The 144,179-nt window shown below is 36.1% G+C and overlaps 1 protein-coding gene and 1 long non-coding RNA gene across 7 annotated transcripts; one reads left to right on the top strand and one right to left on the bottom strand.

The window, feature by feature from the left end:
* Positions 1-74,739: 74,739 nt before the first annotated feature.
* On the bottom strand, positions 74,740-126,008 carry EMB (embigin). 6 transcript variants are annotated; one of them, XR_005027733.2, is made up of 11 exons: positions 125,705-125,996; positions 116,132-116,221; positions 96,141-96,327; positions 95,805-95,893; positions 87,427-87,554; positions 84,954-85,233; positions 84,146-84,179; positions 81,553-81,607; positions 80,919-80,979; positions 77,864-77,915; positions 74,740-76,754 (listed from the first exon to the last, which is right to left on the bottom strand). XR_005027733.2 is itself a non-coding variant. In XM_036900395.2 (10 exons), the coding sequence occupies exons 1-9, from the start codon at positions 125,799-125,801 to the stop codon at positions 80,962-80,964; spliced, it is 978 nt and encodes a 325-aa protein (XP_036756290.2). In that variant the 5' UTR covers positions 125,802-125,997; the 3' UTR covers positions 74,740-77,915; positions 80,919-80,961. The 6 variants fall into 6 exon arrangements, 5 of the variants coding, with proteins under 5 accessions (XP_036756290.2, XP_036756289.2, XP_036756291.2 ...); XM_036900395.2 differs by having other exon boundaries at positions 74,740-77,915; positions 125,705-125,997; XM_036900394.2 differs by having other exon boundaries at positions 74,740-79,827.
* On the top strand, positions 111,123-115,913 carry LOC130681782 (uncharacterized). The gene is made up of 3 exons (XR_008995039.1): positions 111,123-111,247; positions 114,951-114,989; positions 115,799-115,913. It is a non-coding gene; the product is annotated as an uncharacterized LOC130681782 (long non-coding RNA).
* Positions 126,009-144,179: the final 18,171 nt, after the last annotated feature.

Raw genomic sequence — 144,179 nt, 5'->3', positions numbered from 1 at the left:
TAGTACATGCAGATAATGGAGTATTATTTAGTGCTATAAAGAAATGAGCTAACAAGCCATGAAAAACAATAGAAAAAACTTAAATGCATAAGTTTAAGTTAAAGAAGCCAATCTGAAAAGACTGCATACTGCATTATTCCAATTATATGGCATTCTAGAAAAGGCAAAACCCTGGAAACAGTAAAAAGTTCAGAGGTTGCCAGGGGTTAGATGGGGAGGAACAGAAGGATAGGTGTAACACAGGGAATTTCTAAGGCAGTGAAATTATTCTATATGACACTACAACAGTGTTACATATTATTACACATTTGTCAAAACCCATAGAATGTATACCAAGAGTGAACCATAATGTAAACTATGGACTTAGTGTGATAATATGTCAGTGTAGGTTCATCAGTTTTAACAAATATACCACTTTGGTGTGGATGTTGCCAGTATGAGAGGCTGTGCCTGTGTGGGGACAGAGGGTACATTGGAACTCTATTTTTGGCTCAATTTTATTGTGAACCCAAAACTATTATAAAAAATAAAGTCTGTGTTTTAAAAAAAATGGATAATATAAGAATTCCACAAATACATCTGTCCTACAACTTGAAAAGTTAGATAAACTGGATGAACTCCTTGACTCAAAATATCAAAAGTACCTCACACAAAAGGTGAAATAGATAATCTGAATGAGACTACATCTATTATAGAAATTGAATCAATAATTAATAATCTTCCAAGAAACAAAGTACCAGTACCAGACAGTTTTACTACTGAATTCTACTAAACTTTTACAGAAGAAATAATACCAATTCCCCACAATTTCTTCCAGAAGACACAACCAAAGGGAATATGTCCCAATTCATTGTATGAAGCCAATATTACCCTAATACCCAAACTAGAAAAAGACATTATAAGGAAGGAAAACTACAAATCAATATCCCTCATGAATAGAGAGTAATTTCAAAATATCAGAAATTGAATACAAAACTGTATAGAAAGAATCATACACCACAAGAGATTTATTTCAGGTATGCAAAGCTGGTTCAACATTCAAAAATTAACCTTTGTAAGCCACCACATCAACTGGCTAAAGAATAAAAATCATTTGCTTATATAAACTGATACAGAAAAGGCATTAGACAAACTGCAACATTCAATCATGATAAAAACTGTCAGCAAACTAATAATGATGGGGGATTTGCACAACTTGTTTAAGAACATCTATAAAAAATACCTTCAGTTAACATCATACTTAAAGGTGAAACCATTGTCACTTGCCCTCTGAAGTTTGGCAGTAAGATAAGGATATCCCCTCTTACCACTCCTACTCAAGCTGGTACTGGGAACCTCAGTTAATGCAATAAGACAATAAGCAAAGAGAATACTTATTAGAAAGTAGGAACTAAAACTGTCATTATTTCATATGACATTATTGTCTACGTAGGAAACCCTAAGAATCTAAACAGAAACCAAAAATCTTCTGAAACTAATAAGTATGTACATCATAGTCTCAGGATTCAAGGTCAGCATACAGAAGTCTATTGTTTTCCTATGACAATGTGGACTTTTAAATAAAAAATCATTTACAATAGCACCACTGAATGAAATACTTAAATGTAAATCTAACAAAATAACAAAAGCTATATGCAGAAAACTGCAAAACACTGATGAAAGAAATAGAGGAAGGCCTAAATTAATAGATAGTCTGAGTTAATGGTTGGGAGATTCAATATTGTTAGGATGCCAATTCTTTCCAAGTTGGGCTATATGTTTAACCCATTGTTAAGATATTAATTCTTCTCAATTCCATCTAAAGATTCAATGCAATTGCAATCAAAATCCAAGAAAGCTATTTTGTACACATCAACAAGCAGATTCTAAAACATATATGGGAAAACAAAAGTCTTAGAATAGCCAACCCAATACTGAAAAAGAACAAAGTTGAAGAACTTACATACTTCATTTGAAAACTTACTTTAAGCCACAGTAATCAAGACAAGATGGTATTGGTTAAAAAAAAACTCATACACACAGATCAATGGAACAAAATGGACAGTCTGGAAATCAATCCCCACAAATATATTCAACTGATTTTTTACAAAGGTACAAAGACAATTCAATGAATAAAGGGTAGTCTTTTCAATAAATGGTATTGAAACAATAGGCTGTCCATATGCAAAAATAAATACAGTACACAAAGACCTTATACCTTACACAAATACACCACACACACACACACACACACACACACACACACAAAATATAAGTCATAATGCATATGGACTTAAATGGAAATGGGCCTAAAATGCAAAATTGTAGCACTTCTAGAAGAAAATATAAGAGAAAATCTACATAAACTTGAGTCTTGGGGTAAATTTTTATAGATCATGTCAAAAGCATGATCCATGAAATTTAACAAGTAGATAAACTGGAATTCATTAAAATTTGAATATTCTGCTCTGCAAAAGACAATTAAGAGAAGAAAATGACAACACAAACTATGGACTAGGAGACAATATTTTGAAAGGACATATGATAAAGGACCATTACCCAAAATATGCTAATTATTCTTAAAACTCAACAAGAAATAAAATGAACAATACAATTAAAAGTTAAGCAAAAGACCTGAACAGACACCTTACCAAAGAAGATATCAAATAAGCAAAAGATTCTCAACACTATTTCTCATTAAGGAAATTAAAATTAAAACAACAAAAAGTTATTATTACACACCTATTAGAATGGCTAAAATAAAAAACCTGACAATATCAACTGCTAACAGGGATATGGAGGAACAGGAATTCTCATTCATTGCTTCTGGGAATGCAAATGGTACAACCACTTCGGATAGCAATTTGGCAGTTTCTGAACAAAGCTAAATGTAATCTTACCATGGGACCCAGCAATTGTGCTATTAGGTGTCCACCGAAATGATGTGCACATGTATATGCATATAGAACTCTACATGCAGATGTTTATAGCAGTTTTCTACATTATCATTAAACATAATGTATCAGTATTGTTTCATTAATTGTATGACAAATGTACCATACTAATGGAAGATATTAATAATAGGTGATACTGGGCATGGGGTATACAAGAACTCTGTACTAACCTTGCATCTTTTCTGTAAATCTAAATTTATTCTAAATTTTAAAGATTGTTTTAAAAATTAACTTTGACATGAAATAAAGTATCTTTAAAGAAAAAAGCATCGAAATCCTAATGATAGGTATTAATAAATCCATTTTCTTTGAGTCTTAATCCTAGGCAATACTGGTCTCTCTTTACCTATTGTGACACCATAACCCAACTTTTTTAAATGCCTGAGTAACTCAAATTTAGGTCTGACCTAGGGTAAAAATGCATACTCTTAATATTCGACCATCTTCTTTTGACACCTTGAACAACAATAATGCTTAGTAATGAAATCACTGTGTTATCGGGGAAGGACAGGCACCCATTCATTCAGCAACATTTTATTTAAATATTATATGCCAAATTCTCTGTGAAGCATATGGATACAGAGATATATTTCTCACTGAAATAGAAACACAATGAAAACAGTGTATATGTACTCCCAGCCATTTCCTTAGTACTAGAATATCTGAGCAGAGTAGGAACAATAACGTTGTTAAATAAATAAAACATGAGTACAATGTAATCCTCAGCTTCAAGGAACACAAAGTCCATTTGGAGAGATGATATACTAAGATAATTACAATACTTTACATATCTTAACTGAGGTATATAAAAAAAGGTTTGCAGATTCACAGATCAATTCTAACTAAAAGATTTCACTAGAGATGCCATTTGAAGAAAAATATGTATTTGCTGCCCCCAAGGTTTTCCCTGAAAAAATATGTAGTTTACCCACTTTACTTAATATTATTACTTGAAAATGGCATCAGTGTCTAAAACTTAATGGGGTCGAACAGGACATTTGATTCCTTCCCCCATTCCAATCTTCTCCCCTGTTCTAGTCTTCTGCTTCTTAGTAAATAGCAACTCCTTTCTTCCAGTTCCTCAGACAAAAGAAAACAAAAGCCACCATTGTTTCTTGTCCTTTTCATACTTTATACACTGATTCATCTGTATTCCTGACACCCACATCTCACAGCCAATCCAATAGTGATTCCCTACATTTTTTATGATTACTGCCATATCGTCTAACTGGCCCATAGGAATGTGAACTCCATATCCAAGTCAGGAACATCATCTGTCTTGTTCTGAACTAATGAGCAAGGCTTGGTACATTAAATAATAAATGAATAAGTGAATGAGAATCATGGGCAAATTACCAAGCAAAAGAAGGGAAGATAACATAATAAATGATGAGATAACTGAATAATTGGTAAGCTGAAACACAGAGTTGGAATGGGGAAATACTAGAGTAGGATACTTAAAAAAAAAAAGGTTTTGGTGAGAATTTGTACTTCTTTCTTTGTCTAACTAAAATGTTGAACTTAAATATGTGGGTAATGTGGCAGAACAATCAACAGAATGACCGGATCTGAATTTTTTGTTTGTGTGCTTGCCTTTTTGTTTGTTTGTTTTGCTTTTACTTTTAGGGATTTTAGGGTGTTTGGGGGGAAATGCGTGAAGTGTTTTTTTTTTTCAGAAACATAAACTAGATGAAGGAAGATTTGTGATTATATTAGCAAGAGAGAAAAAGGTCTGAATTAATTTCAAGGTGTTTTCCATGTTAAAATTCACATTTGGTGACCTATTGGGAGTAAGGCAAAGGGAGAAGATTAATTTCTGGTTTGATCAGCTATATGTTTGACAGCATATTAAATAAGACAGGGTATTCAATATGAGAAGAAAAGAAACTTTTAAGGATAGAAAATAATTTTATTTGGGATAAGGTACACATGAGATGGCTTCCAGACATCCATGAGTAAATTATGGAACTATATAGAAACATATGCCTAGTGAGTAATTGAAAATAAATGTTTGCAACTGTTTTAGTTATATATTGCTGTGTAAAAATTATCACTAATTTAGCAGCTTAAAGCAACACACACTTGTTAGCTAAGCATTTCCATAGGTCAAGAGTCCAGGCACTGCTTTGCTGGAGCATAAAAAACAGAGTGAATGATCATAAAACCAAAGCTTCAGTGTATGAGACAAGCCTGAGGACTCCCCAGAGTACATGGTACTGGGAAACATTACTGATGGGACTCAGATATCATAGCCATAAAGACTGGAATGACAAATCAAAATTAGAGATTCCCTGTTCTATAGCCTCATTGCTAATTAAATGAAGCCTGGGAAGATTTGGATATACAATTACTAGGAAAAAATAGTAAGTACTAAAAAAATTCTAAAAATTAGGTAGGAAGAGGAAAGAGAGAAGGTGATTAACATGCTGTTAAAAAGACAAAAGAGTAACACTCAAGCCAGGAAAACAATTGTTAAGGAAGACAAAGGATGAAAAATGATAAAAAATAAAATTTTTAATAAGTCAGTTTCTACAGAGTGGTAAAATAGAATGCTATCTCTGTCAGCTTCCAAACAGGAACCTCTCTAAGTCTTACAAACAGTGGGTACATAGTACAGGGAATTGGTTACAGAAATGATGAATGAGCTGAGGAATCCACAGGGAGAAAGTGAGACAGCCCAAGGGTCAACAACTTCCAGAGCCCTTTCCATCCCTAGAGGTGAAAGGACAACAGGAAGGGGTGGTGTTACTAGAGCTTAAAGCAGAATGAGACACTGAGAAATTCCTTGGTAGTTAGCTCTCCACCTTCCACCAGTGCTTCCCCAGGCCACAGCTACCTGGAAACCCACAGGCGATCCAAGGAAAGTGTTCTCTGTTCCTGGGAAGGCGTGTCAGAGATGGGAGAGAGAGAAAGGAAAAAGTCAGAGCAAACAGCTAAACGAAGCACTGATGAGGACTGGAAAAAGGCAGGACACACACACACACACACACACACAGAAGTGAGATTCTTTTCATACTGAAATCTTTATATTTAACAAAGAATATCTTGAAGTTTTAGATAGGGCACTGTTATAGTAATAGATGTCACTGGTCCAGGCACAAATGAGGTGAGAATAAATAATGAGATTGTTGCTCATGTGTAACTTAAGAAATCAGTCTTTCTGGTCTTTCTTTTTTTTAACTGTCCTGAGATTTTAATAGCAAGAAGTAATTAAAACCATACAGCTGACTAAATAAAAGCAAATTGGAAAATAAGCACATTTTTAGTATACTGCGCTTTTGAATTTGCTGCAAACAAGTATCCATTGGGAAAACAACATAATCCCCGATGGGCTTTAAACTAAAATTATTCCAAACCAAATTCAGCTTTTATAAAGTCATTGAAGTTCTTCTTGAATAAAATATCTATTTATTTAAACCCTGCTCCTATTAAGTATTCATGAAAAAACGCAAGCATTTAATTTGGCATAGTGTCACTGATATAGAGGCCACATACCAAGGGTATGGTGCTCACTGCCATTTAATGGCTGCGCAGACTTTGGTAAATCAGTTACACCAGTGTAGGACTCACCACACTCCTTCCCTGGTAGTATATAGGAATGAATATTCCTATCCAACAATTAGAAAGTTGTATTAAGATTCAAGAAAACCAATGTTTAAAACATAAAATACGTAAAAGCAACTTATAAAGTCAAAAATGGCTAAGTAATATAAAGGAAAAGAATAATCCAAATAATAAGAGGCATTTAAACAACTTCTAAAATAATGTAGTGAACATCTACTATTTACTGGACATTTGTCCAGCTTTTAGGAGTAGTTATTAAACTAAACTGAAGTTTTAAAAGAAATATTTAAAGAAGTGTCCTTTTAGGATATTGTACTCATTAAAATTTCCTGAAAAAATCCCATGTCCTGGGAACTAACCAGGTCCATTCTATTTTTCAGCTAGATACTGAAAATACCAACTTTATAATAATACAACTAACCTTACCTATCAAAGCTCTTTTAAAATAAGCAGGCACAATATTTATTTGAAATTTCATAAATATAAATATCAACCACTGGGATCTAAAGAAATCAAGAGAAGGACCTAGTTGAACTGAAAAGATTTTTTTCAATTATGAATAACAATTATATACAATGTTATAAATATAATAAGAACACCTTCATGTCACTTTGACATTGTAATTTTATTTTACTCTGAAAGAGTAACAAAAAGAAAAGGTTTTCAACAGATAAATCAACTACCAGATCAATAATATGTAAATATAACAAAAATTAACTAGGTAGTCCTAATAAACACCATAGATACAATAAATTAACAAAAGGGCCAATGAACACCAAGAGTACAAATTCCCACCAGAGATGACCAATCATAAACGAGCTTGTAAGCACCAAGCTAAAACTTCAAGAATAAATCAATTTCCATTTATTAAACTATATTACATGAACACCAGCATTACTTAGAGACACCAGTCTGATCCCTTGCAGTAAATACACAGTCTCTTTTTTCTGGAATTCATAGTAATTGGTCTTTCTAATTTCTACTATTATATTCTATCTCATTTGATAGCATTGTTTCTTCAAATTATTTGATGACAGAACTTTTATTTTTATGTTTTGCTTTTTTCCAAGTTACCATTTAAAGCAAGATGCTTTTTGGGAAATGCTTGTTTGTAACCATTGTGCATTCATTTAATGGCTGCATCGAGAACAATCATTAAAAAAATGACTTGTCTTATTCATGGGTGTGTACAGGGCTGTACTAACATAGGGCCATGTACACAACAGATAAGACTTACTGAAAAGTACACATCAGAGAATTCTTCTCCTTATTTGAAAAATTTAGTAGGGCACAATATTTTGAGATATGATCATTTAGTGTCTAGAAAGACTAAGATATTCTGAAAGATATCATATACAAACTCAAAGTATAGTGCAAAGTATGTAAGTTAAGATTAAAGGACTTAAAAATTATTAAACATTTTAGAAACAACATAATTTAATACCACCGTTTAATAAAGTCCATACAATAAAATTAAATGTCACTTTCATTTTTAAATTATTTTTTAAAGAGATTGGGTATGAAACAGTTCTTAAATTTAGATCTTATTTTCATTTAAATATATAGGTATAAGCTTTAGAGATTTAAATATTATTTTAATTTAAATAGAGTGTGAAATAGATAAAGACTAAAGCATTCAGCATCGTTGGGAATGGCCAGCAATCCCTGAGATAACGGATGAAAGATTACTCCACACCTTACTTTACAGCAAGAAAGGAGAAGGTGAGGGGTCAGCACTCAAAAGCAAAGACCCTTTTCCTCTGTTTGCTCTCATATTTATTGTGCACTTTCAAATCTTTACATCATGATTAAAAATACCACAGGTGCAAATCACAAGAATATAGAAAGTTACAGGATGTGATGAATCTTAAATCTTTTATACAAAGGTTTTCACATGTTGATTATTATCAGAGACGCAAGCAGAACTCTATGTGTGCTATGTGCTCAGTTAAACTAGAACTATGCAAAAACAGCATTTGTGAAAACACCTTCAGGCTCACAGGAACAACAGGAGCAGATGACTCTTGAGGCTTTCCAATGATAAAGTCTTTACACAGACCCCGGTATTCCAAGGGTCTAAACCCTGTCCTCTAGTCCCATGATGCCCTCTGAAGTTTCTATCTCTGTCTTAGCAAGCCAAGCACTGTGCACAGCCCTGTCATTAACATTTCCATCCCCCAAACAGCATTAAGAATTGTGGAGTTTCAACATCCCACCAAAATGGCTAAAATTTTAAAGACAGACAAAACTAAGTGAGAATGTGAGCAACTGAAATACTCAGGCATTGATAATAAAAGGTAAAGTGGTAAAACTACTTCAGAAAACTACTTCAAGAATAAATCAATTTCCATTTATTAAACTATATTACATGAACACCAGCATTACTTAGAGACATCAGTCTGATTCCTTGCAGTAAATCTGGAGTCTCTTTTTTCTGGAATTCATAGTAGTTGGTCTGTCTACTTTCTACTATTACATTCTATCTTATTTGATAGCATTGGTTCTTAAAATTATTTATGACAGAACTGTTTGGTTTTTTTTTTATGTTTTGCTTTTTTCCAAGTTACCATCTAAAGCAAGATGCTCTTTGGGAAATGCTTGTTTGTTACCATTGTGCATTCATTTAATGGCTGCATCAAGGACAATCATTAAAAAAAATGACTTGTCTTATTCATGGGTGTGTACAGTGCTGTACTAACATAGGGCCAAATAATAAGAGGCATTTAAACAACTTCTAAAATAATGTAGTGAACATCTGTTTGTAATAGTCAAAAACTGGAATAACCAAAATATCCATCAAAAGTGCATAAATAAGTGCATTGTTGTTTATTACTCATGCAAGGAATTCTAAGCCACATAGAAAAAGAATGAACTGCTGCTTTATGCAGTGACGTGTACAAACTTCACAGACATGTCATAGTGGAGTAACTGGTAAGAGACTAAAACTCAAAATATCTGATAAAATTGTTCAAATGTTGGGCAACAGGCAGCAAAAGGGAAATTGAAGAGAGCCCCAAAGTGCCCCATGAAGTGGAGCTATGTGCACTTGGTGTTAGTCAACAGTGTACACAAAGTATGATAGTCTCACTGAGCTTCAGAGACAGAAACTGGGATTTAGAGCTGCAGAGGTTTGGACAGGTGCCAGACACCAGAGAGAAAGGGTTTCCAAGAGAGAACTAGGAGGTCTAATTAAGGTGATCACATGATTTATCATTTCAACCAGACACTTTATGGGGGGCAGGGAGATGGCATGATAGTAATAAATATGTCACCAAGCAACACAAATAAATCAGATGTGTCGGTGGCAAATAGGTATAATCAACCCACTGCCATTCCTTTTGTTCCGACAGGGATTTCTGCTGAAGGTCCATCCCTGAATTATTTTCTGAAACACACTGGTTGATTCTGCTGTGAGTCCTGCCAGTCCAGTTGTGAGGAGCTTCTCCTGAGCCTGTCTTCACCACACACCTAGTTTACCTGTGTATGTGCACACTCCCTGATGGGTCAGAGAGTCTGGCTTGAAAGAACTTCAAGATCATTCACAGACTTAAACCAAAATCAGCTGCTATGAATCTTTTTAAAGGATAGTGATGGTTGCACAATTTTATGAATAGACTAAAACTCATGGATTGTGCACTTTTAAGAGGTTACGTTTCAGTGTTGAAATAAATTTCCAGGCCCAAGATGGAGCCACTCCTGCTCAGGGGGCTATGACAGGAGACCAAAACTAAGGAAATTCCATTTGTCCCTATAAATGCTCCACTTACCTGGAAATTAACTATTTCATGTCCATGTAAATATTCCACTTGACCAGAAATGCAGTGTTTCTAGTCAGCCAATACTCACAAGCCAAGCCAACTCTTGGCTCTACACTTACTTCCTTGTTCCTCATTCTTTGTGCTAAAAAAGCCCCTTGCCTTCCACTTCATTTTGCAGTTCTCTGGACCCTGGGAATGGAGACTGCCTGCTTAACAAAATATTATATAAAGTTTGTGTTACCTAAATTGTCTTCGATTGTTTTCAACAATGATATGGGAATTATATCTCAATAAAGCTCTTACTAAAAAATTTGTAACTGGTGTTTGAGCATAAAAAACCAGCGCAAACATTCTACCAAGTGCTTTTACTTTGGGATCCTCATAACCTCCACCTCGGTGATCCTCCTCTAAATCTGGATCTCAGAAGGTACGGGTAATGAATCTTGGTGTTTCTTCCCCATAAGATCAGCCCTAGGCTTCTCATGCAAATTGGTATAGCAACCATTTCTGTAAGCCCAGGAGTATGAAGCAGTTGTCCTCAAACCTTGGATGTTTCCATCAGAAATATCTGGGGGACTTATTAAAAGATAAGATGATTGGTCCCACTGCCAGAGTTTTGACCCAGTAAGTCTGGGTAGGATCTGAGGCTCTACAATACTAACATGTTCCCCAAAAATGCTGATACTGCTGCTCAAGCCACTGCACTTGCAGAACCACTGAGCTAAGCCTTCCTGTACCAAAAAACAAGTGAATAAAACACATCGCTTATAATCTGCTACCAGGTGTCTACCTGCCTTATATTTGCAAAATTAAGGGCAACTCAAATGGTCCTTCTCAGTACAAAAAAAAAACAAAACAGAAAACAGCACCTCTAGTTACAATTTTATAACTGAATGTGCAATGAAAGGAATACTTCAGGTGAAGAATGAGAAATTCAACCTGTGATGATATTGAAACATCTGGGAGGAGACGCTGTTGGAAGTCTGTAATCCAGGGTCAAGGCAAGAAAAAAGCAGTTCATAGTTCAGGTTTTGAACTTGAGTTTCTTTAGAACAGTGTTTCAGTAGAGCACAAGTGAGAGAGACAACTGTGCTTTCAGGACACTCCGTAGTTAGGGGCGGACAGAAGAGTTAAGAAAGAAGGCAGGAGAGTGGGGAATTTAGAAACAAAAGCAAAACATGATAGTGCTATGAAAGCAGTCAAATATAATAAGGCAGGCATTCCCAACCATGTAAGAGGCAAGAGGACAATATGGTCTGAAACAGTCTTTGGATTTTTAGAGGAGAACAGAAAAGGTAATTTGGGAGCTGGCAACAACCTTGATGATGACATAAGACAGAGTTTTAAAAAATATTTGCCTATCCCCCTAAGTTAGGATATATTATAGATGCATTTAACAAAATACAAGTAAAACACAGAAAATCTATTTTTAAAGAAATGCATTTGCTATTTTATTTTCTACTTCATTTAGTCAAGCAAAAGTTCATGATATGCACTTGAAAAATCACTGGTCTATAGGTTTACCTACTCATCTCACCGAGGCAGTAGTAATGAAAAGGTATGCAGGACGATGACTAATCCAAGACTCATGTGAGGATACATACTGACTCCTACTCTAGTATTAGGTCAATTAAATGATTCTAGCTGTATCAGCATCTTCTCTGGAGAAACAGAAACAGGATATACAGGGATATATTTAAGGACAGATTAAGTGTAGGAATTGGCTCACACCAGTATTATCCTAAGTCCTTATCCACCTTCTACAAACTGGAAAACCAGGGAAGCCAGTGGTGTGATTTATCTGAGTCTGAAGCCTACAACTGGGGGGACTGATGGGATAAGTCCTTCTGAGTCTGAAAGCTGGAGAACCATGGGCAGCGATCTTCAAGGGCAGGTGAGGATGGATAACTCAGCTCAAGCAGAGAGAGAATTTGCCCTTCCTCAGCTTTTCTGTTCCATTCAGCCCTTAATGGATTGGATGGTGCCTCCCTGCATTGGTTAGGATGATCTGGCTTACTCAGTCTACCAATTCAAATGCTAACTGTTCCCAGAGACACCCTCACAGACACACTTAGAAACCATGTTTTACCAACTATCAGGTCATCCCCAGATCACTCAAGTTGACACAAAAAATAAACTATCACACCTACAAAGAAAGGCATTTCCTATGGCCATGAGCTTAAAAAAAGCACCTCAGACTTAAATGCTTTACATAACTTGGCTTCTGAATGCTTATTATTAGTTGTGACATTATACAGGAACATCTGGATTTCTGTTCCACCTACCACAGTAATTGCCCATTAAAATTATAGAAATAGACTTTACAGCACATCTTTTTTGGTTCCAGGTATCACTGAGTTTGTTTGCTTAGCTGTAGTTTCCAAATTTTGGCTCTGGAATTCCTAACAGGCAGGCTTCACTAATCCTTGGGAGTCCCGATCTTTTGCTCCTTCCACTGTATGACTCTGGTCTTCAGTTGCCTGCCAAGAAGAATGACAGAGTAGAAACGCCAGAGTCCAAGAGACCTGGTTCAAAATAATTTGTGCAATTGTTAACTGTGAGATATTGGGCAGGTACCCCTCTCTGTGAGTCTCTGCTTCCCCCATGTCTAAAATCTAAGTAATACTGTCAACTTAAAAACGAACAGTACTACATAGTATGAGGAAACATGAGTTTACTCAGCAGACAGCTTAATATATGGAGTAAAGTGGCAACTCGATATATACGGCTGCCCACGCCATCCCCACATCTGCTGCTCTTCCATGTGAGGCCACTCCAGATTCACTCTTCATTACGGGTCCACTTTCCCTCCTATGCCAAAAACTAGCATAAGTGATTTGAGTGTCCAGTAAGGGGGAAGGACACAGGTTTTCTCTGTATAGCACATCCCTTCAGAGGAACCGACATCATAAAGACAGTGAGAGGGGATCAGGGATAGCTGAGAAAGACTTTTAAATATAGTAAATAGAAATTATGAGAATTTGTCTTTGAAAGGGGACTTAAACCTCTCTTTATAGAGCTCTTCACAATATTTCACATTTTACACTTATTTATCTAATTATTCATACCACACTGTAAACATTTTGAGGACAGGGCATGTGTCTTTTTTTCTTAGAATCCTCTCATGGCCCCTATCCCAACTCTCTTCATGCAGGAAGCCATTAATTGTATGTTGAATCAATCATATTGGGTTTTTTTAGGTTTGGAGTTCAGAATGTTGCATAATAGCTCCCTTCCTGGAGCCCCTGCTGTTCTTAGTGGGGAGCACTGAGGAACGGATGCATTACAGGAATGAATGAACAGCCCCGTGTTCTGTGGAAGCATCCAAGGAAAGGCCACCTATGTGGTCTTCTTAAGAGAGATTTTGGGCACACAGACTATAAATGAACCCAATGCTCCTGTCCATCTGACCCTGCAGCTTCAAGTATGTGCTTTGATTTGGAGCAGACAGATTTGCTTTGAGCACAATAGTCCTGACAGCTAAAAAATAAAACAAATATCTTTTCTAATACTTCAGAATACCCAAGGCCCATGATTCAAGAAAATCTATGGAAAAATGTCATCACCTGTTTAACTCCTTTCCAAAATAAAGTTGCTGATGCTGTTAAGTGTGGTTCACCTAAATATTTTTAAAAGGAACAAGCTAGACACCTTTGCAGGTCTCAGGACTATAACAAATCAGATATAACAAGACTCTAAATTGCTAGAAATAAATTGATAATATCTTTGATATATATTAGAAGCAGTTTTAGTTTACAGAACACTCACAGACAGGCCTCCTTTGATTTCTTCTATTCTGGGAGATACAAGTGTTTTATTTTCGTTTAACAGATGAGGAAACTGAAGAGTAAAGAAGTGAAGTGACTTTTCCAAAATCACCACCTGAGGTTAATGCTTCCACATCCTAAGCTATTCCACTATTTAAATCATGCAGCTTCCCTACTGATCTTTGGTGCTATATTGTTCTGATTTCCCTTTATTCTACTTTGGTGTCTGTGGAAAATATTGCTAATGAGGTACTTTCCTCTAGCAGGGTTACCATGTGATGGCAATTTCCACCTTGAATCAGAGCAGTAGGAAAAATTACAAAGAGAGAATCACAAAGAGTGTCTGCTGATGATAGCAAAGGCTATGGAGGGGCTGTAATGGAAAATTCTGGGAACAAGACTGAAGCTTTCCTTAAAAGCTACACAGCACTTTATGCATGGATTTCTTAATAATTTTTCTTCAAAAAACTGTAGATGGCAATGATCTAGTATGCAGAACTGCAGTAAGCAATTTTAGGTAAGCTAATGGTAGAAAATTACCTGAGAGTTTGCATGTGCAGCCACAATTTATATACAACTAGGAAATTTTATGGTACAGCATTAAATAAAAATGGCTTAGCTGGATAATAAGTGATGACCTTGCACTGCCCTCCTGTCTTCACAATAGCAGCAGATGCCTTTATAACTACCAGGATGGATTCATGCCATTCTCTACTAGGGCTGCTTTCAAAGGCTTTTCTATTGTTGCAGTGAATGCTAATGCAGCTATATTGCTCTGTTTTAATTAAGCTCTTTAATTGTAATCTATACCCTACATGTTTCATGCCAATTGACATAACTATCAGCTTTAATCTGACATTTCAGAGAAACAGAGTTTCAAATATCATATATGCATTCCATATTTCTCTCCCTAAACAAGCATTCAAGCTGAGCCAATACTGGATTTCAGGATTTATTTATTTGATCAAAAATTTGGTAATAAGCTGGTAAAAAAAACCCTCTAAAGTCATTTTTGGAACTAGGGAAATTTTAATTATGGACTGGGTATTAGGTGATATTAGACAATTATATTATTCTTGTTGGGTGTAATAATGATATTGTAACTTACAAGGAAGTCTATTTTTAGGAAAAAAAACAATTGAAATATTTATAGGTGAAGTGTCATAATACCTGTACCTTATTTGTTAATGTGTCCAATCAAAAATATACATATACATATAGACACATGAAGAGACAAAGTTATAGATAATATAGATTAAGCAAATACAACTATAAAAATTGCTGAATGTAAATTGTGGATATATGTGCTACTTATATCAATTGTGCATCCTTTCTGCATATTTGAACATTTTCATAATAAAATGTCATAAAAAATTAATCCTATACCACATGCCAAAGGCAGAGGCCAAGGTTGTAAAAAAATATAATGAAGTCCCTAACTTCATAGTCCAGTAGACTAATTAAAGATATGTAAATATTGCTAATTATTGCAATTGGAATGAATATAGTATTAGGGCTATGTAGCAAGATACTTGATGGCACAGAAGCAGGATAAAATAATTCTGTCTTCAGATACAAAGCAAATGTTTCCACAGGGACTGATGCTCAAAAATTACATGAACAGGAAGAGGCAGAGGCAGGTGAGGAGCATCACTGCAGAGGCCTGGAACAGCATGGAAGGGCTGGGGAACAGCACACTTGGGTGAGTGGACCACTGAGTATGAGATGGAATGAGGGAAAGATGAGTCAGGAAAGCCACACAAAGATGAGGGATCAGGTAAAAAGAGTATATGCTGCTGAAGAATTGCAACATTTCTCTGGAGGCAGTGAGAATCCTTAAAAAATATTTTAAATTGTTGTCAGCTAGATTTGGGAACATTTCACAATATATATAAATATCAAATCATTATATTGTACACCTAAAATGAACATAATGTTACATGTTAATTATATCTCAATTGAAAAAAAAATGGATAAGACAGGGGATGGCACTGATCTGTGACTTCCCAACCAAGTAGTTACTCAAACCCTTGGGTCAAAATGACTTCTTGGTCAGTGTCATATAGAAATGACCATGTTTAAAGGAAATTATGGCTGATTTTTCTGATTAAATGAGCCAAGTCTAACCATTTGAGCCCAGAGAAAGTATGCCATATTCATGCCACAGAGATTAAAGAATGAAACCTGTTAATGATAGGAATTAATATATGACATATATGTGTATCACTTAAGAAAATCTGACATGCAAATATAAGGATTAAAAACTAAACCAAAGAAAAAAATAACTGAAAGAAGATTGTTCACATTGTTAGATTATTAACTTTGAAGAAGTTTTCACTTGTGTGTTAATCTACCTATGAACACCAAAATTAGGTCTTCAAAGATCACTGACAATTCACTTGAGCCCATGAACTAACAATTCTAAATAGCGAGGAGCCACTTGACTCTGGATACCAATGGCAAAGGAAGACAAGTTCCCAGTGAATGATCTTGCAAGGCAGAAAGAAAGTTACACTTAAATATACACATTGCATTGCATTTTTAAAAAATCCATTTATTGTAACAAGGGAGTTACACCTCTACTGCTGCCTGATTTTTTTCAAGCTTGTACTTACCTTTTAAAATGTGGTCAGTGAATAGGTAGTTTGGTTGCAGCCCCAGACGCCATTTTGTGAAGTTTTACTTCAAATTTTTTCTTTATAATTAGAATATTGTAAGAAGGCTCATCTTAAGGAGTTTTTCATTTTATTTTTGTCAGATGCTGTGTATATAGCCTTATCTTCCCAAGAGCATGCGATATTCTAACTTCACTGTTCAGACTTCAAGCTTCACTTGGGTTTAATGCAACACTATTTAATTTCTCCTCTAATTTACAGGAATGAGTAATTAATTAATTATAATCATATAGCTATGATCCAGTTACAGTTATAGGAAAAGACAGTATTACCTGAACACATGGGATAAAGAGAGGTGCTGGGCATGTACACATGAGACACTAAACTCCCATTCACCCTTTAGGTCTTAGTAGCCATTGTTCCCTCAGAAGAGATCTTTCTTGACTCTCTAGTGCTGGTTTCATGCCTTTGTTCACATATCCCCATAGACTCTTCCCAAATTGGTAAATATTTGTATTCTCAACTTCACTGTATGAACCTTCAGTGCAGGGATGTGTCTCTCTTATTCCCACTGCCTTAAAACACGATAGGTCTTTGCTATATACCGACTGGTTGCAAGATTAATGATCTCTTTTCTATCAGACATCAATGGTAAATCAGTAACAATATGAATAAAAATAATATTTAGCTTCAGCCCCCCTTTCTCCCATCATTAATACATGTCCTCTATTGATGGAAAGTTTATAAATGCTTGCTTAGACCTTTAAAATGTTCATATAATGGTTTAGCTTTTGGAAAGAAAGAAACCAGATCTATCTTTCCTTTCCCAGATTCATTTATGTTTGGCTGGAGAAGTCAGTCATGAAACCTAATTAACATGCTACCCTCAGCAGCTTTGAGTGCTGCAAAAGTGTCCTTCATTCATATTAACATCATCATTTTAGCAGATGCTATTAAGCAAATAACATAATGCCTGGTGGAATGGCTTTAAATTAGGACACAATTCATCCTAATAACTGCAATAATATTGGAAAAGTATAGGGATAAAGTGCAATTTAAAAAACAGAAAAGAAAAGAAAGGCAGTCTAAAGCACATAAGAAATACCAGGGCCTCTTCAATGAATTATGACATGCTGATTATCACCCCCAAGTAACTGTAAAGAGAGATTATAAAATATTAATCAGCTTCAACCTCTATTGATAATGCAGGACAAACAGAAACCTCAGACATAACGTTATTAGTCATGATTCAAGTCATTCAGAAAAGGTTCTTCTGGAACTGGTATTCTTTGGTCAGAGATTCAGAACAAATGTGATTGGACAGTAGAAAGCAGAATGATGTCATTGCTTAAGTCAACTAAGACAGGTGGTCTTTAGGCTGCACCTTAATTCTCAAACATCTTCAATCTGTCAGATATAATTAATGACTCATTCCAAACAATAAAGGACTATTGTATGGGGCTACAGGACAAATTCCTTTGCAAGGTCACTACATGTGAATACCACACACTTAATTAATCTCTGACTAGGACAATCAAGAGGGAAATAATAAATTTGATTCTGATATTGCAGTCCTACCACTATAGCATTGGCAAAGTAAGAGAATCAGGTTCTCTTTATATTAAGAGTAAGGAACTGGATAAACTGCCACAAAGGATAAATGATAAGAAGAAAAGCAATCTGATTTTCAGATTTATGGTTTAAAGATCAGACACACAGAAGGAATCTCCATCCCTAAATACTGGAATAACAATAAAATCTGTAGTAATGAAAATTCATCTTCACAAGAGTCAAGAAATGTAAGGGCTAGAGGATATGGTGACACAGATTCTGCTCAGGCATTCTGCCACCTAACTCAGCACTGTACTCAAATACAATGAGAGTGTGACACTCCAAGTTTACCAACTATAAACTGGAGATTTTTTCAGGAGCAAATGAATTGGGTGACTCAGTAGACTATGGATTTCCCAGCATGAGTTCAATCACAGGTCAAAAGACCACTTCATAGAGATTTGGATATAGATATAGCCTTTAAGATCCCTTGCCACTCTCATATTTGAGACCAAATCATCAGGTATTTTTGCATATCATACATAGCTCTTGGCATTATTTCTATAATAGCATTCTTCTTCTAAGTTCCAAGAGATCAGAAGCTAGTTCTAACTTCACTCAGAGACTAGCATAGTGTCTAACAGATAAGGTGCTCAATGAAATATTGTTTATTAACTGACTGCAAGTCTTATAAAACTAAAAAAAAGGGTGCTTATTGAATTAAATGTTTTCAAATAAAGTCATGACTTCCTCCTAAATTTAAATAGATGGTGTCTTAAAGAAGGTTCATATTATTGTGACTTCCAAAGTTTCAAGTTAAAATCTATGGACTTTAAGTTAACTTCAGTTTTATTATTACAGGGCAACAGTTCTTTATTATAATAAATTCAGCTGACCTTTGAACAATGTAAGTTTGAACTGCACAGGTCCACTTACATGTGGATTTTTTTTTCAATAAATATATTGGAAAATTTTTTGAATATTTGTGACGATTTGAAAAATAGGCTATTAGTACTTAAGTTCTGGGGGAGTCAAAAGTTATGCATGGATTTTTGACTGTGCAGGGGAATGATGCCCCTAAACTCCAATCTGTTCAAGGGTTAACTGTATCTAATTTTCTATCCAACTCCTAGTAAATACATATATATATATATATATAGCATAAATAATATAAACATAGGTAATTTTATCCCTCAAACTGTTTATTTCCTTTGACTTGCACTGAAATTACAAGATTTAATTAAATATTTTCTAAACAAGTAAATGTGATTTTCCAAATAAATGATGCTGCTTCTATCAAAATTCTTCCTAAGGCTTTGGAAATTTTTGATAAAAGCAATCATGAAAAATAGAAATGCCACGAAATTCCATATGAGTAGTATTGGAAGGAAAGATTCTTTCTTCAGATTACTTTAAAGTTGATTTCTATTTCCCACTGTACTTTCATGAAACCAAAAATCAAAATTGTAGACAGTGTGGTTTATGTCAGTAAGATGACAGTCATCATTTTGTGTACTCAAAGGAGAGACAATTTCCCCACAGGTATTTTTTTAAATGTTACAAAAATTCTTGAAATGAATGAAAAGTTAGTAACACACCTAAAGAAATAAAAGTTATAAAGAAGAATGAAATAGAAATTTTCGAACTGAAACAATAACCAAAAATTTAAAATATCAGCTGATAGACCTAATAGTAGTATAGAGCTAAGAGAAGAAGAGTTTTTAAAAAGAAAAATCAACAGAAATTTTGCAATCTTCTTAACAGAGAAAAAACTGTTTTTTATAATATGAACAGCGACACAGAAACCTGTAGGGAAATACCAAAAAGGTCTGACATTTGTGTCATTGGAGCCTCAGAAAAAGATGAGTAAAAATGTGGTATAGAAAACATGTTTGAAAAATAATAGATGAAAACATCTCAAATTTGGTAAAATTTAAACCTACATATACAAGAAGCTCAGGAAAGCTCACACACTCAACACAAAGAAATTCATGTCAAAGACACATCATAATCAAACTGCTGAAAAACCAAAGTTAAAGACATAATATTGAAAGCAGCCACAGGAAAGTATTACATTACTGCTAACAGAACAATTATTCCAATATAAACAGGTATTTCTCATAAAAATCAAAGGAAGGCAACAACAACAACAGCAAAAAAGCCTACAAATATATAGAGGCTAAACAACATGCTTCTAAATAATCAATGGATCAATAAACAAATTAAAAGAGAAATCAAGAATACATGGAAATGAATAAAAACAAAAATACAACAGTTCAAAAAATGTGGGACACTACAAAATGGTTGTAAATGGGAAGTACAGAGCAATACAGACTTACATCAAGAAACAAGAACAATCCCAGATAAACAGTCTAAACTCACAATAAAGAAACTAGAAAAAGAAGAACAAATGTAACCCAAAGTTAGGAGGATGAGGGACATAATAAAGATCAGTGCAGAAGTAAATGAAATAAAGAATAAAATAATAAAAAAATAATCAGTGAAACTAAGAGCTGGTTCTTTGAGAAAAGAAACAAAATAAATAAACCCCAAGCCAAACTTATCAAGAAAAAAAGAGAGAGAACACAAATAAACAAAATCAGGAATGAAGATGGAATAGTCACAATGGATACAACAGAAATACAAAGAATTATTAGAGAATACTATGAAAAATAATATGCCAAGAAACTGGACAACCTAGAAAAAATGAACAAATTCCTAGACAAATACAACCTCCCAAGATTAACCAAAGAAGAAACACAAAAATCTGAACAGACCAATTACCAGCAATGAAATTGAGCTGGTAATCAAAAAACTCCCCAAAAACATAATTCCAGGACCAAATGGCTTCACAATTGAATTCTACCAAACATTTAGAGAAGGCCTAATACTCATCCTTCTTAAAGTATTCAAAAAGTAGAAAAGGGGATACTTCCAAACTCATTCTTGGAGGCCACATCACTCTAATACAAAAATCAAAGACACACTAGAATAAAAGAAAATTATAGACCAATATCTCTGATAAACATAGATGCAAAAATCCTCAACAAAATATTAGCAAACTGAATTCAAAAGTACATCAAATGTATCATCCATCACTACCAAGTGGGATTTATTCCAGGGAGATGAAGATGGTATAATATTTGTGGAACTCAATCAATATTATATACCACACTAATAAAAAGAATAAAAATTACATCTCAATAAATGCTGAAAAAGCATTTAACAAAATTCAAAATCCATTCATGATAAAAACTCTCCACAAAATGGGTATGGAGGGTATTTACCTCAACATAATAAAGGCTACATATGACAAGCCCACAACTAACATCACACTTTACAGTGAAAAGCTGAAAGCTTTTCCTTTAAGATCAGGAACAAGAAAAGGATGTCCACTCTCACACCTTTATTCAACATAGTACTGGAGGTCCTAGACACGGCAATCAGACAACGTAAAGAGATAAAAGGCATCCAAATTGGTAAGGAAGAAGTTAATTTGCATAAAACATGATATTATACATAGAAAACCCTGAATACTCCACCAAAAAGCTATTACAACTAATAACTGGATTCAAAAAGTGGCAGGATACAAAGTTAATACACAGAAATCTGTTGCCTTCCTATATACTAACAATGAATTGGCAGAAAGAGAAATCAGAAAAACAATTCCATCTATAATTGCATCAAAAAAGAATAAAATACCTACAAATAAACCTAACCAAGAGGTGGAAGACCTTAACTCTGAAAATTATAAGACACTCATGAGAGGAATTAAAGAAGACACCAATAAATGGAAATTTATCCTATGCTCATGGATAGGAAAAATTAATATTGTCAAAATGGCTATGCTGCCTAAAGCAATCTACAGATTCAGTGCAAACCGTATCAAAATATCAACAGCATTTTTCATGAACTAGCACAAATAGTTCTAAAATCCATATGGAACCACAAAAGACCCTAAATAGCCAAAAAAATCCTGAGAAGGAAGAATAAAGCTGGGGGGTTTTACTCCCTGACTTCAAGATACACTACAAAGCAACAGTAATCAAAACATATAGCACTGGCACAAGAATAAACTCAAGATCAATGGAACAGAATAGAGAGCCCATATGTAAACCCATGCATATGTGGTCAATTAATATATGATAAAGGAGCCATAAATATACAATGGGGAAAAGACAGCCTCTTCAATAACTAGTGTTGGGAAAACTGGACAGCTACATGTAAGAGAATGAAACCAGATTATTGTCTAACTCCATATATAAAAGTAAACTAGAAATGGATCATAGACCTGAATGTAAGACATGAAACCATAAAATTCTTAGAAGAAAACATAGGCAAAAATCTCTTGAACATATGTACAAGCAATTTTTTCCTGGACATGTTTCCTAGGGAAAGGGAAACAAAATAAAAATGAACAAATGGGACTACATCAAACTAAAAGCTTTTGTACAGCAAAGGACACCACCAACAAAATAAAAAGGCTTCCAACAGTATGGAAGAATATATTCACAAATGATTTATCCAATAAGGGGTTAATATCCAAAATATATAAAGAACTCATATACCTCAACAGCAAAAAAACCAACAAATAACACAATTAAAAAATGGATGGAGGACCTAAACAGACATTTCTCCAAAGAAAAAATACAGATGGCCAACAAGCATGTGAAAAGAAACTCTACATCATTAATCATCAGGGAAATTCAAATCAAAACTACAATGAGATACCCTCTCACACAAGGTAGAATGGCCACTATCCAAAAGACATGAAATAAGAAGTGTTGGCAAGGATGTGGAGAAATGGGAACCCTCCTATATTGTTTGTGGGAATGTCAATTGGTGCAGTCACTGTGGAATGCAGTATGGAGGTTCCTCAAAAAACTAAAAATGGGAATACCATTCAACCCAGTAATTCCGCTCCTAGGAATTTACCTGAAGTAAACAAAAACCCTGATTCCAAAAGATAAATGCACCCCTATGTTTACTGCATTATTTACAAAAGCTAAGATATGGAAGCAACCTAAAACCATCAATAGATGAACGGATAAAGAAGATGGAGTACATATACACAATGGAATATTATTCAGCCATTAAAAACTGCCACTTGCAACAACATGGATGGATCTTGAGGGTATTTAAGCTCAGTGAAATAAGCCAGGTGGAGAAAGACAAATATGATATGATTCACTTTAGTGGAATATGAATACAAAGCAAAACAGAATGAACAAAAGAGCAGTAGACACAGACACTGAGAAGGGACTAGTGGTTACTATGAGGAGGGATGGGTGGATAAGTCTGAAGGGGATAAAGGGGCACAACAACTCTCAGTCATAATGTATATTGGTCATGGGGCTAGTAGTACACCACGGAGAGTATAGTTAGTGACTCTGTAACATCTTCCTACATTGACAGACAGTAGCTGTATTTGTAAGGTGCTAAAAGAAAAGAATTGGCAATGTAGACTTCTATATTCAGCAAAAATATCCCATAGAAAGGAACAGTGAAATGGAGACACTCTCCAAAAAATAAAGAAAAACTTAGGAAATTCAGAGCTAGCAGAACCACTTTAAAATAATTACTAAAACAAACACTTCAGGCAGAGGGAAATGCTACCATAAAGAAGTTTTGGAATATCAGGAATAAAGGAAGAGAAAATTAATTTAAATACTGCTTCAACAATTGGAAAACAAAATTTTAAAATAGTAGTATTTATAATATCTCCAAAGTATGAAATGATTAGGTATGAATCAAATAAAGCATGTAAATGCTGAAAATTAAAAAACACTGATGAAAAAGTAAAGATGGTCTAAGTAAGTGAAGAAGATATATGGTGATTATTACATATTAAAATGATTTAAAATTTTTTAATTCTGATATCAAGCACTGTTGTGGATGTGAACAACTGGAGCTCTCACACATTGTTCTGGGAATGCAAAACTCAACAGCCACTTTGGAAACCATTTAGACAGTTTCTTACCAAGTGAAAGTATTTACCATATGACCCAGCACTCCCACTCCTGAGTATCTACTGGACAATAACAAAAACATATGTTTACACAAAAAAACCTTTACATAAATGTTTTCAACAGCTCCACTCATAGTGCTCCAAAACCAAAAAGAATATAATGTCCTTTAATAGGTAAATGATTACAAAAACTATTGTTTGTACTACAGTTTGTACTAAATTATAGTACAACCATGCAAAGGACTCAACAGTAAGAAAGAACCAACTCAATGTATTGAAAGAATCTCAAAAACATTATGGTGAATGAATTAAGGCATTTTCAAAAAGTTATATACTGTACATTTTCATTTTTATGGCATTGTCAAAAAGACAGATCTATAGTGACAATAGAACAAATTGGTGGATGACAGAGTGCAGAAGTAGGGAGAGGGTGTCACTACAAACAGGCAGCAGAGGGAGATTTGGAGGGTCAGGGAGCTCTTCTGTACCCTGGTCATGGTATACAGATATTACACAATTCTATACAGCTATTAAAATTTATAGAATTGTACCCCCAAAGAGTTAATCTAACTGCATCTTAATTAACAAATTAAATGAAATAAAAATATAGTGGCATCAAAGGAAGCTACGTTTATTAGTCAGGGATGTTCTCAGGCCCAAAAAATAGGAAGTTATGCAAATACTGACTTAATCCAAAAAAAAGGTTTATTTTTCATATATAAGAAGTCCCTAAAAAAGCAGTTTCTGGTTTGGTTAGCTGCTCAAGAATACTGCCAAGGCCAGAGGCACTTTCTATTTTTAGGTTATGATCCTGTTGACTTTTCATCCCCATGCTTGCTTGCCTTGTGGCCAAAATATAGCCACTGTGGCTTCAGGCATTAAGATCTTGTTTAAGGCTGGAAGGGGGTTAATGAGAAAGTTGGACTTGCCCTCATTATCAAGAAATCAAAACCCTTCCAGAAGACCACCACTCGCAGCAGAATTCTCTTTACATTTCAGTGGCCAGAACAGTATCTCTTATGTGCCTCTCCATTCTGATTCTGTATCCAATCATCATTTATCTCCAGGGGCTGCAGGAGAAGCCTACTGCCCTACCCAAAAAGTAAGCGGACCACACAAGTAACGTACCTGTTTCTGCTATTGAAGAGTAAGAACTAAAAATCTGCCTACTTGTTATTTCCACATGATATACGGACTTTTTTAAAAAGGCTACTTCATTTTTACACCATATTCATACACAATCATTTCAAATCCTTGTCACAAGTTATCTAATATGTCCAGCCTGGATCATAAAAAATACATTTTTTAGATAGCTCACATGTATTTCACACCAAAGACTTCAAAAATACATGACAAGAAGTGTACATGAATGTACGTGCAAAGGAACACTGCTTTGAAGAAAATAAATTGCTACAAATACCTGACAGAAATATTAACAGACAAAATGCTTTCATTCTACATTCAAAACTTTTTAAAAATTTCCTTTCAATATATAGTGTTTCAATCACCTAAAGAAAGTTTCCTTCCGAAGGGCTTCATTGCCAGTGTCATTTGCTTAAGGACTGCATTCTAACAGAATATTGTCAAGAGATCTGGAGGAAGGCATAAAGATGTGAAAATATTCTTACAAAATTCACATTTGCTTTTTATCTTAAAAGTTTGCAAGTTTTGTTTTGTTTTGTTTTTCTCTCAGTGTCACCCTTGCTCATTGCTGATCTCTTTTTCAGCTTTCATGCTCTGTGCAAAATTTCCAGCCAGAGAAGAAACATTTGCTACCTTGAGTTGTTTGTCCTTTTATAACCTTGCTGATCTTTGCGTCTGGCACCTCCTTACATTTTGTAGTTTCCCATGGAGTATGCAAAACTCAAAGAAAGGCTTATTTTAGTCCAAGATGTTGTCAAAGCACAATACTGGGTAAGCACCTGCCAGTGGATCAGCATTTTAAAAGCTCAGATGGAAATTAAAATGGAATTCAGACTGTTTCTTTAGATCAACTTTTATAAGTGATCCTGCTAACCTAATGTCATATATCTTTAAGATGCTGCGCTCTAATGAGCAGCATACAGATAAATTGAATCTGAGCTGCTAACCACACGTTGCACCAGCTGTAAAAGACAGGTAAAGTGGCTGACTCATGTTAGTTACTTTCCCCTTAGGAAAAAATAGGACACGGTTTCTCTGAGCAATTTCTCTGGATTTGCCAGTCCTTTTCAGGAGATGACAAGTTTCTTGAAGGACAGCAAACTTATATAAAGGTAAGGTAGCTATAGTGAAAATTCACTTAACATCTAGAAGAAGACAAGAAAATTCAAATCCCAGCCTTCACACTCCCAGCCATTTCTGGCATTTGGTTGAAGTATTCTATTAAGAGAATGATGATGATTCTCTGCATGCACACACCCAAAGAAAGGCAATCGTACTGGAAAACATGTATTGATTTATCCAGGGAACTTAATCCAATACCATAGATAAGGTTTTGCTCACAAAATATATTCTGTAAAAGTTATAAAATTATTCATCTGTTTCTGTGATTTATAAGCCCAATACTTTACTTGAATGTGTAATTCACTAAGTTCTAAAATAAACTGTAAAATTCTCAACACCCCCTTTCGCTCTTAATTTTAATTTATTAAAAAAATTATTTAAATAATGCTTCAACAAGAAAGTAGCATCTATCAGATATAAATGTACACAAATTGATTAGTTTTTATTCTCACCTAAAACTGTTTTCATGAAATTTTATCTTTAAGGCTTTTGGCTCAAAGGGAGGAAAAGTATTTTTATTAATTTACAAGACAAAGAACCCTTCTTAGTATACTTAGCCATCACGAGATTTTATTTAATGTTTTATATCACACAAACCAACCTCTCTGCTAAACCTTGTCTCCTGACTTCCACCACTCAAATGTTACCCCTTAAAAACATACGTGACATCATTACTGTTTCCTTTTATTTCCTTTAGTCCAAATTTCCTCGAATAAATAGTGAACCTTCTGCAATTCAGCCACAGAAAATACTTTTCAATCTTTGTATTGTGCATCATAAACAATGTCCACTGTTAAATGTGCACACACACACATATGCACGCACACACACACACACACACACACACACACCCTCACTCATGTCACTTTCTAATACAGGTCATCTCTACTCTTAACAGTCATTTGGATACCATTCCTTCCACCTTGTGAAACAACCAGGAAGGAGAAAGAGAAGCTAATACTATGTTTTTAAATGAGTTTCCTCACTTTATATGCCAAAGATGCGATATAAGTGGACAGACAGGAAATTAGCTCAAGAGGATATAGGATAAAGGAAAGAGGCACCAGACACCTGCTAATCATCATAATTATCCTATTTAATTTAATTCATAGTTATCCTATGAATTATTATCCATAGGCTGTTAAAACAGCACTGATCACACAGTCTCTAAATAGTAGACTTTATTATTTTTCTGTCCATTCCCCTAGATTATAAATTCCTTAAGTAAACCCTTTAACAGTGATGGACAAAGAGCATATTATAAATCATGGTAGGTGTGTACATTATGTTTATATATACATACTGATGATCATCTGTAATATACATATATACAAATATAATATCGCACAATGCTTGCATGAGTCCCATAAGGTAGATATCTTTATCTCCATTTTAATAGATTAGGAAAAGGAGGTTAAGAGAGATTACATAATCTGCCCAAAGTTATAAAGATAGACAGAATTCAAATCCAGGCCTATCTTTCTGTAGCATCCCTTCCCACAACTGCACACTACCTCAGACTAGTAAGCCAATTTATTCATACCACATGTAGGGAAGGCCTCCCCTTACCTTCCCCTACTGTAAGGACAGCTGTCCACTGCTTCACCCCAGATATGTCTGGCCTTGAGAAACCTGAAAATACAGCATGTTGTACCAGTGAGAAAGAAGCTAGATAAGGGCCCTGAAGGCCAGGCACCTAGCCATGAAGGCCACATGCATGTGCATCTTCAATATTTATGCAACCATAAATTAGCACTGTAGCAGTTTAAGAAATACAGCTTTGTGCAGAATAAAGTGGTCTCTTTGAGCACCCTCCATGACGACTCCCGCTGCCTTCTTTGCTCTTCATGTTGCCCTGAAACCTCAAAGGCAACCCCGTACCCTGACACCATAATAGCATTTATTACATAACTAAAATTATTTTGTTGTATATTTCTCCATTTTTCAATTAGCAGGCAACATGCTGTATTAATTATTAGTGGCAAGTGTTAGCCACATGGAGCATAATGTGGGCAGAAACAAAGTGATTTAGAAGTTAGAGACAACTGATTTTGAAACAAGTAAGTAATATTGGGTGAGGGAAGAGTCACAGAAGACTCCCAGGTTTCTAACTTAGCCACTGACGAAAATTTAAAGCATTGGAGCAAGAGAAAGTTTGGCAAGAAATATGTCTAGGCAGGGATGTTGAGTAAACAGCTGGCAAATAATTTTGGGGCTCTGATAGAGAGATCTGCTCTATGTACAGGTATAGGATCCATCAACACACAGGCAGAGTGAAAAACATGGGCAAGGAGATTACTCAGATTTAAATGAGTCATTTTCCTACAGTATATCAAAATTCAGATAACATGGCAACCAACTGAACTGATAATAATCGAACATCTTTTATTCTTTCCAGTGTATCACATATTTCTAATATATTCCTGAGTATAATTATTCAAGATCCTTCTACCTATTCTTTTTCCATTTTATCATTTCTTCAGTTAGTTGATGATATTAAAAAGTGTTAAGTTAATTAAACAAGGATGCCACTAAAATTGAGGGGTTTCTAATGTGTTGGTCACCTACATAAGCAAACCAAAATCAAAGCCAGAGTCAATTCCTAAAAATACACAGGTTACCAGAGAAAAATGAAATGTAAGAACAAGCAATCACAAACAGCCAACTAGGCTTTCCCAAATGAGGCAACCATTACACCACAGCCCATCAAGAAATGTCCTTGCTTTTCTTCCACATCTGCTCTATGTAAGCATCTCTACTAGGTCCTGCCAGCAAAACACTCCTAGACCAACTTTGGTTTGACTTTGCCTGATTCAAATCAATGATTTCTCAAAATCTTGAAAACTTCAGCGTTCCTTAGTGTATCTTTTAGTAACAGAAGGGGGAAAAAATGTGCAGCACAAATGCAATATACACTGTCCCATTTTAAAAACTGAACTAGTTTTCATCAAAGATGAAAGATTTGAACTTGGAGAAGTTTCCAGCAACTTCTAAATGAAAAATGATAGTCAATAAAGTACCAGTAAATAGAATAAAACAATTTTAGAATGTTAAGACATGAAAGCTGTTAGGACACCTATTCCAAATGGAAATCCATTTTGTTGTCTTCTCAGAACCTTCCCACCTTCTGGTAAAAACACATGTTTTGCTTTAAGGAAATATCTTTCTCCAATAGGGCTCAGCCTTGGTAAGACTCAAATCAGGGAGCTCAGTTCTCCTCTGACAATAGGTGGATAGATAACTCCAGTTTGGCTAATAAAATTTGAGTCTCTTTCTACCCAAAAATGAATCTTGTTCAGAAAATAAAACTATTAAACATATGGAACTCATTCAGAGTCCTAGAGCGAGTTAGTAGCTCTAGACAAACTAAGAACGCCTTAGCGAGGCGAACTAAGAATGCAGTCCTGACTTGTGCTTCCCAGAATACTGCTCTGCTTCAACTCTTCCGATGTCCACTTCCCCATGTACTACGACAGTCCACACCAGTCACAGGAAATATAAATCATGCTGTGTAAATATAGAAGTTCCACTCCACTGGCATTATTAAAGAGCAAAAATCTTTTTCAAGTCATTTGTATGACAAATATCAAGACTGAATAAAGAATAATAAATAGCCTACAAATAATGGCTATTTAAAAAAACATATTTAAAATACTAGGTGGTGGTATGTAGGATCATGAAAGGGAGAGGCTTTCCAAAATGCACAAGCTAGTTCACAACCCGTATCTTTCTCTCCTGAAATTTTGTAGTGTTATGACTACCATTAGAAAACATTCATTTAAGTATTCTTTTAATTCACCTGTCAATGGTCTCCTGGGATGAATTCCAGGTACCTCACAGCCGGGGGCAACAAGTGTGCTGAAGATGACAGAGCAGCGCGTTAGGGCGGCTGAGGCCCCGGACCTGGGCAGACGTGTCAGGAGAGCCCCAGGGTTCAGCACCGGAATCCGCAGTCGCGGGCCGAGCGCTTCCAACACCTGAAGGCTGTGGCTTTGAAGCACATGCGTGCGCAGTTCATCTCCCCTGTCCGGCTGGGGTGGTTCCTCCCACTTGGCCTTTGGACCAGAGCCCATTCCAGCACCTGGCCCCGCTCCTGGGGCAAAGCAGCCAGCAGCAATGTGACCCAGGGAGTCGGGGTGGTACAAGGCCTCCAGGAACTGGGATTTGCTTCACAGGTGAAGTGCCAGGTGCCTGAAAGAGGAGTCTGGGAGGAGGCGCTTCTGGCACTGGGAGGACAGGGTGTTTGCCCTCCCAGGACCTGCTGCCCCTGTAGATCTCCCAAGATCCCGAGATCAGGCTTTCTCAGGGAAGAGTCGTTTGCGGGCCCAGCACCTCAGACGTGGTTCTGCAGTTCTCTGAACGTACCCCGCTGCTAAGCGCATCTCAGCCCATCTTCTCCCTGCTGCTCCATCCAGTCCGGCACTTACTTGCCCCACACAGGGAAGCCACATAAAGCACCTGGCAGGAGCCATCTTCCGGTTCCTATTAGCCTTACCCGCTGCCCCACCACCAGGCCTCAGCCCCGCCCTCCACAGTCCCTCAGGGTGTTCAAAAGCGGCGACGTTTCCTGTTGGAGAGGCTTTGGTGAACGGCACAGCAGCTCCCTTGAGTGGTGCTAGCAGTTGAGCTGGGTCAGAAAGAGTAATGACTGGAGGCTGTCCTTCACAGGAAAGACTTGAGGAGCAATCAGCGATGGTCTCCTGGAACAAATTTGAGACACCTTGCCGCTGCTGGGGAAACCTGGCCTCAAGGATAATGTAACTGTGAGCTGTAGTTGCTGCAGATTTTGACCTTGCCAGACATAGACCTGGTGCCCCAAGAGCGTGTCCTGTGTCCTGGGGCTTTGGCCCTGAGGCCCAGGGCATCCTGGGAGGTGACAGACTCCTGGGAGGTCCTAGTGCAGTTCCCTTCCCAACCCTGGCCGCAGTTGTTCCCACCCTTGCGCATCTACTGGGAGAGAGTCTGGACCGTTGCTGGGCCCCTGGGACAAATTGCCAAGGCAGTGTGACTCTGATTGCATTGGAAGAAGTTTTCAAGAACTCGGGTTTGTGTGGAAGGTGGCAGGAACCAGACTTCAGAATGATGAATCTGGGTAAAGTTGCTGAATGCCTCTTGACCTGGTGTGTCAGTGCCAACAGGTACTCAGCTTCTTAATTTGAGATGCAGGGTTGAAAGGTTGCCTCATTAAAGTTGTGGTGAAATTGCTTTTACATGGTCTCCTGAGACTGACCAGATGTGAGCCAGAGCAGGAGGGTGGCAGAACCTGTTTCAAGGTGACACCAGGAGGCCCAGATGGGCAACTGGGAATGTAATTGCTGAGATTCATTATTCTAGTGGAATGGGATCCTTAGGTTTATAACCAAAATAATTAGCATAATTATTAAAATATTTGTTTATACATGTATATTAGGTAACCATAAATATAAAACACACTAGCAAAAATTATATATAAAAACTAAACATGTAAACAATTATAATTTTATAATTTCATCATGATTATTCATTGTTATTTTTATCTTTTTTATTATTGTTATTTTTTGGAGTTTCACATTTCTAGCAGCTAAACACCCCTATAAAGTTTGTCTATCCTAAAAAAAAAATTCCCTGGTTTACCTATTTAGATTTAATTTATTAATCTAGTTATCCAGTTTAGATTAATTAGAGCTTGGGTAACATAACCCAAACTTCAGAATGTGGAATTTGAGCTTAGTTCAAGATCTGGGTAAAGTACTTAAGAGAAACATCCTAACAGTGAAAAAAGGGGTGTCTGGACAGACCAGGCTGTCAATCACTGTCAGTCCTGGACACAGTTTGTCTTCTCTCACTCTGAGAACAACAGTCACCAATGTTAAGAAAAGTGGAAAATTGGGATGGGAAAGTCGTAACTCACCCTGCTTCTCTGTAATCAGCAACCTTCCATCAGTGGAGAACAATCAGGTGGAAATTTAACGCTCCTCCCTTGGGATAATACCAGTGCTCATATGAGTAGTAAATGAGGATTGTGCTATATAATAATCTTATTATGCAAGGCTGGCTTTCAATAAAATGTCTTAAATAGCTGTAGATTGAAGAATTTTTAAAGATCTTTCTTACACCCTTTTTTAAAGAATTCCCTCCTCTTTGCCCCCACTTCCCAACCCCAGTGCCCAATATGCATTTCATTGTCTTTTTCCTTACAAGCAGGAGGATTTGTTTCTTGGGGGGAAATAAAATAATTTCTAATATTTTGTAAGCCTTCTTCCCCTTTATTCTAGCTTTTTAGCTCTAAACGATGTTGAATATTATATATATACTTAGAATACGTTTAATTTAAAAAAAAATAAAACTGTACTTAGAAGAAAATAACTCACCACCCAGATTTATCCAACCTAACCACTTACCCTTTGGGATCACAGTTACTCTTTTATTCACTCCCTTGTGTCTATAAGCATTACATATACTCATTATTTTTTAAAAAATCAAACAATGCAAACAAAAATATTTTAAAATTACCAGAAACAACCACTGAGAAATTATCATAACCATTAGGTAAATATCATCCTAATTAACTTTTTGAAATACACTGAGTTAGAAAAATGGAAATGTACAACATAGACTGGTAAGTAAATCGATGCGTTAGATAGGAGAGATGCCAGGAATATTTTTATTAAAATGGGATCAGAATAGAGTTTTTTAAATTCAAAACATTCCATTTATGTTAACTTAATAAGGAAAAGTAAAACTAAAAAATTTGAACTTTGAATATTTCTTTACTACAATAATTATTTCCTAAAGAATCTCATGGTGGTTGAAATGAAAAAAAAAACAACAAATCATTGGAGCTGTTTGAACTATGTTTCTATTTCTACTGACCTTTTGCTGTGAAGGATGAAGATTTTAGTATTCTCACTTCTTCCCTGTATACCATAAACATTTGTGTTAGTTGTACTATCATGCTATTACTATCCCTCAGCTTTACATAATACATTCCTAGCTTTATTTTCTTCTATGTATCCATTTATAGCATGTTCTTCACTGTACGTTCTATGTTTAAATGGGTGCAGTATTTTCAACTTGTCTCTGTTAGACCACATAGCCCCTGTTTTGTTTGCTTTTAATCCTGATTTTGTTATTTGCCCTATACTAGGGATCCTACCTCACTAGAGTTGTCAGATCTAGCAAAGAAACATACAGAATATACAGTTAAATTTGAACTTTAGATAAACAGTAGTTTTCATGTAAGTATGTCCCATGCAATATTTGGATATACTTATTCTAAAAGAATATTCATTGTTTATCCAAAATTCAAATTTAACCATACACCGTATTTAACCATATAGCAAATAAAAATATAAGACAATCAATTAAATTTGAATTTCAGATAAGCAGTGTTTATTATAAACATTTTATCTGGTAACCCTATATTCCATCAAGTTTAGAGTTGGTGGGTAGAAAGGAGAGGTTGGCCATTTCTATAGGAGAAATAGCATTGAACTTTGGATCATTTCCACAAATCAGAATGTAGCACTAGAACTTCAATCCCAAAGCTTTGTTATGTCCTTCCTCTTCATTTCTACCAGTAGGGCTCTGCACTATGCTTCTTCAGGAGTTGGATGCAGGTAAGGATCAACATTCTGTTTTCTTCCAAGTTTGGGTGTGTTAGGAAAAATTCTCCCTCACTAAGGGCTTTGGGCTTGAGTTTAGCATGAGGAACCATGCCAGCCTGTGCTTTTCTATTCTGCTCAGAAATTTGTAGGAATTCTCCCCTCACTAAGAGGGCTTTGGGCTTAAGTTTAGCATAAGGAACCATGCCAGCTTGTGTTGTTTTATTCTTCTCAGAAATTGTTTCATTATTCATGACAGTTTTCGTCTGACTGTTTGTTTGCTGTGGTGTGTGAATTAAATTATGGTATTTACCCTGTGTGGACAGTGTTGGTAAATTATCAATAGTTACTACTTTGCTCCTTTACATTTTTTGCTCACATTTTCAGTATTTGACAGGGTAAGTGAAGTCTGAAAATGTTACAGTCTTCCCCCTTAACCCAGAAATAGCTTTAAAATTTCTGTTGTATATACACACTTGATAAATAAAATGATTTCAGGCAAAATCTTGCAGTAATGAGTAAGAGCTTTACATTTTGGCTATAATATAGAGTGTCTAATACTTGAGCCCTTGAATCAAATTGCGTGAATTCAAAGCTCAGTTCTTCCTTTTACTCTGGGAACTTGGGCAAGGTTCAACCTCATTACCACTCACTTTCTACCTGTCAATGGGGTGTGGTAGTGCTGTCTTTCTTGTAGATCTTTTCTGAGAGCTAAATGAAGTAAAGCATGTACTCAACAATGTTTGGCACATAGAAAATGCTCAGCAAACATTGATGACTCTCATTATTGCAAATATTAAAGAATATCCTTCTATTTATAGAACCACAAAATATTAGAACTGGAAAAAACCTATTCACTTACTCAATAAATTTTAAATGCATGTGGTAATTTATTCTTTCTAGGTGCAATAGAACACAGATGTCCAAATGTCATGTTTTCTCAGTGTTACTGCCTTCTGGGGGGTGGAGGTTATTGAGAAACTTGAGATTTGTCTATAGTAAGAAGAGCAATACTGTATTTAGTGTGTATTTTTTTCCAAATAGCATGATAAATGCAGGTGCTAGGGACCTTCTGTTTCTCAGACTGAGGATTTTTTCGCTGTTGATTCTGTTGTGGAAGAGGGGACTTTGAAGGAGATAAAGACAAGGCAGTGAAGGCGAGTAGACTCTAATACTATGTGGCTTAAAATTAGGAGCAAATAAAGAGGCTTTCAGCAGTTGAGCTCACTCTGAGGCCTCCCTCAGTGACAACCGGCATCCCTGCTCAGCGTGACCCTATCAGTGGCTGGCTTTCTCCCTGGAAGGCTATATCCTTAAGCTGCAGTTCATGTCCTTCAACAACTTTAGGGCCCAAGAGAGCACCGGCTCTGTCGCACTTCATGCACAGACTTGATTCAGCAGCCTGACAAGCATGGTTTGTTCTATTGTCTGAGCTCAATTTTTATTTTAAAGTGTTGCCACATTTTGCTGTACTAACTGCTTTAAAAAAAAAAGCAAGTAATATTTGGAGTATTCTATCTGAAATGTTGCTGCTAAAAGCTTCTTTATGAAATATATAGGATCCAGACAAATTGTATTTGCATTTAGAGACTTATACTGATGAAGCTAAGGTTACAATTTCAATTCCCTTATGGACTAATTAGCTTCTTTTGTTCCTGCTCCAGAAGTTGTATGTAGTCATTCATTCAACCATTTATTAAGTACTTAGTACTGGCTAAGCCAGGGCCACAATCTAAGGAGAAATCACCTCTTGGTGAGGGCTAGTGTTTGCAATCAAAGAGTATTTTCTACTCACTGTGATCCTGTTTATTCCGTCTGGCCGGACTATGTTTGTAAGACAAATCCAAAGGAATGAAATAAAGAGCAGAAAAAGGAGTAAAAGTATGTTACCATTTCTGTACACTAACCTATGAAAGAATTATTTTTGTACATAAACAAAAGTTTACTGATCTTAACAGATACTGCTTTCCTAAGTCAATATCCAATCCACAGCCATAGAGGATAACAATGACAGGAAGCATGATGGTTCCACTGATAGAAAGTTAGGGAATACAAGTAGGGAAAAAGGCAAAATTGGGCTCAGAATTCACAGACCTTGGGGAAACATATAGGTAATTAAGAGAATTTGTTCCTATGAGAAATCCCCAAAACATTTCAGAAATAGCCTCTCAAATAGAGTTAAAGAGAGGGGAACAGAATCACACAACCATAGATACATACTAATCTAAAGAGCAGATTATTTTAATTCACACAATTTCAAACCATTTATTTTAGAGTCTTGCATGTCCAGTTAAGAGCTACCAATGGGTGTTAGAAAGAGATTTCTATCAATTATTTGATCATGCTGTGAATTCAATAGGGATTTTTACAATATAGAGTTACTTAAAATATTCCAAGGGGTACTTAGAGTGACACAGATCATTCCTTACTTTATTTTATGGAGTTTAAGACCATTCAGACATCCTCTGGTGATGTGTTATTCAAAAATATTTGATGTTTATTCAGCAATTGAAGAAAAACTTGTGAAAGTGGAAATTAAGTGAATATCAGTAAGACTTTCCTAGAGAAAGAGCAGATGTTTTGCATGTTTTGGGACTAGTGGTTGCTTCGTAAATTCATTCTCAAAAAAAGTCAGTTGTTTTTTTCTGCTAATGCCATCCCACAAGTCCTGCCCCCCCCAAAAAAAAAAGAAAAGAAAAAGAAAAATCAACTCTGTGTAAATACACACACACACAAACTCTATGTGTAGAAAATTAACTGGTAAATACAGTCAAGTCATCTAACCTTCCCAGAGGGTTTTTAGAGAGTCTAGCCATGGGTCAGCAGAAGAAAGGAGGAGGGGCCTATATCAAAATCTTCAGTGAATCTTCCCTCCCTGGCTGACAATAAATAGACCTGGCCTGTTGTCACACGTATTCATGTTCTCCCATGGATGATTCTCTGCTCAAGCTGCTTTTTTCATGCTGACTGTTGATTTTTATGTGGGCTATTGCTCTAATTTCATAAGAAGCTTTGGCTCAACAAGTTGGATAAGTTTTCATGAAATGAATTATTTCCCTCTGTTCTCTTCTTTTCTCCTTCCTTCTTTCACTACTGGCTGCCTTCCAACTCCCAGTACCTATATTGTTGTTTAGTTTTGTTACTTAACCATTGTTAAGACTGTCTTTTCATGTAGAACTATCTGTCATCAGAAACATTTGGACAAAACATATTGGGACACAAATATTCATAAAGTGTTACTGGTATTATAATTTTAGGCAAATTGCAAATACTTGAGATAATTAAGTCATTCAAAATACTTTTGAGTTACCCTCAAACTAGTTCAAGTTCATTATTAACAGTCCAAAAAGGAAAACCTAATCTTTATAAGGAGCAACAAAGGGATCCTCCCCCCACAACAACAAAAAAACAATAATTTTGAAAGAAAATGGAAAACTTACACAAATATACTTATAGTACTCAGTGGATTTTTTTACATAAAGCCTACACTGATTATATGTATTCACAGGAAATTAAAAATCATGTCTAGAGAACTGGTGACTGCTTGAATAGCCAAGTAGGTTTTAGTATTTAGAACTGAAGATACTCAATTAGAAGGCTTTCTTTTAAGAGACTTTTGAAATTACAATTTTTGTAAGTGGCAGCTCTAATCAAAACTTTTTTTTATAAGGTAAAAATATTCTAAAAGCCTTTGAGTCATTGATGGCATCAATTGCAACACTTTATGTCAGAATTTTTATTTTAGGAAATATGCAGATTACCCTCTATTAGCTAAATATTTCTGGAAGGTATAAAGAATAAACAGTACTTTTACTTTACCTACAGTTTCTCCTACTAAAAAATAATCTGTCCTGTTATTTTGAAAACCAACACTCTTGCAAAAAATATGTGCGCACAATAATCTTGCACATCTATAACAACATACAACACAGTTACCTTTCATTCCAGAATGCACTGACCCTATCTGGTAACTCACATCAAAAAACAAGCCAGCAAATGAACAGAAACAACAAAACCTTAATTATCTATACATATGTTGATTTCCAGGCAAAGTGCAGTAATCCTATTCAGTACAAAATTGAAAACTAATGTGCAAGCTTCTGAATGCCTGTTATTTTCACAGATGGCAATTTCTTAAATAGTTTCAGTAATGCCCTAGGCAACTCAGAGAGAGCCACAGCCAGCCACAGGAGCTGAGAGAGTTTATCCTTTCAATCAGAGAGGAGGTGATACACTCACTGGTAATTCTACTGAAAAGACACGTGCTTATGGGAACTGGAAACTACATACCTGAGAAACTGGAAAAAAATGTAAATATTGAGAAAGCATACAAAAATTAAACAAACAAAACTCAGGAAATAGACCTACTGAAGCATAGAGCAATGGCTCCCAACAGTGGAGAACTGGGAAATAGCAGCAGCAGAAAAAAGATTAATTTGTCCTAGAGTGATCTTGAGTCTCTCTGTTTCTCTCTCTCTCCTTTATGAAACAAACAGAAAAGGAAAATTAGAAAATGATTGTCTTCATGTGGCTGCTTTTCACCTATATACAAACAAAATTATTCCCATTGATTTTAGAAATTGTGGGGAGCTCTGAGTTAACAATGCAATATGAGATCTATGAACATTGCACTGGTGTAATAGATATACATGTGACTTTTAAAATTTAATTTTCTCCTTTTAGTATTTCACAATGTATTGGAAAGTATTTTTGAAATATTAATATCTTTCCATGGTATTTTCTTCCATGCCCTCCTTTTGCCCTACCCAAGCTATTCAATTTTTTTTTTAATGCTCATTTCTTCAGGAGAGGGAAACATTAGGTAAGAGTAATCAGAGTATCTGGGAGAGAGGGCACAAGTGTTCAGTGGCCAGAGAGGCCTGCAAAAGAATCGACACCACAGATAGGTGGGTGGGATCTGGGGACAGGAGGGTCTGTGTGCTGCTTTAGGAGTTTCTGGAAGCAGAAAGACCCAAGGGAAAGAATAGATATTAATTGTGCATGGACAGAAAGGGCTAGAGACTAGATCCTTGGAAGAGTTCCCCAGGCTGGGGGGACCTGAAAGCAACTGAGCAATTCCCATGAGCACAAGAATGGCTTACAAACAGAAGAAAAACCACCACACCTAAAGTAATGCTGAAGACAGAAACAACATTAAATTGTATTTCTATTTCTTTACATCTAACTTACATGGGCTGAGATTTGTTTTCCAGCTAATTTTCAAAATAATCTTCATTTTAAAATGTCATCATCCATCCATGGTATTTCTGGGTTTAGCAGAGGAGCTAGAACATGGATTCTGGCTGCCTGATTGCAAATCCCAGCTTCTGCAAATGATGAGTTGAGCCAGTCACTTATCTGCTCTGCACCTCTGTTTCCTAATAAAAATACCACCTACCTTCTAAGGCTATTATGAGGATTAAGAAGTCAATATCTGTACTACTTAGGTGTTGGATAAATGAAACAAGAAATAAAATACAAAAACAGATGACATCACAAAAAAGGAAGAAACTGAGTCATTATACTCAAGGGGAAAAACTTTACAGTGCTAAATAAAACTTTGTGGAGAGCAGTGTAAGGGAGTGCATGAATCAAATTCCAACACCATGCTGGTTAAAACTACGTCCCTTTTAATATTTAAAGTGTTATATTATAAGCTAGATTGTCCAGCAAAGGAAGCCAAGATTTAAAGAAGTGAATCAGGACACTGATTCTGGGGGATATTAATTTGGCCACAAATACCATACTTGATCTACATTAACACACAAGAAACTGGCAAACAGATTAGCCCAAAGGGCTCAGTAGATAGGCCAGATCCTGCTCCAGTCAACTGCCAGAGTACAAGGGCGCTGAGTTATGAGAAGGGAGATGCCACTGTGGCCTTGACACATAATGGAAGCCTGCACATTCCTGTTTTGACCAGTAAAGCCATGGAAAAATTAAAAATAGAAAAGTTACTAGTAAAGAGTAACAAACTATAAAACCTAAAACAAAAATTGCACTCCTTTTTAAAAGGTCTCCATCTCATATTACCATTATACTTTCATCAGATATGTTGCCAGAATGAATCAAAAGTTCACACTGAGCAGAAATAATTTAAAGAAATGTTTCTTGTTGGTATCTATATATAATAGGGCATTACGTATATTCTAAAATATAGGTATTTTAGAAACTTGGGGGAAAAAGATACAGAGAAGAGAAACATTTAGAGACCAATACCACCATCTAAAAATGATCACCATTAATAAAGTGATACTCTTTAATATAATACATACTTTTTCTAAAACTCTAATTCTTTAATATATCATCATATCCATTGTATGTGTATATATACATATATATGTAGTGATAACTGTGTAGTGCTATTTTCTAGTTAATATTATAAAGTCATTTTAATATCTATATATAAATGTTTGCCTTATTTTTAAATTCAAACACGATGAATTTTATTCTTAACTATGAATAGTGCCAAATACCATTCCAGACTGCCATTCACAATCAGCGGATTAATAGTTCTTATGCAGAAGCATGTTTTAAAAGTTCTCCGAACTTCTAGAATAGTATTAGATATTTTCCCCTTTTATTCTATTTACTTTATTGAATATCTCAAAAAAAAGTCACAACGGCTTGTCCAATTTGTAATATTGCATAAGGTAGTATGAGTCTGACACCTGCTGGCCCTGTATGAAGTTGCACAATTATTACCAATTGGATTTTGATTTTAATTTCAGTTTACAAAACAAGAAGAATCAGGTCTCTATGTTCTCTTGTGAGGTAAAAATCATTAGTATTTTTTGTAAGCATTTCGATCTCTATTTTTCTTAATTTGTTCATTTCTTATTTTTTTACTCGAAATGATGGGACAATATTTTAAATAGAAGTTTTAAGAAAGATTTAGGCCTCAATATTACTTAAATTTTACTTAAAAACTATCACATATTTAAAACTAAGTTCAAACATAAATATCCTTACAATTTTTTCTTATAAAGTAATATAACAACCTTACCAACTTGATTACTTTTTAAGATGAAATAGAACTTGAAGAAATATTGCTCCACCATGCAAATACAAATATTCCTTTTCAAGAATTTTCACTACCATTTCTATGTGCTATATTCAACTTACCAGATTGTAATCATAAAGACTGTATGTCAGTATTGTCATCTCTGCACTTAACAGTATTTGCTTAAGATTTTTCTTTTTCTTTTTTGTCACATAATCATTAACATCTTTATTTTTCATGGATGCTTTGAGTTTTTATTGACGTACTTAATCACTGCCTTTTTATTACTACTGTTTCCAATTTTACTTGACTCAAAATTATACTAAAGTGAATATCTTTATGTATAGAAACTTCTTTTTATTAAGTGAGACATTCTTACACATCAGAGTTGAAGGTAGTGTCCAAGATGAATGTTCTTTCAAGCATGTAAAGCTGCTATTAAATATATTCAAATTCTAAAGCAAAGTGAAGTATGACAGATCTATGTTGTGATTCCAAATGTTAGCAATGGGCTAATTCATTGAGTCCTCATTTGTGTGAACTGCTGACTTCAGCATAAGAAAGAATGAAACATCAGTTGTTTAACTTCTGGCACTGGAAAATACTATTTGTAGAGATGAGATGTTCTCAAACATCTCTAATGAAAAACAGAAATGAATCGTTGCAATAAGACAGGCAAAAAAATATGGCTTCCAGAGGAAAACTCAAGGACTGCTTCACTAATAGAAATTAAACTTAAAATGGTGGTATGAATTCCATTTTTAATTTCATCCATTCCATTTCTACATATTAATATAATTATGATTTCTGTGTTGGATGTGTTTCATTATCTGGATCATTTAAATGAGAAACATGAGGTAGTATTATATACACTGAAGTCATATTATCTAGGATTTACTAAACAGACTCCTACTAATTAAAAACAAAAACATTTGCAGCACAGCACAGTGGAAAGAATACTAATAGGGCTGGGTTTCTGCAGATCTGCTTGCTTTCCCAGATTGACCGGTTTTTTTTTTTCAAGATGACATCCAAAGGCATTTCAGAACCACGTTATGTATCTCTGCTTCAGTTCATGATATATTCATAAAGACCACACACACACACACACACACACATAGTGTGGCTTCCAATTTTTTTTAAGTACCAGAAGGAATTTTATGAAGATGCTCAACATAAAAAGCAGCTAAAATTGCAGCTACTGTGTTAAGCAATGGAGGAGGTAGCCAGTGAAAGATCCTGTCAGATTTTCCGAGCCCCTACCTCTACTCTTGCTTCATCTATCAGAAACTTGATCTCCTTCAGGGAGTTGTGTTAGAAAGAAAAAAGCAGTCTCTGATATCCAAGACCCAACCTGACACAACAAAGCCATTGGGTTTTGGAAACTGCACTGGTGCTTACATTTAGGCCATGTTCTTATCTTGTTGGACATAAAGAATCTTATAGAACAAGGTCACCCTGCAACCATGAAGCTGTGTGGCAAAACAAGACCCCTTGATAATTATGTTTAAGCAGGGAAAAAAGCAAGGTCATGAGGCAAACAACAAAATATCCCAAGGCTTCCTCTCGGCTGGTATGGCCATATTTGAGTATATTAATTCTTTATAATAATATACTATATACTAATGTACTTAATCTGCTCCTGCTTTACCAATTGGGGCTTTAACTTACCTCTATTCTGCCCTCCTTTTAGCTGACATTAATTAAGATGCACACAATAACAGAATTGTTCCTTCTTCCTGCAAGCACTGGATATAAAATGTCTGCTTACTGAGATCACCTCAATAAAACTCAAATCCTGTGATAAGACCTTCCCAACACACTCCTACTGGCACCCCCATGGTTCCCTAGGGTATATGTTTCTTTCACTATTCAATCATGTGTATGTGTACCAGTGGTCTTTGATGGTGTTGAGAAATATAAAAGTTGAGAAGTATAAAAGTTGAGAAGTATAAATAACTTTTATATGTTACTCTTGTACCCTGCAAACTTGCTAAATTCATGAGTTAATTTTCTGGGTTTTTTTTATTTTATTTTATTTTTTTGCAGATGCCATAGGATTTTCTGTATTGACTATCATGTTGTCCACAAATAAAGGATTTTACTTTTTACTTTTCAATCAAAGCACCTTTTACTTCTTTCATTGCATTGGCTAGATGTTGAATAGAAGTGCTGAGAGTGGAATTCCTTGTTTCTGATCTTAGAGGGAAGGTATTCAGTTTCTCACTGCGAAGTACAATGTTTGTTGTAGGTTTTGAGGTCCTTTATCAAGCTGAGAAAGTTACTTTCTATTCTTATTTTCAAGAGTTTTAATTAGGAGTGGTTGTTGGATTTTTTTTGAAGGGCTTGTTTCCTGCATCTATTGAGATGTTCATCCATCTTTTTCTTTATTAGTTTGTTACTAAGTTCAATTATATTGATTCACTTTTTAATATTAAACGAACCTCATACTCCTGGAGTAAATCCCACTTGATCATGATGTGTCATTCTTTTACTATATGGTTTCAGTTTGATTTGTTAAAATTTGGTTAAGGATTTTTGCATGTATATTCATGAGAGATTTTTTTCTACTGTGATATCCTTGTCTAGTTCAGGTGCTAGGGTGATCTTGGCCTCATAAAGTGAGTTGGGGTAAATCCCCTCCTCTTCTACTTTCTGTACCATTTTTTTTCTTCCTTAAATATTTTATATTCTTACTTGCATTGTTTCCTATGAGGAATCTGCTCTCATCTTTTGTTTCTTCCTATGCAAGTTGTCCCCCAATCTACACTGGAGGAGAGGAGAGCTTTTACAAATTTTCTATCAGTGATTTTTAGTAATTTTATCCTGTGGCCATTTGGCTTTCATCTCTGTCTGCTCTCCTTGCTCACTATGATGTACCCACACTGGCTTATTTACTATTTTCTGACGATTCCAAGTATACTCTCACTTCAGAACCTTGTACTGACTATTTTCTATGCCTAGATAGATCTTTCTACAGAACTTCATCTCCAAATTAAATTTTTATGCAAATAGTGCTCTCTCATTGATGCTTACTGTGATCATTCCATTTAAAATTACAGATCTAGCACTTCCACACCTCCCTTCTTAGCAGCTATATAATTTTCCATGACACTCATCACTCTCTAACTTTCCATACAACTAACACATTTCTGTGTTTGTTTTCTGTTTTCCCAACTAGCATGTAAGCCACAGGAGAGCAGGAAATCTTGTCTAGTTTGTTAACTATTGTATACCTAGTACCTAGAATGATGTCTAGAACAATATGTAGAATGATGTATTGTATCAGAAAATACTTTCTAAAGAATTAGTTAATTACTGAATAAAGACTAAATTAAAATTCTACTTTGAAAATAATATTTGAAATAATTCATTTTGGTTGGGATCCATTTAGGCTATGAGGTCCTTGACGTTATCTTTGTGTTCCTGGCAATTAATAAATATTCATTGAAAAAATTAATGAAAATTCTGCATTATGTGCTTGAAGGAGGGCCATATAACAATGTGATGCTTCAGTTGACAAATCCAGTGGAATCCACTAAATTTACTGGTGATTTAAATTCTAGAGCACTTGCCATAAATAATTTTATAATCATCATTAATAATCTTGACTGAAATGTTCTTTAGTAATTGAATATTCATTTCGGGAAATATTAGAACTGTTGTAGTAGAATCCAGTTTTATATTAGAGTCAGGAGACTTAACTTCATGTACCAGTTTTGCCACTAGACCTGTGACCATAGGAAAATTTCTTAAACTTTCTGACTATCAATTTTTTTATGCTTAAAATTAGGATGATGAATCATAAGCTCTCCAGGTCTAATGTTCTGGGACTGGGTTGCAATAAATCACCTATCTAAACTCAGAATTGTAAAAGATGGTGTTTTACAGCCAGACAAGGTTAGTACCATGATAATAGATACCCATACTGATGACCTCAAGGCATTCTGAGATACCGGATTGCTTCCTGATTCATCCCAGGTGTCCAATGTTAACTTTCTATCTATCCTTAGCAAGAAATTAAAACATACACACACTCAGAAAGTTGTAATAAAAAGACTGTAGAAGTCTTTTTCTTCCTTGTCCCAGAGTTGTGCGTTTGTGGATCTGTTATTAGACCCTGTTGGCCCTTTGAAGAATAGATTTATATTTGGGCTTTTTTGTGACTATTTAACATACTGTCCTAACAACGGCATTTCTATAACTTAGTTATACATATGTCTTACAATTACTATCTAGATCTACAAAACATATTTATCTTGTCATCTCTAATATCTACTGCCCATCTTCTCTGCAGGGCTCATGATCTCTCTCTCTTCCCGCACCCCCTCCACTGCCCAACGGAGAACACTCAGAGTTATTTAAATAAAAGTGAGATCTACTGTTTTCTATAAAAGGAGCAAAAGAGGCAAGGATATCTCCAGGCAAGGCTTCATCCAGCTCAAACTATATCACCAACAGCAAATTTCTTCCTTTTTCTTACTCCTGTCTTGTAAGGTACTATCTTGCTCCTCAGGCTGAAGCTGGTTGTCTTGGGAATACCTGGACTCTTCCCCTATGCCAGGAAAATAGTTATCAGAGTTACAGAGTTCACTTCCTATAAAAGAAAGAGATATGTCCTATTCCCCATAGTCCTACTGAACATCACATCTCACTGACCCTAGTTTGCCCAACACTGTGCCAATTAGTGAGGATAGGGGTGGTACAAACTTAGCCTAAGCATTATGGATGAAGTTAATCCTACCCAAACTTCACAGCTGAGAAAGGGGAAGAGTAGTTGGCATAGCAGGAGTGTCAGGGAGCAAATGAACAAATGTCCACTACATTCAGCTCCATTCTCTGTCAGTTTTACCTTATTTCCTAATATTGCCCACCACTCTAGATAAGATAGTCTTCAAAACCACCTCTTACCTCAAGTCCCTTCTCCTTGCCTTTCACTCAAATATCCATACCATTCCTGTCTTTTGGATTATACCTCAAAATTGACCTATGACCTTTATGAATTACATTATCCCCCCCAATATTCCCTTCATTTACATTATTCCTCAATTATTTTATGTATGTTTTTTCAATCCAACTGGATTATAAATCCACAAGAAGCTCAGGATATTTTTCTATATTTTATATCCTCTTTCAATACTAAACTCATTCTCAAGTATATAGTCTGCACTCCATAATCGATTACAGAATAAACCCTATTATAATTAAATAGGCAGCATGTTGCGGCAAAAGAACACTGCAGTGGAAAAGAGACTTGTGCTTTAGTTGCAGCTCTGTCTTTTACCAAGTTGGCCAATTTTGAACAAGTTATTTAACCCATGAGCTTCATTGTTACCATCAGTAAAATAGGCAGATTTCTGTATGCTGTGACTCTCATATTTAATTGTGGAATCAATTTAAATGAAATGTTTTCAAAAGTAAAGAATTCTCAAAAATAAATTTAGAGGAGAGTCTAGCAAGGAATTCTGATTTTTTAGGGAATACTTCCAGGAGGTGAGCTTCTAAGTATGAATTCCCTTAAATAAGAAGCTGTAGAAAGGAAAATATTCCAGCTGGGGGAAGGAGTGGAGAACTAGAAGTTTAGGAGTGAATATAGCCTTTCCTCTGAATCACAAGAAAACCAGCCTAGCAAACACTAATCTCTTAAAAATGAGATAAAAATTTAGAAGCCTTTTGCTGGCACTTTTTTGACAGTGGGAAATGCAGAATTATCCAACATGTTCATTGAATTCCTAACTTAGGCTGTATGAAATATCAGGAGAGAGTTTAGAAAAATAAAAGCAGCCATTTCCAGTCAAACCAATTAAATCACAAAATCACAAATCATGGAAGGGTAAGGAACAGTAAGAAAGTATCTGGTTCCTATAGTTAAGAGAATATCTCAGCTTTCTAAGTCAGATAAGAAGCCAACTTTTCAATGACTAAAACAAGCTTTTATAATCTCCTTTAGATGTAAAGTTTCACTGTGTCACTACATTCAGCATCATACATGTACAAATGCAGTTAGTTGGCCCTATATTCCCAAAAGCCTTAATTTTGGAAGAGAAAAATAATTGTGCCTCAGATCTAAGGCTACAGAGAGCAGCCAGAGAGGTTCTTTGTGAAACAGCTATAGTCTTAACTCCACACTTGATTCTCCTATTGCTGTAACCTCACATTGTTAGCCTGTGGTTAATGTAAATGTGATATTCCTGAGAGAAATCTAAAATACCCAACAGGATTATTATCTAACAATAAGGACAAACAGGAAAACAGATAGAGGTCATTTGGATATGTTTCTAATCCCTGGCCATTTGAATCTAGCAAACAAATGTAAGCAGTTATAAAAATAATGTCTACAGGAGAACAATACACTTTCTCTAATATTTGAGCCATCTAATTTTAGGAAGGGAATTCTTAGGAGTAATTATTGATGAGTTCAGTAATCACATAATGACAATTTTGCCCAATAACCAGCTAAACTCTTTCTTTAATGCTACTCAAGTTTCTTAAAGACAATGTTACATTTTTATAAACTTTGACTTTATAAATATATAAGGAATAATATATTAAAATAATTAATATAATAAATATGTGCTTATTTCTTAATTCATAGTCTATTTGTTCATATCACTATTCATATGCTTTATTTCATAAAAGGAGGAGCAGTTATTAACAATGCACTCTATTTCCTCAATATTTACCTTTAAATATGAGATACTAAAAGGTATTTTTCAAATCAAAATATTTTTATTGCTGGCTAGCAGGAATATGGAGACAGAATACCCCATTCATTATTGAGTATGCAACAGTTCAACTTTTACATTTTTTTTAACTTTTAAAAAGAAGACAATGTTTAAAATTTTTAAATATTTTTTTTAAATTTTACCAAGAAATTCCACTGTCACCATTTTATTCTATGGATAGACACACAAATTATAGCAAGATATATGTACATGGATTTTTCAACTCAGCATTTTTGTAATTGTGGAAGAAGTAAATAAATAAACAACAACAAAACAACAAATACAAAAAACAACTGTTTCCTGATGAGACAGTTGTTTCCTTTTACTTACTCCTGGTTAAGTAAATATGAGGTTACCTAACAAAAAAATAGCTACCATAGAAAATAAAATGGATGCTTGTCTTGCCAATGGGTTTCAGCCCCAGGTAAGTTCACTATGGATTCAATGAGACCAAAGAATGACAGTGGAATGTTCTTGGGGTGAAAGTGTTATACCCAACTTTATTCCCATGGTGGCAGGTCAATCACTAGAATCCCGTCCACTCAGAGTGAGTCTGCATGCGGCAAGCTGGTCTCTGCCTCCCGGCTTCTCCACCCCAGCAGCCGTCTGTCTCTGTCCTCAGAGCTGCCACCACTCCAGTCTGGTGTCTGGTCTCTGCTCTCCTGCAGCCTTGCAATCCAGCCACTGTGTTGCCTAGAGCTCTGGGCGAGCTCCTTATATAGAGTCAATAAAGACATATTGCCTACACGTGTGGAGTGAGCCAGCCAACCAGGGCCAGGTGAGAATCCTGGCCATAGGAACCTTCACTTTATCCACAATGCTAATAGTTAAAGCTCTTCAAAGTATATACTCAAATGTAAAATTCAAGGTTCAAAACACTGTATATCATATGATCTCTTTTCTATAACACAGCTCCAAAAAAATGCTATACTAATAATAAGCCTCAGTTTTCTTTTTTCTTCTTTTTAAGAAACATGGAAGGATTCAGAAAAAATAATTTAACGATAATTACCTTCAAGAAATAGAATGAAGGAAAATGGAGGAAGATTTTTACTTTATTCTGTAACTTTGCCTACTGCTTAGTTTTCCAACCTTGTATGTTAGTAGTTTTTACTATTGTTTTTAATTATTTTTAATTCCACTGGTATTATCTGTACAGTGAGATTAGAGGCTGCAATTGTTTTCTCTTTTGAACTATTATGTACTTTTTAAAAAGTCATAGGTCACAGATACATTTTATTTTATGCACACAAAGAAAATGAGAAGTCTGGCTGCTTATGGCTTTTATTACAGCAATGAGTAAGGAGACTTTCCAGGAGAGGAAGAGGTTATACAACATGTTTCAAAATTATTTAACTGCAGAACTTTAAAAAAAAAAAAAACCCACTGAGACCAGTAGTCCATGCAAGCAATGTTAGAAAACTCTTGAGTTCACCAATCAGTCACATATCCATTGCATGGGTTCCTTCATGTTAATTATAAAGATGATAAAAATAGTTGAATTAAGTTCAATGAGTCCTTTTACCTTGATATTTTATAACAACTCAATTTATAATTTTGAAATTTAGAGTAGGGTTCAGCTTTTTTAAAGAACCAAGATAGTAAATATTTTAGACTTTGTGAGCCATATGGTCTCTGTTGCAACTACTCAGCTCTGCAGATACAGAGGGAATCAACCCTGGACAATAAATAACCAAGTAGACATGCATGTGGCCCAAATAACATTTTATCTACAAAAACAAACAGGGGACTGGATTTAGCCCATGGGTCATAAATTGCAAACTTCTGGTTATCATTATTTTTCATGCACATTATTTAAACTAAGAATCAAAAAGTTTTATAAATTATGTGGTATGCTCTATTTCTGGATTCATACACTGTGTAATAGGCTAGGCAACTCTATTTAACTAAGGGTAATTCCCATGGATTGCTGGCAGCTGAGGGCTGTCAGCCTACAGCATTCTCAGCAGCCAGGAGAAAAATTCCTTCAGTTCTAAAAGAGGTTTTGGGGGCCATAACACAGTATTCACCATGATCCTCTCTTCAACACAGATATCTGAATCTGATTACTATCCATATATGTGCTTATTTGCTAAAGGCTAAAATACACCAAAAGTACTTTCAAAATTGCCAACCCATCTCACTGGAGGTATAGGGGAGGAAAACCAGCAACTAGAGTTCAATGTAACTTTTTATCTTTAAGTCTGTAGTTAAAATACTGTGTTCAGAGGTTACTAGTGTGAGTTCTTTTTTTTCCTCTTCAATGTTCTTATGGTATTCATTTGAAATACACTTAGATTGACTTGTTTCTGTTTGCATTTCATTTTACAGTTTTTTTCTTCAATCTCTGTTGATTTTGTTGTTTCCTTCCTTCCTGTCTTCCTTCTTTAATTTACTTTGGAACAGTAAACATTAGCAGGGTTCCAAAAGTCAAACCTGTGCAAAATACTCAGAGAACTACGACTCCTCTCCCCATCCCTTTCCCCATTCAAACACCCTCAGTTCCCCCATTCTGAGTATCTCACTCATTTCTGGCACTTTTTCCTGTGTTTCTTTTTGGTAATGTTCAACACGTACACATATGTTTTCTTATTTCTCCTTTTTTCTTACACAAAGGTAGTGTACTGTCATTAATCTTTTTCTTTTTTAACTGAAATGTATATATCATGGGAATTCTTCCTAGAGAGCTTGCTCATTCTTTTATATGGTTCCATGGTTCTCTAGTGTGTGGGTATGCCATAGTTTATTAAACTAATCACCTATATTATTTTAGACTGTTCCTAATATTTTGCATTTACAAACAATGTCACAATTCATAAATTTAAGCATATACTTTCTTGTAATTTTGGAACTGTATCTTCAGAGTTAACTCCTAGAAGTAGGATTGCTAAGTGTTTTTATGTTCATAGATATTTTAATAGTGAAAACATCTTGAATTACTGGAATAAATCCCATATGTGTATAATGTGTTATTTGATTAATGTGGTGTTACTAATTCAATCACTAATAGTTTATTTAGTATTTTTCCAATAATATCCATAAGTGACATTGATCTACAATTTCATTACACTGACCTCATCAGATTTATGTATCATTGTTATATCTCCATCTAAAAAGAATTAAGGAATTTTCCATGCTCTGGAACAATTCCTGTAACATTGAAACCATCTTGTTTTTGAAGGTCTTGCAGAATTTCCTATGAAAATATGAAAAGGCACTGACATTCAAGCATTTTTGTAGAGTGTTTTCTAGACAACTTTATTTTTTCTACAGAGTTTGGTATGTATTCTAGAAATAATATTAATTTAATCTAGGTTTTCATATTTAATTGTAGGAAATGTCAGCAATTTCATGTTTTTAATATATTCTCTTTCAGTGTTTACACTTTTTCATGTGTTTCATGAATATTTGTGTTTTCTTCCATTTTTCTAATTAACTTTATTAGTGGTTTGTTTTATGTATTTATTTAACAGGATTTTTACTTATTAGATGGGTTTTCAATTTCCTACCTCATTTAATTTCCATTTTTATATTTATTATTTCCATGTGCTTTACTTTTTTTTTAAGTTTTTGAGCTGGGGATTTTAAGGTAGTTTTCTATTATTTCATTTTTATCAATATACTTGTTTAAGGTTATACATTTTCCACTGATCATTGCTTTAAATGCATTTCATAGATTCTGAGATATAGAGATTTTTTTTTAACATTTTATTTTGAGAAAGTTGTAGATTTCACAGTCACTTTTAAGAAATAAGAGATCTAGTACATATCCTTCATTCAGCTTCCCCCAGTGATAATAATTTGCTTATTTATCAACCTTATTGAGATTTCACTAGCTATTCATGTATTTGTGTATGTTTATTTACTGTGTGTGTGATGTAAGCATCCAATATGTGGTTTATGTCAGGCTTCCAATATGAGTTACTTATGTCAGGCTTGCCTGCTTTCGCGCCAACTGCCTCTCCAAACACATACCATCCTAAACGGTGAGCCCATAAACACCCAAACCAGGTAACTCTCTGTATCAGGAGTGCCAGTGATCGCCCGAACTGGGTAACACCACATGTGGACTGTCCCCTTATCCCCAACCCCCGGATGGATCGACTGGACTACATGAGGTACCAGACAGGGCAAGCTCGTCCCAGAGGTCCCTGACACCGGACCACAGACGTGTGCTCCGAGGCTCGCTCCTGCCCATCCACCCGCGCTCCTGCTCTGTCATGGATTGTCACTCCACGGAAACTGTCTCCTCTGCATCACCTTCCCCTAGGGAAAGACGAGAAGCTGATTAGGACAGCTGGGGCCGGAAACAGCCTTTGTGACCAGCATGAGATGTATTGATCCACAATATGTGTGATTTTCAGATATGTGTGAACCCCTTCTAAGTGTTGTGTGAAAGGAAATTGCAAAATAAACTGATGCATGCAACGTTAAGGGTGTTAATTTCATTACTCCACCACCCTGCAGATCCATACTTCCTGACCTGCTCACGTTCTGTGTATATCTGTGTTTATTTGTTTATTTTCATATATTTATTGCGTGTTTTTAATTATGTGCAATGTTATCATATAAGTTTGTGTGACTGCCAACACAGTCATCAGACAGAACATGCAAAGATTCATCATGCTGCCCTTTTATAGCTATGACAAACTAGTTTTCTCCCTGCAACCTAACCCCTGGCAACAATTAACTCTCTTCCCCATCTCTATAATTTTTTCATTTCAAGAACACTATATAAATGGAAGCACACTATGTGTAGTCTTCTGAGATTCACTTTTTTCACTCAGCCTAATGCCTTCAGATCCACCCAAGTTGTGTATATCAATAGCTCATTCCTTTTTATTACAGAGTAGTATTTCATGTAATAGTACTTGAAATGTACCACACTCTGTTTAAGCCTTTACCTGTTGAAGGACATCTGGATGGTTTCCCAGGTGTTAGCTATTACGAATAAAACCTCCCATGAACATTCATGTACAAGATTTTGTATGGACATAAGGTTTTGTTTCTCTTGGATATATGGGTAAGAGTTCAATTTCTGAGTTATGCAATTATTCCAAGTTTATCTTTACAGAAACCTGCCATACTCTTGTCCAGAGTGGTTACACCATTTTACATTCCCATCAGCAACACGTCAGTGGCACACTTTCTCTATATCCTCCTCAGCATTTTGTGTTATAACTACTTTTTTGTTTATTTTAGCCATTCCAGTACATGTATAGCACTATCTCAGTGTGGTTTCAATTTGCATTTCCATACTGGCAAATATGCTGAACATCTTTCACATGCATATTTGCCATCTGTATATCTTCTTCAGTGAAATGTCTGTTCAAGCCTTTTGCAAATTTTCTAATTGGATTTATGGTTTTACAGTTGGGTTCGAGAATTTTATTTTTACATAGTCTAATACAATTCCTTTTATCAATAAATGGTTTGCAAATATTTTCTCCCAATCTACACCTTGTCTTTTTTTATTTTCATTATTTTTTAACTTTTTATTGAAGTAGAGTTGATATACAATATTATATTGGTTTCAAGCATACAATACAGTGGCTCAGCAGTTACATACATTATTAAATCCTCACCCCAATTAGTGTAGTTACTATCTGTCAACATAGGAAGATGTTACAGAACCATTGGCTACATTCTCCATGCTGTACTACCATCCCCATGACCAACTCATATTATGATTGAGATTTTTGTGCCCCTTTATCTCCTCCCCCTCTCTGCCCACCCCCTCACCCTGGTAACCACAAGTCACTTCTCAGTGCCTCTGAGTCTACTGATGTTTTGTTCATTTCAGTTTTTATTGAGTTTAGAGTCCACAAATAAGTGAAATAATATGGTATTCTTTCTCTGCCTGTCTTATTTCACTGAGCATAATACCCTCTAGGTCCAACCATGTTGTTGCAAATGGCAAGATTTCTTTCCTTTTATGGCCAAATAATATTCCGTCATGTATATGTACCACATCTACTTTATCCATTCATCTGTCGGTGGACATTTTGGTTGCTTCTATATCTTGGCTATTGTAACTAATGCAACAATAAATACAGGGTGCACATATCTTTTTGAATCAGGGGTTTTGTTTTCTTTGGGTAAAGTTGTAGAGGTGCAGTTGCTGGGTCATATGGTATTTGTATTTGAAGTTTCTCAAGGGCCCTTCATACTGCTTTCCATAGGGGCTGCACAAATTTACCTTCCCACCAACAACATAGGAGGATTCACTGTTCCACACCCTCACCAATACCTGTCATTTCTTATCTTTTGGGATAGTGGCCATTCTAACTGATGTGAAGTGACATCTCATTGTGGTTTTGATTTGCATTTCCCCAATGATCAGTGATGTGGAGCATCTTTTCATGTGCCTGTTGGTCACCTGTGTTTCTTTGGAGAAATGTCTGTTCAGGCTGTCCACCCCTTTTTTAATCAGGTTTTGTTTTGGGGTTTTTTTTGGTGTTGAGTTATATGAGTTCTTTATGTATTTTAGATGTTGACCCTTTATCAGATTAATCATTTATGAATATATTTGCCCATACTGTAGGTTGCCTTTTTGTTCTGTTGATGGTGTCCTTTGCTATACAGAAGCTTTTTGAGTTTGATGTAGTCCCACTTGTTCATTTTTTATTTTGTTTCCCTTGCCCAGGGAGATGTGTCCAGAAAAAAATTGCTCATGCTTATGTTCAAGAGGTTTTTGCCTATGTTTTCATCTAAGAGCTTTATGGTTTTGTGTTTTACATTTAGGTATTTGAACCATTTCAAGTTTACTTTTGTGTATGGAGTTAGACAGTAATCCACCTTCATTCTCTTGTGTGTAGCTGTCCAGTTTTCCCAACACCATTTGTTGAAGAGGCTTTTTCCCATTGTATATTCATGGCTCCTTTATTGTGTATTAATTGACCATATATGTATGTGTTTATATCTGAGCTCTCTATTCTGTTCTGTTACCTACAGGTCTGTTCTTGAGCCAGTGCCAAACTGTTTTGATTACAATAGCTTCGTAGTAAAGCTTGAACTCAGGGAGCAAAATCCCACGAGCTTTGTTCTTCTTTCTCAGGATTGCTTTGGCTATTACGGGGTCTTTTGTGGTTCCATATGAATTTCATGATTATTTGTTATAGTTCATTGAAAAATGCTGTTGGTATTTTGATAGGGATTGCATTGAATCTGAAAATTGCTTTGGGCAGAATGGCCATTTTGACAATATTAATTCTTCCTATCCACGAGCATGGGATAGATTTCCATTTTTTGGTGGCTTCTTCAATTTCTCTCATGAGTGTCTTATAGTTTACAGAGTAAAAGTCTTTTACCTTGGCTAGGTTTATTCCTAACTATTTTATTCTTTTTGATGCAATTATGAATGGAATTGTTTTCCTGATTTCTCTGTCTGCTAGTTCATTGTTAGTAAATAGGAATGTCACACATTTCTATGTGTTAATTTTGTATCCTGCAACTTTGCTGAACCCAGTTATTAGTTACAGTAGATTTGTTGGTGGAGTCCTTAGGGTTTTCTATGTATAATATCATGTCTTCTGCAAATTGTGACAGTTTTACTTCTTCCTTACCAATTTGGATGCCTTTTATCTCTATATCTTGTCTGATTGCCATGTCTAGGACCTCCAGTACTATGTTTAATAAGAGTGGTGAGAGTGGACATCCTTGTCTTGTTCCTGATCTTAGAAGAAAAGCTTTCAGCTTTTTGCCATTTAATATGATAATAGCTGTGGGTTTGTCATATATGGCCTTTATTATGTTGAGGTACATTCTCTCAATAACCCATTTTGCTAAGAATTTTTATCATGAATGGATGTTAAATTTTGTCAAATGCTTTTTCAGCACCTATTGAGATGATCATATGGGGTTTTTTTATCCTTTTTGTTAATGTGGTGTTATCACATTGATTGATTTACAGATACTGTACCATGCTTGCATCCCTAGAATAAATCTCAGTTAGTAGTAATGGATGACTTAGCTTGTCATTTTATCCTCCTCATAGTGTAGATCAAAAGTTTTATAGAGCAAAACATTTTTGTAGAGCAAACATTTATAACTTTAATGATGTCCATTTTATACATTTTTACATCTGTGGATCATGCTTTTGGTGTCAAGCCTGACTTTTTTAGCTAGCTCTAGGTCTCCAAGATTTTTCTCCTGTTTTTTCTAAAACTTATTGAACTACATTTTACATTTAAGTTCATGATCGATTTTGGTTAATTTTTGTATAATGTGTGTGATTTAGGGTTTTTTCCCCCATGGATGCTCAGTTAATCCGGTATCATTTGTTGAAAAGTCTATCCTTCCTTCATTGAATCACTTTTACATCTTTGTCAAAAATATTGCAAAAATATATCTATTCCTCCACCAATACCACGTAGTCTTGGAGCCTTGCTGACTGTGCCCCTCACAAAGTTAACTAAGTCTTAGATACAGTAAACAATTCACCTAAAGCATGGCTTTCCTATGGAAACAACCAATCCAGAGCCCATACTTCACCCGCCTCCAGAATTAGCTTTCACAGCCCCGGATACTCTCTACCTTCCTTTGTCATCCCAGTGCCAAGTACCAGACAACTACAAACAGCATCAGTGCCCCAGCATCTGCTAAAATTATTTATACTAGTCAGTCTTATACCTGTTGATCCTACTTCATCTGTTCCTTCCAACAGAAACTATGAAAAAGGCTCTTGCCCATATTTTCCTGTTCTATCTGCCTTACAACTGACCCCGGTGATTCCTTGTGTGCCCCCCTCCCCACCATGGCAAGGCTTGCCCCTCCTCTTGAGATCTGTAAATATAACAAAGTTTCTTTTCAATGACAGTTGTCTCCTGATCTGTTGACCTTGTCTTACCTAAATAATATTAAAAACTGTATTTTAAAATAATAAAGTAAGTTGTTTAATAGAAGGTTTTTATTCCTGATAGAAAGATTCCTTTGGATTTTATGTCTTGTAATTAATTTCTGGTGTTATTGCATTGTTATAAAATGTTACTAGTGTATTATCTTTTATCAGGGTGTAGAAATCAATACTAAATGTAAGATCTACCCAGTTGATTTTGTTATATAAGTCTCCTATATACTTACTAGTTCTTTAAATCTTAGAGAGGCATATAAAAGTCCCTTATTTTAAAGGTATGTTTCTATCACTATCTTCTTACATTGCTTGTAGTGTCTATAAAGTTAGTTATTTGGTACATAGATATTTGTAACTATTATATTTTCACTCTGAATTGTCACTTTGAGATAAAGTGTGCTTTTTTTGCCATGTTTAATACATGTTAAATGAAATTCTACTTGTCTGATATCAGAATTACAACCCATGCTTTCTTATTGTTTCCATTTGCTTGGTATACCTTTGTCCATCCCTTGTTTTTTGGCTTTATTTTTGTGTTACAAGTATTTTACATAAAATATTTTGTTAGTTTAAGATGTACAGTACAGTGAATTTATATTTATATATGTTGCAAAATGGTCACCATGATAAGTGTAGTTACCATCTGTTACCATATCAAGTTATTACAGTATTATTGCCTGTATTTCCTATGCTGTACATTACATCCTTGTTGGGGTATGTCCTCCAGAAGATATAAACACCAGCTGACTTGTTGGTTTGGAACCTAGAAATAGGAGGCTTGTCCCCCCCTTCCCTGTCCTTAGCATCTGGGTTCTGCCTGCCTTTTCCCCAGTCCTACAGACTACCCCAAGGACATTGCCTGGAGATAATGACATGGTGTTAAGACCATCTAGACAGTATATGTGACTGAACCCTAAGGCTTTATTGAAACCTTTTAAGATTTGGTGGACAGGTATGGAGATATATACTTGTCTTCTGGCCTCCCAGACAAGCCTCATATGTAAGTTCCCTTGCTTATTAAACCTTCCACCTACCTATCTGGAGTAGCCTGCCGCTCCTCAGTCTCTCCCCGCCCTCCACGTACAGAGGAATGTTTCAGATTATATTTGGGAAGCTCATGGGCTTACAGATCAACAATCCTCATGTCTTATTTATTGTATAACTGTATGATTTTACCTCTTAATTCCTTCACCTATTTTGTCCATCCCCCTGCACCTCTACTCTCTGGCAACCATCTGTTTGTTCTCTGTATCTATGAATCTATTTACCTTATGTTCTGTTTATCACTTGCTTTGTTTTTTAGATTCCACATACAAGTGAACTCATATGGCATTTGTCTTTCTCTGCCTGACTTATTTCACTTAGCATAATAAAAACCTTCACTTTTAACCTTTCTGAATCCCCTCATTTCAGTGTGCTATTTTATACAACATATAGTTGATTCTTGCTGTGTGAGTTAAATTGAGAATCTTTTTCTTTCAACAGGCGAGTTAAGCCTATGGATATTTATAGAAAAGACTGATGTATTTGGTCTTTTCTCTGTCCGAGTATTTATGTTACAATTACTATGTCTGTTATATTTGTTTTCTCTAAGCAACATGCTCTATTTATTTTTAAAAATAAATAACTCTATTTTTTTGTCCTACTGGTTATCTTTACACTTTTTCAAGTGCCCCTTTGTTCTGATTTTCTTACTTAATCCTTTACTATCTAGTTACTAACAGTATACTTTGACTATACCTATTGTTTATGAACAATTAATAAGTTTATTCTACTTTCCTCTTTCCCACTCTCTTCTCTCATTTTTAGCTGTATTATGTCTTCTGTCAAAGATACAATATTTGTACATTATTCTTTCACTCTCTCCAAGTTTGATTTAGTCTTGATCATCAATTAAAAATAATAAATAATCACCATCTGTTCTTTTGCTGAAGTTTTTTAGTCACCTCTTCAATGGATACAGCTCATCTTCTCTTATATTGCTCAAGAAGGAATCCCTAATATCTTGAATATTTTAAACTTTTCATTATAGCCTTAACATTTGAAGGACAGTTTGCCTAGGTAAAAATACTTTATTCATGTTATTTCTTTTAATATCTTGAAAATGTTCCTTATAATTTTCTTGCTTTATAAGCTGATTTTGTGAACACTGATGGCCATCCAATTTTCATGAAACATTTGTTTGTTTTAGGCCTGGAGGCCCTGATAATTTTTTTCTTTATTTTTAAAGTTTAATAGTTTCACTAAAATATGTCTGTGGCTTGATTATTCTGCATCAGTTTTCACAAGTAACTAGGAAATGGTTGATCTATTTAACTCATAGAAAGTGTTTCTGTCTAATCAACATAAATATTACTATTATTTCAGTGTTTTGTCTTCTTCAGTTATATTTATGTGGATCTTCTTTGCTTACCTATAATCAACCATTGCCTCTGACCGATTTTACTCCTTTATTTATGTCGATTTTCATTCATTTTGATGTTTCCCTTCTTTTGTTTCTGTCTTTGTTTTTATATGATTTTCTCATTGTTCTTCTCTTTCTTTCCTGAAGTCACTCAACAATGATTATCTTTTTTTCTGAGTTTGGTACATCTCTATCCATTTTTATATTTCTGATTCAAGGTATTGGGATTTTGTTTTTAAGATCATTAAATGTTTCAGAATATTAAATTTATTTCACAGTATTGGTTAAAGTTTTATTCTGGGGTCTGTGTGTGTGTGTGTATGTATGTGTGTGTGTGGATGTGTGTGTGTGTGTGTGTGTGTGTGTGTGTGTGTGTGTGGATGTGTGTGTGTGTGTGGATGTGTGTGTGTGTGTGTGTGTGTGTGTGTGTTGGGAGCTTTCATTAGCTGAAACAGTTTTATTCTCATTATTTGATTTCTTCCCATAATAGCTTTGTGGAAATCAAAACTTTTGCCTTGCATTTCATGAGCAGGGCTATTGGTTTAGGGTAGTTGAGAATATTCTTAAAGATTGACTCCTCTACCCCATTTGTCAGTGATGGAAAATGCAGGCTTTTTTAAATCAGTGGCACACAGAGGACAATACTTGTATTTTGAATTCTGTGGTGTTTTTATTTTTTCTTTCAAAATTTCTCCATACTTGCTTCCTTTTCCTGCACAATTTTCAGAGTGTACTACTCTCTTCCTTTATCCCTTTACTTCCCAGAAGCAATAACTTTCCAAAATGCCTACTTTTAAGTCCCTGATCTGTAGCCAATGCTCTGATATACAAGGTTTATTTTTAGTGTTTTAGCAGTTAGCAAAGACTTTCTTTTTTCTGGTGGAGATTTTAGTTCTTTCTTAGGTCCTCATTTCTTCCTTCTATCTTGCAGTCTTTCAAGATGTCTGTGCTTTGCCTTCTGCAAAGGTTTCATAGGAACTCAAGAAATAGTTCCACTAAAATGTGATGTTTCTTTTTCTACTTATAGGTAATTTGAAGTTGTAGTGCTCTCTGTTTTCTACTTAGACTGAAGGCTTGAGATCTGTGTGTCTGTCTTTGCTGTTCTTATGATGGTATAATTTTGAAGGATGTATTGGGAGATTTTAACTTAGGTGGCCATTATTACATTGACTATCCAGAATCAATGTATGTAATTTAAAGAATAAAAGTCATGTTTCATCCATAAACTCTTAATTATGTAGAAGAAAATACAAACTCAAGGTTTTTATTAAATATTTTTCACAATATGGATCCAGTTTACTTTTGCTGATTCATCATCCAACACTTGCCTCCCAGCCTACATTCTATCCGCCACTTTACTGATCAGTGCCACAATTTTTAGCGTTCCTTGATTTCGCCTTGTGCTTTTTACCTCTATACCTTTGCTTGTGCTCTCCTCTCTCTGAAAAACCCCCTCCACTAATTATTCACTAGTTGAAAATATGATGTCTAGTTGAAAATACAATGTCTCCATTGAGTTTCTAGCTTTCCCTTTACTTGTAATTACTCATTGTGTAACATATGGAGAGAAATCATATCAGGAATCATGTCCCGCTCTTGAGATGCATACCACTTAGTGGGATGAACAGAAGCAACATATAAGCAAGAGAATTTTTATTTCTTTCATAAGATAATTATTATGGTAGGAATAAATCCAACTAAATCAATCAATTATGGTTCATTTAAATTGAACTCCCACTTTGCATTTTAATAACGTATGCTGAATACATTTATTTATTTTTTTTATAAAAATTTTTATACGTATGCTGAATACGTTTATTTATTTTTTAATAAACATTATGTTTACCAAGTTTCAGTTCCTATGATATTTCATATTCTTCCAAAGACCTGTTTTAAAGATAAAAAGATATAGGAAGTTTTAAATTATGAAAAACCTGAATTTTTTTCACAGCGTGAATATTTTCTATTCTTGATTAATCACTACGTCAGACATAATTGGAGCTTGGATGTACCATTTCAAATTTTTTAAAGAAGCTATGCTTTTTTAAAAAAGAAAACACTCTGATATTTTCCAGTTCATAACTGTGGGGATTGACCTCCCCCATCATTTGTACTCATGAACTGCATTTGATTTATATCCAGACATCTACAGCAGAATAAGAAAGAAATAAAACTTTGGAGAAGTCTAATTCACTGACAGTCCATGAAGTCTCTATCGAGTATTTCTGAAGCAATTATTGCAGTTTAGTTTCTGGCCATTCTTAAGACTGTGGGTATTGTTCTAGTCTAGTTAAACTAGACTGGGCTGTACAGGGCCCTTATAGATCCAATTTCAGAGTGTAAGTTTGTTGCTGATTTGACACATTTTGTTTATTGAAGAACTTACTGAGATAATTATGTTAAATTCCAAAGTATACTAAAATGAAGTACAAACATATAGAAATGTTATTCTTCCTAGACTATAGATGGGCAAGCACCTCGCCATCCACCATCCACTCCCTAGAAAACTGATTTTTGGTGTTTTCCTTTTTATGTACCCCTTAATTTCTAAGTGATACTTTCCCAAATGAATGACTTCACTGAAGGAGTGAAGGAAATACTTATAATTAGTAGCATTTTCCTAATTCTCCTCAAATCAGACTACTGCACAGATAGCTGGCATTGCTTTCAAGATACCAAACACATTGAGTTATTTTGGAAATGAAATTTAATGCTCTTTAGCTGATGAAAAAATGACCTGTTTCCTGGCTTCTTTTTCTTCTTAATATTTTTCTCTTCCACTACCTTGGCCTCAGGCATGCACAACATAAATTGCATTTTTGTAGCAAAGTTGGAGGGGTATGTCTGTTCAGAAACAATGCATAATTTTTCTTTCCTTGGAGAAAAAATTCATACATTATTTAAAAACACTTGGTAAAGATAATTAACATGAAAAATTACAGGAGAACAGTAAAAATCTTACCAGTTTATCTTTCTTGCAGCCTTCAGCCATGGGCCATTCTCTCGTTTGTTTTCTTCCTTCCTTCCTCCCTCTCTTCCTCTTTCCCTCCCTCTCTCTTTCTTTCTTTCAAATATAGTGTGGCTTCTCACTGGAAAGAGAATTATACTAAGCAAAAATTATATTTCAAAATCTAGTCCCATCTGTACTGGCAAGAAATGATTGTAAAATATTTTATCCTAAGACTATGCTCTGCAATGAATAAATTGATTTCAATGGTTTCTCTAAAGACTGCTAATATCACCAAACATATATAAAATTGCTTTGTTATAAATTTTTACTAAAGTTTGTATATTTAATGTACAGATAGAATGTCCTATTAATGAAATTTGATGTTCACCTCATTGAAATAGAGGTACAGAAAAAAGCTTCTATATTGTCAGCTGACTTGGTATCTTTCTGAAGCAAATATTAAGTGAATAATTAAGGGAAGATAAACTTGGGAAAATAACCCCACCAACTGGTATTTGGCTTCTTCCAAAATAAACCTTATAACTACCAATTTATTAAACCATTACTAAGTTGGCCTTAATATAAATTGGATTATTACTTTAGACTTTCTGCTAGACTCTGGTATCCTCCATTTTCTACACGACAAAGTGATCCTTTAATAGTATAAATCATATAGGTCATGCTTCTGCTCAACACTACCCAATGGATCCTCATGTCAGAGCCTACTCATTTTCCACCAATACATATTTACCATTCCTCTTTGAGAATGTAACCCCTGATATATTCACAAAAGTCTAGAATGAAAACTAAATTTTCTACTTTCTCTCCGAGCAAGGTGTGGCCATAAGACTAAATGCTTTTCAATGGAATGTAGGTATAAATGCCTTAAACACTTTCTGGAATGAACGTCATAAGTGGAAGCATTTTTTTTGCAACTTTGTACTTTCTGATGACTGAAATGCAGAGTTGATGGCTGGAGCTCATCATCCATCTCAATCTCCAAGGATAAAGCCATATTCTGAGAATGATTGAACAGCAGAATAGAAGGAGTTATGTCCCTGACAATGTTTGGAATCTAAAAAGGATGCCTACCTCTTACTGTCTATATGTGAATGAGAAGGAATCTTCTTTAAGCTGTTCTAAATATACATTTTTCATCATTTGCATCTGTAGCTAATTCTAACCTTTCACATATTGAGAATAAACTTAAAATCCTTTCCATGGCCTACATGTTCCTTGGCTAATTTTCTCCCTTATTTCCTACCCTTTATCATCATTCTGCTGTACTGACTTCTTGCTGTTCCTGGACACATGAAGGACATTATTATCTTAGGGTCTATGTACTTTGTGTCTCTCAGCCTGTTATGCTCTCCCAAGATATATACATAATTTAAATGTGGTTCCTGCTTGATTTTTCTTCAGAAAAGTCTTCTAGCCACTATATCTTAAATAAAAGCACAAGTTAGTGTTTCTTTGTGTAGTTTACTTTTCCTTTATAGCATTTATAAATCTCAGTTAATATATTATATATTTATTTGCCTTTTTATTTATCTGTCTTCTCCACTAGAAGATAAGTTCATGAGGTAGGCACTTCATTTTGTTGGCTACTCTATCTCCCAGACTGAGAATCATTCCAGACATGGTTGCATGATATATATTTCTTGAATGTGTGAATATATGAATACACACTTGTGCATGTATTTATCCATCTACTATTCTTACACTATCATGAGTTATATGTCCTATCTTTTACACCCAGAATAATTAGACTAGTGAACCGATAAGACTGGCCATGTCTTCAAGGGTGAGTTAGTTAAAGGTCTCCTGAAAAGCCTTCAGAGTGCCACTTGATGAATTATTATGTTGTTGGTTTCATTTTTACACACAGATAGCAAGAACCTTGGTGAGATTAGACCCTAAATTTAAGATTTCTTTTTTTTTTAATCTGATGGGAAAAAAAAACAAAAGGAAACACAGTGAATCTGGTATACCCCATCCTGAAGGAGTTTTTATTCAACAAGGTATTATCTAGCATTATACAATTCAGAAATCAGAAAACATACTGTTCTCACAGTACTGTGGGATTGTTGGACTGTGACTGTTCCTTGGACAGGAGGGGAATTTTCCATCAGGGGATATTCTCACAGTCAGTCACACTGGAAAGATGTCAGTCATGGGGAAGACAGCGAACCTCCAGAGGGGCATCAGAAGCCGAGAAGAGCAAAACGCTTTTATCTTCTCTAAGCATTTGGACATACTGCCATTTGGAGAACGTAAAGGTTCCTATGGCCAGGAGTCTCACCTGGCCCTGGTCGGCTTGCTCACTACACCTGTGTGGACAATACATTGTTATTGACTCTGTATAAAGAGCTCTGCCCCGTGCTCTGAGCTGCTGCACGGCTGCAGGTCTGCCGGAGAGCAGAGGCTGGAGTGGTGGCAGTGCCGAGGACAGACTGAGATGGCTGCGGGGGTCGGGAGGCCCAGAGGTAAAGCAGCTCGCTCCAAGTGGACAGGATTCCAGTGATTGACCTGCCACTGTGAGAATAAAGTTGGTATAAACCCTTTCACCCCAAGAACGTTCTGTTGTCATTTTTTGGTCTCATTGAATCCATAGTGAACTTGTTCAGAGTTGAAAACCATTGGCAAGGCAGGCCGATATCTGCAAGAGGGATGCATTGGGCATTCTCCCCTCTGTGGAGGCAGCCTGGATTCAAATAGGAAGGGAGCCTGATAACAACTGTATAGTACAAGGTTGCCACCATGTAATAATTGTAAGTTATTTTCTATGCTGTATTTCCTTTCAGTATGGCCAGGCTTTTAATAACATCTCATAAATATTACCTGTCATGAGGAATTAAGGGAAAGGAATGATTCCATGTCTTAGGATGAAGAGAAAGCAGAAGCCTCTTCCAAAATTCAGGGTGCTGGTCTCACCTGGGCAGGGCTGTGCCCAAAATAGTGGCAATTAACCTAGACAGTCCAGCTGAGGCAGCAGCATCAGAGAAAGGAAGGAGGTTGGAAGGGCAAACCGGAGGGACCTGTCATGTAAGAGCCAGCACTCTGAAAAACTGTCAGGAGCTATTAAAAATGGAGAATTTGGAAAGGTGTTCATTTCTACACTAACGCCGGTAGGGAGGTCATATATCATTTTAACGAAGGCTACCTAGGTAAGATCTCTTTTATATGCTCTATTTATATTCCAGAAATGATTCAGCAAAGAAGAAAACATATTTCACATTGTATTGAAAATTGTTGCTTATTTTTTTTTACCTAGCAACAGCCTGTAAATTCTTTAGGAGCTACTTCTTTCATCCATGTCTTCCCAGTGGGTAGCACAGTGCTCAGCTAAGCTGTCAGTAACTGCTTGTGGACAGCATAAACCAGTCTTTCTAATAGCATTTGCAGCCATTCCTGTGATTTCAATGAAATAGCATAACAGAAAGTACCTGTCATAACAATGTTAATTAAATCTTAAATGGTGCCAAGGGCCTTTTATAAGTAAACACTAAAAAAATGAGCAAAAGTTCAGTGTCCTCTTACTGCAAGAATGCTTGGGTATGATCACAGAAGAGGAGACAAAATGAAGTGAAAAGAATGCTCAGTACTATTTAAATTGAAGAAGTTTGTTCCCACATTTTTGCAATTCCTATTTTGTCTTTCAGGACACACAAAACCAGGATTTGGGATGGAGTAAAGTCTGGGAAGAGATATGGGAATAAAAGGGTCCTTTCCTCTCAGTGCAAACATGTGACATAATTTCAAGGAAACAGGCTGCATTCAAATTATGATCCCCCTTAATCTTTTTAAAAAATGGTGTTGGATCAACTGAATATCCACAGGGGAAAAAAAAAAGTTATGATCCCCCTAAATACTTAAATCTCCTTTCCTAAAGGTAAATTCTTGGGATTTCTGAAGCTAAAAGGAAAGGAAAGTGTTGGATAATCTCAACTTTCTCCCTCACTAGATACTAGTTAGCAACAATTTTGCTAGATGTAATTTAGTAAGCTCCACCACATTCACCACATTACACATGTGGTGTAAAAGGAATATGGATAGAAAATGAGTGTGTAAGTTCTTATTTATGATCTCAGTGGTTCAAAGCTCATGCAAGTAAAACATCTTGTGCCAGCTCCCAGGATTTTGCAAAAATTCAACTGTGTCATAGTTGATTCTTTTGGCAATGGTCTTTCTCGAGTCAGCCTAGTGCAAGGCCTTTCCGCTCCTGTCTTTTAGCAGCTGTCATTTACGCCAAGAAGCTTCTAGTCTAAGTTTAGTACTATGGGTACTGATCGCTTTTCTGAAACATATTATTATAGTAATTGGAGCCCATTTAGTCTGTGTGCACAATGGTAGGGACACAGATACAAAAGAATTAGTACTTTGACAAATTCCTATGATTGAAACAGAAAAGTAAAAATGATGACAAATTTCACATGGGTTAGAGTCAAGATTAAGAGACCAAAATGAGATGTTGTCTATTGCCATTTCACAAGGGACATCACCATTACTTTCTACAACTGACTTTAAGGACAGGTTTTTGTATTATGAACTCAAACTGTGCTTTTACCATGAATTATTATGCTCGAAATCCCATAGAAAAGAGTCAGGCAGTACTTAACAGTGGTGAGACCAGAAATCTAATTTTCACAGCTGAGAATTAACTTTCTTAATTGTGGTTCCCCCATATAAATAGATTTGTGTCATTTCTGTCATCTCTTCATGTACTTTCATAACATTAAAAAAGAAAACAAAACTTTGGGTTCTCTTTAGATGAAATATACTTGTTATAGTGCTTTAAACTATCTTATTTTGTATTTAAGGGAAGGTTTTTCTTTGCTCCAACTCAGGAAACTTCAGGGCATCACTGAGAGCAAAATTAGAATATAGTTTGATCATCATTTTCAGAATTTCAGGAGACAATTTCAAAGCATGGAATATTTTTTAAAGCATTGAGTTTTAATGCGTCCCGAGCTATCTAACCTAGAAGAGCAAACAGACTGCCTCGTGGTGTCATCGGAGAGGCAGATGTCCATCTCGCTTGTAAACACATGCTGCCAGATGCTCTCTAGCCACAAACTGTCTCCTGCCACTGCAAATCCCTGTGATCCCTGATCGGTCACCCCCACCTCCTGTTCCACATGGCAGCTACGTAATGGCTCCACAACACTTATCTGAAGAAACAAATATACAAGTAAATATAGTTATGAAAGGGAGGTGACATGAATATAAGTATTTACTCTGGTATTTTGGGTGTGTGCAGTAAATTTTTGTAAAGAGCAAGGTTTTGATTTAATCTTGATTATGAATTTATTTCCAAAATAAAACCTTTTATTTTTCTACACAAAACTGAGAGACTCTCTTACAGATGCTTAGGTATAATGAGATATTCAACATAATTTCCATCTCTTATACAGATACAATAGCACAGAGTAAAGATTAGATTATTTTTATGCTTATACTCAGATGATCTTTATCACATTTGTCCATAAATAAGGTCAGCCATTCAAGGACAGTGAAAAACTTATAAACATGTATTGTCATTTAAATAAAAATAAGAAACAGATTATTTTTCTGGCAAGGTCTATCTGATAAAACACTATAATTTAAGCTCATGGGTTTGTAACTATTAATATTTTTTGCTTTTTTTGTGTGTGCCCCTTTATCATTCTCACCCTCCCCTCCCATACCCTCAACCATTCCCCCATGATAACCACTAGTGACTTCTCAGTGTCTTTTAATCTAATGCTGTTTGTTCATTCTGTTTTGCTTTGTATTTATATTTCACAAATAAGTGAAATCATATGGTATTTGTCCTTCTCCACCTGGCTTATTTCACTGAGTGTAATACCCTCTAGCTCCATCCATGCTGTTGCAAATGGCAGGGTTTCTTTTCTTTATATGGCTGAATAATATTCCATTGTGTATATGTACCACATCTTTATCCATTCATCTACTGATGGACACTTAGGTTGCTGCTTCTGTATCTTGGCTATTGTGCATAGTGCAGTGATAAACATAGGGGTGCATATAACTTTTTGAATCAAGGATTTTGTTTTCTTAAGATAAATTCCTAGAATTGGGTCGAATGGTATTTTTACTTTCAGTTATTTTGAGGAAACTTTATACTGCTTTCCACAGCCGTTGTACCAGTTGACATTCTCATCAACAGTGTAGGAGAGTTCCCATTTCTCCACATCCTCATCAACACTTGTTATTTCTTGTCTTTTAGATAGTTGCCATTCTAATTGGTATGATGTGATATCTCATTGTAGTTTTGATTTGCATTTCCCTAATGATTAGCCATGTGGAGCATCTTTTCATGTACTTGTTGGCCATCTGTATTTCTTCTTTGTAGAAATGTCTGTTCAGGTCCTCTGCCCATTTTTTAATAGGGTTATTTGTTTTTTGGTTGTTAAGGATTCTTTGCTTTTTTATCAGTGGTTTTAGCTGAGCTTTTAGGTTGAATTTCTAACCTGAACATGTAATAAAAGTAAAAATACTCTACCATGCTCTTTCCTAATTCCAAGTATTTAAAGCATAGACTACTCAATTAATTGAATCAACCTTTTTTTAAACATTTTACTTTGAAAAAATTATAGATTCATAGGAAATTGCAGAGTACAGAGAGTTCACATTTGCTCTTAATCCCATTTTCCCCAATGATAACATCATAAGTAATTATACTGCAATATCAAAAGAATGAAATTGACATTAGTATAATGTGTATGTATAGGTCTATGCCTTTTATCACTTCTGTGGGTTCAAACTAAATACCATCACAAATACCTCCCTAATGCTATCTCTTTATAGACACATCTGCTCCCTCTTCCAGCATGCCTAACCCCTAACAAACACTAATCTGTTCTCTATCTCTATAATCTTGTAATTTTGAGAATGTCAGATAAATGGAATCTTACCTTTTGAGATGAGCTTTTTTTCACTCAGCGTAATGTCACTGAAATCATCTAAGTTGTTACATGTATAATTGTTTGTTCCTTTTTATTGCCGAGTAGTATGCCATGGTATGGATATAGTACAATTTGTTTAATAGTCATCCATTGTTAAGAGATTTTGGTTGCTTCCAGTTTGGGGCTATTATAATTAAAGCTGCTATGTACAACCATGTAGATTTTTGTGTGGATGTAAGTTCTCATTTCTCTGAGATAAATGCCTAGGAATGTGATTGCCAAGTCATATAGACAGTATATGTTTATTATTTTAAGAAATTGCTACATTACTTTTCAGAATGTCTCCCCAAACAATGTATGAAAGGTTTCATTTCTGTGCATCTTTGCCAGCATTTGATATTGTGAATAATCTTTAACTATTCTTGTATGTATGTAGTGATAGCTCACTATGATCTTAATTTGCATTTTTTTAAATGACTAGTGATATTGATCGTCTTTGTATGTGCTTATTTTTCATCTATATATCCCTTTTGGTGACATGGTTCTCTGTATATTTTGCTCATTTTCCAGTTGGAATGTTTTTGTTGTTACACTTGAGTTTTGAGAGTTCTTTATGTATTCTAAACATTACTCCTTTGTCAGATAGGTGGTTTACAATTATTTTCTCCTACTCTGTAGTTTGTCTTTTCATTCTCTTCAGAGGGTCTTTTGCAGAGTAAAACTTAGATTTTGATAAAGTATAATTTATCAGTTTTTTTCTTACACTTATTATTATTCCTGTCATGCCTATGCACTCTTTACCAAGAGCCTAGGTCCCAAAGAGTTTCTCCTATTTTTCTGCTAAAGGATTTACAGGTTGTCTTTTATTCTATCATTTTTTTATTGTGGTAGAAAATGTACATTAAATTTACCATCTTAACCATTTCTAAGTGTACCATTCAGTAGTATTAAATATAATCACATTGTTGTAAAACAGATCGCCAGAACTTTCATCTTACAGGATTGAAGGTCTATACCTATTAAACAACAACTTCTTCCTCCTCCACAGTCCCTGGTGACCACCATTCTCCTTTCTATTTTTATGAATTTCACTACTTTAGATGCCTCATACAAGTGGAATCATACAGTGATTGTCTTTTTGTGACTGGCTTGTTTTACTTAGCTTAATGTCCTCAAGGTTCATCCATGTTGCAGCACATGACAGGACTTATTTCTCTTTTTAAAGCTGAAGACTATTCCATTGTGTGACTAGACTACATTTTGTCTATCCATTCATCCATTGGACATTTGATTTGCTTCCACCTTTTGGCTCTTGTGAATAGTGCTGCAATGAACAAGGGTATGAATGACTTACAGCTATAAACTTTATAATTTAATCTATGACCCATTTTTTGAGATAATTTTCCCAAACTGTGTGAGATTTACGATAAGGATCATCTCTTTAGATATATAATACGTCCAGCAACATTTGCTGAGAAGATTCTTTGGCAATACTTGGTGGGGCTATTTCTGAATTCTTCACTCTCTTCCGTTGTTCTGTATATCTGTTCTTCTGCTGGTACCACACAGAGTTGATTAAGGTATCGTGTAATAAATCCTGAAATCAAATGAAGTGGTTCTTCCAATTGTAATCTGATTTTTCAGAAAATTTTCAGCTCTTCTATTGTTTTTTGCTTTTATCTTTAGAAAATATCTTGCTGGGAGTTATATAATTGCATTAAATTTATACACCACTTTGAGGAGAATTGACATCTCTACTTTGTCGAGCCTTCCAACCCATGAACACCAATGTCTATTACTTAGGTCTTTGATTTATTTCATCAGTATTTTACAGATTTCAGCACAGGAGTCCTATGCATGTCTTATTATATTCATACCTAAGTGTTTCATTTTTTTAAGAGATTTTACATGGTATTGTATTCTTCATTTTACTTTCCATGTGGTCATTGTTTTTATATAGAAATGCAACTAACTTTTGTATGTTTTCTTTGTATTTGTATGAATTGCATTACCAAACTCATTTATCAGTTTAGAAGTGTTTTGGTATATTTGGTATATTCCTTAGGATTTTTTTATGTAGGCCATCATGTCAACCACCAATACATACAGATTATATCTTCCTTTCCAATCAGTATGTCTTTATTTCCTTTTTCTTGCCTTGTTGAACTTCCTAGATATGAGCTTCCAACATATTCCTGTAATATGTTGAATAGCAGTGGGGATAGGAAATACCATTGTATCATTCCCAATCTTTAGAAGAAAGCAGTCCATTTTCTCCATTAAGGATGATGTTAGTTATGGGATTTTTGTAGGTGTTCTTCATCAGGTTGAGGACATTATCCCCTATTACTAGTTTTCTTGAGTTTTTATCAGGTTTGGGTGTTAAATATTGTCAAATATTTATATTGCATCAATTGATATGATATTTGTGATCTACTTCCTTTACACTGGTAACATGGTGGACTACAATGATTAATTTTCAAATCTTGAACCAGTTTTACATCCCTAAAATAAACTTCACTTGGTCATGGTGTATAATTCTTTTTACATATTTCTGAATTCCACTTGCCAATATTTTGTTAAGGATTTTTAATGATTTTTACTATATATTCATGAGGGATATTGGTTGTTTTCTTTTTTTTTTGTACTGACTTTGGTTTTGGTATCAGGGTAATACTGATTTCATAACCATGATTTGGACAATGTTCCTTCCTCTTTTACTTTCTGGAAGAAATTGTGTAGAAATGGTGGTGTTTCCTCTTCAAATGCTGGATAGTATTCTTCAGTGAAATTATCTGGGCCTGAGAACTTCTTTTTGAGAGTTTTTAAATCATGCATTTAAATTACTTAATAGTTTTAGAGCTAATCAATTATCTTTTGCATATTTTGTGATGCATGGTTCCTTTTGTGATAGTTGTGTGGTTTGTTTTATCTAAATTGTCAAATTTATGTGTGTGGAGTGGTACTATTTCTTTATTATCCTTCTAATGTGACAGGGTCTGTAATAATACAGCCTTGTGTCATGCCTGATATTAGTAATTTATTTCTTCTCTTTTTGCTTTGTCAGTCTTGCTAGAGGTTTGACAATTTTGTTGACCCTTTCAAAGAATAAGATCTTTGTTTCATTGATTTTCTGGTTTTGTTTATTTCAGTTTCATCAATTTCTGCTCTTATATTATTATTTTCTTTTGGCTTGCTTATTTTGTCCTTTTTCTATTTTTCTTGGGGTGGGACTTTTCTGACATGAGGATTTAATGCTATAAATGTCCTTTTTAGTTTTACTGTAGCCATGACCCATAAATGTTAGTATGTTGTATTTTCACTTTCTTTCTGCTTCAGTGTATTTTTAAATTTCCCTTGAGACCTCCTCTTTGACTCCTGGGCAATTTACGAGTGTATTGTTTAGCTTCTAAGTTTGAAGATTTTCATATTAGCTTTCAGTTACTAATCTGGGTCAAAAAACACAGTCTGATTTCAATTCTTTTCAATTTGTTGATGTTTGTGTTATGACCCAAGATATGGTCTATCTTGGTATATGTTCCATGTACACATGTGTATTCTGCTGTTTTGAGTTAATGTTCTGTACATGTAAATTAGATGTTGTTTACTGGTGTTGAGTTATATGCTTGCTGTTTTTCTGTCTAGTTCTTCTATCAATTGTTGAGAAAAGGATGTTGAAGTCTCCACCTATAATTGTGGTTTTGTCTATTTCTTCTTTCAGTTCTATTAGTTTTGCTTCACATATTTTGCAACTTTGTTGTTTGGTCTCTGTTTTCTTGGTGGTTTGATTATTTTACTTTTATGTAACACCCTTTCTATTCCTGGTAATCTTCTTTGCTCTGACAACCATGTTGTCCGATACTAATAGTCCCACTCTTACTTTTGATTAAAGTTTACATGCATTCATTTCCATCCTTTTCCTTTACTGTCTGTTTTCCCTTTCTCTGTTTTCTTTCCTGCATTCCTGTGGGTTGCTAGGACATTTTTTAAAATTCCATTTTGATTTATCTATAATGACTACTGCATGTCTTTGTATAGCTTTGTTAGTTGCTCTAAGTATCACATACATAATGTATTACAATTTACTGGTGTTGACATTTTACCAGTTTGAGTGAAGTATAAAAACTTTATTTCCTTTTATGTCCCTTTACCATTTCCATTTATAAACATATTAAATATTTTTGTGTTTAGATGACATTGACAACCACATCAATGTTGTAAACATAATACAGAAATATCAAGAGAAGAAAGTCTATTGTATTTACTGGTATTTTTTCTTTCCATTGATATTTTCCTTTCTTCATGATGTCCCCAAATTCCTTTTTCTATTACCTCCTTTTTCTTTTTTTTTCATCTCTTTTTTCCTTAGAGAACTTTCTTTAGCCATTATTTCAGGCTAAGTCTGCTAGTGACAGCTTTCTCATTGAGAATGTCTTGATTTCCATTTCATTACGGAAGGATCATGTCTCCAGATATAGGACTCTGGGTACTTTGAGCATTTGAAAACACTGCAACACTTCATTCTGTCCTTAATGGTTTCTGATAAGAAACCCATAAACACTCGTTTTTTTCCCCCAACAGTAAGGTGTTTCTTTATTGATGCTTTCAATATCTACCTTTAGTTTTCACAATTTTGAATACATTGTGTCATAGTATGGATTTCTTCGGGTTGTTTGTGCAGCTTCTTGAATCTGTAGGTTGATCTCACTTGCCAAATTTTGGAAAAATTTCAGCTATTATTTTTTGAAATACTTTTTCAGCTTTATCATTTCTATTCATCTCTAAGACTCCAATGGCACAAATGTTTATCTTTTGCTGTAGTTCCACATGGCACTGGGGCTCTGTCCATGTTTTTTTAGTTTCTATTACCTCTGTTGTACAGATTAGGCAATTCCTGTTCTATTTTCAACTTCACTGATTGTTCTCCTACTGTTGTATCCACTGAGGGTTTATTTTTTACTTCAGTTATTATATTTTTCATTTCTAAAATTTCTATTTGTTTCTTTTTTATATTTTCTATTTATTTTCTGGTACTTTCTGTTTATTTGCTAAGGCTTTCTATTTTTTCATTTGTTCGTAACTGCTCATTGAAGCATTTGGTGATAGCTGCTGTGAAATCCTTGCCACATCATTCTGATTTGTCTTGGTACAGGCATCTGTCGATTGTTTTTTCTTTTCCAACTAGAGAATTTCATGATATGACAAGTGAGTTTTTATTGCAAATTGGATATTTTAAGTATTAAGAGACACTTGGAAAAAGAGGTACTTTCCCTCACTACTGTCAGGTAAAGGTAGGAAACACAGGTTATTTTGCCTCATTGATATTCCAGGGGAGGAAGTACCTTGTTCCTTCAGGGCAGGAGTTGGGAGTCCAGGCTTCCACTAGGAATGGGGGTGCCTCATCACCCCCAGATGGGGTGAAAGCCTGAGCTTCCCACACAGCCTTTGCTGCTTCTGGTTGTGGGTTGGGGCCACTCAGGGGGTGTTTGGCTGGAGCAGAACAGATATTGTCTAAATATACTTTTTTGTCTTGCTAGATTTCTCTTTTCCTGGTTCTTTTGGGAGAGGTTTTGTATCTGTACCCACTGGTATTTCCAGGATATTGACTTCTCTAGCACCTAGTCTGGAATATATGAGGCAAAAGGAAAAATAAAAAATCTCCTTTGGTGTGTGGTACCTTGTGTCCCAAAGCCTCTAGTTAGTCTGTATTCTTTCCACCTTTCAAAATACTTTACTGTCTAATTAGTCCCAAGTTTGTTACCTGTACTTAGTGGAAGGAATAGGGGAAAATATATCTTTTCCATCTTTCCAGAAGTGGCTCTCCCAACCATTATTTTTTTTATCTCATTACTGCCTAAATGCAATTACTCCCTTTAAATTGACCTCACGTGCTGTACAACACAAACATTTATTTATTAACCTTTAATCAATTTTACATATTTAATTATGTCAACTAAGGTAAAAGTCAAGTATAATACATAGTGAAATATGCTGTTATCCTTCCTAATATTTATTTTCATTCTTCATTAACTGATAGATTCACTAAAATGCCCTATTTGGAATATGGATTCTCTTTTATAGCAGTAGACATTATCACAGAATGCAAATTTTGAAATACTTTGTAACCATTTTTTGCTGAATAATTTTAAAATGACACTGCAAGGTTGAAAACAAATTCACCCCGGACAAGAAGTAAATATGTTCTATACATTACTTTCATTTTAAAAGCCCATTTATATCAAGGCCAATTGTCTTTCAAATTTTCCAGAAATATTTTGGTATGTTTTAAAAATTCCTCTCTAACTTATTTGATGTGTCAAAATACAGAATCCCAGCTGGAAGCACATTTTTTTGCTGGGCTTGAGAAAGATGAATTGTTTTACAAAACCTGGATTTCCTATGAGTATAACCAAAAAAAAAAAAATGGTGTTTCTGTTACCTAGTGCCTCTAAATTCACTTTAAAACCATTATTAAAATTTTTGAATTGAAAGTATATCTTCTAATACTTAAATTTTTAATTCAGGGTATACTTTATTGAAGTTAATTGTATATTAGATATATCCTTTGAGTTATATGCAATAAAATGTTTGTTAAAACATTCCAATACAGATATTTTCTGTGATATTTATATAATACAGAAAAACATTAAAAATAATATAGACATAATGCTAAAAAATTATAATTATTAGAAAATATGACATAATAAATCCATGGTTCTTGATTTAAAACAAGAAATCAAAGTTTATGGTCAAATTTCTATCTTAAGAGATACAAAAGCAATAATATATTTTGTGATATTATTATAGCATTAAACAGCATTATAGTTAATTACATATGTAATGAGTCTAATATTTTAATGTTTATCAAATAAACTTTAGAAAAATAAGAATTTATGCTATTTTCTGAAATAAATTACACATTACATAGAAAAATCAATTTTCATGAACAAAAGCTCTTAAACATAAGAGATAACACACCAAATTAACATACAGATTTTAAACAATACCCCCCAAAATTTTTCCTTAGCATTTCCCCATTTTGGAAATAGAGTAAGAAAATAGACATTACAGGTTAAACATGATTTAAAGTAATTTTGACAATGTCACTCATGAGTGATCTTCACTGATTTCATAAGTAGATTTAATTGTAAAGGTATAATTATTGTAAAGGCATTGCTGATTAATTAAGAATCACACACATATTACTCTGATTCATTAATCGTGATGATAAGTCCAAAGAATTGTCCAGTTTGTTTCACAGGCCATCAAAAATATGCCTTTCCCAGCTTTAACTTGCCAAGTTGTCCCATTTAAGCACTGCTCTCTAGTGGGACACACCTAGCATTGGCTAAAGATAGTTCCTTTCCTGAATGTGAATTTCTGTTTATCATTCAAACCTGCTAATGTTTCTGGGGCGTCTAGGCTACAACACCCACACAGTATTTAGCTCCTTCTGCAGGTTAAAAATGTGACCAGAAGGTCCATTTTCTATTTGTTGTTGGGGTGAATAAATAGCACCTTCTTTCATTCTCAGTGTCAGCTAGTGTGACCATAAAATTCATCATCCTATTGTGAAGTAAAATTAGGGGAAAAAAACAGACTCCTCAGACAAACCAAAGTGTGTTGGTTCTCCAGCACCACCCTAGCAAGGACACAGGGACACAGGTATGCCAAAGCATAGGTCCTCTCAACCCTAAGGACAAGATTATGGAACTTATTATTTGACCATCTAAAAGAGTGAATTTTTTTTAAAGATAGTTGATAGAAAATAGTCTCCTTTTCTAATAAGCATGTAAGTAGCAGGCCAAAAGCTGTTCAGTGTGGTTTTAAATCTGGGCTCTTGAGGGAGACTTCCTGGATTTCAATCCCAGCTCCAAACACTTAATCTCTCCAAATTCAGTTTCCTCATCTATAAAAAAAGTAGAGGATAGTAGTTCCTATAGCATAAGATGATGTGAGAATTAACTGAGACAACACATTTTAAAGCATTTAGCATAGCTACTGTCACATGCTAAGATGCAAATGTCAATTATTATTATTTAATAATATTATATACCCTCAAAAAGGAAAGAATTGATAAACTGAGCATGTAATTGACCTAGATTCAGTACAAATACATTCCTAAATGTCACATGAAGGAAACGCACATAGTTCCAGTTTTCTTTTTATCTCTACTAGAGTAGAATAAATTCAGTTAATCAAAGTAGACATTATGTAAATACATATAATTTAAGATTTCAAAATAATTAAGTCATTCATCTATTTTTCATTCTTCCAAAAAATACTATTCAGAGCATGCTATAAGTAGATCACTGTGCCTTTTTAATTACTACTAGAACACATACTTGAACTTACTCCCACCTAAAGATGAGTAATGCTACAGGGAGTAACTTTCTAATTTATTATTTAGCCTTGTTCAACTAGAAAAGATTACTTTTCTACAAAGTATAGTAGATATTCAGTACATCATTTTGCATAAATCTATTTAAATGCCTCAAAGATGAAGACCCAGGGAATAAGTGAGCAGAACTGATATTTTTTTCTTTTGATGAATTTGATAAAAGACAAAAGTTTCAGTGATCAAAACTAAGCAATAAAAGCTTTCTAGAAAAATGTTTCATTTAAGATAAAATTTTGAATTGGACTCTGAGCCATCATAAAGTACTATAAGGTATCAGCAGAGAGGAGGAATGAGAAATTTAATGGAGTGTGCATGAATATGAACACTTGCTATAGTAGCACCAAGTAACTACAATGGCCAAAACTCTTTATATTTGAAGACAACACACTACCTTATTAAAATGAAGGACAAAAATAAGGTTAACATTTGTATTGTCCATGAAAAATAAAGGGCGATAGGAATTTAAGTAAGTTGAAGATAAGATGCCCTGATAATAGTTAAGAATTAGAACCTTGCTCTCTAGATTAATTAATATGTTATTAAAATCAGAAAGGACTTTTGCACTATGATTTTCAAAATAATAGAGGCAAACATGGAAGCTATAAAAGCTTGCTTACCTCTGCTAAAAGATACTGTTTCAATTCTGATATTACAATTTAGAATTCTTTTCTAAAAATGAATACAAGTTTATAAATTTGGTTGATTTTTACTTAGGCATTTATCCATTCAACACACATTCCATGACATCTGTAATGTACCCTCTCTATTGTAGGTATGGAACATAGATTCCAGGAAGGAGACAAATAAATGCATATGTATAACATAGGGTAATAAATACAAGAAATGTGAAGTTATTTGAGCACATAAGATAGTACACAACCCACTGGGTATGAGGGCTCCTCCAGAAAGTATCATCAAATTAAAGTCTTAAAAGTAAACTCAAATTACTCAAGAGGGAGGAGCAGAGGGTCAAAGCATTCTGTGCAGAATCTCTGTATGTCAAGGATAGCTACACATCAGGACATTGGAGAGAGATTAGCAATTTGGAAAATGGCAGTATTAAGAAATGCAAAACTGAGCCTACATAGGTTTGCCATGGAAGCTGCCACACTGACTTAGTGAGATTTGTGTTCTAAAAATATGACTCAGCACCAAAGCAAAAAAAAGAGATTAACAGAAGATGAGATTGAGGTGGGAAAATCAAGATCTTAGCTGCTGCAGCTGGAGATGGTGGAGTGGGGAAGGCAATGCGTGGATTAAAGAGCTGTTAAAAAGACCAAAGGGACGTAGATTCATGTCTAGTAAGTATTAATTAATAGAGGAGGAGAAGAAACATCACCATGAGTTCTAGGTTTGGGCCTGAGTAACTAGATGCTGAGAAAAAAGAGAAAGACTAGAAAGGGAGATTTACATGAGAGCATAAACTGAATATGGAAGTATCCAGGGAACTCTAAGACATCATTACATCTTCTTATGCCACAAAACCCTGTTAGCTGGAAGGATTAATAGAATGTCCCAAGGTGTCTAATATATAAACTTGGAGTTGTTTTCCTACTTCAGCTTTTCTGCTTGCTTAGTTATTTCCAGTCAATTTATAATTGGTCATTATGAGTTAATCCATTTATCTTCAACATGGGGTTAGATTAAAAATGGAACATTTCCATTAACTACATAGTGAAGTAATTTTCCTGAAGTCCTCCAGAGAGACTCTGAGAAGCCAAAATTCAACTTTAATTTTCTGAACACCTTTTCTGCTTAAATTTACTAAAATAAATTGTCTTTGCTAGGAAAAATATCATATTAACACTAAAAGTTCAATTTACCATAGGAATATTTTAAATTATTTCACCTTGGGATAGCAATTTTTCTTGTTTGAAAAGTACTTTAACCTAAATAGCATATGATGCATATTGCATATGAGCTACAAATTGTGTTTTGTTTTGTATATATCCAAGTACAAATACACTGTTTTGAATTAGACTTAATTAAATAGTAGGTCTAATTTTTCACAGAAGTCTAATTGTTTAGATTAATCAAGTAAACTGACAGGTTGTCTGTCATTATATAGATATAACCCAAGGTAATTTGTATCAAATAAATAATGAATTAAACTGAAACAAGTACGTGGCTTGTGGCACTGAGAAGAAGAGTAAAATAAAGTCAAGTGTATTCTAGTTCAACAAAACCTGTGTACATAGTTAACAGGTTTACACAAAATACTGCTGCAACAAAATAATGAGCAGCTTCCAACTCACTACTCCATGTATATTATTCACACTAGTAATGTTTTTAACATTCAATAAGACACCATATATAAATTATAATTCTCACCACCAGAATTTTATTATAATTTTCTCAGCCAGTATAGTGTAAACTTCTGTATTTTTTTCAAATCATGGGCTCCTTTTTTCAAAGCTTTAATCTCCTAGACACAAAGAATTGTAGGTTCCTTGCCACCATCCAAATTCCTTGGTTCTGACTGTTCTGAACCTGCAGCGCTGTGAATCATGGGACACTGGGCCCAACAGCACCAAGGCCACCCAGCAGATTTCACATCACTGTCTTCAACCCAGTCAGTATCCTGCGGTATGATTGGAATATTACATTCAAAGCAAGCAACTGACAACTGTTTCATGTCTATTCAGATTCATTTGATTTGGTTACAGTGATTTCATAAACTATTTCAGGTATATATGCAATAGAAACTAAGTATTCTATCTTTAAAAAAAGTCTAAGGCATTTACAACAACGCAGAAGTAGTACTTTATTTAGTACTTCAGGATTTCAAAGAAATTTGTATTGTAATAAATGCATTGTTAGATACCAAGCCAGCCATGGATACCAGGAAACCAGGTAGTAAGCCAAAGATACTGGAAAACCCTGAGCCACAGAAGCATCCCTGTAGCAGCGCTACATTACGAGTGTATGGAACTGCTGGGTCCTACACCACCAGCACCAGGTGTAACTTAAGAAATCCGGAACCCACGGCTTTAAATCAATGCTCTACATAAAGACTAAGGGTTATGTTAGCCTGGTGTGGGAAAGCAGTAGAGATGAGTGGCACGAAGGTTGGGAAATTAATTTTTGTGGTGAGGGAGATTGGTGGCAAGTGTATGGTTTTATTCCATTCCTTAAACCAGTAGTTTTAGATGAAAATTTCCTTTTCCTGCAGAAGCTGTAGAGTAAACGCCATTAGCAAAGGCAGAAACTATTAATTTCCTAGTGAAGACACTCTTTTCAATTTTACAGAACAATGATCTTAATATGAAAATTATTACAAATACTTCTATACATAGTAAGCAGGACTGGGGCAAAAAAAACAAGATAAATGGCAAAGGCTTTCTTTTTAATGAATTCTTTGGTTTAAAGCAGGTCTTGAGTGACATTAGTTCTATGTACTATTAACTGGCTCTGCTGGTGTCTGTCCCGCATGTCCCTTGAAGACCAGGATGAAATTAATTATCCTGGGTTATAGCTCATAGAACATATTTAATACATTTCACCTTGCTTAACTGTAAAATAATTACAGAGTGAAAATATATCTTTAGATCTGAGATAGCATATATTATTTACAAAGCTACTACTGAGCATGTTGCATTAACTTTTCATCCTTTTAAAAATAAATACTCAGATGTTCTTAACTGGAAGCATAAACGAAGGAGAAATACAAACTCTCTGCACATCTGGCTATGATTCTTGACATGATGCTTCTCATTCACGGGCTCACAGATTCCTGAGTTAAATAAAGCATAATGACACATAATTAGCATGTCCTGGATATCCTATGATAATGTATCACTTTAGCAAAGCAAAGTGGGGAGGGGTGACCTAAACTACTGCTATAACCACTAGTTCTTACTCTGAATATTCAGGAAAAAAAAATGTTGATGAACTAAGAAAATTCTGATTCTAATCAGCAAAGAAAATATGGATTCATTTATAACACCAAATATATGGGACTATACGAGAGTAAAATTGGAGAATTCAGAAAAACTGAGAAAAAAGATACCTGCATGAAAAGGTGTAAAAGAAACAATAGCCAATGGTGACAAAAAAGAAGTATATATAGGCAGTGAAATAGATTTACTTTTAGATTGGTTGCTACATGTTTTCTGGTGGAAAAAGTGCCTTTAATTTTTTAAATAACTATATATTTTCTACTACAATATTGTAAATAAGTATATTCAAGCACACAGTGAATGACTAGGTCTTCTATGAAACTAAAAAGAAGTTGTTGGATTAATACATCCTCTATGTATATTGAATTTTTACCTTTCATTTGGAATATCATTTGGAAGTAACTTACATTTTTTCTGTGCCTGGGGGCATTATTTTCTACACCATTGCTATCATCTGACTTCCTGTATGGAAAACAAAAAAGAAAATCAATAGATGTTTACATCGCATGAAATTAAGCCAGTACACGATCTATATTATGGCCATCAGGTGAAAATGTAAAAAATCAATACATTCAGAATTCATTCTTCCTAAAAATATTTTACTCATAATGTTGACTGTGTTTTTATGACATTGCTTGGAGAGGAACTGAGCCACAGATGCCAGTGACAAAGGCCTGTTTATTTTCTGCAGAGGGAGAACTGCTTTTTCCCAAGCTTGAGAGGGGGCTGGGTGTAGGGCCATGACTTGTGTGCTGTTTCAACACAGGCAAGAAAATAGTCAATCAGGAGCTTGGCCAACAAGTCAGATACAGTTGCTAGAATCTGACATGTTTATTACATTGAATAAGAGGTTAAATATGGTTATTTATCTACCCAATGAGCATCAAGTCAAGGCTACAAATGTGGGCTTCAGATTCTTAAGACAAGAATGACTAAAGTAGGTAACAAGGGTACATAATGAGTACCCGTCAAGGCCTAATGGGCAGGCTTGAGCTCATTAAACTATTACCACCAAATAATAAATTCAACAACCTAATCAACTATGTCAAAATTTGGGAAGGGTCTGGGTAGGTGAGATTGGGTGGAATAAATATCTGAGTGGATCTGACATACATAAGTGAGCTGCTCATGGAACTATTTGAAGTGACCAGCTTGTTTTGATGTTTGTTATACACCTAGTACTATTTTTAAAAATCATTCTCACCAAGAAATTCTGTGAATCACTGGGATCCAAACACATGTATCAACATTACATAAATGTGTTGATAACTATATATATTTACGCTGTCAAGAAAAATTTATCTCCCAACTAAAAATTCTAAAAGAGCATTGGTAAAAGGCTTCCATAAATGAATTCAAGGCCTCTTCATTCTTTTATTAAATCTAAAGATACTGAAACAATCTAACAATGCAAAAACTGAAACACAGTGAGTGGCCTCTGTGGAACAGTGCAGGATGGAGAAAATGACGAACCATATCCCCTATTATCAATAAAAGAAAGTTAATTCATTATGCTGTGGCTGAATTAGTTTGACAATGCTCCTGAAACATCCAAGAAAAACATTTTTTAAATAAAGTAGATTACATAAATCAAATCATTAAGAATTGAGAGTCTGTGCCATACTGTTCTGGCACCAGCCTTTCAGACTGTGTCAAACAACCCAGAATGCAGTGAGACCCAGCAACCTCCTAAGGCCACAAGGAAACGGCAGGAAACCCCGGGGAGGCTGAGCTGGGAAGACAGGAGAATCCCAGAAAGGCTCTAACTCTTTCAATAACTGAATGCCTGTGCTGTTTTTTATATGATTCCAAGTATAAGAAAGGGAATCAAGACGTGGGAACCAGAAAGATAAAAAGTTCAAATCAGTATCAACAAGATGTTTAAGTTCTCCAGAAAGAAGTCAATTTCCTTCCAACTTTGAGAGTCTATGACTTTAACACTTTTTTTTTCCTGTCTGGGTTATGGAATTCCTGATATAATTATTCTATGCCTTTAAGATAACAGCTCTTACCATGTTGAGTTATTTTACCTGCTATATGTGAATTGAGTAAAATATTTAAATAATATCCATGGATATCTAAATGACAACTGTCCACCCAACTCCAGCTCTTTAACCATGGCTACAAACAGCACCTCAGAACTCCTGCTGGCTAATAAAGATAAATATCAAGTGCCATTTTGTGTTGGTAATAGTTGCTCAGGCGTCCCACATCCTAGGTTACTTTCAGCTGCTGTATTCTGGTCTCATTTCCCTGCTCTAACCCTTGGCTTTGTTACTCAGACCTTAATCCCAGTCTTGGGCACCTCCATCACTGGGTTCCACACTCAGTTTTCAGGTTTAGGGGAACTAGCACCTCCAGCTTCCCTGAACCAAATTAGTACACCCCTGGTAATTTTCTTCCAGCCCTCCTCATACTCAACTCCATAAGGGAGCTGTAAGAGAACAAGTGGCATGGTTTGTATAAGGACTAAAAGAACTTCAGGCCAGTGATTTCACCATGACAGAGATTCAGAAACCAGTGACAGACATTGCAAAGAAATATAACCAGGCACCAACCCCAGAGGTTCTGCTCCAGGAAATCCAGTAAGGTTTAAGCAACCTTATTTTTAAGGAGCATCCTAAGAGATAAAAAATACAGCCAAAGTTGAGACATGGCTTTACAGAAGTTACACTTCTGTTTGGTTAATGAATACTGTGCATCAAAGCTATGATAACCATTTTTGCATATAGAGTATTTAATCCAAAACCCTTCTGTATTAAGTACTATCACTGAACCCACTTTGTTGAGCAGAAAACTGAAGAACTGAGAGGTAGAGTGGGTGAAGAAGGGGGATTCGAACATAGGCAGGTGAACTCTAGGTGCAACTCTTCACTACAGCATAGACATAAAGAGAATACAGCCTCTTGTGCTCTTTTTCTCTAACCCACATTTTATTTGACTTCATATTTATCTGTACTTTACTCAGATGAAAAGTAATCTGTAAAAAATAATACTTACAGCTGTTCAATTTGCTCAAATTCTTTCCCTTCATCTGTGTAGCAAATGAAGAATTTATTAAGATTGGTTTATTATTCTTATGAAGCATATATGTTCAATTCAACTTTCCCCTTGAGTTACAAATGCACTGTGCCATTCCCTCTTTAGAGTGAAAAGAGACATGCTACATGAGTCAGCTTCACCTTCACCAGATCCTCTTTCTCAGCTCTCCAGACCTTACCTGCAATTTTGATCAAACACAGTCTAGATACTGGGTTTTTCAAAAACAGGATTAAATGATTTGTAACTATTTAAGTTAATCAAAATTTAGTACAATATCAGGAAAGAACATGGAATATAAGATACATTTTCTTAGAGGACCATTGGTTTCTCAACCTGTAATCCATTACGCACAGACTACAAAAATAGGAAAGTGACAAGACAATACCTCTTTTTATGAGAACTCCAGAATGTTTGATAAAATATTTTTAATGATTTATGTAAGTGAAAGAATAATTGTCTTTGAGGTCTTTCATAGTATAAACTACTACAGAATTTTCTAATATTCCATCACCAAAGTACACATCACCTAACTGGTGTGTAGGTATCAGTTACCAATCACAAAACAAAAGAAGGTATATGGTAATACTAAAATGTGTTAGAAAGTTCAAATAGGAAGACCATCAATACTAGCTCCCAGCCCACTGTCACCACTGATATTAATATAAATACAACTCTAAATAACAAAAGTTAGATTTCCCCCAAAAATTCTAAAGCCACTGTAATGTATTGTCATAAATGAAAACATTATCTAAAAAAGAAATCCTACCTTGGTGTTTCTCTTTCTTTTTGGTGTACACTTCACAAAGCAGAATAATAGCCACTAAAAGAACAACCTCAGCAGCTATTGCAAGAAATACTTTGAGGGGCACCAAATAACTCAGCACGACGAGTTGAATGTGTTCTTCACTCTCCCCTAATTGGAATATCGCATGGCACCAGTAAGATCCCTGATCTTCCTCTGAAAGTTGCATTATCTTGAGCCTTGTTTCATTAGCGTTTGTTCCACTGATCACATACCTATCATGCATTTGATCACCAACAGGAACCTAATAGAAGGAGACATTAAAATCCATTCCCTATTAAATAAAAGATACATGTCCTAAATGATCTATTTTTGAGCAAAAGCTTTAAGACAGTTCCAAGAAAACTGTTATCAGAAAATGGCATATTAAAGTTTGTTGAGAACTTGCACATAACAGAGCTCAAGTCTTATCAGAGTTTGGTCTCCTAGAGGTAGCAAACAAAGGAAAAGTATACTTTGCTTTAAGTACTTAGCACTCAGAACTAGAGCATGTAGGTCACGGATAAGTATTACATGAGAATTAAAAACACAGAAAGATCCCAGCCATCTGGGCTTCGCATTCTAATCCCTGACCAGCTGTTCAGAGTTCTTCCTCCTCCACAAACACAGGCATACATTAAGTCAACTATTAAATTAGAATATTCCTATAAAGGAAGATCATTGGCTCTGGACTTTGGGAGTTCCTCAGACTGGATCTGAGCCGAAATCTTCAGGCCTTTGAAGCTGATGTAGAAGGAATGGTAGGAATCCCTGCAAGCCTGAGCTATGCAGTGGGCTGGCTGTACACCTTCTGTCTTTTCAGATATGAATTTCTCTCTTGTAGGCAGGCTAGCTTCTGACATTTCACTGGGTTTTGCCCAGCCTGTCAAGGGCCATAGAAGCTATTCTGGGGATGATTTATTTAACCCATTCAAATTAAATTTTATTCTGAGGCCATCTGATGCCTTCACTGCTCTATCACTCAACTGCACTGCTTAATAAATGCTAATGTGCATGCGGTATTCTTGGAGGTTATCTGATAAAGAAATGAGTTTGTTATCTGCCCAAAAAATTACAGCAAGCTGGCTCCTGTGCACAGCATTGCCTGTGATGCTTGCCACAAATATTCTGTCAACTCAGAGCTGATAAACCAAAGTCCTGTGCATTTAACAGGTGACCCCGATGATGCCAATGTACATTTTGAAAAGGCATGGGACTTATAGTTTTGACCTGCTCCATCTTCACTGTACTTTTCTCACATCCAAATATGACCCATGCTTAGGGCCAAATTGAGAGGAAATTAGTAGAGCAAATATTGAGAGAAGCACAGACCACATTCTAAAAGTTTAATACAATTAGATTTAGGCTATTTTTTGTTTAGTATTACATATGCATAAATAAAATAGGCTACATATTTCAAATATGGTGACTGATACTTGTTTTTACAAATTTACATGTTTTTAAAAAATATTTACATACACAAAATGACTGACTTTCTTACTCATCAAAAAAAAAGATAAGCAGAAATATTAATGGTTTAAATCTACTATTAAGTGATTTGGAGGTATTTCTTTGAAAAATCAAACCAGTGTTATCACAGAACCAGTTATTCTTCCCTTCTAAGTCCTTCGTGTTGTCCTTCACAACAGTCTACAATAGCATCAATTTTGTCTAAGAAGGAATTTAATATTTCACTGTAAGATCTACACTGTCTCATACTATTCCTTCTAGAATTGCAGCTTGCCTCTACAGGACTTTAACTTCAACGCTCACTAGCACCAGGGCAATAGGAGGATGTCCTCTAAAGAACAATGTCCTAAACTTCCCTTTTATCAAAGGCTATTTGGGAGAAAGAAAGAGAAGAAAGCTTATTTCTTCAAAACTCATGTTTTTCTTAATATCAGCTCTTTGAATAGCTGTTAATTACTTAATAGGAATTTAAAATATTTAGCTTCTCTTACGTCTTGGAAGCCCAAAAGGGGCCAGTGACACTTACTAAAAGAACCCAAAACCTAAATTTAAGTTACCAAATTGTCGTTCTTCTCTCAAAGTGCCACTGTACTGCACTCCCTCACAAATGTATCCAATGACAGCAGCTAGAAAAGAAGACTGCCTTTCTCCTAGTTACTCTCATGGAATAAGAAAAGAAACTTTTTCATTGGAGTTATTCAAAACCTCAACTAAAACTGAGCTGTAACTCCCATTCAAAGAAGTAAAATAAATTGCTAAATCTAAAAAACAAAGTGCCAGCTAATGAAACATTAAGAGTCTCCTCAGATGTAATGTAATATACTAAATACATCAAAAAACAACTCGATTTATCACTGTTCTTCCTTTATGAATACATATTAAAAAACAAGACAGCAGAAGTACGAACAGTCCTAGGAATTCTAAGTCTGTATGTTATTTATGAAATAAAAGCTGTTGTTTTCTTCAAATGAAAGAAATATCATCTTACCTGTACACTCCCATTACTACTGTACCAGGTCCAATTTAAAGGAAAACAATCTTGACATTTACACAGCAGGACAGTGGTATCACCCACATAAGTGATCAATGGTTTGTTTTTCCCATGAAGTTCAGGGACTAAGGAAAGTTTAGAGACATGTATGTTACCAAGAGAGTTTGAATAGGAGGATGCATTCACACTGAGGACAATTTCTCCTTTTCTCATTAATATATAATTTTCTTTATGTAGTTTTAATTCTATATAAAATGAAACCAATTTATACTAGTTATGAAGCACAGTAATAATAGTAGTAGATAGCTCAATATAATTACCTGTAATGTAGAAGTAGAATAAGGATCTTTATTATTGAGCCTAGTAAGTATTGTAATAAACCATTACATTCTTTGGATAAGAAAAAGCTTCATTTTCAAGCCTTTTCTTTCTTCCTATCTACTGTTACTTAACAACAAACATTTTTTTCCAAGTTTTACCCTTAGATGGCATTTTAGTGAAGAGACAACATCTTCAGGATATGAAATCTTTACTTGATACAGATATATGAAAAGTCACCAAAGTGGTGGAGAAAGTGGGAACATGAGAAAGGAACACAGGAAAATTAAGAGAAAGAGAATAGAAAAAGAAAGAAATTACAATAAAAATCACTTTCATGTGGTTTTGTAAAGTACATATAATATTAATACTCATCATGATGAATTTCTTAAGTTTGAAGCACATGTCATTCACATTCTGAAGCACACAGTAAAAATGAGCACTGAATTTAGAAAAATTAAGTTTTAAGGATGTGTATAACTTGGTAAAGAAAATTAAAACACAAGAACAGAAGCAAAGTAGTAAAAAGCCAACCAATAGTCTCCATGGTGAAATTAGCTGCTTCTGATTGACCTCAAAGGGTGTATTACAGAATGTACTCTTATGTTGGAGATGCATACTAATCAACAGAGATTACTTTTATTGTTTTTTTGTCTTTTACTAATATTATCAGGTTTTTAATATTATTAATATTTACTAATAATCCTTTTTTGTTGTTTGGTTTGCCAATAGAGAGTGTATGAGCTTATGTCTAAATTTTTAATACTATGTTGACAAGCTTTAGAAATATTGTTTGATATTCATTTGTTATTCTGTTTTTAGATTTTTATTCTGGGAAGGGTCAGGGTGGGGAATGGAAGATCAATTTTAATTACTAAAATTAGGTTTCTAGATTAAATACATTTTTTTCTAAGTGCTCTTGGCTTTACCATTCAAAGATAATTGGGCATTTGCTGAATGATGAAATTTAAGATGAGGAAGGGGAAAATACTTAGTAATGAATAGAAAAGAAATTTTTACTTGTGTGTAACTACCAGAGAAGGAGTAAAACTAAGGCTAGAGAATGGGATTTCCTTATAGGTTCTGTCCTCAGGTGATTAATGTCACAATGAGGAGTGTGGGAAGTCTTCTTTTTTCCTTAGTGTTTAAAGTGGGCCTAAATACAGTGGCACACACCAACCACTCCTTCATCAGGACTGCTGACCAGCACAGTGTTGACTGAGGCAGAGGAAGTTATATCACCTATGAAAGTGTAAATGCTTCAAGTAATCAAAAGAAAGATGACAGAGCAGTCTGTAAGTCAATAGTTCTCACACTTTTCATCATCAAAGAAACATTTTTTGATGAAGTTGAATGGTTTACAGTTTTACATTAACCAAAGATGTAAACTGCCAATCAGAATTTCTAATCACCCCACTCATAGTTTATGAAAGCCTAGTAAGGTACCCACTAGGGGCTCCTGAGGGAGAAAACAGGTAAGTACATGTGACCAGCTTGACTGAAGTCATTCCAGCCAGAAGAAACTGGTGGGGTGACCTGTGCAGAAGATACCCTGAGCACTCCTTTTGAGAGGCTACTAGTGTCCCATATATCCTAGTCACCATTAGGCTGAGGGACACTAAAAGACATGTTAACATGTGTCCATTTCAAAGGTCAAGACATGAGCACTTGAAGGACTCCGCACAACGTAACAATGATGTGACAAAGATATAATTTGTGTTCAGGAAATATGTGAATTAGGATCACTAGTTACTAGTGTTCCTAGTATTGAGGACACAGGTAGGTCCATATCCATCCTTCAGTGCTGCTGTTGTAAGGGATTAAGTATGAGAACATAATACGTGAAGTACTTGGTACAGAGTAAGCACCACAAAACTCAAACTTGCTCTGATTATGTACTGGGACTGCATTTCTTAGTTGAGTTTTCTTCTAATCTGTTAATGCCCATAGCCCTTCTACAGAGTGGGCATTAGCCAGCTTAATAGGACAGATTACCATCATACCCAAGAATGACTTCTAGACCAGCTGGCCATGAGGAACAGAGAGAGAGGAAGGCTAGAATAAAAAGGAAAACTAGAATTTCATCTGAATACATCTCAGAACCATACAAATGTGTAAAAATACCCCAAGATGAGGAAAAGACTCCAAGTTCCAAACTAAGTTGTTTACAGACCACCTAGCCCATCTGAGAAAGGAGATTAAAAGAATAAAGTAATAAAAAATAGGAGATGGATTCACAAGACAAGGCCCAGAAGAGTGAAGAAACAGTAGCTTTGAGATGCTGGTGATGGTATCAATCCATCCTTTAATAATATGTATTAAGCAACTTTTCAGTGAAGCTATAAAATACATTCTACTACTTGAAATGCACATTCAAGTGCTTGGATAAAGCATTTGCATAAAGATTTTGTTTGTATAAGGATTACAATTTATATATAAATTAGAAAAATTTAAGTCAGGGTACCTAATTACTGCTCTTTACCATAACAAGAAATGAAATCAGTTCAAGGGTTAAAAAGCAAATCTTACTTCCAGACCTATGTAGTATATGGAGAAGAAAGAACACATGGAACAATAGCTTTATTTATTATAAAATTTAGGAATAAAAAGGGAACAGACCATTTACCACATATAGGTTTTAACAAGAAAAGGCAGAATAAAGCAGCTAATACTCTGACAACATACTGAGCTAAATTTTTAAACAAGACACTAATTTCTCTCCACATGCCTTTTTAAAAATAAAAATAAAAAGTAAAAAAACACATAAATGTTCTCCCCTCTCAGGTCAAGCTACTCTTGTTAGTTTGCTTCAGTTTCTTCAGTCTGCAGCCACCCCTTCAGGGCTCATTTGCAGACTCAGCTCTCTACTGGAAGAAACAGAACTGATACGAGCAAACTGGAAGCAACTCTATGACCGAAGAGGAAGGTGGACCACCTGTCCTGATATTAACAACTATCTTGTAAGTTCTAAGAAACAAGACAATAAGTTCATATGTCAAAATGTGAAAGGCCTAAATTAGGCTGAACCACAGAACATTTTGTTTCTTTCTTCTGAAGGTAGACAGATTCCTCGCTAGACCTTGGAGGCAGTAGCAAAGGAGGCTGGGCAGCAGTCCGTGGACTCAAGTACCTGATGATCTCAACAGAAATTCCCTCCTCTCACTCCACCCTCCAGTTTTCCTAGCCTAGAGAGGAGGACTGTCTTGGATCAGTCATTTTCCAGGGCACTGATTGGACCCTGTTTTCTAGGGCTGGGAATTTAGAGGTATAAATAACTCCATCCCATGCTCAATTTTTCTTTTCTGGTTCAGGAGGGTGTATCTTCCCATCTAGAGTGGTTAGTACCAAACTGAGCTTGGGCTGTGAAGGTATAGACAGCTCTGCTTTGGTTTATGGTTAGGAGACATAACAGAAAAAGAAGCCATCCATGTGGTCAAGTTTTCTAAGGATTTCAGCACAGTTTGTGGCCAAAGCTGGCCAATAATAAAATGTTACTTGTAGGAAAAACTGAAGTTCCATGGCCAGGATCCCCACCTGATCCTAATCTAATCTACCCATTGTATAGGTACAATGATGTAATACTTAGGCTATTGTGCAGGCACATACTTGTATACCCATTGGTGATAAGTCATTATTGCCTGTGTTGCTACAAAAAGAGCCCTCCTGGTGCTAAGAGAGAGCCTAAAGAAGAGAGCAGGAGAGGGGCAGGCTGGGGCTGGAGGCGAACGCAGAGCCTGGGTTGGAGACAGAACCTTGGCAGAGGCTGCACCAGGGGCAGAGACAGACGTGGATGGGATTCCCATACTCGATGCACTGCCATGAGAATAAAGCCCCTTTTTACCCCCAATGTTCCATTGTCATTACTCAGACTCACTGAATCCAGAGGGAACTTGCCCAGGGCTGAAACCCTCAGGCAAGACAGACAGTTATCATGCTTTGGTGTCCTTTTTTTATGTATATTTTCATATTTGAGATTTTGTGAGGAGGAATGATTGGACCAAATGAGAAGTTATTGGGTTTCCTGACAAAACACTATCAGTCTATCAGCTCAATACCACTTTCTAATCATACTTCTTTCAATACATCCAACACCTGGTGTGGTTTTGTTATTAAATGAAGTATGAGAACACAGAAGCACTTGAGGGATAAAGTCTCACTTTGAAAGATCAATCCTACTTTAGGAGAGGCCTCAACTAAAGTCATGCAGATTAAGCAGAGATTTGAGCTTGCCTAAAATAGGGATTATTTTCTGAAGCCACAAGGTTCTTTCCAAACCTGAAACAAAGCAGAGCCACACTTCTTGAGTCCCATATAGACAGATGCAATATGTATGTATTTGGCACAGCTTTTTAATAGTCTCTGACAGTTACTCTAGAGCCAGTCTAAGCTCTCCTTGAAACATGCTTTGAAGGCAGACTTTGAACTGGCTGCGTTGGGCACGAGTTACCAGCATAGTTTTTGGTTTCCCAGCCTGTGGGTCTCCCAGATAGTGAACCTATTTCTCAATCTCAGCATGCTTCCTTCTAGAAATCAATTAGGTCATACTTTAGCAGAAAGAATATATGTTGAAATATGATTAAAATATTGACATTTATCCATAGGCTAAAAATCAAATGTGGTAAAAAGGTAATGTTTGGTGGAAAAACATGTCATAGGATACAGTTTTTTCAGTAAGCCTCTAAGAGACACAGGCTTGGGAAGCCTAACAGGTAGCTGAAAGGGGCTTTCAAGAAAATCTTGGGGATTCTATGAGGAGGGAGAGGAACACATGGTTAAACTATTAAACTATCCCCTTTAACTGTTAAGATCAGGGTATGGACTACAGACAACTGATGGTGACAGAGAGATGACATAGGGAAACAAGACCAAAATTCTACTTTCTTTTCATCTTGCAAGCTTCTGGTGTATTTTCTTAAGTATTCCTCAACTAATAGCCAGGATGACATTAACGACCACTCTGCTTACGCTTTATATGACTGCTAATAGCAGTGTGGATCTAAATTAAAACAGGCACTATGCTCAGAGAACATTAATTCATTTCAACTGCTCCAGAGATCACTGTTCTAGGCTGCTGCTTCTGTTTCGACATATTTATGAAAAGGACGTTGATACAGGATTCTTAGGTGTCTTGTGGGTCTTTTGAAACTTTGGATAAAGTAGGACACATGAGTCTTGGGATTGGAAGAATCCAGGCTTGAAGATGTTGAAATTGCTGATTTAGACTCATGTATAGAGAGATGGGGTCTAGGATCTACCCAGTGAAAGCAAAAGCCCTATGGAGCTGTAAGGTTGGAGATTTATATTTGCATATTCATGGCTAGAAAACATAGGCCTCTGTTGTTTTTGGCTCAAGGATATTTAGGTTTTATTAAATTAAGGAAAAGATTCTTCCATATAGTCAAAAACAGCTAACTAGATTTCAGCACCAGGGTTTGCAGCTAAGTTCCAAATGATTCTGTCATGCCAATGCTCCACACTTCGATTCCTTGGCCACTCCCCACTGAAGACAGACGGCTGAGCCAAAACAGGTTTCATCACACTTGGTACTTTCAAAATCTCCCCATGACTTGCCAAAAGTTCCACATCCTATTTATCCTTTGCCAATTAAATGTCTGCATCTTTCTAAGATATTTTAACGTTGATGAGTATTTTAGCAGTTTTTGGTAACTACCTCATAATATTTGATCCACTACTGAGAAACACTGTAGACCATCACCCATCTTTTTTGCATGAAAAGAAATCACCTGCATATTAGCAGTTGCAAGCTTCTGGTGTGGCTTTTGCTATCTTCCTTGCACTGGCACCAACAGCCAAACACACAAAGTTTTTGCATTTTACTAATCAGTGAGGTTGAGGCCCTTTTACAGTCTTATAGTAATAAATCAGCCAGCCCCCATAAAATCAGAAGCAGGGACTTTGCTGATAAGTTAGTCTGAGGAATCAGGCTCCTGTACTATAGTTGACTCATGTAGCCCACAGCAGAATTTTTTTTTTTTAGCTCAATTTAAAATAGAGGAAAAAACAGGCTCTTCATCCACACTCAACTGCAGTGCTCCTAAGGAAGGATAATCCTTCTTAGGAAAAACCATAAGCAACCCATGTGGAGAAAGAGTATATATAGTAAGATATTTCTAAAAATATACACCATTCTGTAAGTCTTACAGATTTAATTAAATAATAACTATTATATGAATAGTTCTGCAGATGCCTTTAAATTGTAATCAAATGAAATTATTTTTGCAAGCAATAGTCAATTGACATGTATAACACAACTATTATTTTACTAAAGAAGATCTGGAAGGGCCTAACTTACTAATTTTACAAGTACCTTCAAGATATAATGCCTATTCAAAGTAGCATTAATGTTAAATGGACATTAAAACTAATAACATAAACTAAACTGCTTCTAGGAAACTATAGAAAGAAAAAAAAAGTAAATACTTAGCGGCCCTTTGCATTCCTCAAGCCCTTGATTTCAAACCCAGGCCTTGTGCTGGTGCCCCTGACACCAGCTAGCATCAGTCTAATGATCTCAAAATGGGTACAGAATCAAAAGTCCTTCTCCACGTCTATTTGGCATTAAATGTATTGGTATATTGAAAAGCAAAACATTTCAGTTAATCTCCACATTGGAGGCAAATAATGATGTTCCAAATAATAATTTAAGTAATAAGAACAAAATGCAATACATTCAATATTTAAACTCTGAACAGAAATAACTAGTACATATTTCTAGAAAACAGTACTATGTAGAAGGGGGGAAAAAAGGAATTTTTAGAATTGAATCTCCTGGAATCACATTAAGCCTCAAGATTTGATAAGTATTCCTTAAAACCTATAGGCCTTCTCTGCATCATTACTAGGAGCATAGCATTACTATCTGTGTGCATGTGTACACACACACGGGCATAGGTGTATTTGTGTAATATCCTTTTAGCTCATTACGAAGGAAGCAAAGAAAAAAGGGAGGGAAGGAGAGAAAAAGGCAGGGTGAGGAAAAGGAAAAAGGAAAGGGAAGGGATACAGTAAAGAAATGTATGTGGTGTATGTATTCTTCACTAAGTTAAGTTGGCAAACGGAAGAAAAAAGATTAAGAGAGAATGTACATGATCAAAATAATCAAAGGCTGATAATAGTTTCTGCCTTTGCAGAGACCAAATTGCATAAATACAAGGATTTATTTTGTCAATTTACCAAGTAGGAACATTTACAAAACGTAATGAGGGAAATGAGTCTGTGAGTGCAGAGAGAATATAGGGAGCAATATAGAAGTGAACATCTTCAGTCATGGCAGTAATGAAGCAGCCCGTCCTGCTTTTGGGGACAGCATCCATATTTTGTCAGAGCAGCTAGCCAGACCTCACAATTTTTAGGAAAAGTAGACAACAATTTCTTGTGAATCCTGAGAAATTAATGTTAAGCAAAACCCAAAATAGTTAATATGGCAACAAACCACATTTCCCAAATACCAGCATGAATGCTGGTCACAAAAAAAAAAAAAAATAGCTTGGATTTGTTTGTTCCCACAGGGGAGAGCTGTGAATTATATTCTGGGATTTGTCGTTACTTGATGTGATGAAATGCAGGCTACCTGTTGTGCATCTCCGTATTATTTTTAAATTTTACGGACCCCTAAAATCCAAGTCCTGGTGCCACTGACACAGAACACAAAAGCATATCCTCAGGCTAGGGGTGCAATAACTCAAGACATCTAGAGGAACATTGCAAAGACCTGAGTTTATTGAGCTATATAAATAAATAAATAAACTCGAGACAGCTATGATTTACAAATAAACTGGCAGCCTGGTCTTTCAAACTGAAACCTGGCTTTAGTAAGGAGGAAGGAGTGGGAGTGGGTTGGGAAATGCAAATTATACCACTGGGAAGACACTGGAAGCTCCATTTTCAGGGTCACCACCACATATGATTCAATGGAAAGCACATGATTTCCTTTCAACTGCATTATGTTTAGTATTGTAATAATAACTTTAAAATGTGGAGACTTGGAATTCTAAGAATATAATACTCAAGTTCTTACTGTATAAGGTAGTACTGACCTTTGAAATTAAATGTGCCCCTCCGTTCCTTTTCCTCTTCAAAGATACAAGAATAACTTCCCATTTGTTTGCTGTTAATGATGGTGAACCTAAAGATAATTTAAGTTATTAATATAGGCTTAGTTTTCCAAACACTTTGTAATGAAAATGAAAGACTTAGCAAAAAAAATTAATCAAAATGTTAAAATAGAAACAATTCTGTAAATATGCAAATGAGACTATTAACATTAAAATACCATTCAAGTGACAGCAAAGGAAAGAATGCCCAGTCAACAAAACTATTTAGAATTTAAACAATTTCATCTAGCCATGTAGGTTAAATTTTTGTACACTCACATGTACTGGGTATATAGGATGCCTCCTGTTGCATTGATGAAGTAATTATTCTCTAGTAGTTCATCACCTTTTTTCCAAGTCACATTTACTGAATTCAAATCCCCTGATGTTGTGAATTGGCATTTGAGTTCTATATTAGAAGGTCTTTCTAAAGTGATGTTTTTTTCTACTGGCACATTGGAATGTTCTGTTAGCCACAAAGAAAACAAAAAAAGATGTTGCAAAAGTTACATTTCAGGGAAATCCAATATATAGAACAGTTTAAATCATCAACAACAGTGCTCTATAAAGTTTCTCAATGTAACATTCCTTTGAAGAATTACTCCTCTTTCAACACAGATTTGGGTCCCTTTATTATCATCTTTCATAGACAACAGCTAAGAAGTTTTGTTACAGTAACAGAACTGCAAAAGCCTAAGGCTGTGATCTTAATCTTAAAATCTCTAGTCAACAAGCATATAAGGGAAGCAGTACTGCCTAAGGAAGTGCCCAGGCTCTGACAGCCTAGAAACAACAGTACAACTATAAAAACAAACAGGAACTAGTGGGAAGAGAATGGAGTGACTGTTTTAACTCCTTCCAGTAATCATGTTCTGGCATTTATCACAAGAATGTTTTGTATATATAATGTGGGTTTGTGTGATATACCATCATTCCAGCCTTCTTCCTCCTAAAGAATTTATAGGAATTGGATACAGATACAGATATAAGACAGAAGAATTTAAAAAAAACATCCAGTAGTTCGGAACTTTTACTAAATTTGAAATATCAGTAGAAAGCTATGAGGTGGTATATCTATATACCAATATATAGATACAGATATAATTATCTATATACTACATCCTACTTATGGAGGATATACTACATCCTACTTATGGAGGATATATAGAGCCATCTTTTTTTTATTTTGGACAGTGGTAAGTATAGGACAAATATCAAGCCAGGATACTGCTCTTCCTATACTAACCAAATAACACAGGAGGAAAACTTTCTATTTGTAGAATTCCAGCAAATAAATGAAGAAATAGAAATAGAGTACAACAATATTGCAACTCTTAGAGAAGCACAACCTAGGCATTTGCATCAAGTATTGCAATCACCTCAAAAACAGAACTGTGTGTCTCTTGAGGAGGAACCCTACACTACCTAGCAAGGAATTTGGTCCAAAACAAAGTAAGCAAAGGGGCAGGGGCTCCTGACACTCAGTTGACAGGAAATACAGAGGGTGGGAAAACATGTGAAACTATGCTCTAAGAATGCAATCAGCAAAATCCAGATTGTGAGAAAACCCTACAAGATAAATTATCTCATTTTTTCAACAGATAAATTAAAAAAGGAAGAAAGATAAACCTAAAAGTAAGATACTTTTAAAGCATGACTTAAAAGTAAAACTAGACTCTAATATTAAGAGATGCACACCTGGGTAATAAGTCATTTTTAAAAAGCAAGGAAGTGACTATATAAAAATCAGAATAATTGTAGTTACTCTTAAGGGGGAGGAAAGCATGTATGGGTGCAGGCACACTCATTATATTAAACACATTTCTCAACTTCATGCTTGATAGTATGGCATCATTAAAAGTAGAATGCAAAGGCAAGATATAGAAAGAAAACAAAACAGAACTTCAGTAAAATAACATAACATCACTTTTAATTACATTTACAATTTTACAAAAAATGCTTTGTTATGCAATGACCAGGTGTGAAGTTTGCAAATAGTGAAGGAAAGCTAGTGTGAAGTGCTTAGTGAGCACATGCTTGAAATAACTGCTCGTGTGATTCCAAAATTGCTGAATTGAATGTTATGCTCAAAAGTAAAGAAACAAGATTTTAAAAGCCTAGGTACAGAAAGACCTTAACTAGATTCAATTACATGGTAAAAAATGGAGTCAGTAAAACTGAAGGGATTTACACATTCAGCATATTTGCTGAGCATCTACTACATGCCAGAAATTATGTTAGGTACTAGTAACAAGAGAAAAATCCTTTGAGATTTACTACAGTTGGTCCTGAGCTTCTGTTTTCTGTACATTTTCCTCACTTCATCTTCAGTTCTGGGGTACCCTTAAAACTCAGTCCTGTCTATCAAGGAAATGTTCTTGGTTCATCAGTTTCATGAAGTTCTCTCCAGTCACTGTCTTCACCCACCTTCTCATTTCAGTATAGCCTATTCTGGTATCTCACGTACTGCACTACAGAAGGTGCTTTCTCTTAAGTTAAAAACAGCCAAACTGTCTAACCTGATTACCTCTTTTTCATGTTTTATTTGGTGTCTCTGAAATATCAGAGACTACCTATTCCTTTAAATTCCCTTCACTTTGCTTCTATATCATGATCCTAACAAACTGCTAGCCACACCAACTCTTCCAACTACCCATAAACGTTTCTGGTCTCTAGGGACTTTTATCTCTAGTACTTTTCAATCTGACTTTCCTGTGTTGACCTCAACTATTATCTCTGATATCCTTTATTTGCAAAAATCTTGCCTCCATTCAAGACTTCTTTCTTGATCCCCCGGCCCATAGCTCCAAGTGTCTACTTTGCATCTAAACCTGAATATCCCATATGTACTTCAAACTCAATATAGTCAAGGAGAGGCATTAACCTTCCCTTCCCCTGACCCATAAAACTGAGTCACATAAAGTAGAATTCAGTTGATTCTTCCTCTAAAAGGTCAATCAAATTTGCCCAGTTGTCTCCAAACCCCCTTACTGTAAGCCTTTGATGGGATTCAGCACATGCTACCCTCAAATACAGTACCTTGGTATATTGAAAATTTTAAGCTGAAAGAGTTTGAGAAAACAGCAGAAGCAGATGAGGCACTCTGAGCCCCCACTCCCACTCTTCTCCCCTGAAACAAGTTGTAAAACTCTCAGGTGGGAGATGCCCTCATCCTTATCTCCAAATACAAAGAGATGCAGAGAAGAATGCTAACAAACAGGCTACACTAAGTTTCCCCCAGTTTATTACATTTCATACTCCCTGACCTATCATAGTCCCCCATGACTGTCCACTCTTCATCAAACCTAGCATAAAATTCTCAGGTTTAACTGTTACTTTGGGTCTTCATTTCCACATAAAGGATCCTTATAAAACTTATATTAAATAAATATGTATTATTTTTCCTGTTTTCTTCTGTCCTTGGCAGTTTAATTTCAGACCCATTCAGGGACTCAGAGGACACTCTCTACCTTAATTATCTTTCACCAGGACCAGACAGATGACTGACCGCCTAACTTCTCTTGGCCAGTTTCTCTTCCACCACATATTTTCTGTAACACAAAAGTTATAGAAAGGTATAACTTGCTTCTAAAGCAAAACTTAGATTATTTAACTGCCCTGACTAAACACATCTCATGAATTTAATTTTTTTAAGTGGAAAGAACACTTAATATCTACCTACCATCCTAACAGACTTTTAAGTGTGCAATACAGTATTGTTATCAATAAGCACAATGCTGTACAGCAGATCTCTAGAACTTACTTATCTTGCATAATTGAAACTTAGCACCTTTGATGAATATCTCATTTCCCCCTCACCCCAGACCCTGGCAATGATCATTCTATTCTTTTCTTCTGTGTTTTGGCTATTTTTGATATCTCTTATCACAATAGCCAAGATGTACACTGATGGATGAATGACCCACAAAAATGTGGTATATAAACACAATGGAACACCACTCCACCTTAAAAAAGAAAGAAATCTGGCAACATGCAACAATGTGGATGAACCCTGCAGACACGATTACAAGTGAAATAAGCCAGCCACAGATGGACAAACACTGCATGATTCCACCTGCACAGAGAGGTCTATCTTTCTGCAGTCTCTGCTCAGAGATGTTAGTCTTTTCAGGAGTGCACGGATCCTTGAAAGGTTGAACTGATTTGTTTATCCTCTTGCTGGTATGTGAGAGGAAATCTTAATTTATAGAGAAGGAAGGTGCCTCAGGAGTATAAAATGTCTAGGGCATATGATAGATATATCACCCTCTGAAGTCTCCAGGAAACTTCCATTCTAGAAAGATCTGCTCAGACATTGCTCCCTAGGCCAAGTCTTGGGAGACTTCCACCACTCCTTTCCTCATGTCTGAGCCGAGTGTCACGCATTACTGCTGGCCTCTGCTCCACCCGAGCCCACTCCTGCAGGGCCACCAGCTGAGAACGAGGAGTCCCAGGCCTCCCTGCAGGGCACGGAGCTGCAGGCGGCTTTCTGGAGACCACAGCCCCAGTAAAGGCTAGGTCTTCATTGCATTATTTCTTTGGACCCCATGTGGGGCTGCTGATAAACCACCTTTCTTAGTGGAGGACTGGCAAGGAGGTGTGGCAGCACTATTACTCCTAGCGGGAGGTATTACAGAGATATTTGCATTCCAGGAGGTGATGACAGGGCACCACACTCTTGCAGGTGGCATGGCTCACCGGTGCCTCCCAACATAGCGGGAAGTTAGAAATGAATTTTCACCCCCATTTTACAAGGGAGCAGTCCCATGTCTGGGGTTACTTGCCTCAGGTTACTCACAGGGCAAAACAAAGTGCCTTATGTTGGACATCTCAGTTTCCTCATTTGTAAAATGGGATGATACATAGTTCATATGACTGCAGGAAGGATGAAATGAGCTATCGTAAGAAAGTTTTAATAATATATGAGTTGCTGACTAATTGCCCACTTACTTCCTTTTGCCGCTTATTTCCTTGGGGAATACAGCAAATCAATCATATATGTTGCTAAAAGTTATATAGTGATTTTACCATTTAATCTTCACAACAGTTTGATGAGATAAGTACAATTATTCCCATTCCTACCTTACAGATGAGAAAGCCGAGGCAAAGAGAGTTTGACTATCTTATCCAGATCATGCATGGTTGAGTCCAGATTCTCATAACCAACAGTGTATACCAACTCCCAAAGACAGGAAATTCTCATGACAATAAAATTAACTTCTTCATCACTTTCAAACAATTGAACCAAGATTTTGAAGGAAGGAAAATAGTATAGAAGATTAACAAATTTATAATGTGGCAATACAGCAGGGTAATGATAGATGAATGGGGTGATCAACATATTTTAAACATTCAACCTTTCAATTAAATGTGTCTATTAAAACTTCAAAGTAGACTTCTTTGGGCAGGCCATTCTCCAAGTCCTAATTGTTATCTCATTGTTTCATATAATAATTGCAGGTGCTTCTGCAGCTTGCTTGCTTTCCTGTCAGGAAATCATGAACATCAAGAAAATGTAAGAAGTTTTACCTCTAAACTTAATTTTGACAATTAAATTTAGAGGTTATATGCCCAGTGAACTTCATGGACAATGTTTCAACTCCCCCCAAACTCCAAAACTGAAATGTTATTTTCTGTTATTTTGAAGCGTTACAAAAATATCTATGACATCTACATTTCCAAGACTACGCCCATTTGCTCATCTTCTGAAATATGTTTTTAAAAGACTGTTTTTAAAATCATACCTTAATTTGCATCTGTCTAAATACTCTATTTTTATAATTAAAATTTTTTAAATATATGGACCTTTAAACCGTTTGTAAACTCCAGAAAAATGACAACAGTTAGACCTTACTGGGTCTACTTAAGAACTTTGTCACTTAAAATTCTGCTTCCTTTATAATAAAGAAAAAACTGAATAAAAACAATAAAAATTTCTTGCATAGAATAGTGTTTCCAAAGGTGCTTTAAAAGCAGAAACTCTTATTAAAAAGAGTTTAGTGCACTACAACCTATAAAACTGGTAAAATGGGAAAACTCTGATTGAAACAGAAATAGGAAATATTGAACTCTCCTTTAATTTACTATAAAAGTCAATAAGGTCCCATGTTACATCCTAAAATAGAGATGGAACATCTAGAATCCTTACAGAAACAGTCAGAAGGCCACTCTAAACTGAGACCAACATCTCTACATAAAAGTGAAGCAAGCTATTTTTAACAAGCTGTTGCTCCATTTATGTGATTCTTCTTACCATATGGAGTTGCATTGACTTTATAAAATAACTTCCCTGAATAAGAATAAAATCAAGTATCTTAAACTTCATATTCAAAATTTCTAAAATAACATAAGAACATTACTCATTCATTCTTGTAATTTCTATCCCTGTCCCAAACTGAATCTGTCAAAAAGTTATTTATATGCCATCTGATCACTGCAATATTGACATGATACAGTTTAAAATACATGATTCCTGAATTCCATGATCACCAATGTGCACAGTGAAACCTAAAGAGATGTAAAGACAATTTGAGCAGAAAACCATATAATAAAAGTATGTGTGTATATATGTATGTATAAGCATATATTATTATGATATATATGATAATATATAATATGATATGATATACATATTACATGTAAACCCCTCAAGTCCTCCCTTTTAGGAAGACCTAGGAACTGCATAGCTGATGTTATATAAGCATGGCTTATTCTCAAACTTTTGGGAACTTTATACAGGCATCATCCAAAGAAAGGCGAATACTAGAAACTGTTTGGCCTACCCAAATGAAGCCAGGTTCACTAATCATAAGTCATCAAAAATTTAGCAATATTCTGGAAAATGGGCTAAAATTAGCCAAGAAAAGATGCTGGCTGAATTTTATTAAACAAAGTTCCTGCTGGTCAGTTTTCCTCCACTTCAGTTAGTACCAGATATAAGGGTTATTTCTCTACATTTTAAACTGATTTACAATCATTTCAAATAAAAAAATATTTAAGGTACGTGATTCCATTTGAATTTGAGAAAGACACATTTCTTCTTGTTTTCAACCATGTAATATTTAATTTGAGGGTGTAGCACTGAGTAATAATCCAACAATACAGCAAATACATTTTACCACAGCATAAAGAATAGAACAGTGTTGCAACTACTGTTTATATCAGTAGAGAAACTACAGCAAATGATTAAACTGTCTTAGTAATCAAATAGGTTATTATTTCCAAATAATTACACACAGAAAATTCAACATTGTTGCAGTGGACTAGTATATTTTTTGATAACCAGAATATGAATACCCTTCCCCTCTGTATAAATTTTGGTGAGAGGCAAAGCCCCCGAACTACTATGGAAACCCAAACAACAAATATTCCTTCTCCCTACCTCTCTAAAGGCAAGGGCATGGCCACCTGACCAATCACATCTTCCCACCCAGAATTTTAAAGTTAGAGGGAGTGACTTAAGGACCTACGCAGAATTGGGAATTCAACACAGAGCAATGGCAAGTGCCTAGCAACAAGAGGCAATATTTCTTCATTTACCCATTCATTTAATACTTATTTAGTGAACACCTACAACATGCCTTTCACTCACCCATTCATTCACAATTTTACTAAAAATATACTATGTGCCTTTATTTTAGGCACTGATATCAAGAGTCCAGACCTAGTAGTGATAACTGAACTATTTCAGGGTTCCCTGCTGTCTGTCCTCCTTAGGTCTTTGGCATATTTCAGAATTTGGTTTCCTACCTTAACCCTAAAACTATTGGAAGAAAACAGAGACAGAAAGCTTATTGACACTGATCTGGGCAATGATTTTTTGGGTATGATCCCACAAGTATAGGCAACAAAAGCAAAATAAATAAGTGGGACTACATCAAACTAAAATGTTTCTTTCTGCACAGTAACGAATCAACACAGTGAAGATATAGCTGACAGAGTGGGAAAAAATAACCAATAAGGGGTTACTATCCAAAATATATAAAGAACTCAAGCAACTCAATAGCAGAAAACAAATAACCTGGTTAAAAACTGGACCAAGGACCAGAATAGTGATTTCTCACAATAAGAGATACAAATGGCCAGCAGGGATATGAAATACAAATCAAAACCACAATGAGATATTATTTCACATCTGTTAGTACAGCTATTACCAAAAAGATACAGGATACCAACTGTTGGTAAGGGTGTGGAGAAAAAGGAATTGTACACTGTCGATGGGAATATAAACTGGTGCAGCCACTATGGAAAACAGTATGGAGATTCCTCAAAAATTAAAAATAGAACTGCCATATGACCCAGCACCCCCATTTGTGGGAATATACCTAACAGAAATGAAATCAGGATCTCGAAGAGAGATCTGTACCACCATGCTCACTGCAGCACTGTTCACAACAGCCAAGGTATGGAAACAACCCAAGTGCCCTCTGACAGAAGAATGGATAAAGAAGATATGGTGTATATATACAATGGACTAATAACCAGCTTTCAGACAGAAGGAAATCATGCCTTTACAGCAAAATGGATGAACCTAGAGGACATTATGCTAAGTGATACACACCAGACAAAAAAAAAGACAAATACTGTATGATCTCACTTACGTGTGGAATTTGGAAAACAAAAACAAAAACAGTTTAACTCATAGAAGCAAAGAGTAAAATGGTTACCAGGGGAAGGAGAAAGGGAGAAATGGGGAGATCTTGGTCAAAAGGAACAAAGTTGCAATTATGTTGGCTGAAAAAGACTAGAGATGTGATGTACAGGCATGATGACTACCCTTAATGACAGTATTAAACCCTGGAAATATGCTAAGAGTAGATTTCAGGTGTACTTATCAGACCAAAAAATGTTAACTATGCAAAAAGGTAGGTTAATTAGTTTTACCATAACAACATTTCACTATATATATATATATACATCAAATCAGCAACTTGTACACCTTACGTATATAAATTTTGTTTTGAAATATGTATTTTTAAAAAGTTAACAACTGAAATAAATACCCTAAGTCAAGTGAGGTCTAAATCACAGAGGAAAGTACAGTTTTGTAAAAACATTAATTATCTCCCACATGAATCTACATTTTCAGTGAAAAATCAGTCAAAATCCATAAAGTATTTTTGTGGAACTTGATTTTTAAAAATCTACATGAAAGAGTAAAAGTCCAGAATACAGGAAAGCCTATATATTTTTTTAAAAAAAGAACAAAGATATAAAGCCATGTCATAATGTTGCAAAAAAATTATATTAATGTGTTAATGATAATGGAAAACACCAAGAAATTAATGGAATAAAATACGCAGAAGTTTTCAGATTGCAAGTTGAAAACTATTAGTGGGTCAGGAAGTCAATTTAGTAGTTACCACTAGATTTGTTTTTTTACATGGTTTGGAAGAAAAGAGAAGTTATCAGAGTATAACATACCTATTGGGGAGTTGTTGTTTAATGAACGTTTTGTGTCATGTGTGCATACGTGGGTGTTGGATCAGGTTAAAAAGTAGGTTTATTTCTTATTTTGCCTAATACTATATAAAAAGTTTGCAAAACATCAAAATAATAGAGAAACAGAAGAGCACACAGGAATTTGGAATATGATGGTATTTCAAAGCTATATGAAAAAGAACTATTCAATAAAGGATGTTGAGAGATTAGCTACCTATATAAAAATAATAATAATACAGTTGGCATCATATCATACAGAATACATAAAACTGTATTTCCAGTGGGCTAAAAATACCAATGAAAATATTTCTATGAAAATAATAGGAATGATCTCAGATTCAAAAGACATATGCACCTCTATGTTCATCGCAGCACTTTTTACAATAGCCAAGATCTGGAAGCAACCTGAGTGTCCATCTGTAGATGAATGGATAAAGAAGATGTGGTATATATACACAATGGAATATTATTCAGCCATAAGAAAGAAACAAATCCTACCATTTGCAACAACATGGATGGAGCTGGAGGACATTATGCTCAGTGAAATAAGCCAGGTGGAGAAAGACAAATGCCAAATGATTTCCCTCATTTGTGGAGTAAAACAACAAAGCAAAACTGAAGGAACAAAATGGCAGCAGACTCAGAGACTCCAAGAATGAACTAGTGGTTACCAAAGGGGAGGGGTGTGGGAGGGCGGGTGGGGAGGGAGGGAGAAGGGGATTGAGGGGTATTATGTTTAGTACACATGGTGTGGGGGATCACAGGGAGGACAGTGTATCACAGAGAAGGGACATAGTAGATCTCTGGCAACTTGCCGCACTGATGGACAGAGACTGCATTGGGGTATGGGTGGGGCCTTGATAATATGGGTAAATGTAGTAACCACATTGTTCTTTCATGTGAAATCTTCATAAGAGTGTATATCAATCATACCTTAATAGAAAACTTTAAAAAAAAGAAAATAATAGGAATGAATAAGTATAAGTGAAACTTTACAACAAAAATACCACATGAATGTTTAAAGACAAGGAGACAATATTTGCAATGTCTACAAAAAGTACAGATTAGTATTTAAAAAGTATAGCTGTCTCATTTGTATCAATTAAAAATATATAAGCTCAATAGGAAAATGGATACAGGATATTAACAGACAAATACACACATATATGTCCAACTCCAGAATGCAAATTAAAACAACGATATAGCTTTTAGCCCTCTTGCTGGTAAAGTCAAAAGAATTTAATAATTTCAAGTGCTGGTCAGGATCTAAAGAAAATTACAGTTAAATATGTGGGTGGGGGGAGCAGTAAACTGTTGAGATAATTTGGAAGGCAAGTTGCAAGTATCTTTTAAAACAAACATAATTTCTAACTCAGCAATTCTATGTTGTGGTATTTATCATAGAGGAACACACACAATCTTGCCCGAGAGAAATACATAGAAGTATCCATTGTTGCCTGGTTTACAATAGGAAAAATTTAAATGAACTAGGGTTAATTAAGAGAAAAATGTCTAAGGAAGCTGGGGTATTTATATTGTGCACACCAGTAAAAGAAACAAGCTGTATTCATGTAATATAGCTAGATTTCCAATAATTAATGCAGGAATGATTACACACACAAAAAAAATTTCAGAACAATACATGTGGGTTTAAACCACTATTATTAAAGACTACAGAACAATACTATAAAGTACCACATAGTCTCTCTGGGGATAGTATGGGTACATTCATACATACACACACTGAACAGAGAGCGAGCTGAGACAGAAGCGGTGGATCAACACAGGGGCTTTGACTTGCTCTGACGAGGTTAGGTTTTATCCCCAGAGGTTCCATTTGGCTATTTTTTCAAACATGCTTTGTCTGTTTTTGATAGCAGTGTCTTTACTCAAGTTTTTTTATTTCTTCTTTTATGTCCCTACCTAGTAATTCTAAATTTGAGGCTCTGAGCCATCTAATCCTACTGCTCCCTAGCTGACTCTCAGTCTTCATTGTATTTTCCTTCTGTCTTGTGAGCGGGTCCTCAGTAGGGACTGCCAAGCCAGGGCAGACAGTGCACCCTTCCACAGATGTTCCTTTGCTCTCCTGCAGAAGGATCACCTACCCTGGACATTGTTGTGTTCTCTCCCTGTTTGCAGGCTCCTGTATAACGCAGGCAGTGACCATTCACTGAGGGCAGGCCCTTGGAATACTCAGAGAAGTCTTTTGTTTTTGACGAGGAACAATGTCAAAACTAAGAAGCCAACTGATCATCACCTTGTGCTGCTCAGCTCATTTTTTCCCCCTTTGTCAAAACTTCTGCTGTGTGAATAGCCTTCCGGGGGTTTTCAGTCCCAGCTTTCTGGGGTTTTGCATTCCAACTCCCCGCATTTCCTAGACTCAAGGCCCTGTTCTTAGATCTGAGGCTCTTAGAAATCAGGTACTTTGTTGACAAATGCAAGAAAAACTAATCTGATGTCAATTCACAGGTTTAATACCTGGTCACCAGTTTTGGTCAGTAGAAACTGTCTTAATTTTTTCTGTACTTAGCTATATATTTAAAAGAATTTTTCAATGTTTTAGATTATTAGGTATGGCAGGAGGATTTTCAGATTCTCTAATTTACTATATTTCTGTAAATAAAATAATGTTTTAATATCTTTTCTTTTTTTATTAATGTTTAATTTTTATTGAAGTATCATTGATATATAATCTTATATTGGTTTCAAATATACAACACAGTGATTCAACAGTTCCCCATATTATAAAATCCTCACCCCCTCTAGTGCAGTTACTATCAACATAGGAAGATGTTACAGAGTTACTGACTATATTCTCCACATGTTACTACTATCCCCGTGACCAATTTATATTATGATTGAGAATTTTTGTGCCCATTTATCCCCCTCACTCTGCCCACTCCAACTCCTACCCCCTGGTAACCACTAGTGACTTCTTGATGTCCATAAGTCTACTGCTGTTTTGTTTATTCTGTTTTGCTTTACTTCTATATTCCACAAGTAAGTAAAATCACATATTTGTCTTTCTCCACCTTGCTTATTTCACTGAGCCTAAATACCCTCAAGATCCACCCATGTTGTTGCAAATGGCAGGGTTTTTTTTTTAATGACTGAATAATATTCTGTTGAATTTATGTACTACACTTTCTTTATTAATTCTCTATTGATGGACATTTAGGCTGCTTCCATAGCTTGGCTATTATAAATAACAGAGTGGTAAACATAGGGATGCATGCATGTATGTTTTTGAATCAGGGATTTTGTTTCCTTTGGGTAAATTCCTAGAAATGAAATTACTGGGTGGTTTTTTTGTAGCCTAGTATGTAATCTATTCTGGATAACATTCCATGTACGCTTGAGAAAAATGTGTATTCTGCTGCTTTGGGGTGGAATGTTCTATATATATTTGTTAAGTCCATCTGATCTAGTAAATTGTTCAGTGCCTCTGTTTTTTTATTTATTTTCTGCCTGGTTGATATCTGTCTATTGATGTGACTGGTGTGTTAAAGTCTCCTAAAATGAATGTGTTGCCATCTCTTCCCTCCTTTAATTTTGTTAGTATTTGTTTTACAAATTTAGGTGCTCCTATGTTGGGTTGCATAGGTATTTATAATAGTTATGTCCTCTTGTTGGACTGACCCCTTTATCACTATGTAATGTCCTTCTTTTTTTCATTGCTTTGTTTTGAAATCTATTTTGTCTGATACAAGTACTGCACTCTTGCTTTTTTCTCCCTATTATTTGCATGAAATATCTGTTTCCATCCTAGTCTGTGTATGTCTTTGGGTCTGAAATGAGTCTCTTGTATGCAGCATAGAGATGGGTCTTGTTTCTTTACCCACTCTGCCACTCTATATGTCTTTTGATTGGTGCATTCAGTCCATTTACATTTAAGGTAATTATTGATAGGTATGTAATTATTGCCATTTTATTGTTTTCTGCTTGTTTTTATAGTTCCAGTCTGATGCTTTCTTCCTCTCTTATACTCTTCTCTTGTTATTTGATGGTTTTTAGTGTTGTGATTAGATACCTCTTTCTCAAATATTTTGTGTCTCTATTACAGACTTTAGGTTTGTAGTTACCAAAAGGTTCAAGGATAGCTTCCTGACTGTATGTCTATATTAAGTTTATGATTGCTTTTTCAAACCCAATATAAAAGCACTTCCTTTTTCTTTTTTCCTCTTCCACACTTTATGTATTAGATGTCATAATCTGCACTTTTTATATATCATTGACTGATACTGTGTATAGTTGCTTTTACTACTTTTGTTTTAATTTCATACTTGTTTGGTAACTAATTGGTCTACTACCTTTACTGTGGGTTTATTTTTACTGATGAAAACTATTTAGCTTTAGGAACATTTTCATCTACAGCAATCTCTTTAGCATATCCTGTAATGCTGGTTTAGTGGTTATAAATTCCCTGAGCCTTTATTTACCTGGGAATTGTTTAATCTCTGCTTCATATTTGAATGATAATCTCACTGAGTAAAGGACTCTTGGTTGAAGGTCCTTCTGTTTTGTCACTCCCTTCTGGCCTGCCGTTTCCACTGAGAAGTCTGCTGATAGCCTGATTGAATTTCCCTTATAGGTAATCTTTTTTCTCTCTCGGGTTACTTTCAATACTCTCTGTTTATCCTCAATCATTGTCATTTTAAGTATTTTATGTCGTGATGTTGTCTTGCTGGGGTTCCTTTTATTAGGGGCTCTCTGTATTCCCATAACCTGAGAGTCTATTTACTTCCCCAGATTAGGAAACTTTTCAACAATTATTTCCTCAAAGAGACTTGCTATCCCTTTGTTGCTCTCTTCTCCTTCTGGTACCATTATGAAAAGATTGTTTCATTTGGATTGATCACACAGCTCCCTTATCATTCTTTCATTCCTAGAAATTATTTTTTCTCTCTATTCCTCAGTTTTGTTGTATTCCTGTTCTCTAATTTCCATCTCATTGATTGTTTTCTCAGCTTGCAGCAATCTATTATTCATTCCCTCCATTGTCTATTTCATTTCAGTTACTGTATTCTTCAGCTCTGAGTGGCTCTTTCTCAGCTTGTGTATCTCTTTGTTGAAGTCCTCCCTGAGACCTTTAATACTTTTCTGCAGATCCCTAAGCATATTTGTGACTTTTACTTTGAAATCATTATTAAGAAGATTGGTAATCTCTATTTCATTTATTCTTCTTTCTAGTGTTTTATCCTGTAGTTTCGTTTGGATCAAATTCCTGTGCCTCTTCATTTTGTCAGTGTTTCTGTGTTTCTTCCTTTATATTAGATGGATCTGCTATGCTTCCTTGTCTAGAGAGTGACTTTATGAAGAAGGCATCCTGTGGTGCCCAGGCGCTCAAGACTCTCTTTTGTCCAGTGCCTGGTTCTGCTTTGCTGTGGAGACCCAGTAGCTGTTGGTGGGCAATGGGTGGGGCTGCCATACTGTCTGCCAGCAGTGGTCATAGTCCGCTGTGCTGGCAGTTTGCCTCAGCTGGTCCTTTGCGATCAGAGCAGTGTGTTCTGATCATTGTGGGTGGGGCTGCCCTTTGCCTGCTCTGCAGAGGATGGCCTATAGTGAGGGCAGGACAGTGGTGTGGCTCTGGGGCAGGGTAGGACACAGTAAGTCATGTCATGGCAGGGTGCACTGTGGCACTGAGTTGCTGGGCACACCCTGGCAGTGGCATGGCACACAGCATGGGCTTGGCCACCCATGGGGAGGAAGGAACTCTGGGAGCAGGCTCCTGTAGGTGCCTCCCCAGTTGGGCTGAGGTGGGGCCAAGAAAGCTGGGAGAGCTCCCCTTGCCTGCCAGGCAACAAAGTCTGATGCTGCTGGGCCAAGTATGTAGGCATGCTGGTGGTGCACAGGGAAACACCTCTGGGCAGAGCCCAGTGAGGAGGTTAGAGCATCTGGGGCTCCCAAGACTGCCTGAACTGTTGGGTCAAGGAAGGGCTGGGGAGGTATATGTCCATCTGTACTTTCTCTTGCAGAAAAAGCTCCATCCGACCCTGGTCCCTCTGGCATCCCTCCCTGTTCTGGCAGATCTTTCAAACTACTGCCTCTGCTTTGGGTCTCAGGACTGGCGGAGCATGCCTGTCCTCCACAGGCAGCTGGAGTCTCAGCCTCCCAGAGTGTTCCAACTGTCCCTGGTATCCAGCCCTGTTAATCACAGAACCCAGTGCAATGAGGACTTGTGGTCCCAGAGCAGATCTCCAGGGCCAGGTGTGCAGCGTTCCTGTGCCTCTATTCCCTTCACACTCCATCCCTCTTTCTTCCACCTGTGGGCTGAGCTGGGGGAAGGACTAGGGTCCTGCTCAATCATGGCTCTGCCTCTTGTGTGATCTTCTCTTCTTTCCCAGATGGTCTGTTCTGCAGTATGCAGGTCATTTTCAGGTTTAGCTGTATTTGCTATAGTTGCTTCCTTGGTTTGTTTGTGGGAGGAGGTTTCTGTCTTGCCTTCCTACCTCACCATCTTTTTAACATAACTTTCTCAATATTTTTTTAAATAAACCCATTTTTACTACATGTAACTAAAAGATTAGTTTAAAATTTTTTTTAGATCAAAGAAACAGAAACTGTACTTCTCTATATGTGCTTTAGTGAAGATGAAGTTCTTGACTTAATTCTCAAGGATTGGGAGGATCTGAACATCATCAGGAGGAAAAGGAAGAGAAGGGGTCATAACCAACATGTCCCTGCCGCACGTGTCTGCTACTCAGCACCATCACCTAACTTTTTGGTGAGATGCTTTATTAAATGTTAGCAATCATGTAATTACTAAGTCATTTGTCTTCCCATGCTGAGGTTACAGGCAACAGCTACACAGCTATTCTTTCTTTAAAATACAGAGCAGTGGTTCTCAATGGGTATATTTTTGCCCCCCAAAGGACACATGGCAATATCTGGAAATGTTTCCAGTTGTCACAACTTGGTGGGTGGGTGCTACTCAAATCCAGTGAGTAGAGGCAACAGCTGCTGCTAAACTTCCTCCAATGCCCCAAACAGCCCTCCACAACAAATCCAGGTAAAATGTTAATATTTCTGCTAATGAGAAACCATGGTGAAAAACAAGAGTTGCTAGCAGCTACTGCCACTTGTGTTACTATGGTAGTCCCCTCTTCCTTCTTCTCTTCCTACCACTCTGTGTGAATGTTAGGATTCACTTTTTTTTTCCCATTGTACATCAATGGTCCTTACATAAAATGCAATCACTGGCAGTCTGCCTCTGAGAAGCATCATAAACATCTACACCTCACTGAAGTCATTCTAGGATCTTCTCTGCAACAGAGTGTCTGAGCAGCCAAATATAAGGGACTCCCACTTCTTTCCTCTTTCTCAACCTCACTGACTAAGCACCTGGCCCTGGAGTATGAGTAGTCCTAACCCAGACCTCCTACCTGGCTGGTTCTAGGCAACATGGCTACCTGTCCTGACCTTGATGAGTGTTCCCAAATTTTGCTCCACACTTTAATCTATATATCTTCTCTGCCAATGACTGCTTTTTCTCCCTGCTTCACCAGGACCTTACTAGGCCACCTGCTCACATCTCAACATAGTACAAATGTGCCACTGGGGAGTGCCTATGCCAACAAGGATGGTCAAGAAAACTGCTGACCTGTGTTTCAATTTCAACCTCTTTGGTTCAACTATAACACACTGATTGAGAAACCAAACACCTTAATATGCAGAGGGAAATAAAAATTAGTAGTAATAATTAAGAAATACTCAAATTACTGTGCACAAACAATAAATGACAAATACTGACAATGGGAAACAGTACAGTGATATAAAAACAGTGTATTATCAAACAGTCAGTTTTTAAGACCCAGTGATATCAGAAAAAAAGACTTATTTTTAGTCAAGTCAATTATCCTTTAAAAAATATATTCATTATCTCAGCAAATGAAATTTCTAAGACAAAACTATTCAAGAATAGGCAGTTAAAACAGATTTGTTTTCATTGTTTTTCAAACTTTTTACGTAGTTTCAAAACTAATGTAAGTCTTCTTAAACTAGGAATAATGGTTTTTAATAACCCTGCTGAAAGAAATGGGAAACTAAGCATTAAGAAAGCCTGCATAAAATAATGACTAATAGAATGGTCCTTGGTACCAGACTGCCTGGATTCAAAACCAAGATCTGACTTCCCACCTGTGACTTTGGTCAGTTTGCTTAATCCATTTGTGCCTCCTTTTCCTTACCTGTAGACTGTGAACAGTAATAGACTGTGAACAGTAACACAAACAAACCACTGCAGAGTTGTTAGAAAGATTAAATTAAATTATATTTAGAGTGTGTGCGCAATTTAATTAGTAGTTTAAAACCTATACATGCTGAAGTTACTCTACAAGAAGATATGTCAAAGAAATAATCAATCCTCCCATGTTTTCTTCTGCCTGCTACTTCTATAGCTTTTCTTCTTCCTTCCTAATTACAACCCTTAAATAGAATTCGTGCCTTATATCGAATTTACCAAGTATCATAATTCTTCCAAGTGGTAAAGATACCTCAAGACAAATGCTGGGCATAGAAGCCACAGGGCATTAATATGCAAAGAAGTAAAAAGCTAACCATTTCAAACAATAAGGCTTCTCTCTCACTTACCAACTTAACATTTCCCTGTACGGCCCCAGAAGATGACTGGTTAGCCAGAGACGGGTAAGATTCCTCAAGGGAGGAACAACCTAAGACAGGCACAGTCGCAGGGGGGCCATCAGGTGAGAAATTGGGGATCAACAGAGGTGAGGCTTAGAACCTCCCCCCTCATGTTCTGAGAGAAATCTTCTGCATACGTGGATGTTTTATTGCCCTTGTCTAGCTTGGATTAACACATAGTCTACAGGCACACACCTGATCATCTACATTTGCTCTCTTACAACACTAAACTATGTTTTCTACCTTTATCTTGTATCTACCTACCACTTCAGCATTTTATTAAAAATAATAATAATAAAGAGAGAAATGTGGTGTCCACATATAAATCAAGTATAAAAATCAAATGAGTATTCATATTTGAACTGACTGTTTATAGTTCATAATGCATGAGCAAAACCGAAAGTTTCTGTGATGGCTGCCCTTGTACTGTTCACCATGTAACTTATTCACTATGTAAGAATTTGTTCTCCATGTAAGAACTTGTTCGTTATGCTTCAGAAGATTGGAGACTGACGAAAATTAGGCTTGGGGTGGATTAATGATTGTGCATTGAGCATTGTCTCCCCTATACAGAATTTTATTGTTGTTAACAACCATTTGATCAATAAATATGAGAGATGCCCTCACAAAAAAATATATATATATATATACACACACACTTCCAATTGTAAAATAAATAAGTAATCGGGATGTAATGTATAGCATAAGGAATATAGTCAAAATATTGTAACAACTTGGTATGGTGATAGCTGGTACCTAGAATTATCATGTATATAAATGTTGAATCACTGTGTTGTACACCTGAAACTAATGTAATACTGTGTGTCAACTACCCTTCAATAAAAAATAATTATCTAAAAAAAAAATTATATTTAGAAATACATACATGGTACATAGTCAACAGTATTATATGTCTGTTAAGTAAATAATTAGCAATTTTTTAAAAACAGAAAATAAGTAAACAACCAGGCTTTCATGAATCTAAGGTCACATTTTTCACTCTTCCAGGCATAAGACCCTGTGTTTCCCAATCTTGAGCATCTTTGGGTAAGTATGTGTGCTAAGAGCTGGGCCAATGTTATCATGCTGGTCCAAAATTTGCAACTAATGTATTATATTTGAATCTCTCTACAAGAAACCTTTACCCTAACACAGAGATCAACTTCTGAAATGGCCAAAACGAAAGAGAAAATACTAACAGAAATGTTGTAAGCCCAATTCAAATAAAAAATGATATGACAATATGAAGCATCCCATTCATAAAGTAAATTAAAAACCGTAGTGATAACAGTAAGAAGGTCTGTGGTTCCTAATAATCATAAACACATCTTCAGATTTAAATTCTGTATTTCAGTAAAGGCAGTTCCTAAGACCAAACTTTTTGATAGGAAGATAACCAGAACAATCTATATGAAAATGTAACCATCTAGGTCACAGCTCAGAGATCCAATGTTTCAAAATTAATGTCAACTCTCTTCTTTTATCAAATCAAAACAAATCCGGACTTAAATCAGGAGAGACTTTATTCAGAAAGTCCATTGCAATAGGGAAAATGCTCCAAACTTTAGATGTACAAGCATTTTAATATCAAGCAGAAAAAACATTTCTTTTATAGGAAGGTGTAGGCAGACTAGCAGGAACTTTTGAGCAGAAACAGGGCAAACTAGTGGATGGAAGCAGACAGAATGACCAGGCTGTGGTCATGCATTTAATGCTTGCTCAGACTTAGAGCAAGCTGAAGATCAGGAGCCCAGAAGGAAGAGAAAAGCCAGTGAGAGCAATGTCACTGACAGTATTATAATTTCTCTGCCTGAAGATTTCTCAGTGAACACATGAATTCTCCTTCCAATGCAGAGTGATTCGAATGGATGCACCAGTAAGAACTGGTGGAAACAAGAAAGTATCTGCAGATCAAAATGAACCCCTCCCCCCACTCCCAGGTGCCCCTCTGCTAGAGAACCATCCTCAGCCTCTGCATGTCTGGACTAGCTGCCTCCTCCCTGACACTGAACAGGCTGTCCTCATCGCATTAGACTCCCACATACCCCATTATAATTGTATAATACACTGCTGTGTTCCTCCCACCAGATTATGAGTTGGCATAGTACTTCATAAGGCAAAATACAGTCGCTTAATTAAAACTAAAAACTTATTTGGGCATTGTAGTAGTTGAAACAGGATACATTTACCAGTCAGTGATATGTCATGACTCTCCAAGGACAGGTTAAAATATTTTGCCATCATTTCTTCTCGGATGGGTAGACTTGTAAAAGATGAAGCTGTAAAAAAAAGCACTTGTGGTGACATATTATTATCAAGATTCAATGACTATCAAAAAGCTGGTTTGCAACAACTAAAATGTTATACTGTATAGTATTAATGGAAAATATTTTCAGGAAGCTCTAAGTAAGGAGGTCTCATATGTTCCACACATAGTTAAAAATACACTGGGCTATTAAACATGACTAAATTTCCAGTTTTTTTCTATGTCCATTTTTTACTGAAAAAATTCCTATTTACAACACATGGCTTTTTAAAAAAAACTTTCATTTTCTTACCCTTCAATTTATAGTTTCTTTATAAAGGATAAATGAAGACATTGACGATTTAGAACAGATGGGCAGAAAAAAGACATGAAGAGGCAGAAAGAGGAGGAGGGAACAGAGGGACAGGGTGACCCTAACCAAGAACCTGTGAAAGGCCGGGGAAGATCAAAGGAGCACAGGCAGGTTTGTGCTGTTGCATTTTCCAGCTCTGGTTACAGTTGGGTTTGCCCTTTATCAAAATGACTTTCAGTTTTTCTTTGTCACTTATCTCTTCTCTTGAAACCTTTTATTAAAGAAGAAGGTCTCCATTTCTTTGACTTCAGGGCACCAGACCTCACCTCCCATGAAAACTACCCCAACTCTATCAAATAAGTCCAAGAAGGAGAAAAAGCTTTTTATTGTAAACTTGGCAACATTCTTTAAACTTTTTAATCAATTTAAATTAAACCTGGGCCTTTTTCATTTACCTTTTTAATATTCAGCTCAGAGAGTTATTTCTAGCACAAGATTTCCAGTTGGTTCTTGTTCTTACAGGTATGAAAAATGTTATCAAAGTTAGTGATCACTTTGTTGCTTCAGCTTACACTCAGCTTTTACAATGTTGCCTAATAAAAAAACCTACCTGGAAGAACGTAGCTCTCCAGTCAGCTGCATTCCAAAGGATTGATCTAAAGCAGCTTTGGATGGTGGAATGCACTTTCCCATAAAATAATCCTTTACTGAATTAAACATCTAAATCATACCACCCTCTGACAGTATTTACATAGGAAAATATGCCCTGAGTTTCTCGCTGAGCTGTCAGGTATACAAACTATTTCCTCCACCTCCACCTAATATTCATTCTCATTCTCATTCTCATTCTCATTCTCAATTTCTCTCTCTCTCTCTCTCTCTCTCTCTGTCTCCCCTCCATCACACACACAAAGGCTATCAAGATTCTTTACCTAATGAAAAAAAAAATTTTTCCCCTTCTTGGGCATAGCTCACTTAAGAGGCTGTATTAAAGAGAAAATAGCCCAATAAGATCAAGGCACATGCTTTTCACCTCTGGATAGGAAGCCAGAAGAGTGGAGATGGGAAGGAATGTGCCATTTTACTCTACCATCTGTTCTGTGAATCTTGCAAAACATAAGCTTTGATATCTTTGCTTCCTTGCTTATAGAAATCTCCTTTCTTGGCCGACCTACGCAGAACAGTGTGCAATCGTGAGGGTTTTCACCACTTTCTTTATTCCTGAAACAAGCCCATGATCTTTTTGAGATAGTCTGACATCATTTATTAGTAGTAGGATTATTCACACAAACAGTAACAATAAGTGACATAAGGTGAAAAAAATGCTATCATTCTTATTATTCTTTCACTTAACTAGGTGAATACGTAAAGTACTGATACATGCACATGCTCGATGTTCATGAGTATGAAGCTTAGTAAAACTCAGTCTTTACAGGGCTACACAGATCATAATAGTATCGGTTTAGGCCCACAATTTTTGCTTGAGAGCTAATAGAATTTCAGAGAACCACCCATTCATAGTATTGACTATAAGTAGCCTGTGTATTTTACAAGTTGGCATGTAAGATCAGAGTATGAAGCCTTTGAGGTATTGTGGAGGTAGAACAGAGGTGGAGATAATGCCAAAGAGATGGGCTCTGAGGCTGGGGCTATTTCCCATCACGCATCTCAAGACCTTGATGGAAAAGCCCATTTAGGACTGGCATTAGAACAAGGAGAGAAAAGTAGTCTAGGGTTGGCTTGGAAAAAATCTAAGCTTATAAAAGTGGAAGGAATAGGAGGAAATGGAAAAACCAAGCTTCCAGAATAGAGAAGTTCAGGTAGTTTCAGAATATACTGGCTGTTGTGACCACTTCCTATTGCCAGTTCATACAGTAAAAAAACAATCAGACATCCATAAACTGACCACCACCTGTACCCTAATTCCATGTCACCTCTAAAGCACTCATACTGATCAGGGTCCAGATCCCACTGTACAAGCCCCGAATGCAAAAAACACCATGTATACCCTCTGTGATTTCTGCCTTGGGAAAAGTTCCTTTAAGAGGTGATATACACAAATGTCTGGAGTTTTGGAAAAGCAGGGTAGTGTACAGAAGGTATTAGAATAGGAAAAGTGACAAGTTCTTCATTTAGCCAAGATATTTTTTTTAAACAAGAAAAGTAAGAATGTAAATCTTATTGCTTTCAGTAGGAAGACAACTGGCAGGAGGCTGATTCAGCTAAAAATGTTGTTTAAAGGAAATTGGCAGGAGAGTCAGATGTGGTGTGAATACTTCCCTGCAAGGATAGGCTGAGTCACAAAAAGAAATACAAAATGGAGAGGCAAGAGCTTTATATCCTAATCCAAGTTCTGCCACTGACTCCTTACATGGGGTTTCATTTCATAGAGAATGAGGAGGGGGTGGGGGTGTGGGGGGACAGGGTCAGAAAAGTTGTGGGATACTGAGTGATGCTGTCAAAATCATAACATGCATTCCTCAAGTTATCATACTCACCTTTTCTTAATCATTGCTGGAAATTTTCCACTAGGCATTTCTTTACAAGTAGTGGCAAAAATGCCACATAAAAGAATAACATCTAACAGTTGTTCCAGAGATTAAAAGACTTGTTTTTCTCTCTCCGCAGGGCAGACAGGGCATAAGGGTATTGCATCAAAGAGCTGAATAACATCCTAACTTTCACCTATTATTTGTTCAAGTGAAACAGCAAAATTGTCTCTATTTAAATATCTTTCATACATTTTAAAATAGACATTGCTAGAGAGTTATAATTTATGCTATTAACATTTTTAAATGAAATAAACATACTACAGTCTCTACTTAAAATATTAAGGTAACATTTTCACATATTTAATTTGGAGCCTCATTTAATTGAGGTAAATTGGGAAGGAGAAAACAGGATAAAGAATACTAGAAAACTGCATTGAGTTTTAAGATTTGTGCATTTTCTCTAAATCCCCTCAAAATCTCTTTATTATAAAATCTTGTAAAGGTCTGGACTTCATTTAGAGAAAGTACAGAGAAAGCTATAATTAGGATAAATATCATTCTATCTCCCTCACATTTGAGACTACTATCAATATGTATAATTATAATTATTTTAATAAATCTTAATTTTAGCATTCTCATACATAACATTATAAATGTGTAACTCAATTACAGAAACACTATACCCTAGGAATGGATACTATGTATTATTTATAAAACAAAGGTTTGGAACAGAATATATTTCCTCTTATATCACCAGGAGAAACCACGCCAAATTGTAAACGCCATTTAAGCCATGATATGGCTGAACGATAGCATTAAAATATCTAATTACCAATGCAGCTTATGAACAATGCATTTAGAGTTCTAATTTTGGGTTCTAGGTCTGTAGTTTTCCTATCCTCTGTCCATTGCTACAGGTGGGGAAAAGAAGAGAAGGGGAATGGATCTACGCTGATTCCCAGATATTATACTCTGGAGTTTGTCAAGAAAGAAGGTTCGGCAAGAAAATAAATTCCTGATGGGGACATTTACAAGTTAGGTTTTCTAAGTATGGGACAGATAACAGTCCAGACAGGGAACTCATATTTTTGACATAGTATGAGAACCATTGGACAAGAAGGCCATTTTTAGGTTAGTAAAAAAAAAGAGAAGAATTAAACAGCCTAAGACGAGAGCAATGTACACTTCTACACAGCCTCGAAAAGCTACTTTTAAAACTTGATCGTAGAGAAATATAAGTGAATTTATCTTTTCTTTAAAATATGATTATTGCAATAAAACATATTTCAAATGATACTGTTTTGAATACTTCCCTGAAAGGGACAGGCTGAGACATAAAAAGAAATACAAAATGGAGAGGAAAGTTTTGTATCCTCTACATGGGTCATTGTTAACAGTGACATTTGTGTCAAATAAAACTCTTTAAAAGATAAAAACCCAGAAGTTTGACTAGGATTTCTGCTCTTTCTAAAGACAGTTTCTCAAATATTTTACCCACTAGGTTATTCTTATATGAGACTTGGATTATGTTCAGTGGCTCCCAACTGGGGGTGTTTTTTGCCCCCTAAAGGACATTTAGCAATGTCTAGACAGAGACGTTCTGATTGTCACAACTTGGGGAGGTGACTACTTGGCATTTGGTAGATTGTATTTGTTTCCTAGGGCTGCCATAACAAATTACCAAAAATACGGCATCTTAAAAACAACAGAAGTATATTCTCTCATAGTGGAGGCTGGAACCTGAAGTCAAGGTGCAGGAACTTGCTCTGAAGGCGCTAGGGGAGAATCCTTCCCTGCCTCTTCCTGTGTCTGCTGGTTGTGGGCAGTCCCTGCCTTCCTCAGCTTCTCTCTGCTGAGGGAAGCAGTCTCTGGCTCCATCTTTACATCCATCTTCCTTCTGTGAGTGTCTGTGTCACTGTGTCCCAGTATCCCAATCTCCCTTTCCTTTCTTTCATACAGATGATATTCACTGAATTAAGCATCTATCCTTATCTAATATGACCTCATTTTAACTTGATTACATGTGCACAGTCACTTTCACAGACACCAAAGGTGAGGACTTGAACCTATCTTTCAGGAGGGCATAACTCCCCTACTACATAGGTAGAGGCCAGGGAAGCTGCTAAGCATTCTGTGATGTCAGCCCCCACAATGGTGAATTATCCAATCCAAAATGTCAACGATGCCAAGTTAAGAAACCCTGATTTCAAAGCAGGTACGTCTTCAATATTGAATCTTCAACATGATGATTTTTAATAATCTTCAATTGGCCCTGTAGCCCTGAGGCCCTCTTCTATATCATTCAGGTGCAAATATTTTAAAGCATGAACACCCTTCTTTGCCAATCACACCCTCCTGACTGCAGCCTGTTTTGAGGACCTGCCAGGAAGAGGCATCAAGTGCTACCAGAGGGAGTTTTGAAACACAAGCCAGGCCACCCGTTACAGCTATTAGCTAGCTCGGGCTCTTGGCTACATTGCAAAAGTACTCTGGGCTTCAAGTTCTATCAAATGAGACATCTAAATTCCCTTTCAGGATCTCAGAACTATGTAATTATAAGGCTATAAAAAGAGATTCTATCTTGGGAGTAGGGATACATTAGTAATGATATATAACCACAGTAAATTTTAAAATGCCAGAAAAGATGTTATTTTCAATTAAAAGAATAACACCATTTTTAAAGACAATCTCTATTATTTCTATACTAACAATGTATTGAGAAATTTTATCATAGTCAATAGTGACTTTGTTTTATTAGAAATTGAGTTTATTTTTTAATTAGACATTGTGAGACTTTTTTATGTCAATGTGTGTCCTAAGTTGTTTATTTCTAAGGTTCACCTTATATAATGAAATCTGTGAGGCCAGCTAGTCAATAGTAACTTCACAAGTCATAGTCTAGGATAAAGAGCCTGAACATTCACAAACTGTTCCTGTTTAAAGACAAATACTCCTTACTCCTTTGGAAAATGGTACCTACCTATATAAACTGATGACCATTTTTCAGCTATCCTTGTGTCTATGTTAAAGCAAGCTTTCTCAGAAAGAGTTCGTATTCTTTTTGCTCCTTTTTAAACTAACAGGGAAGTTTCATGTCCAGAATAAAGAAGTTTTTCTCTGAACCATCTGAGAATTAGTTGCTGACCTGATGATCCATTCCCCTCTAAAACATTACTATCTATTTCCTACAAAAAAGGATATACCCTCACATCAATACTGGGAAGTTGGCATTTACGCATTGCCATCTCAACCCACATCTCATCTAAATTTCAAAAAGTTCTTACAACGTACTTTTTATTTTAGCACAAGTTTCAAGCTCAGAATCACATGTTGCCATTAATTGCCATGTCCCTCTATTCTCCTCCACTCTGGAACAGCTTTAGTCTCTCCTGACTTTTATGACTTTGACATTTATGAAAGCTCCAAGATAGTTATGTTGTAATATAAATTCATGAATTCATACTAATGTTGCCAACTGAAATCCAGCAACACAGTTCATTCTAGTTTCCCCTTTTCTTTATTTCCTTCTTCTCTAAACCTGGATCCTACTATCCTTACTAGCTTTACTTATTTGACCCATCCCATCATATGTAACTAAACCCTCATTATTGCTGTCATTAGTGACCTGCTCAGGTCCAGTTTCTTGCAGTCTGCTCTCCAGCATGCTTTACCTCCACCCCAATAAGGATCAGGCACTGCATGTCTGGCGGCCCCTGTGTAGAAGCCACTGTCACTCTTCTCAGCTGAGGCATGGTGCCAGGCTGCCCATCTGCAGGAGCACCCACCTCACTGGGCTCTACTTGGGGCCACTCTCCTACCTGGATGCCATCCTACCCTGGCTCAGCCTCTAACTCCCTAATCTGGAACTCTGTCTCCCACCAACAATGGAGAATGCCTCCTTGCATTTCCCCACCTAATGGCTGTAGGACCCATTCCTAGAAGATCAACAAGCAGAGGGGAAGTGGGGACAAAAGACCAGAAAGAGGAACAGCCAATTGAACTAATTCTGAACAAATGTTTATGTAATGTCATTTTAAATGTGATGATTTAGAGTCAAAATTTTGATGCATCATCTACAACCCTATTAGAAAACTGATTTGTACTTAATGTGTTTCTTTTAACAGTTTAAATGCCTATGAGAGGTAAAAACTATAGACTAACACAACATTAGGCACATGTAGGTGCTCAAATAATATTTGTTCCAACAAAAATTTATTACTAGGCAGTTGCTGAGGCTGGGAGAGTGTCTCTAGAAAGGAAAGGGGTTAATCAAGGAAGCATATAAGCAATGTTCTGAAGAAATTAAAAATGACCATCTCAGATGACTCCCCTGCAAACATTTTCCAAAAGATAAATATGACACATTCACTCAATTTTTTCCATGTATGAGTAATAACAATGATGTTTAAATATTCCCATTTATCTAATATTTCTCCTTTATAAGAGTATTTTACATTCACATTTAAGTGAAACAGCCTAAAATAGTTGAAGTAAGTCCCCATGTCTAAGTTTTTCCTAGGACTCAAATTGCATTGGTATGCCCTTCCACTCAAATCAAGCATTTAGATGCACACACTGTACTCTCTGTCAATGGGTCCAAACTTCCACAGTCATACCCAGTTATCTCAGAGCAACAACTGAGTATTGTGTTTATGAAAACAGGATTTGGAGTCAGACTGAACAATCCTAAATTTCCTGCTCTACTGCTTAACTAATCACATGTACTCAGGCAATTATTTAACCTCCCTAAGTTCCAATTTCCTCATCTGAAAGTGAGGGATAAAAAAGCTAACCCACTGGGATATAAACTGCATAGTACAATGCCTGGTACATAGTTGTTATGAAGTAAACATGACAAATTATAACTTCTTATTATTAAAATTTGGCCCAATGTCTTCAGTATATAGAATATGTACTACCAACTAGTTCAAAGCACTTAGATTAAAAAAAGCCAGGAAATTTCACAATGGCCTTTAGGAAAGAGGAAACTAAATCTCAGAGATCAATATACAATTTATAAAATGAGATGAATTGCCTCAAAATTCTTAATTCTGCCTTAAAATAAGGTGCTAACTTCATGCCTTTTATATGGCACATTTTCCCATAATTTTGGCCTAAGTGGAGCTAAAAGGAAAGGACTTAACACATACACACACAAATACTTGCCATACATGTACACCATCCTACATATTTACAACTTTGTTAACGTACTCCACTTTCATTTGTTTCCTACTTTTCTTCTCTTTCGAAGTCTTCCCTGCATGTCAAACTTAAACCTGATTCACTGATGCCAGCAGTATAAATCCCTACCTAATAGAGCACTCTTTAAACTATATCATTTCAAGCAGTGGTTTTCAACCTGCTTAGGATCACCTGATTAAAATCACACGGGAGCTTTCAAAAGTTTTCTATGTGCGGGGGGTAATCTCAGGTCAATTGAATCGGAACTTTGGAGGGCCGGATCCAGGTATCAGTACTTTTAAAGCTTCCTGGCAATTCTAACAAAGTCAAGAACCAATGTTCTTGAACTAACCCAAAAGGCAATGGTCCTCAGAACCGCAGTATTTTAAGGTGAATGAATGATGGGTGAATCTGGGATAACCCCAAAGGGAAAAACATCCTTGACCATTCCCTGCAGGTGGCAGGAATGAAAAAAAAAGTATGTGGCTAGGACGTGGGGCAAGGAAATTTAGAAACTGAAGCAACTCAAATGTTTTGTCCAAGTTATTAAAAACTAGGCCTTTAAAAGGACATTCATTAAAAAATGAATAAACTGGTCTTTTGATGTTTCCATCTTCATTATACATTACAAAAAATCTACATGCTATAAGCTCATAAAAATGAATTCCTATGAAAAGTTGAAAACCTTTTTCATGTAGAATAGTATCATGTGTAGAATAGCCTGATTTTACTTACTGATGGGCAGTATTTGCACCGTACTGGGAGGCAGTACTCGAGGGGCGGTCTAGTTTTCCTATTAGCTGCTAATACTTTGAAATTTATAACACTGTAACTTGCGTAGAGAGTAGGTTGGATCGAATACTTAAAACATAAAAAGTAGTTATAAACAGGTGAAGCTAAAATGGCATATTTGGCATTGGTTTTGGTAATGATTTGCACATAAATCCCTCTTTCAAAATCACAAGCAAAACACCACCACCACAATTAAGGCTTGGTCTCGAAGCCCCTGGTGTCAAGGACACTCACGTGCAGCCTGAGCTGTGGGGCTCTGGCTGGTTGGTTGGGTTTGTTATTCCAGGTCAGCTCTAAAGAGCGTCCTCAAAGCCAACCCACCTCCAGGAAGAGAGGGGGTGGTATTTAAACCTTTCTGTCGGTTCAAGTGAAGGGAGCTGGCCTTGGGGCATGTGGCTTTCAGAATCCTGCCACTTGGGGCCGAGGTGCAGCCGCTGCCCCGCTCCGAACCCTCACGCCCTGCAGCCCTCTTCCTGGGTACACCCAGACCCTGCCCTACTCCCCGACTCCCGGGCGCTGCCCCTTCCAGATTCACGCCCTGGAACCGGGACCCGAGCCGCCCCGGTCCCCTCGCCCGCCTCAGGTAACCCACGCGCTACCCCTGGAGGGAGGCGCCGCCGCTCCCCGCCCGCGGTCGCCCGCAGCCCCGCGCCCCTCCCCACCGCCCGACCTCCGCCCGCGGAGACCGGACCCTCCCCGCGCGCCCTGCGGCCCCTGCGCGGCTCTGCGGCCATCACACCTGGGGGGTGGCTGTCCGCCAAGCCCGGGCGCGCCGCGGCGAGGAGGCCCAGGAGGAGCAGCGGCGGCGGCGCCCGGAACCCCGGGAGGGCGCGCATGGCGCCGGCCCGTCAGCCTCGGTCCTCGCGCACCGCCGTCGGCGCCCACAGTCCCTGCGCACACTCGCAGGTGGCCTGGCGCCCACTGCCGCGCCGGAGGCAGGACACGCGAGACCAGGCGGAGTGGGAGGGGCCCGGCCGCCCTGCCCTCCTCCCCCGAGACGCTCTCAGCGCGCCCGAGGCCGGCCCAGCACTGCGCCGGGCCCGCCATCAATTATGCAGCAAGCTGCCCGCTGCCCGCTGCCGGCGCGCCCGGGGGTGCGGCGGCTACCTCCGCCCCTAGCCTCCCCTCCGCCCTCCTGGCCCTAGCAGGCCTGGAGGCGGGGATTGCTAACCACGCCGGGCAGGTGCTGCCTAGCCTATCTTCTGGGGAAGAAATTGAAACTATATATATAATATGTATTTCTGTATACATATAGAAAGAAAAGTCTACAAAGTACGCTTTGCAATTCATCTGAAGCAGGGTTACTTATTTACTTCCATGGGACAGATGAGGGGATGAAAAGCACGTTTCTGTTGCTCTCGGACATCCCTGGGTTATTAAGGAGACTAGTTTGAGCTGGTGGAAGGCGTTCTCTAGCTACCCTGGATCCTGGACTGAGCTTCCTTTGCTCTGCAGACGGATCGCGCACACCCTCCCCCCCAGTCTCTGGAGGCTTAACCGGTTCTCCCCAGATTAAATATCAAAGTCCCTAAGCCCCACAGCGTGTCTGTTTTTGTTTTCCTTTTGTTTGCTTAGCCTAACAGTTTTTTAAGGAGCTCGAAAACAAAAACTACCCAAAGCACATACTGTGTAACCTGCGCAATCTTGTTGACTTTCATCAAAGTGGACCGCTTCTCAAGATAATGCTGTCCCTTTCCCAGCAAAACTGTGGCTTGAAATTTTCAGTGCCCCCGACCAAACAAATAAATCAGCTAAAAGCTACTGCTTTATCGAAGAGGAGAGGAGACATCCACATAATACCATAAAAAAGTAGTAGTAAGATCTGATGATTGTCCAGGGTCTTATAACACATTAAAAGATTTTTCAAATTACTTTTCATGAGTTTTGTTCCCATTCCTTTTGTTTTTTGAATGTCAGGTTTGATATTCAAAACCCAAAACATGTGAGTGTCAAAAAAAGAAGATTGAAAGAAAAGGTTAGATTCAGTTTTTGTAAAGTGCTAAACAAGCTTTGCTCCCTTCAGGCAGGAATGGTTCATTTTAATTGGTATGTATTACAAAAATATTCCTGCTTTGGATTAACATCATACAGGCAAAACTCTGGGGGGAAAATGTAGATTATTTAAATAGGTGTTGAGAGAATATCAGTAATACAGTCCACAAAGTATGTTAATACCTAACTAATATTAAAAATCTACCAAGTACCATAGCACTTGTGTTCAAAAACACGATGCATGTACTGCAAGGAGTGTGCGCACACATACACACATTAATCTAGAGAGCTGTGTATTTATGAACTACAAATCTAAGGAGAGCCTCTTCTCAGTCAGAAAATTATGGTTATAATGATTAAGCCTTTCTGAGCAAAGCCTCTTGAGACACCCTGATGGGCTAAACATTTTACATCATGACCCTCTTAGGACTTCACCAGATTTGCTAAACCCAAATTGCCTAGTCAGTGGTTACTAAATCACACTGCTCTTGCTGACCTGCATCCTGTCTCAAACTACAAACATTTCCCTGTACCCTTAGAGAGTGTTAACAGTAAGGACTTCTCAAAACAAACTGAACCCTGACTGACCTTCCCCAGTTAGTCCTATAAAATCCTTAAGCTCACATTGCTCATACTTCAACTGAGCTGACCTCACTTAAAGAAAAATTATCTTCTCAGATGGATCAGTGTGTTTATGAACAAGAAAAAGTGACTTGCCCGAGTTTAGGTTAATTCCCACTGGTTGCTTTTGTTGTTAAAGCAAAATAAACTGAGGAAGAAATATAATTATGGTTTTAGCTAAACATTTGTAAAGTCTTTTCCCCACTGGACTGTTTTATATTTATATATTTAATATTTTTAGACTTATCCCCATTCCACTTCATTTTTTCAAATGTTCCATATACTTTAAAACTAGTTTGTATACTACCTTCCCTGTATATTTTTTTCTGATCTTTCTAGCCAAAATTAACCTTTCCCTCCATGGTGAATTAAATATGGCCACAAATGCTTTGACACTGTCCTCATAATGAAATATGCTCAGGGGGGAACGAGGGTCCTATGTTTCCCCTCCTTGAGCTGGATGGTCTCTGTGCACTCCTCTGACCTATTAAGTATTGCTGAAATAACACTGTGTGAGTTTCCAGATCCAAATCACAGGAGCAGCCATTTCCTTCTCCTTGTTCTTACAAGACAGCTGTCAGGAAAGAAGTATGATTACCTGACATCACCGTGCTGTGAGAAGCCCGTGCCTCGTGGAGGGCCCGAATGATGAGATGTCATGTGAAAGAGAGGGGCTGAGAAGCAGCAAGCTGCTGGATTTGTGAGGGACACTTTTTGGAGCCTGCAGACAAGGCCAGCCCCCAGCTGAGTCCCACTCGGTGATCCCAGTGGTGCTCCTTGGAGCTGAACAATTGCCCAGCTGAGCCCTGCCTGAACTCCTGGCCCACTAAATTTTAGGGTAGCTTGTGTCAACACAATATATTATCCAAGCACACTCCTCTGAACTCCCTAGGATTCATTTAATCATTAATAATTTATAGCCTTGTAACTTGACCTTCATTGTTGGCTTCAACCATTTAAATATTTTATTAGTATTTAATTTGTTGTGTGATTATATCTTCCTTCCTAACTACAACTCCTTTCAGGATCTGAAAATAGTTCTGTGTTCTACTTCCTTCAATATCTTAAAAAAACAAAGAAGAATACTTTTAGTGTGCTCTGCTTTTTACTTATTAGAGAATCAGTGTAGGGAAAACATTGATTTTTTTTTCTTTTTCTAAAACTTGTGTTTATAAAGTAATGCAATCAAGTCTTAATTTTTTTCATTTAGGATATAAGTAACCATTGAGTGAAAAGTATGTGACAAGGTCCTGGGAAGGTGAGAAAATGAAAATGGGAGTGTGGATGTGTGTTACCTCTTCCTGAAAATAATATTTAATTTAAAATAATTTTTATTGGAGAAAAATATTGTATCAGACAATTATATATAAAGTACTAAAAATAAAGGTCGGAATTTGCTACTGACCATTAGTAGAAAACAAATAAATAAAAGAAGCAAACATACAAACGAGTCATGAGATATGGTAGGCAAACTTCTGTGGTGGCCCCTGAGTCCTGCCCCCAGGTCACATGCCCTGGCTCCCCTTGAATGGGGGCAGGCTTGTGAAGATGATGGGGAAATCACTATCGTGATTAGATTACATTTGTAAAGACTTCCTTCATCAGGCTGGAGGGAGCCTTGCCTACTGAGAGAGATGTCCTCAGGCTTATCTGATCGAGGCAAACTGCCACACTGTGGACTGACTGCCGGCGGACAGCAGCAGACTCCAGGAGCGGAGCCAGTCAGTCCTTCAATCCCAGCGATTTGAGTTCTGCCAACAACCAATGAGCCTGGCAGAGGGCCAAAGCCCAAGGTGAGAGCACAGCCCCAGTGGCACCAGGAGCTTGGCCTGGTGCAGTCCTCGATGGAGGGCCGACCCAAACTGCTGACTCCTGGAAGCTGTGAGATCATAAATTTGCGTTAAAGCACTAAATTTGTGGTAATTTGTTATGCAGCAGTAGAAAATTAATGTAGGGCAGGCCATCAGCTATGTTTCCAGTTATATTGTAAGAAAATGATTCTATACTTCAACAAGGTCAGAGACAGATATGAAAAGAAAAAGAAGTAATCATCTGTGGGTATTAAGAATGGATGAAAAGTTCCAGAGCTACTTGGAAGATTGTATCATCTCTAAATTGGGACCTATACCAACTAATGGTCATTTGCTCTCCTCTGGAGGAAGAAAATACACATACACACACATATATGTAGATATGTGTACATTATGTGCATATATATGTGTGTGTTATATAGATACATCTATATATACAAGATATATGAAACACCGAATTATTTAAGAATGTTAGGAGACCCTTTGATCTCAAGGACAGAAGTCCACTACCATACCCCAGAGACTAAATCAGATTGATCAAACCAGTGAGCATAATCTCATTCCCCTTAGCCATGGTGTGTCTAAAGGGGAGCATAGCTAATGAGATAAAATGGAATCTGCTGTGAAGGGCCTCTCTCACCAAAAACAGAAAAAGCCAAAACAGAGAAAACTTTTGCCCCATCCTTTTGACTCCTTCTTCCTGCCTTGAACACAGCCATGATGCCAGGAGCAGTGGTGGCCATTTTGTGATCATGTGGTGACCAGCCAACTTTTCAAACTTTTCCAGCCAACTCTGACCAGCAGAGGAAAAAATAGAAAGGAACCTGAGTCCTCGCTTACATCCCTGAGCTGCTGCCCCAGCCCAAAGGCCTGCATCCAGACTTATGTAAAATAATAACAGCTATTAGTACAGCACTGGTTTTAAATTTTTGGGTAAGAGCAGCTGAACACATTCCTGTCCATTCCAGGACTTCTGTGGCTTGCCTTAATTTAAATAAAAAGTCTTACACTGTGACTTGGAACTTCCATTCTGTCTACACACAGGATTCTCCTCTACCTCCTAGCTTTAATGACTCACCTTTGCTGTTACAATAATATCCAGTATCTAAGGCTTTTCATGATCTGGTCCTCAAGTTAGTCTTTAACTTAACTTTCAACATCTCCCTCCATCCAAACTCTACTCATCCTGGAATACTTGGAGCTCCCCCAAAGTCGGCTGCGTGTTTCATTGACTTTACCTATGATTATTTTCTTTTTTTTCTCCCTCCTTTTCTTTTGTTTTTTTTTGTTTTTGTTTCTGTTTTAATGTTTGGAATAGCGTTGCCTATAGCTATGCTGCCTAATTCTTGCTTCACTTTCTGTGTGCCCTTTTTTCCAGAATATTCTCTTTCATTATTCTCTTTCCAGCTCCCACAGACAGCATCTTGTGTATACCCTATCCTAGCTCTTAAGGCTTTATGCTGTAATTATCTGCTTTATTTCTGTCATCTGGCTCCCTAAATGCTGAAACGGCATCTAACCTTTGTGCTGTGTGTGCCACGGGACCCCACACACAGCTGCTGCAGAGTTGAAGGAGAGAATGAAACTACAAAGCTACAAACTGATATTCTTTGAAAAATAATTATCTCCTGGAATGTCCCCACATCCCCTCTGACCCAGACTCCCTCCCCAGAGATGTCAGTTGCTGCCTTCTACCAGGGATATTCCAAATCTTTATGTAAAATGTTCCTGTTTGCCTATGCCTTTTCACACAGATGGTGGCATCCTGTGCTCACTGTACCACCCCAAACTTTTCTACTTCAATGATGTCTACTTCCGCCATAGGAAGCTTCTTTCATACACGCTCCAGGGAGCTTTCCCTTTTAACCAGCTAAATATTATTCCCTTCTGTGGATGATCAACAATGTATTTAACAGGTCTCATTGTCTGTATTTATGTTGCTTTGATCCTTTCTATTCACAAACAATTCAAGAACTAATGTCATTGTACATTTCTTTAGTTCTTCATGCAAGTGTATATATGTAGAATACAATTGTGGAAATAATACTTCTTTATCAAAAGATATTTGTTTTAAACTTTGATAGATATTGCCACATTATTTTCCTTCAAAATTGTATTTGTTTACATTCTCATCAACAATGAGAGGGCCTGTTTCCCTCGACCAATGCCAGCAAATCAAAATTTTGGTCTTCATCTGTCTAACAGTTGAAAAACAGCATACGTTTATAGTTAATCTGTATTTCTTTTATTATTAGTGTGGGTGATCACTTTTTATATGTTAAAATGTGATGTACAAACGTTGTTGCCAACACAAAATCCAGTCTGGCTAGTTAAACCAGAAAAATAATCTCTTAAAGGTTAGCAAGTTCTAATGTTAGTTCCTACGTACCAAAAAAAAGAAAATTTGGAAGTGAAAGAGGATTCCACTTTGTCGTTTGGGAGAGGTGCTTTGTACTCTGATTGAAGTAGTGAGTCTCAGTTTTGTAGGATTATGTGTGAGCCTATTTAAGATTGAAAATGAGAAAGCAGAAAAGTTGTGAGATCTGTCCCCACTGTTCCTGAGAATTCTGCACCAAGTTGCAATATCTCCACCGTTCTACACACACAAAAAAAGGTTTTTAGTTCCTACTTAGGATTGTTGAAGAAACAGACTCACAGACAAATTTTCAGGAATGCTGTAAGTCATGAAGTAAACTAGCCTGGTATGGGTACCACTGATGCCTTCTCCATCCGACATGAAATGTCAGGGACTCTGCCGGGCACCCACTACTGCCTCTGTACAGCCCATGTGTCAGGATCTTGCCCTGACAACCCTTACTGCCACCTGCACCGGCCACATGGGGGCACTGCTGTGCTCATCTCCAAAGGAGGCTCACTCACCTGGGTGTCAGAGACTAGGGCACATGCCTGAGTGCTGGCTGCAAGAGAGGCTGAATATGTGAGTTCTGTCACACTGGGGATTCCTAATGTGAAAATTACCCCAAATATAGAGGGGTTTTCAAAATGTGACAATAAACCCTGAATATGTCAAGTATCCATGCCAGTCCTCCCCACTACCAACAGGCAACCTTTCTTTGTTCTTTGAAACAAAATCAGGGCTCCCCCAACTTAATACACCTTCTACTTCTTCAAATGCAGAAAAATACAACCCTAGAAAGAGGCATGTCTCATTAGAAGGGGAAGTCAGGTCCCCTGCCTTGTACAGATGCATTCTAAGGCCTTGGGACAGGAGCTAACAATATGTTCATTTACCATGTGTATTTGTAAAATTTTCTAAAATAAGCATTTTAACTGAAAGTACTTACATACCCAGTACTATGACTCACCCAGCACTGTGACTGAGTCCACTCTCCAGGTACCCGGACATAAAGGTGATGGGTCAAAGACCAGGTCCTGATACCCTATTGTCACGTGGCTCCAGAGTAAATTGATAGGGACAGAAAAGGTTGACTTTGCCAGATCAAAGGTGTCATGGACTGAATTGCATCCCCTCAAATCCATATGTTGAAGCTCTAACACCCAGTACCTTAGAATGTGACTTTATTTGGACATAGGCCTTTAAAGGAGTGATCAGATTAAATGGGGTCATATAGTGTGCCCAGAATCTAATACAACTAAGCTTGTACCTGATCCAATTTAGTGTCCTTCTAAGAAGAGGAAGAGCCCCTAAGGATGTGCACTCCAAAGGAAAGGCCTGTGAGGACACGGAGAGGAGGTGGCCATTCGCAGGCCAAGGAGAGAGGCCACAGAATAATCCAAACCTGCCTAGGTCAATCGTTACTATTTAGTTTTGGTAATAACTTTCCCCATTATGTTTTTAGTCTTGTGATTAAAATTATTACCCCCAAATTGTTGCATAGTCAAATTACCAGTCTTTAAAAAAAATGGCTTCTGTTTTTGTCATAGCTGGGAAAGCCTTTATTGTTTTAAGAAAAAAAATAAAGGTATTCTCTGTTTGCTTCTAGTATTTCTGGCTTTCTCTTTTTATATTTGAAATTTACGTTAATGTAAATGTTAATGTATGTGTGTATGTAATTTTATGTTACTAATTATAACTCATCTTCCTGTCATATTCAATCATCTTTTATTTCAAAATTTCATGTTGCTTCTGCATTTTTGGCAACAAACTCATCCAGTCATTTAAATGAATTATTCATTTATTACTTGTTTAATATTCCTGACTGTTTCTCATATTCAACCTACCTCAAGGAAGTGACGGTGTCTAATCGAAACTATGGGGAGGAGTGGCTAACCAAACACATGAATGGGAAGGGAAAATTAAACAATCTGAATATGCCCAATAATCAGAATATATGCCTGATGGACTTATCGCTGGACTGAATCTCAAGAGATCCAGCTCATGTTCATGTTTTAAAGATGAAGCACTTTACAGAAGGCAAAATCGAAGATATCAAAGCCCTGATCCCTAAAATTTTAACTCAGCCTTTATAATAGGGGTAGTGGTATGGTGGCAAGGGAAGCATTTTCTGCTATAAATTATTTAAAAGTCTTAATTTTTAACCAAATGTTTGACTTTATACAGAATATCTTATCTCAAAACAGAGGCAATATATTTTTCCCATGACATTTTAATTGTTCTCTTAAACTTTTTAAAAATAAGATTTAAAAGTTAGATGAAACTAGATATTTGTCCCTTTGTCCTGATGTACTCATTTCTCTTTCATTAAACTTTGGCAGAGAAAACATACTCTATCTTAGTTTTTACAGACTGTTAGGTGCTGTATAAATGTCTTTTTGAAGATGTGGCAAAATAAATAAACAGTAGCTCTGTCTTGGTTTCTGATACAAAGCAGCTTCGTATTCATTCTGGAAGATTAATGGCTGTTAAAGAAAATGTTTTGTTAATACATTTAGGTATTGTTAGTTAAGAACTTTTGACAAAGAGGGAAAGGCAGACAGTTTAATATCCCTCAATGAGGAAAATTAGCTAAAATGCAGATATTATAAAAAGAGAAACCTCTGTGGATGAGAGTCTTGCATATTCACAGTGTTAAGAGGATATTTGGAGGCAGCAGTTTTGAGACCTGTGCTACCACTTAATCTTTTTGTAAACTTGGGAATAATCATGTCCCCACTTCAAGCTTCAATTTTATTTCCTATAAAATAGAGAAATAATACATGACTGTCAATGTTGTAAAGATTAAAATAAAAGTTGCAGCAATATTGCAAACTATCAGCAAGATATGTAGATATATGCTGTAGGGACTTTTGCTGTTATTACTATTAGGATTGTTATAGACTACAGGAAAATAATTTTTTCTTCTTGAGGTAGTTTTGTGCAAAATGTATTGATTTAGAGCTGTACCCTGTGTACCAGAGTTCAGATGTAATACTACCAAGTCACTCTAATGGTTTAAGGAACGGGTTTTACTCGTAAAACTTATAAGCTATGTGATCACCAAAAAGGAAGGCACAGGTCCCCAACACCTCTTCTTATCACACAACAAGACATGCTAGGGCCAGGTGCTCTACTGGACACATAATTTGGGTTTATTTTCTGGAAAGGGCCCTACTTCATTGTTGACACACAGCAACCTTTTCGGTGGAGAAGTAAGAGGGCTTACCTACAGGCAGTCCAGATTTGGGTGGCCAGCCATATTCAAGGGTGGCAGAGAAAAACTGACTGCCAGCACGCTGTGACTCTGGTACCCATGGAAAGCTAGATGGAGACATAACCACTTCTGTAGGGTGGAGGAAGGATGGTGAAAGGTGGTTCTGGGATACAGAATGTTGTGTGAAGTCCAGTTTAGAAACAGATCCCTAGATCTCCATCTGAATTGTATGAGGTTGAGCAAATGCTCCTTCCCACCTTCAGAGAAAACTGGAGAGGGTAAAACTGAGGGTCCTTGGTCTTGGATCTGCAGACTTGAGGGTATGGGTATGTAGGACTAATACATAATGTATGGACCCAGAGCAAAATTAAAATGCAGGCCCATTGTTCAAAAATTACTAATTTCAAGATGACTACAGTAGAGAATTAGACTACATGTGGGGCCCTTCTCAGGAGTCAGTGTGACTGTCCAAGTTGGTTCTGCGCAATAGAGCTGGCCACATGAGCACTTTACTTAAAATAGGAAGATCTATGTCCATACACATAATGAATGGTGAATGCTGAGTACACCTTACTAATGAGCTGTTGCAGTTGGTCTCCAGATAGGAGATTGAAATAATATTTTCAGGTGTCTATACCAGCCCAAGGTACTCCAAGAACATATTAAGATAATCTTCAAATGAAGCTCAAAGTCAAAGGAGTCTTGTGCATGCTTAGAGAGATTAAAAGCTTTTAATCCCTACAATCTTAAATAAGAATAAATAACTAAAGATCACTGAACACCCAAGGAAATGATTTAATATGGAAAGAGAAACCAAAACAGAAGAAACAAGTTTATAAGTAAAAATCTACAGAAAGAAGAAATTTCAATAGGAAATCATCATTAAAAATCCTCAGATTGTATTGCATCTACAAAAAAGAACAAGCTGGTAGTTACAACATGGAGGGAGGGGCTGGGGCAGATATGTGAGGAGGTTGAAGGGGATAAAGGGGCACAAAAATTCTCAATCATAACGTAAGTGGGTCACGGGGATAGAGTACAGCATAGACAACATAGACAATGGTTCTGTAACATCTTCCTGTGTTGACAGATGGTAAGTGCACTAGAGGAGGTGAGGATTTACTGATATGGGTAACTGTTAAACTACTGTGTTGTATACTTGAAACCAACATAAGACTGTATATCAATTTAAAAAATAACAAACTAATAAAAAATGTGAAGGGTGAAATACAAAAAACAAAATAAAAAACTCTATTAGGAAAAGGAATATTTAGGAAAGGAAAAGGAGACCAGATTTTTAAAATATGACAGAAAACATGAAAAAGTTTTGTTAAAATAAAGTTGGGGAAAATCTCACAAAAGTAGAGTAGAAAGACAAAGAGATAGCTGATAGCTTTAAGAAGAGAAAAAAAGATATTAAATGATTACTCAGGGGCCCCACACCCAAATAACAGAAAGATAGAACAGAGGAACTGGAGGAAATCAACAATGAAATAATTTTTAAAAATAACTAAAACTGAAGACAGAGCAAGCTGAAGGATCCCACCAAGTTCCTAGTCAAGTGAATGAATATAGACCCACACCAACACATATCACTGAGAAATTTCAGAACTCAGTAGCAAGGAGGAAATCTTATAGATTCCATAAGAAGGAAGGAATATGAGCAGGTCAGAAAATAGAATGGCTTTGATGTTCGTAACAGAAGAGAAATGCCTCCAAAATTTCCAAGGAAGATGTTTCCAAACTAGAATTCTAGGCTGTGTTGAAATGTCAATTACCTATAAAGATGGAATAAAAACATGTTGAAGTGTGAAGTGTCTCAACAAATTTATTTCCTGTGCATAGTTTTTCTCAGCGAGTTACTAAAGAAAAGCTCTCCTCAAAATCAAGAGAGTAAATCAAATCAAAGGGGATATCAGGATATCATCAGGGTAATGTTGAAGGGAGATCCTGGGATGATAAACAGGCATAGAACACATGTCAGGTCAGGCTGGAGCAGGGTGACTTGTTGAGGGCTCTCATCCCCATGCCTCTGCAATAAACCTACCAAGAGAAGGTGGAGTCATGAGCAACGGACCCAAGCCAGAAGCGAAGCAAAGGGGATGCAAAGTGTGAAGGAAAAGAAAAGTCCCAGAATGACTGCTGTGCTTCAGTCCCAGACAGGGAGAAGAGGGTCTCCAGGAAGGCTGCTTCCAGGAAAATAATTGAAAAGTCTAAGTTTACTGGATGTGATTGACCTTGTTGAATACTGTACTTAGAGGCTACTGATAGATGGTGGAGGGAAATAGAAACGTATGCACACACACACACACACACACACACAAAAGAGAAGAACAAAAAAGAGGGAGTGAAAACATTCGTAATACACTCAAATTACTAGTTATGAAATATACTTACATAGGCATAATAATGTAAACATTGAATATTGATTTAACTATAAAACCACAATGTCAAAAGAGGAGTATTTTGAAAGATAAGACTAATTCAGCATTAAGAAATCTACTCATGTATTTTAGTATTTTATATTTATGGAGAGAATATAGTTTTCTCTATGACCAAAAGGTATTTAATAAAAATTAAACATCCAGTTTTTACTAAAACAACAGTAACTAAAAGCTTTAATAAGCCAAGAATAGAAGGAAACTTCGACTGTCTAAGTATGGGTATCTCTCAGCAAAAGAAATTATATTTAACAGCAGAATACTGTAGGAATTCCAGTAAGTATAGTAAAAAACACACTAACTCATGCTTTCATTGCTGTTATTCAGTGTGTTTTGATGAGCACGAGATGTTATTTGTAATTTTTTTTCTGCCCACCACCAAAATCCCAATCTTATAATTTTGAAATTTCCCACCAACTGGGGAACTCTGTTAAGAAACATACTTTTCCCAACTTTGCTTGCCCCTATGACATGTGCATGTGACATAGGCTTAGCCAATCAAACACACTCAAATAAAACCTTGAATCAGGAGTTAATGCAATGCAGCAAGGACAGAGAAGCCACTGGTTTCCCAGAGAACCGGATGGGAACATTACCAATGGAAGTACCCAGTGTCAGATGCTGTCTGCTGCTGGTGGGCAAGCTGCGGCTCCACTGTTCAACAGCAATGGCACCATTATGTCTATCAAATGGATTTATTTTGCATTTGTTCCTGGCTGCTTAGCCTCTTTATTTTCCAAATAGTTACCTAGTTTTTCCCTTAAACTAATGTTTTTTGGCCAACATTAACCAGACTCTGGTTTATTCTGTCATTTGAAATTAAGTACCATGATCATTAAATGGAAATCCTAACAAGTGTGCTAAAACAAGAAATTAAATAAGATAAATAAATATTGGAAAGGGAGAAAAATCGCCATTAGTTGTAATTTGTGTCATTTTCTACATAGAAAATCCTGTAAAAATCAATTAAAAGAAACTATTAGAATGAGAATAAAATAATATAGTATAGTGACCAATTATAAAATTATACATATGTTAATACTCTTTCAATTGATAGAAATAACAAAATTTATTTTAAAATTTACTTTAAAATAAACATTTAAAAAATATCTTTAAAAACAAAAATAAAAACAAAACAGTGATATACTTATGAATATATTTAACTAAAAGTATGTAAAGCACAGATGAAGGAAGACTTAAAATTTTCAGTCTCAGTAAAATGGAGAGATAAAAGAGATGATGGAGAGATAAAAGAGATGACTCAACATTGCCAGATACCAAACCTCCCCAAATTTATCTATAAATTAAATGCATTTTCTATTTAAATTCTACTTTAAAAAGTAACTGATCACGAGAAACTGATTCAAAAATATCAGTGAAGTACAAATCAAACAATAACCAGGGATATTTTGAAGAATTTGTCCAGTGAGATATTATGATGTAGTATGAAAGTGTAATAACTATGATATTAGTATAGGAAAAAACAAATAGTATAATAAAGAAGAATAGAGAGGAAAAGAAAACACACATACATGAGAATTTGTTTCAAAATAGTGAAGAAGAGAAAGCTAATCCAATAAATTTCAGGCCAGTGTGTTATCCATTTTGATGTAATCAGATCTCTATCTTACTTTATTTACATTAAACAATAAATTAAAAATTTATTAGAGTTTTAAAGATAAAACTATAAAATTGTTCAAAAGTCATATAAGATTAAGAAAATTATTTTGGGGATAGAAAAGGACTTCATATGTATAAAATTTAATACAGAAAAAGACTGAAATTTTGACTATGTAAAATTTAAAAGAAAATTTATACATGATGAAAGACATCACAAAATAAAAACAAAATACAGATTGCAAAATTTGTATACAGTTTATCATGTACAAATGGTTAATACCCTTATTACCATTAAAGAAATCAGTACAAAGGATAAAGACCCCACTTGAAAAGAAAAATGTGGGATGGGATGCATTTGGGACAATACATAGATAGATTAGGCTTAGTCTTAAAAATATGAATAAGAAAGTACAGCCTATTGCAGTTTCTCAGCTTTCTTTGCAAGGTTCCAAACACCATAGATCTAAGTTCATGGTGTCTATAATGAACTCCTGCAGGGACTAGAAATAAAAAGGACAAATAGAGACATCAGCAAAGCCATCAGCACAGAGACATCTTGATAAGTAACCACCAGCAAGTTCATTCAGACTGTGGATCCATGGAGGGACCAGGTGTAAAGCCTTCTGTGGGGTCTCAGCATCTTGCAGACCTATAAGAGTATGGATAATAGTCTCCATCTGTTCATAGCTCAGTTGGGCTCCAAGGGAAAAGACAATGCTTTGAAAAAACGTTTGAGAAATGTTGGCCTCTTTGTTGGTGAAGTAAGTGAACAGGCAGGCTAGGGCACTGGTGGGAGTCTGGGTGAGCTGACCCCAATAAACTGGCAAAGAGAATCTGGAGAGGTTTGCCACAGTGGCAGAGTAAGGAAGGATGTCAAGGGATCTACTGCAGTATCTGGAAGACAGTGTCACTGACCTCTATGCCACTCTATTACCCTCTCCTGGGCCTCAATAAACTGGGTAGATATAGCTCCATAATCTGCAGGTCTCAATGCAGAATGTAAATGTGGTGTTCCTTGTTCAAAAAGCAAGACATAGTTCCATTTCAAGGCCTAAACTATAAAGCTTTTACCTTTCTTCTGTGGTCTCTCTCTTTTGACTTGTCACCTCTTTTTTATTTGCTACATAATGTTCCAAGCAAAGAAAACAATTTTTAATTATTAGAAAGAATATTGCCATTCAACTTTATATTGTGCTATACCTGATTAGATGCAAATGTAAGAGCACTTAACTCCTAGGCAGAATCCCTGAAATTACACAATGCATATTTCAAAGCTTATACATACATATGAATTTGGTTCTTACCAAGTAAATGGAAATGCTGCCCAAGAGTAACTCAGCTGCTTTTACTTTGCTTCTTGACACATGCACATCCCACCAACACTTTCCACCTTCAGCTTACTGAGAAATAAGGATGGACTGAAAAGAAAGGAAGGAAGGGCTGCCTTGTCTTTCCTTCTGTGTCATTTTCAGGGTGAGCAACAGATGAGGACTAAAAGTATACATGTATTAATTTCAAAGGTGATACATTCTTTCATCCAGCATTGATTAATGAAGATTACTTGGTTCATTAATCTTTAAAAAATTATAATGAACATACTATAAAGACACATTATATTTCAATACTTAATTATTTTCCTAAATAGATATGATTCAAAATATCTTAAAGAAACATAGTAAGGTACCCTGAAAAGTTACTCATGGGTAGAATTAAATAGGCTGGTGAATGATTCATATTGTATATATGAGAGTGATACTAAAAAAATAGACATTTTGGATACACACATGGACATGTGTGCACACACACATGCACATACACACATTCATGTACTTATTCAACATTTTCTTCAAAACTGAGAATGAATGCATTTTGAAAGACTAATTTAAATTCCTCATAGGTTGGCAGGGCTAAAATGTATCTTCTATTTATAATTACAATATGTGCCATCTAGAAAATACTGTCACTTCTTTATAAAATATCTTATTTTCAGTAAAGACCATATGATGTAATATAATAAAACCTTAGAAACTATGAAGAAAGAAGTGGCTATTTTGCCATTTCCAGAGTATTTTCAAATAACTGATTGTCCCCATCAGTGGCCTTACACTACCTGTGTTTCCTATTTCAACAAAGTCATTCGTCTTTGAAGTGGAGCAGTTTGAGATCAGATTATCATTGCTCCTCAAGAAACTGAAATTCTAGGTACCTGTCTCTTAAGTTTCACTTTTCTAGACAAGTTTGTATATGGGAAGAAGAGTAATATCTATAGACAAAGGAAGAGAAAAGCAGAGGAGGAGATGGACTCTTGCCAATCCATTACTAAAGAAACTCCTTGGTTGAATTCACTTTCTTCCACAAGCTCAGTGAATCCACTAATTTTACATGTATCTCTACTTCAATTAGTACTTGACTGGGTTAGCACCTTTACACTCAGAGTTACTGTTTATTTGGCAGCAATAGCCAAATGTTTCCCTAAAATTTGAATTTCCCAAAGTTTCAAATAGAGCCTGTTCCTAAAAATGCACACATAGTTTTGTGTGTATGTGCGTGTGTATCTGTAATATATGCAATAACTGACTACTTTATTTAGGCCAGATCTGTGTATTATCTGTCTACTACCAATTTCAAGGAGAGTAAATGCAAAGCTATGTTAGCAAAATCATAATATTTAACTATCAAAATTACATATATTCATCAGATGGCCACACTGTTACATTCTGCATTGTACATAAATGGACTTGAAATAAAAAATGGTATGTTTTTCTATATTCCTATCTAATGGGCAATTTCATCAACATTATACTGTTATAATGATTTCATACCATTGAATATTAGCTTTTAGTATTTATTTCTAGTTATCAATTTAATACCCTTTATTGGTCTGCATTATAATTAACCATCCAAACACTTTTAAAACATTCCATCTAGAGTATTGTCAATTGTATTTTATCTATGAAAAAATATTTAAAAATTCTCAAATGACAAAACAATAATGACCTCACAGGACAGAAGCATGAGATGGCCTTAAAAACACATAAATTCACTTCAAATTACACACATTCACAGATACACACATCTATATATTTATATTAAGATGGAGATATACATACCTATATAAGTGTGTATATATTCATATGTATTATTTCAAATTCATATATGACAGAATTTTCAGTTTAATAAATCTGTATACCCAAAATAAGTAGAGAAGTCAGAAATATTTAACTAAAAGTCCTTCTCCATGAAAAAACTAATTTTAATGTGCATTGCTCTTTAAAATATGAAACTATATATACAACTTATAAATTACCAGAACTTTTTTGTTTATGAACTGATTAGTAATACTAAAATAGCAACAAAATCCTGTCAAATAGCAGTAGCTCTTCAGCTAAACTCTTTCTCAATCCCAGATCAAAACCTGAGCTTATTTCAGCCTGTTTTTCTCAAATCAAACCATATACCAAAAAACGAAACGAAACAAAACAATAATGCAATGTAGTTTGAAAGCTACATATTAGTGAAACATTGATATTGGTTTCTTATTGATTTTTGAAGATATTTTATTAGGAAATAACTCTGAATGCTGAAAATAAAGGTGTCTCAAAATATAGCCAGTGCAGCAAGTACAGTTTAACACTGTAATCAATTATAATTAATTTGGTTTAAGAATCAGGACTCTGAATATATAATGGTCTCTTTTAACACTTCTTTATTGTGTTCAGGTAGGCATTGACTTTGCAATTTCTTTATGGCTTCAGATTTTGTGTAGTTTTTTTTCCTAGTCTTTTCCTGTCTCCAATATTTTGTTATGGAATAATTTAGAACAATATTCTAGATGATTCTTGATGTAAGAATAAACTTAATGAAGATGAGTTTCCAATTTTCAGTTTCTTTTCCCTGGAGAGAGAGCCTTCCTGATGTTATCTCCCCCACCCAGTCTCTACAATTTGTTTTTTCTTACAGGCAACACTTGTTGCTTTATTTCTCTCATCATACCATTGAATTTATAAGCCTGTAATCTAATTAACATTTCTTTTTAACATTTCTAATTAACATTTCTTTCAAGAGTCAGTGGTCCCAACTATCATTTTATTGTAGAATTTTATTGAACCTTCTGGAGATGCTTCAGCTGAAGGAAAATAGATCAACAGAAATATAATTGGAAAACTCTTGATGCCTCAGAATTGTTCTAATTTCAAACAAAACTGTTGAGAACCTCTGAAATCAAGATATCAACATCTTTTCCAGAAAGTGGCCGGTTCTCTAAACATGGATCAACTCAGAAAATTTACTGGTGTTTGATTTACAAGTGACCCAGGGAGACAGCAGTAAAATGTGATCTAGAACCAGGATAGGTATTTGCTGATGTAATCCCAACTGTAGGTATCATTAATATGCTGATAGTAGATCAGTAGCTTACACTAGACTCATACATGGTTTTTTGTGGCTGTGAGTGTATTCATTTATTTATTAAATCATTACCCTATCACTTAGATGATGGTTCTCAAACCTAGTTGCATCAATTCTGGAAATGTCTAAAAATATAGTTTTAAAGTACTGTCCAATTCGGTCCTACTGAATCAGAATCTTGGGGAGGAAAACCTATAGGCCTTTTCCTTTACCCCCTTTTTTCCTCTCCCGCCCCCCTCAGGTATATTAGAGGACAAAAATAATGGTGCAAATGGAAGAGAGAAACAAAGACATAATGACAAAGAAAAAGAAGTCAGCATCAAAAAATCCCTTCTTAAGAGAACAAAAGCAAATATTCAAATATCTCAGCCCTGAGTTTCCTTCTCAAATGAGAAATATTATGGTTTACCCAGCTTATTAACACACTGCACCAAATCGTTCAAAAACAGATGTAAGACTAGAAAGAACAGCTCCCATTTTATGCCTTGTAAGACAAGAACATTTCTTTCAAGAGTCAGTGGTCCCAACTATCATTTTATTGTAGAATTTTATTGAACCTTCTGGAGATGCTTCAGCTGAAGGACCAATCTAATGGTCAGTTTATGTGCCAACCTATGTTTCTATAATTTGAATTCCTTAAAGGAAATTTACAGTACCAAGCTTATCCCTAATTTTGCCCAATTTACTTGTTCCTTCTTTCTTTCACCATTTCATCTTATTCATCTCTTGAATTCCAATTTATCTTCTAA

This window comes from Manis pentadactyla, chromosome 2 (genome assembly GCF_030020395.1).
Source record: "Manis pentadactyla isolate mManPen7 chromosome 2, mManPen7.hap1, whole genome shotgun sequence".
Taxonomy (NCBI): Eukaryota; Metazoa; Chordata; class Mammalia; order Pholidota; family Manidae; genus Manis; species Manis pentadactyla.
Note: the sequence above shows the minus strand (reverse complement) of the source record. Positions and strands in the feature narration are given on the sequence as shown.

Excerpts from the sequence above, each read along its gene's own strand:
- EMB (XM_036900395.2), bottom strand. The coding sequence starts at position 125,801 with ATGCGCGCCCTCCCGGGGTTCCGGGCGCCGCCGCCGCTGCTCCTCCTG. Across the intron at positions 96,328-116,131 it reads TCATGACATATCACTGACTG|AACATTCCAATGTGCCAGTA; the intron begins GTAAATGTATCC and ends TGTGGCTAACAG. Across the intron at positions 84,180-84,953 it reads AAAGAAAGAGAAACACCAAG|ATGAAGGGAAAGAATTTGAG; the intron begins GTAGGATTTCTT and ends TTTGCTACACAG.